This window comes from Echeneis naucrates, chromosome 8, assembly GCF_900963305.1.
Source record: "Echeneis naucrates chromosome 8, fEcheNa1.1, whole genome shotgun sequence".
Classification (NCBI taxonomy): Eukaryota; Metazoa; Chordata; class Actinopteri; order Carangiformes; family Echeneidae; genus Echeneis; species Echeneis naucrates.
Window position 1 is genome coordinate 17,429,053 of NC_042518.1, and position 144,179 is coordinate 17,573,231.

A 144,179-nucleotide genomic window follows, 5' to 3' on the forward strand; every position below is an offset into this window, starting at 1 on the left:
CATCAACAACAAGGGTTCCAAGGTTTCCGGAGGCGGCTGCGGCAGCCCAGGCGAGACAGGAACAGGAGGCGGAGGCGGCGGCAGCGGGAGCGCCGCGTAGTCTGGGGGGAGCACCTCAAACTCTGGAGGCAGCCCAGCCAGAACAGGAGCGAGGGATGGCTGCGGCGGCCCAGCTGGAACATGAGCGAGGGGTGGCCCAGCTGGAACATGAGCGAGGGGTGGCCCAGCTGGAACATGAGCGAGGGGTGGCTGCGGCGGTGGCCCAGCCGGAACATGAGCGAGGGGTGGCTCGGTAGTGCCGGAGCCAGGACAGGATGGTGTCTGCTGAGTCCATGTCTGGTTGGATTCTTCTGTCAAGTATTGGTTTGGGGTGAGGACTCAAATGCAGAGACGTGCTCTGAATAGAACAATAGAGAGGCCTACATGTCCCTCCTGAAGCCTACCTATGTTACACAGGTGATAAAGACGCTTCGCGGCCCTCCACCTTCGCTTTTTCCCAGTGCCCCAGTTGCAGTAGAGAGCTGTCCCAGCTTTCGTCTCGACCAGATTGCCGAAGGGAGCAACACCAAACATTTGGATCCTACCACCACAAAAACCTGGGCGCAGACTGCTGTTTTCTTTTTGTTTGTTTTCAATTAGGATAGAGAGCATTGCATTTTGTTTTACCATGTCTTTTGTTTATTTGGGATTCAGTTCTATCTGTTTGTCTGCCTCCCCTCACATACATTCACATGTGGTGACCAGTCGCCACCTTGGCTCCGACGGGTGCGTAGCCGACATCACTCCGTTGCCATCTTGGCCATTGACTGTACATATTTTTATTCTTATTCTATGTCTTTACTGTATATATTTTTTATTTTTATTCTTATTCTATGTTGTTTGATGTCTCTGTGTGTAATGCTGCTGCTACACTGCAATTTCCCAGCCTGGGATAAATAAAGTATATTTATCTATCTACCGCTCTCTTCCCCACACGCACAAATACACGCACACACACACACACACACACACACACACACACACACACATACACCCTCAAGACCCATAGATAGACTGGTGCGATTGTCATTGCTATCGCTATTTATTAGTTTTACTGCATATGATATTACTGCTGTTACCACTATAGCTATCACCATCGCTAAGGCTATCGATATTGCTAACCCATTCTCATTAAATGTGTGTTGCACATTGTAGATTAGTAGCTCATGTGTGTCATTGGATAATCAAACTATAACAGCCATTTATCCAGAGTGATGTTATTTTGAATAATTATTGCTATGAATAAATTTGGTTACATTTTAAACTGTCGTTGTTTGTGATTATTGTGGCTATAATTGTGACAATTGCTGGATTCATAACAGTTAGTGCCTGAATTTACTCCTTTTGTTAACCCTTTTGAGACTTGATATTGATTTTGCTAATTTGGACATTGGTCCCTGGAAACAGGGTGGTGCCCCAGAATTTGCTACTTATAGTAAATATTTTTAGATATCAATAATCAGTTTCATAATCATTGATATTAATTGCCAATCTCCAAATTACTCTTACTAGTGCACAACAGGGAAGAAAACATTCTGAGATAGAGAGATAGATAGAAAGATAGATCTGAAGCTGGGACATTCTTACCGTACCGTAGCAAGTGATCAGGATAGACACTAAATACAGGAAAGGGTGCAGAATATTTCCAGATTAAAGATATGCTGTACAATAAATACAACACTGTACAATATATTATAATATAAAAGTAGAGTACAAAAACAAGCTTTCAAATGTTTAGGTTATAAAGTTAAACTCGATTAAAAAAATAAACCGAAAAAAGAAGGATGCAAGGTTATTTAAAACAAGACAGCGGTATTAAACACCAACACAGAGCTCTCTCCGTCTGACGGGTGTATTCTTTTGTATTCTTTTCTGTTTTCCTGAATCTATTGCTACGACAGAGAAGCCAGCCCGTTGGACAAGGAGCTCTGCTGTCAGTCAAGTGTGGGGTGGAGAGGGTAATCCGAGTTATCCGTGATGGATATCATCTTTTCCTCCTTGCCACCATAGTCTCAGAAGTCTTTCTTTGGTAGCTTAATCCCCATTGCCTCCAATACACGTCAAAATGTCCTTCACCTATCTTTAGCTGTCAGTGGTTATGAGTCTGTCATACAGAAGTAACTCATTCTATGAATGTGTGTCTGAATTGATGGACATGACCTTTGGAAGACCTTTGAGTGGTTAAGACTACGAAAGTGCATATAATCCGTATGACTGCATTTAGGATACTCACAGTGAGCTAGAGTCATGATGTATTTGTTTCCTGTAATTTTTTATGTTGTTCTGAGACGCTAGGTCCCTTTTGAACCAAACTCAAAAAAGTAATGGTTTTAGTTTACAGTCAGGGTAACAGGCAAATCAAATCAAATTAAATTTATTTATATAACACCAAATCATAACAAGTTTGCATCAATGCACTTCATGCATAGAGCAGGTGTAGACCAAACTCTATGGAGCTGTTAAAGAGACTCAACGTATCCCTCCAAGAAGGAAAAACTTCCCTGGGAGGCTGAACCGGCCTCAGGGAAAGCAGCCATCTGCCTCTACTGGTTGGGTTGAGAGAGGAAAAGGTGGCAGGGGCGCAGAGAGAGAAGCATAGGCACTGAGAGAGAGACACAGTGAGAGTGAACATGAAGGGGGGGGGGGGGGGGACTCGATAGAGGGATGGAGGGAGAACAAGAACAGGAGGAGAGAAGATGATACAAACAAAGCATATGGAAAATATACAGTGGTGGGCTGACATCAGATCCAGAATGTACGTGTTCATTACTGGGAAGACATCTTGAAATAGCCTGGTATGTATTGGGTCTAAAAGACAGATGGTTTGGATGGTTTGGATGGTTTGGATGATGAGACTATAGAAACTAGCTCTGATAGATTTAAAGGTGAAAAAGTTTCCGAATACAAAGCAGACTTTACAGTTGACTCAGAAGATGTTGCATTTTATAGTAGATTGCTGCCAGTTGTAGGTAAGAGCTGTTGAATTTCGGCTCTTATTGTTACAGTTTTATTATTAAAACAGCCCATAAAATCATCACTGCTTAGAGCTAACGGAATCAAAGGTTCCACTGAGCTATAACTCTGTCAGCCTGGCTACAGTGCTGAAGAAAAACCTGCGATTGTTCTTGTTTTCTTCTATCAGTGCTGAAGAGTAGGCACTTATTATTGGATTCCCACTTCCTTTCCAATTTTTTGTGAAGTTTGCTTTAAGGCACAAATTTGAGGGCTATGCCAAGGTGGCGGCTCCTCTGTTTTATTTCTTTCGTTTTCAGAGCAGCCACAAAATCAAGAATTTGAATAAAGATAGACCATAGTGCCATTCACAAGGATGTCAGTCTGTAAGGTTTAAGTCCTCCATTGAATTTTGACCTGGCAGTTTAACAAATGCTGTCTGAATTTTCTCCTTAAACTTGGCCACATCGTTCAAACATCTTCAACTGCTTTTCCCTTTCTGGGTTGCTGGGGTGCTGGAGCCGCTGGGCGAGAGTTGGGTTCACCCTGGACAGGTCACCAGTCTATCACAGGGCCAGCATGCAGAGACAGACAGAGACCAACAACCACTCACACTCAGACAGTTTAGAGTCACTGGTTAATCCAAACATGACGTCCTTGGATGGTGGGAGGAAAACAGAGTACCCGGAGGAAACCCACACAGGCACAGGCACAGGGAGAACATGCAAACTCCACACAGAGGCCGGCCTGCAACCTTCTTATTGTGGGGCGACAGCACTAACCACTATGCCGCCGTGCTGTCCTTGGCCATATCATTTTCAGATAAACATCTGCCATATTTTTATTTCCATATGATTTGCAGCCATTCATTCTAAATTCAAATGTTATTAAGTAGTATTTGGATTGGATTGGATAATTTTAATGCCATTTGTTAACAACAGGGGAGGCACAATGCCATTGTGGTTAGTGCTGTCGCCCCACAACAAAAGGTTGGAACACTGAAAGGAAGGAAGAGACACAGAGAGGTCAGTTTTTAATCTGAAAAAGATCTAAAAAGTGCTTAGCAAAGTCAGGTATGAGTCAAGTTGTCCAACCTCTGGGTCATTATAATTTGGCAATTCTTTTAACAGTTTTGGTCATTTTAATATGACTGTAGAATTTTCTACCTGCTTTGTTAGATACTGTGGATTTTCACTGGAATAGATCAAAGTGTCTGTTCAGCAAATAAACACATCACACACATCCAGTACATGAGCTGTCGCTTGCTTGGTGGCCTAATTGCACTAATCAACCCTCACATCAGAGCGCAATAGTGTGTTTCATATTTTTATCAAGCTGAGTTTGGTTGGTGCCACATTAGACCCCTGACTTTAGTTTAATTTGGTTGATGAGAAGTTCTCATAGGGACGATCTCTGCACTGTGCTTCTCAGTGAAAATTTAGACATGAAGACAGCCTCTGATAAAACTAGTTTTAAACCACTAACATATTCATTCATCTTCTACCACTTGTTGTGGGGGCTGCTGGAGCCAGTCCCAGCTCACACTGTGTGAGGGAGGGGTCACCCTGGACAGGTCACCTTGGCCCCTCACAGGGCCAAAATACAAAGACAGACAGAGACCAATAACCACTCACACGCAGCCCTACAGACAATTTAGAATCACCAGTTAATCCAAACATGATGTCTTTGGACGGTGGGAGGAAACCCACGCAGGTACGGGGAGAATATGCAAACTCCACACAGAAAGGCCCCAGGTCTGAGGTCTTATTCTGGGGCAGCAGTGCAAACCACTACACCACCATGTGCCCCCCCCCCCCCCCCCCCCCACTAACACATCCATCCACTAAATGTATTGTTTGTTATACAAGATACTGTTAGGCATGAGTCCAGAGATACAGAAACTGGATGTCAAATAGCAGGCACAGGACTCAGAGGGCAGTGAAAAGAATCAAGGCTTTAATGGCTATAGAAACAGGACCAAACTCAGGGAGGTGGAGGGCAAATTGGAGACCCGTCGGGCAGTCAAGCAGACAAACAGGCAATCAGACACACAGGCAGGCAGACAGGGACTGGGAGGCAATAGAGAAAGGAGCACAGGTATAGATGAGCCGGACATGAGAAGGGAGAAAAGGTGGCATCCCAACGGATACAGTGAAGAATGTATTTCTGGAGTAAACCAATAACTCTCTCATGAATGTAGTTCATAGAGTTAGAAAATGTCTTTAGCATAACACACATATATATATATATGTATACATATATATATATAAACCTGCCGTCTATCTAATGAGCTGACTTAGTTGTAAAATGTTAGATGGTATTGAAGTCTGTGTGAAATGGTTCCACTTCTCATTTGATTTATTACCTCAGTAAATGTTTTCCAATTGAGTTAGTTGGTCTCTACTCCAAGCAAAATCACAATCTCTTTATATTCACGTGGCCTTTTCCTTTTTCAAAGTCTTCTTGGGGTGTGAACATATAGACATACTGCTGTGAGAAAGTGTTTGATAATTCACATCCAATGTGCTTTTCCGGAATGGGAACTTTTTCTTCTTTCATCAAATGTATTGGTGGGGAAAATGTGCCTTTGTCTTGCTAGTTCTATAACTTGGCGGTGTTTAGAGTGCATGTCACCTTCCTGCTTGCACCTTCTGGAGTCTATCCTGTGACCTTTGCCTCGTTTCTCATCCTTTATCTCATTTTTTGAATTCTGAAAAGAAGAACACTAAAACTTCTGTCTCTGGCCACTTTTCAACTTTCAACAAGACAAAGATCTCAGGATGGATTGTTCTTTACTGTTTTAATCCATGATGACAGCATGAATCCAGGGTTAGGAAATTCTGAACGCAGCACAGCTCTCCTGTCCTCAGTTTGAGCAGACAGGGCCAAATACCTCCGTCAATGTCAAACAACATTAGTCTGTTGGTCAGCAGGATAAAACAAAAGTCTCAATCTGTTTGCACTGATCTTGGCTCGAGCTGAGTGAGAACTCATTAAATTTTGGGGCAGATGCAGATCATTTATGATTAATTAAAATTTGTTTTTTGGCACTTGCTGCGGTAGAGGAATGTGCTCTTCATTTGCTAATTGGTATGCCAGCATTTCGACTTTGGCATACCAGAGTTTGGTGAAAGAAGAATTGTTCAGTTAATGTGACTGAGAACGGGAACTTCCTCCTCACATTATGTTCTTCCACACAGGTTGCTCTGCCTGTGCTGCATGCTTAGTTGTATCATTGTACAGATAGTGTGCAGATGGTGGGTTTGTGCCTTGGAAGGACCCAGTATAACCCTGTGGCAGTCTCCCAGACTCCCGCTGGGTCTGTGCAGGTTTCTGCCCTTAATACTAATTAGTAAGTTCTAATAGGTCAGAATGTCCTATAGACAGGAATGTTAGGTCAAACTAAAACGGGTGAATACAGTCTAACAGACCCAATACTCTGCCTTCAGAGTCATTTGTAATGAAGATCATGGCCTGGCCAGAGTAGCACAATTTGCAACACAACTGTTAACTGCTAGTTTCAGAACAACATAGCACAGCGATATTGTGGTTAGCACCGTTGCTCCACAATAATAAAGTTGCGGGTTTGGGTCCCAAGCCTTTTTCTTTTATTTATAATTACAGGTCCACACACCCATCCATCCGGGTGATGAGGCAGCTGGCCCTTGGCTGAAGATGGGGCTCCCCCTGGATAGGTGCACAGTCTACCTCATAGCCAATATATAGAGACAAACATTCACACTCAACAGTAAATAGCAGCATAGTGGTTAGTGTTGTCATCCCACAATAAGAAAGTTGCTGGTTCGGTTCCCGGCCTGGAGCCTTTCTGTCTGGAGTTTGCATGTTCTCCCTGTGCCTACGAAGGTTTCCTCCAGTTTCCTCCCACTGTCCAAAGTCATGCACGTCTAGATTGATTGATTGTCCTTAGGTCTCTGTCTGTCTCTGTGTGTTGGCCCTGTGATGGAATGGTGACCTGTCCATGGTGACCCCCCTCCAGCACCCCAGTGACCCCGCCCTCACCCAGTATGAGCTGGGATTGGCTCCAGCAGCCCCAGTGACCTGGAAATGAAAAAGTGGTAGAAGATGGGATAGATGAATGACCTAAACTCACGTCTTTGTGCTGTGCCAGTAATCTGGAGATGCTGGAGAAAACCCCACACTTGAACAGGCAGAACATGCCAACACTATACAAAGAGATCTCCCGCATGAATGTTACCTGTGAACTCATCATCCAAACTTACTGGCATATGCGCAAGGAACAGCTACTGCAACACTACTTGGACATAAAAGATGCACATGAAAGGAGTGTCCAAAAAATAAATCACTCAAGTAAAGTACATGTCCTCAAAAACTGTACTGTCATTGTCCACCACTGTATGTTTTGTTTGTATTTCTATGGCATCTGAGGTTTCTGCCTCTTAAAGGAAGTTATCACTGCCACCAAGTGCTTGCTCTTGGAGGGATATGTTGACTTTCTTTAACAACGCCATAAAGAGTTTGGTCTAAACCTGTTCTACATGTAAGGTGCCTTGATGTAACTTTGTTATGATTATATAGAAATAAATTTAAATTGATGGATTTGATTTCCCCACACACATTAGCATCTCTTACTTTGTATATTGCCATTGTGTTCACACATATTTCATGAATACAGATGCAGGTGCTGTGCTCCAGGTTTGATTAAATGGCTTTAGGTTGCTTACACTTTTTCAAAACTGGTGTCACACATTTCTTTTACATTGCACACAAATGCTAAAGACTGCATATAACAGGAACAGAAGTGCCACATATCTGGTGTAAAAGGGAAAACTGCAATGAAAATATAACAAACACACCAGGTTGCAAATATGAAGTTCTTTTGTCCACAGGCTTGGTAGAAACATAAACGTTTAATAAAAATGGATGTAGACTCTGGGTCACAAAGTGAAGCCAATGCTGAAGAGCCTAAAACCTGATTTCTACCTAATGACCATCTGGGATAAGGATGTTATATTATACTGCAAAATGACCCAACTTCTCACTTGATTTATTTTAAATGATGGTCCCTCTTGTCTGCTTGTGCAATATCCAGTGCAATATTCTCTTGTGTAATACTTCCCATTCCATAGTTCTGTATATAATTCTGGCTTACATTTCTGCATTTTTTTTTTATAGTTTTCCACATTTTACATTATTCTTTCTACTTGTATATATTTTCAGTTATTTATCATGTACATATGTTTCTTATTTCTTATTTCTACCTCGTAAAAACACCTTTTGGAGTTGCTCACAGATTCTGATTGCAATTCTGACTCGAATTCTCTTAGAGTATTAGCATGATAATTTTTTGTGATAAATTAATGTATGCAATAAACCTCCAAAACACGTTTATTTGTCCAAAAATGTTGCTGCTGTAACTGTAATGTGGTAGTGCTGTACCACAGTGTACAGTACAGGCACTTGTGCAAACATTGATCATAGTCAAAACAGTGTGGGTGTTTGCAGATTATTACACATGTTTTTTAGAGTTAACCGTATTATACCTCAGTATGACATCATCCATTTCCTGCAGTGCAGTGAACAATACAGAAATGTTCAAGAAATATTCGCATATGACTGGTGCATACCTTCATTTCTGGTGACCTGGATGATCTACAGAAAATTGGATGGAAAACCATTTCATATTTATAGAGGCTGTTCAAACTCTCTGCATTCTGTATTAAAAAGAAAAACTTAAAACTCACATTAATGTTAGTATTCACACTTGAGTTTTTTCCTTTCAGTCAAAGCGACTTTGACAGTGATTACAGTCCTCTTAGGTACGACGTGACAAGTCTTGTACAACTGGACCTGGGGAGTTTTCGAACCTCCTTTCCCGAAGGTTCTCTTAAGCACTGTCATGTTAGATGGGGAAGTTGAGGGCAGTTGTCTTCGGGTCTCTCCAAAATGCTCAGTCGGGTTCAAGTCAAGCTCCTGGTTGGACCATTCAAGGACATTGGCTGTGTCAAGTGTAGCTAACTACTCATAGTGGATTTTTTTGGGAGTTTGCCATTTTGTTGTTCTGTTGAAATATATAGTTCTAATTATTATACCCTGTACATGGACTTATAAAATCCCACAATACATTGTGAAAAGTACAAAAGCTGTGGTCAAGAACCAAGCAATATAAATCATCAGCATTATAATCACACTGAAAGAGAGAAGAAAGAAAGGAAATTACTCAAGTAGTGTTTTTCAATTTTACGAATAAGCTCACTGTTTATTGCTCAGCATTAAAGTTCCTGGGTAGTGAGTAGTGGGAAGTGAGTGCCGTACTATGAGCTCAGGTTCATTGTCTTGCTGGAAGGTGAAGTTTCGGCCCAGTCTGGGATCCTGAATGTTTTCAGTTTTTCATCAATCACTTTGCTCTGTTCGACTTTCCCTCCACCCTGACCTGTCTATCCCTGCTGCTGACAGGCTGAAGCTGCCACCGTCATATTCGGGATGTTATTGGGGAAGTGATGAGCCGTATCTGGTATGGCTGGTCTGGAGGAGACCAGCCGTGTCTGCAATGGCTCCTCTTCCGAATTGAGGCCAAACAGTTCACTCCTGGTTTCATCAGACCATTTAATCTTGTTCCTCACAGTCTGAAAGCCCTCAGTGTGCATTTTATGAACTCCTGGCAGCTTTCATAAGATGAGGACAGTCTTCTCTCTGGCCATGCTGCCCCATAAGGCCTAGATTGGTGTGCAACAGTGTGATGGCTGTTGTTCTAGAACCATCTGCCTTTTCCCCACAGGATGTGTATATTTTGTGACAAACGCATACTTGCACAAGATATAGCGCTCTATCTGTGCAATGGTAGTCCCACCTGTAAATTCTCCCACGGTTCCATGTTGTCTGTCCTCTTGCTCCTTTCAAATATCAAATTAATCAAATCAAACTTAACTGTAATTTTCTATTGCATTTCAATTGTGATGCAACCAGAATGAGATATTATTCTCTCTTGCAGCCTCAGCTGCCACAGCAGCTACAATCGAAGCCAAACTAATTATTTGGAACAAATAACTGTGAGAGTTAATTACACCAGTCACACTGTTCAACTTTCCCATGTGCGTTTGAAGTTTTTCTAGGCACTCTGTGTGGCTAATACCTCTGTGTAACTGAACATGCTGCATAAGCATAGCTGCAACACACAATAGACTTGTTATCTGAGAGGAAAAGCCAACAACAATCCCCATCCCTCCAATGATTAAGTTTTGAGTCTTTGAGTTTATTCTGTTATTACAATATTTAATTCATTCATTCATTTTCTACCGGTTATCCAGTTTTGCGTCATGGGGGTTGCTGGAGCCAATCCCAGCTCAGTCTGCGTGAGGGCGGGGTCACCCTGGACAGGTCACCAGTCCATCACAGGGCCAACACACAGAGACAGACAGAGACCAACAACCACTCACACTCACACTCACACTCAGACCTACGGGCAATCAATCTAGACGTGCATGACTTTGGATGGAGGGAGGAAACTGGAATATCCAGAGACAACTCACACAAGCACAGGGAGCGAATGCAAACAGGAAGACCCCAAGCCCAGGAAATAGCCCACAACAATCTTGCAGCACTAACCATCAGCAGCCATGCTGCCAGTTAAATTTCTCCTCACTCTTAGATAGATAAGAAAAGCACATGATTGATTCCAGAGACTTTGGCTCTACCAGTGGCTGACAGCCAGGCCTCTGGATGAGACATCACTACTTGAGCCAATAGGAGTGTCCGATTGTAGAGATGTGACTCCAGATTTCACAAGAAAAGCTGAGATGATAGTCAATAGAAGAAAACTTGGAAGTAAAGAAGCAATGATCCAGTCAAAGAGCCAGATCTGAATTTTATGATGTAAATATTGCACCTAAACAAAATGATTTTGAATAGTTGCATTTTATAGCTTTCAAGTATTTCACCCAACGCAATTCAAATGGGAAGAACATAATCCAGAGAACAATACACAGATTGCGCAAAAGTAGTGAATCAAAATCAAGGTAGTATATTGCTCTTTGTTTGTAATTTGCAAATTATAGAGTGTATCAATATCATGCAAACTGGCCAACAACCTAAATAAACAATGCTGTCTTCTGAGAGCCTGCCCTTTGCCTTTATCTTCATTGCCACCTTGTCAGACCCCATTTGGTGGATCTGATTCTGCAGTCAGCATTTTGTGGAAGGTACATAGATTATTCTGTTATAAATACAGGCCATGTGTAGATAATGGATTTTTGCGTGTGAAACACCTTCACGCCCCCTTCAAGCATTAATGAATCAGCGATGGTAATTAAACCTCCTCGTTTTCTCTGAATCAACAGATCTTATTTTGTGTAAAGATGGAGGAGGGATTATATGTTCCAGCTCTGGTGGCACTTAATTCTCCAATGTAATAATGTAGAGTCTGCAACGGTTGAGGCACCACAATTCATCATAGAAATGTATAAACATATGCTGTTATTTTGGTTAAACCTGGTGAGAGTCACGTACCGTGCAGTGTTCAGACCTGACAGAACTGCCACTAAACACTTAGACATCTACAAAAGAGTGAAGAAAAGACAAAAGGAAGATGAAGTTGGCACCAAATACAGCAAGGAAACGAGAGACAGAATAGAACAAGACATCCGTACTATACATAACTGTTAAACAGGCTCTACAAAAATCAGGGGTATCAGTGCTCTGCTGAAACAATACCCGCCTTCCTTCTGGAAAATTTTTTCAGAGGATTTCGCAACCTGGCTCCTGGTATGACTAAATTATGGTTAAGTACATACTTGCAGATGCCTCACTCTAACTACAATCACTGCTGCAGCCTGGCTGTTGATTCCCCGTGGCATGCAGACATAAGGACTGCATAAGGGAACACTTGTTACTTGGCTTGCTATTTTATAAGATTTGCTCCATGGGAGTTACATAAATTGTCTACTGCAACCTGTTCATTTGCACCATATATATGGTATTGGGAGAATCCAACTACAAATCAAATCTTTTTTCATCTGTTGTTGTCTAAAGCAACCATAGTAGGGCGATGGGGAAAACTGTGGTCATGAGTCACGACTCAATACTTTCATACCCTTCATAGAAAAAAAATGTAATTCAAATCCCAGGGAACACATTAATCTATCTCCTTATTGTTTTGGTATAATAACCCAAAAGGTTACCTTTGCAGTCTCATTAACCTCACTCTTTTTTTTTATTTGTTTCAAAGCTTAAATGAACTCACTATTCACCATCTGTGGAATGTTACATCGAGGGCCAGTGTTTTAGCCAATTACTATAATCCTAGAGCCAGAAGAGACACATGATCAAATCACAGCAGATTATTCAAAGTTTACAGTCAAATACTTAAATAAATCCACAATTGCACAAACTTCTCAAGTCGCTCAGTGCTCTGAAGGAAAAAAAAAGGTACTGCATCCACTAACCCACTAATCATAAACTCTAACAATAAAACAATATAGTCACTAAATAGATTGCCTGCCACTACCCTTGTCCCTTTATATGCAGCACACCACTATTTTGCTTGTATTTAGCCTGCACCTGTTATTGAGTTCTGCATTTGTGTCCTCACTCATGTCCTTAATGATAAGTTACCAAATGACAATGAAGTAACCCATCTGTCACGATGCATTATATAAATACAGCACAGGCCAAAAGTTTGAACACACTTTCCTATTTATTTGAATGAAAACCTGCGTCCAAACTTTGGCCTGTACTGTATGTACATTGACTTTTACCAGAATTATACATTTGGAATTGAAACAATGCATTTTTAGCATATTGTATTCTATTGCAAGCTCTGTAAAGGTTTCAGGTAGTTACAGTATGCATCCTCCTGAGCTTTTATATGGTATGCATGTTGGTGGGAAGTGTTGGCCATTTTAGTTGTACACTGATCCTTGTAATGTGCTTGGATGACCACAAGATGACAGAATCAAGTGTCAACAAATGCGGTTTACAGGCTTAGGTTAAGTAAAATTAAGTATAACATTGAAGAGAACTCAAAATGTAAAGTCCTCATATGAGGATTCAGAGTCTCAGGAGTTACAGTTATTTTACCTGTCCATTTTTTCACTCTAAAGCAGGACAAAGTGGCCTCATCAACAGGAAGGACTGTTCCACAAATTCCCAAAACAAAGTAGGACTATTATTAAGATATCATTTGGGAGGGGGGGCTGCTCTACTTGTTTCAGTGAGTGGGGCTTAGAGAAGGGAAAGCCCGTCTCACAGTCAAATCAGATCAAATCAGATTTATTTGGATAGCGCCAAATCATAACAAAGTTACATCAAGGCACTTTACATATAGAGCAGGTCTAGACCAGACTCTTTATAAAATTATTTAAAGAGACCCAACAGATCCCCCGATGAGCAAGCACTTGGCGACAATGGCAAGGAAAAACTTCCTTTAAGAGGCAGAACCAGGCTCAGGGAGGGCGGCCATCTGCCTCGACCGGTTGGGTTGCGAGTGGGAGAGAGAGAGAGAGAGGCACATGGGGTGTGGGTGTAGTGTAGGGTGAGAATGAAAGCAGGAGAGGGGGATATTCAAACACATGTAGGCAGGAACATGATGCTACAGGAAGTTTATGGAGATGATGCTGTAGTATGTATGGAATTAATGAGGATAAGGGAGCAGCAGGCGTTGCAGGAACATGGGATGGCAATGAGGCAGGATTAGGACAAGGAGAGAGAGGAGAGGAGCTGGGAGAGACAAAAACTTTTGGAAATCATGGTTAGTAAATGCAGTACACATGATTAGAACTGGGAGAAACAGGGATTTTTAAGAAGCATGGTTATTGTCAGAGCATGTGGGGGGGCAGAGGGAGAGAGAGAGCGAGAGAGAGAGAGAGAGAGAGAGAGAAGCTCAGTCCTTCCCTCAGCAGCCTCGGCCTACAGCATCATAGCTAAAGAGTAGAGGACTTTAACTTTTTAACTATAAGCTCTGTCATACAGGAAAGTTTTAAGCCTGGTCTTGAAAATTACTAAAGAGTCCGCTCCCCGGACCGATGCTGGAAGTTGGTTCCATAGAAGAGGAGCCTGATAACTGAAAGATCTGCCTCCAGATTTACTCTTGGAGACTCTAGGAACCACAAGTAAACCTCCATTTAGAGAGCGGAGTGGCCTGCTAGGACAGTAAGGAACTATGAGCTCTCTGAGATATGATGGAGCTTGGCCATTAAGAGCTTTATATGTTCACAGAAGGATTTTAAATTCTACTCTGTATTTTATCGCCAGCCAATGAAGAGCAGCTAACACAGGAGAGATGTGATCTCTTTTCCTAGTTCCTGTCTTACTCTCTCCAAGCTTTAGCAGCCTCTTGTTTGCTGCACTCTCTGATGTGCATTGCACCATGTCTTCACTGACTTATGCACAAGGCAATACCTTGGTGAATTTCAGTAAAAAAAAAAAAAAAAACATTTCAGAGATAATATATCTATTGGCGGCTTCCCTGATTGGAAACAATTGAGTCAGGTGGTAACAACATATCGCTGTATCATGTAGCATGAAGCTTCAATAGAGCCAGCGCAAACAATGATAGACTGGCCCAGAAGACAGATTGACATCTACATTATTGCTTATCATCCATAGTCAGGAGGCAACCAAGTGTGAAAGAGAGGTGAGAGATTCAGAGACAGTGAGGGCTGGGGAGATGGAAGCAGAGAGAGAGTGAACTAACCAGAGAAGGAGCTTGAATCTAACTTGAGGGCAGAGCAGAGCCATGGGAATATCACACTTCCCATGGCTACTATTGTGATAGACAGCAAAACCAAAACAGACAGCAGGCTGCTTAACACGCTGCATCAGACCTACTTTAATCTGACAAAATACAGTCCATCTGAAAGCTGGTGTATACACACACACACACACACACACACTTTAAGATAACAGGCTGGCACATTATGTACATGCACTCACAGACTCCTTCACAGTTACAGCTTTAAATCCAAAATGAGGATAAATATTTGATAAGGAATGCCTTGCGAGTTGAATTTGCAGACAACTCACGTTGCTTGCTGTGTCCATGGAAGAAAAAAAAAAACATCTCTTTAACAAAGTATCTGGGTCAAATACAGTCTAGCTCCTTCAGATGTCCTACAGCTGTGGTGGAGCTCTCTCCTGAATCAACTGCAACGCCTCTTTTACAGCTGGAATCATTCTCACCTCTGAATCTCTCAGAGCTAGCTTCTATAGTTTCATCATCCAGACCGTCAACCTGTCTATTAGACCCAGTACCAACTAGCCTCTTTAAAGAGATCTTTTATTTCATTGAGTCGTTCACTTTAGATCTGATTAATTTGACTTTATCTTTGGGTTACGTACCTCAGACTCTTAAGACCGCGGTCATCAAACCCCAGCTTAAAAAGCTTAATCTTGATCCAGATGTTTTGCATCTTGCATTTGACACCATAGATCATAATATTTTACTACAGAGACTGGAACATGAAATTGGCATTAAAGGAACTGCACTAAGGTGGTTCAAATCCTAATTATCAGATAGACATCAGTTAGTTCATGTCAACAACAGTTCCTCCTCATGCACCGCAGTCAGTTATGGAGTCCCACAGGGTTTGGTACTTGGACCAATCCTCTTTACGCTTTATCTGCTTCCTCTAGGCAACATTATCAGGAAATACAGCATCAACTTCCACTGTTACGCAGATGAAATGTAGCTGTACTTATCAATGAAGCCAAATGAAGTCAGTGAGATAGTCAGACTGCAGACATGTCTTGAAGACATAAAAGAAATGGATGACCGAAAATGTTTTACTTCTCAACTCTGGCAAAACTGAAGTTATTGTACTTGGCCCTAAGCACCTCAGAGGAACCCTATCTAATCATCTCATCAGTCTGGATGGCATTACTTTGGCTTCCAGTTCCACTGGGAAAAACCTTGGAGTAACCTTTGACCAGGATATCTCGTTTGTCCCTCACATAAAACGGGACAGTAGGGCAGCTTTCTTCCACCTGAGAAACATTAGGAAAATCAGAAACATCCTTTCTCAGGATGATGCAGAAAAACTAGTCCATGCATTTGTAACTTCTAGGCTGGACTACTGTAACTCATTACTATCTGGATGTCCAAACAAATCTCTGAAAGGCCTTCAGCTGATTCAGAATGCTGCTGCATGAATATTAACAGGAACTAGGAAAAGAGATCACATCTCTCCTGTGTTAGCTGCTCTTCATTGGCTGCCAGTAAAATATAGAGTAGAATTTAAAATCCTTCTGTGAACATATAAAGCTCTTCATGGCCAAGTTCCATCATATCTCAGAGAGCTCATAGTTCCTTACTGTCCTGTTAGGCCACACCGCTCTCTAGATGGAGGTTTACTTTTGCCCCTCTTCTATGGAACCAACAGTATCAGTATCAGCGGACTCTTTAGCAATTCAAGATCAGGCTTAAAACTTTTTTGTGTGTGTGACAGAGCTTATAGTTAAAAAGTTAAAATCCTCTACTCTTTAGCTATGCTGCTATAGGCCTAGGCTGCTGGGGGAAGGAGTCAGCATCTCTCTCTCTCTCTCTCTCCCTCCCTCCCCCCTGCATGCACTGATGACAACCATGCTTCTTAAAGACCCCCTAACCCAAAAATTTTAAATATGTAAAAAGGCTCTGCTATGACTATTTTTTGATTGAAATTGCTTTCCCACAAAAAAATTTGTTTAAAAAAGCTCTCAAAGAGGCTAAAAACGCTGCCCACTGCCGCTTCCTGATCTGTGTTGCTCGGTAACAGCGGTGCGCTGTCCAACCCCAGGAAAAACGCTTGGAACCATGAGAGAATTTCCACAACACTAACTAGTAACTGGAACTTGAGACTGGTTAAGAACTGCCTATAATGAGTAGAAGATCTGTCTTCAGGAACCTTGTGGAGCTTGAGAACAGAAACCTTTACTTCAGCTGTACCTTCACATTCCCCATTATCTATAATTTATCCAAAACAAATGACTATTCAAATAAAGCAATGAACACCACCATGTATCAAACATACCTGAGAAAGTATCATTAAAAGCTATAAACGCAACCTACCCCCATGGTCTTCAAAGCATAGGCCTATCACACTTTTAGCCTACTGTTAACCTGTTCCCACAAGGTAATTATTTTGTGCGCACAAGATAAATAACTTGTTCTCACAAGATAATAACTTGTTCCCCCAAAATATTAACTTGTGTGCACAAGATTAAAAAAAAAAAAAAAAACACCTTTTGGGACTTTAGGGGCTCTGTATTTCCCTGAAAAACACACTAATCTGTAAAAAAAAAAGTGAAGACCATGCTTCTTTCTAACCTAGCATAGATTATGTTGTGCATGTTTCATCACAATGCATGTCCCCAAAAATACACAGTATATGAAGTTGGGTGTATTATTTAATGTACTGACATAATGAGCCTATCAACATTTCTCAACAATAGAGAGTATATTCCGGCTCTTAAATGCCTCGGGGATAATTGTCCTGGCTTGTTTGTCAGTGCAACACTTAATGGCACAGAAACAGAAACCCCATCGGTGGGATAAAGTTTATGGAGGTAAATTATACATTAGACAGAATCACTGATGCGGAAACATGAAAGTGGTTAACAAATGAAAATGTAGTGACTTAAGGAGAGATGCTGAGAATTTGTGCAGTGTTCTGTAGTGACATAAAAAAACAAACACAAATGTGCAACACAGAACTTCTGGAGCAGAGGACAACCAATGTATGTATTTTTTTTTTTTTTTTTTTAATAGATTGCATTGTTCTTATGAAACCTAGCCTGGGAGTTCAAAGGACAATAAACTTGTAATAGGTGGTTTGATACCTCTTTTCCTTCTAGACTTACTCTTTGTATCTTTATGGGGAGCTATAAAGACAATCACTTCAGTTGCAGTTTAACTTACATTTGTTTCTTAATTTGTAAGCAACAAATATTCTAATGGATTTATTGAGAATTTGAATAAAATCTTTACTCATTAACCAAATTTGGAAAATACAATTATTTTGGACTGCATGCCTTAAACAGAAGTTGTATTTGTTCCTAGGCTTTTACTTACCTTTTCCTGGGTTAGCATCACCATTTTAAAACTTTAAAGCATATAATTACAACATAATTTATGTCTCAAAAATTGAACCTATCCCTTAAATGGTACCTATTTCAGGGGAAACATGGATTTCTCTTTTGAGATTTATGAGATCACACTGATGCCCACCATTGTTACAGTTCCATCTATTTATTACAGTTATAGTTTGACTTCTACTGAATTACATTGTTCCCCCATGAGATACAACATCACAGAAAACTGTATAAAACAACCAAACGAGATACTGGCCAACGTTAATCCATGAAGTCCATCCATAAAATCCATACTTTAGGCCACTCATTTAAAAAACACAGCAGCACCCACTCCCATCCAAAATGTCCCACACTCAGATATTCTATGTGGGTTCCCTCAGTTTGGGTTGAGATTTATATTTAGCATGTGTGGACCAATAAAGATTTATATTCTAACCTGAGGGCTATTAGTCAATATAGCAGCAAAATTAACTATTTTCTTTTCTTTTTTAGTTTTTTTTTTTTTATGTGTTTGTTTGTTTGGCTGAAAACTGGATGATTGATTTGGGCACTATTTGAAGATTTTCATAATGTGATCAATAACAATGCAATTTACTTCTAAAAGTTTGACAAGTTATAGAAACAGCATTTTAAAATTACACCCATGAACTTGAAGATCAATTGAGCTTTGCTTTATCTGTGACATCTCATTTTGCCCCACACTCTTAAGCTGCTGTTGCTGCACCTGTCTTACTTTCATTTTCTGTTCTGGTACGAAGCTATGCCATGCTGCCATTTTCGGTGATAATGCTTACAGAGTAATCACACATTCTCTTTTGTAGCGTTTAAAAAAACAAGTCAACATAAAAAGATTTAAATTCAACTGAATCTCAATTCAGTCTTGAATTGTTACTGGCAGAGTTTAACAGCTGACTGGCTAGCTAAAGCTATCCCTCTTCTAGAATCATGCAAGTAGGTTGTGACCTGGCTGCATTTTCTAGCTCATTTTATTTTTTTTTTTTTGTGTGTGTGTTTCCGGCTAATTTGTTTTAAAAGCCAAACCATGTAAAACCATCTTCACTGTGTGCTTGAGACATGGCCTATATACACTACCAGTCAAAAGTTTGGACACGCTTTCCTATTCATCTGAATGAGAAGTTATGTCCAAAACCAGATAGAATAGAAGTACTGACTCAATTTGGAGGTTGTTTTGTACTAACAGGGTTGAAGGTCCAGTTATGAGATGGTGTTTTCCTCATATGAGCTGAACACTCACATCATAAAGTACTTAGCTGGAGGGCAGAGCGGCGCCTCTGACACTGTAAATAAAACTCAGTCAATCAAACAGATTAGCTGGGGATGCTATTTCAGCTGCCATTAGAGCAAACAAACACATTGTTTTATGAGTTCCTTACACTTTTTCATTAGTGTGCTTGCTTTTACTACGCTAACCTTCTGGGAAATTGTTGAGCAAATGGTCATTGTGGTCATTAACTTTAAAAATTTAGGGTTTGGAAACCTCGACTGACTATTTTTGTTGTGTCTGTTAGCTATTGCCTTTGCAGACAGGAGTCAAACAGTAAAATCATGCAAAATGAGCGACCTTCCCTCCCAGTGACTCCATCTGTTCAGGGCTTAAAATGTTTCTGACTTTGCATCTTCCTCACTCAGTAGTTATATAATCTAAAATTCACACATTTTACTTATTATCTTGTATTTTATACCAGAACCATAAGATCTTTATTTGTCAGATATTATATTGTAACTTCACACAGTTGTGTGTTGTGCTGTCGATCAACAGAGTGAAACTGTCAGTGGAAATCCCTCCATTTGGATGATGCTTGTTCTCATTATTGCCCTGCAGTAAGGATTTAAATGGGAAGAGGTGATGATCACGGCCAAACTGCAGGTACTGTAGTCTTAAGATAACATCCATCCATCTCATTACCAGCTAAAGCTGAAAATGATTAAGTCTTTACACCACCAGTCCTTGTGAGTTCACACAAACAAAAACAATACCATGTAGACATCAGAGTCCTCATGGTCTATGTCACACTGCGGACTCAGACTCTGATTCTCTCACTGTGCTGGGCTGAATGAGCTGTGCTTCGGTTTCTGGGTGCGCAGGAGGCAAACACAGCAAATAGAAGTTTCAACAGTTGAGCTTAGATCAGTCTTTTCATGTTGCCATCCGAGTTGTCTCTCAGCTCAACAGCAGGCTCAATCCAGCTCTCATACATTCAGCTCAACTTAGATCGGCAGTGTGAAATAAACTCAAATGCTTCTTGCCTGTCCTCCTGTCGTGCAGCAGCTCGATGTCTCCTTGTCTCCTACTTTAGGAGCCACTGGTTCACTGACGAAGACAAGAGAGAATTAGTATAGAATTAATCCGGAGAAGCTGAATGAAGTGTTGGCTCAGGTTTCAGAAGTTCAATACAGAAAGACAAAGTAAAAAATAAGTTGTTTCCCTGAGAAAAGATAAGAGGCAAAGATAGAGAAGAAAAGGACAAAAACTTTGAACCAGAACGGTACGAATCTGAACCCAAATGCGTGACTTGTGAGACAAAGCAGCAAATTAAGAAAAGTTTATTTACAAGTTCAACTCAAAATCACTCTTCGAGGAAAATAGCTGGTACGAAATAAACAGCCATTTCAAAATAAAACAGGAAATGATGAGACAACACTGCCAGAAGACAACACAGAGTTTCAGGATATGACATCCTTTTTCAAAAGTCTGCACTGTGTGCATTCAGAGAAAAACTTTACTGGCTATAGCTACACTTCATTGTGGTTTCATTTGACATAGGTGAAAATAGCAGATGACCCACCAATGTACAGTCAATAACCCATAATAACAAGCCAAACTAAGTTTTTAGAACATATTGATCTTTCATTTATTACTTAAACTTTCAGGTTAGTCTCTACAAGCTTTGCACACATTGGATTTGGGCAATTTATCCTGTTATTCCTGGCAGATCTCCACAGGTGTTCTATGGGGTTTCTGTCTGGGCTGGCTGGGACACTCAAGGACATTTTCATCTTGTAAAGGATTTCATTTGGCCGATTTAATCTTTCACTCAATCCTGAATTCCTGTTTTTGAGGAGTACCCCTATGACATGATGCTGCCATCTCCATGCTTCACCACATGGATGTTATTACCCAGGTGATGAGCAGTACCTTGTGTTTGCCAGACAGAATGTTCAGTGTTTTGGCCAAAGGAGCTAGTTTTCCTTATCCTCTGCTTTCAAAGTGTGCCAAGAGCCATTTGACAAAATCCGGGGCTGCTATCATGTGCCTTTTACACAGAGTCGCCTCTGACAATCCACTATCCACTGCCCATAAAGGCCTAATTAATGGAGTGCTGCTTCAGTGGTTATCCCTATGGCAGGTTTTTGAAGTTCTGTTAAAGTGAGCGCTGGTTTCTTGGTCACCTCCCTGAATTTCCATAGTCAAGTTACTGACTGTGGGTGTATGACTAAAAAAAAAAAAAAAGGGCATGCAATGGTTGGTGTCACTGTGCTCAGGGAACACTCAAAACTTTAAAAATAGCTGTACACCTTTTCCAGAACCAATTCCTTGTCAGGACGTGCCAATAACTGTGTGAAGCCTCTAGCTGATCAACAATGCTGACAGGAACTGGCACAGCTGACCATATTTCTCCTGTATTAGCTCCTACTGTCTTTTAAAACCAGAAATCAACCTCCTACCCGACAAAACCATTACTGGTCCCAGATAAAAACCCCATGAGGTTTAAAACCTCCCTTCTTGTGAAAGTTAGTAGTCCAAGCTTACTCAGACTTGCCTTGAACCATCAAGTGGTCTTGTTGCAATAGACCTATGCTGTAAGCACACTTCCCTTGATGCACCAAGCACCTTTCTCCTTCACTACCTTTCAATTTCTGAGCATTTATAGACAGAAATACGTCTTACCCCCTAGTCATTCTCTTTCTATCATCATTTTGTGCTTTTTTTCTGAATTTATTAATAACAATAAGACAAACTCTGACTAGTTGCTGAAGTTTTGAAATCAGAAGTTCAATCATTCAGTTCAATTCAATCTCTTCGAATTTCTTCATCTTTTTTTGGATTCCAAACGCTGTCTAGGATAATTGGTTGGCATTTTCTTCCACTCTGCCAGGGAGCATATGTGCATGTTCACAGTCAGCTTGTTATTTGCTGTCATGTTTGCACCGTGATCAAATAAAGCTTTCAACAGAATTTGCGTAGAACCAGGGATTCTTTCATCGCCAGCAAGTCTGTCTGTGCATCTTCTTTCTCCTTCAACACAGTCTGTAAGAGCAAAGTCTTTACCTCATTATCCTCCCTCATCACTGATACAGAGGATGTCATAATGCCTGCTAGAGTATATTAGTGTATATGAACAGCAAATATAGCTAATAACTGCTCCATAGTTTATCTTAATGCTTGAAGCGCTTTCGAATCCAGACCTGTAGCTGTGCACTACAGTCACACAATATACTGGAAATGTACCCCCACTGAAGCAGGCCACAGCTTATTGAGCAGCCTTTCTATGGCTATGTTCACTGAGCTGTTATCTTTGGTAATGATTCAGGCTGTCTGACTTTACTCTCCCTGGATAATATGAGCAGAACTCTGATCCCTTTGAAATTTGATGCTTGCTGAAAAGTATGTGTAAATGTCTCCACTTGGCTTGACCAGGTTACAATGACCTAAAGATTCAGCTGCACGTGGGTCTAATTTTCTCTAAAAGCAGGACGTTTTTGTTTTGTAATGTTGTTTGTTTATTTTTTCGGAGGGGTGGGGGGGGGGTTATTTTTTGGAATCAGTGTTTTGTCTTAAATGTAATCCAGACAGCGAGACAATAACAGAAACATCAAGGTTGAAGTATTTCATGCAGCAAAGGGCCGGGGCTGGATTCGACCCTGGGCTGCTGTGGTAAGCATTGACTTTATCTCAACCCTAACCCTTTCGTTGGAGAAAGAAACCAGTCACATCTGTTGCATCTGTTGTTTCACAAACAAAAACCGATTTAGTTAAATTAAGATGAGTGACCATTAAGCACTTGCTTTCCAATCAGGATAGCTAGTCCACTAATATATCTGCCACAGTGTGAGACAATGTCCCAGAGTAAGCAGCAGCAGTTTGGGAAGTTTGCCTGGTCCCATCTTTGGCTGCCACATTTTGCTGAGAGTTACTTGTCAGGTTTTCAAACAAAAGAATATAACAATAACAGAATAATGGGAAGATTATCTGATGTCTAAAGCCATACGGTCATGTCAGCCCTTATCCCCTGTTTTTTTTTTTTTGTTTTGTTTTGTTTTGGTAGAACTTCTATCTGCAGATCTGTGAATCAATTTTTACATTTAAAAGGGCCTTGATACAATAAGATCCCGTCATTACTGTCACTTCACACATTAAATTATTTAATTAAACCACCCCCATGCTGCTTATATTTTATTAGTTCATTGTACTTTAAAGACCACGTAGAATATTATTCACATTTGATGCATTGTACTGCCGTTCATATTTTGATTTGCATTGTTATTAATGTGAAATTATTATTATTATAGGCGGAATATTATTAATCCAGTTTAATATATGGTGAACTCTTGAACTTATTTATCACCACTATGTGTGTGTGGCTTTATTATATGTTTGTATCTGTCTTTAGTGCTGCCTACAACAACTATATCAGACGCTATACAGGGCCATTAAACTGCATGTAAATAATACTTTTCTAGTTTTATGAACCACTAAAAGTTCTTTAAACTACAAGCAAAATTTGCCCAATACGCTAGTGATACACTGAGAACAACCTGGGGTTCAATATTTGCCCGAAGACAGATTGGAGGCGTTATCGTATCACCAAATGATTAGTGGACGACCCACTGCACCGCTGGAGTCACCATGATACTGTGATTGTAGCCAGATCCTAGGATAAAACGCAACACTTTTTCAATGTGTGGTCCTGCTCTGCTTTAATTAAGCCCATATATTATTTCTACAAATGTTCTCCGGGACTGCACACGATGTGTTTGCTCTCTGTCTGCTCTCGCCTCTCAGTCTTCCTTCTCTCTTTTTCATTAAGTCCAAGAATGACTTTCCAAAATTCTGTGTCTCCTTGTCCTCTGTGTTCCTTGACTTTGAATAGAGGAACTTCTGTTGTTGCTCTGTTTTGTAACGATCCATTATCAAAAGGATGCAGGGGCCATGAAAACCATGGATGTTGTGGAGAGCAGATCATTGACAAAGATATTCACATTTCACAAAGGAGGCTGGAAAATGGGTTTTTCCTGAAGGATATGAAGACTCCTACACTCAACATTTCCATGTTTGTGTGTGTGAGTGTGAGCTTGTCTTTAATTCAGTTCGCTCACTTACACATACCTGATTTCACTTCTACAGACAAAATATTTATACCCACGCAGTGTGGGAGTGTGTTGCACGGACATTATATAGTTATATAATATTATATAAACTATCTCTCACTCTGTGAATGTGTGAGTTTGTCATCCTCAAGCTCGTACCTGATTCTGTGCCGGTTTCTGTGCAGGATCTCAGATGTTCAGACAGCACTTTTGTTTCAACAATATCCATCTAAAGTGATCTCATCACAAGTGGACAGCTCTGTGAATGCACTGCATTTGAGATCCCATCACTCAGAGCACATTCGTAGGTGGTTTGGACCACATTGCGGTACAATGTTCAACTTACACTGAGCTCCTCTGTGCTCAACTGTCTGAGTAGCACCTTTGCCAGGTCAGCACCTCAGGGTGCTCCTGTAAAAGTGTTGGCACCTCTATCTGAATCATTTCAATAGGAATTTGTTTTTTTTTTCCAGCTCTAAAACCTTTCGAGCTGCTGTTCACCCTTTCTCTCAGTGTAGCCACAGTGGTTCTGTTGTGGACAGCACTGTGGTGGACGGGTCACAAGCCTGTTTCACCTGTTTTTTGTGAGTGTCATCTTTTTGGGAGGGAGGGCAACCGAAATAAAAACCAAGAGGTTGTGTTGATATGGTCTGAATGTTGCTTCTTGTCTTATGCCAATGAAACAGATACCTTCAGAATATATTTGAAATGAAGCAGCTCATGGTCCAAAGAATGAGCCAAGCTTCCTTGAGTTTAATGAGCAGGAAGAGCCAGTTTGATAAGTTTGATGCCAAAAGAGGATTCAACCAGTTTTTAAATTCAAGAGTTCACTTACTGTTTCCACTGTGTGTATTATTTTCAAACATGTCTCACCCTTCTTTTACTTCAAGGGGAGTCTCAACACCCAGCAGAAAACGAGCCAGGTTGACCAGCTCAGTCAACCTTTACTCGCTGCTCCATGCAGCTTTAATGATGACGAGGGTGACAAAGTGAAAAGAACCTATCAGTGACACTCAACGAATTTGAACCTGTTCTTCAGACCTTTAATGACTCCAAACTATAAAAAGACAAATTGTCTCTTCTTTTGAAGAATCCAAACAAATATATTTCAAGCAGATAGTTAAACTTGTGTTTTGCCACTAAATTTCTTGTGGTTAATCATCACATTTGCTTTACTTTAATTAATGTGTCCCTCCTGCCATGTGGTGGCAATGAAAGGCACCATTAAATGTCAAGTCTCTGCTCATTTCCCGCAATTTCTCACAGTTTGACATCACTGCAGATGGTGTTTAGTAACTTAAATACATAAGGAGATAGTTTCTATTTCTGCAATGGTTGGTTTTTAATTTTGTGTCAACACTATTAACTTTAACTATTAATGAAAAGGCCCCAGCTGAAGAGGGTCAGTTATCTACTTGATTCTCAAATTAATTTAACAGGATTTGTAAAGCAACAATTCTGTCTCAACAGTTTCAACAGCATGTCAGCATCCAAGTGATCCCAAAAACGACATGCCATGCGAACTGAATCCACTTACACTCTTTATTCTTTGGAGTTTGTCAACTCATGGCATTGAATGTTAGAGTTAACCCTTTCAAGGTTGCTCCAGGTTTCAAACAAGCTAGTGAAAATTCTATAAAAATCCTAAATGGGCTAAACAAGAGACAAATAAAGGGAAAACTTTGCATATGCATTTTCAGTTAAAATGATTTTATGGAGAAAAAATATATTCTGAGAAATATCAACAAGCTTTTCACAAAATGAGCTTGGCTAGTTTTACCTGGTGTCTGTATACATTTGGATGCAGTACTGAAGAGTTGCTGTAAAGCAGATGGATTGCTTTGATTAAACCAAAAAATCCTGTTAGCTGATCAAGGGAAAATTAATATCCACATGGGCTGCGATCAGGGTGGCCTTTCCACCAAGATCCAGTGAATCCATGGACACCATTTTCATCTATAACTCACTGTGTCATAGTAATATTGATGGATTCCTATCACATCAATGTAATTTTCATGGTTTTTATTTCCGCAATGACTCAGTTGCACTGCATGTTTAGTATTCATGCCCGAACAGCATTTTGCAGGATGCATTTTATTTTTTAGAAGATCCCTTACTGCCCACTCCCCCTTCCCCTCCATCCTCCATATTACCTCTGTACTGTGGGCGGAGGGCGCGGTTGTTGGGGCAGTCGCGGCCCTGCTTACTGAAGTTGATATTGGTTCGGATGCAGCGCTGCAACAGAGGCTGGGTGGGCCGGGTGTTGTCGCTCATGCTCATGAAGATCTTGTATGGCTCATTCTGGCTGAGGAGACGCAGGGAGTGCATCTGTGGAGGACAAGTGGAGGGTTAAAGGAGAACCTGTGGAGAGTGAGACACAGTTCAGTTCAGCTCAGTTTAGTTTCAATCACCATTTTATGACCGACCGTTAATCACCACTTAACATTAGTACCATTAGATTAAAGAAGTCACAATCACTCTGAAATGATCTGAATTTAATCCATTTATCAGAGCAAAATTTGGACATTCATTTTTCCAATATCATTCACATGTGCATGGTGTCATCAGGAAATCACTTCAACCAGGTCCAGATTGCAGTGGAAAACAAAATACAAGTATGAGCGAAAGATGCTAACTTTAGAGAAAGGTCAGCAGGTACTTTTTTGATCTCCTCCTGGCGGATTCCGAGGTATTACCTGTTCAGATTTCACTCTAGTCAACAATGTATCCCATCCCCAAGAGTAATCCCAGAAACTCTTTTCTTGTTATTTTTTTTTCAACCATAGACTAATTTTCAAAGGTGTTTTGAGACGTGAAGTCAACGCTGAAGAGCCTTGAATCTGCATTCCATCAAATTAACATCAGGGACTGGTTATAAAAATTTTTTGGATTTGATTGATTTATTAACTCAGTAAACATTTTCCTAATGACTTTATGGTTTAACTGTCTAGTGTCAAGACTTCTTCAGTACAGCAGAAAGCAAGTTATGTATTGTTTGTCTTTTTTTGTTCTTATAAATATTTTTTCTCGTTTCTAAATTTCATATGGCGCTGTTACACCGGGACAAATTCCTGTGTACGTTGTACATTCGGTGAATAAAGAAATTCTGATTCTGATGTATTAGAACGTTATGCATTCGAGCAGGTCAGATCCAGCCCTAATTCCTCACCTCCACCGTCTCATCTAAACTAAATTTGGTTTCCTCTGGTAAAAAGAGTGCAAAACAAAACAAGGGAAGGGAACACAAAGGAGAAGATGATTAGAGAGAGAGAGGTGAGTGACAGCAGGAAGTAAATAATGTGAGTAAATGGCAGATGGTACACGGGAGTTGATTACATTGCAGGTGAGTGCTATGCTAGATTGCATTGTTCTGCACTTTGATGGTGAGCTTCCTGAGTAAAGAAAAACAGGTTTGAATCTGATCTATCCAGCTGCTGTTTACGGCACAAAGGAGATCTTTGGTCACCCGGCTACAACATAATATTTAGATGTATGGCTGCCACTGTGACTGCCTGCAGGTGATGATGTTTTTACATCACTCATAAAATCTGTTACATCGGTGGTTTAAAGACACAGGTGAAAGAAGAGGACATCTGTACAGCCTCTGTACAGATAAAGTAGAAGCAGCTGGTGTATGCATTGTGTATTTCATTACTTTACGATACCTTGTTCATCCAAAGCACTCAGGAAAAAGCAAATGCTTTCAGTCATAGGTTACAAGGCCATAATTTGCAATTCTAAGTGCTTTGTGCAGGCAAAGCATCTAAAAATTAAGTTTCCGCCTCAGACATTATTTTTCCCATGTCGCATTTCTGTATCCTGTGCTCACGTATACCTGCATCTGCGTCACGTAGACCGGTTTGTTGATAAGAATCCACGTGGACGTCTCATAGCAGGGAGGGATGGTAATAGAGCCTTCGTAGGTGATGTAACGTGTGGTGTCAGGGTAAAGGTCGGCTATATTCAGGCCCATCAATAGGAATGCGTCGTCTAAAGAGAAGAAAAGAAGAGAGTGTTCCCATTTTGAAGCATTACAGTGAGTTGCGGGGAAAACATTGTGTTCACGCCAACAAAAAGAGAGTGCTCTGAAAAAATACGACATGAATTCTGCCCGTGTGTGAGCCTCTGTGTGTCTGGTTGATGTAGAACCCTGTAAATGTATTGCTTTCTCCAATTAATAGGTATTATTTGCCTGCCTGAGAAAAAGCAACGTCTGTGTTCTTCTATTAATCAGGCAACTTCACAAACAATCACATCAAGGGGACTTACTACACAATTGTGGCCAGTAGCTGCTTCCTACTGGCCGACCTGTTCCATCTTCGGGGGTGTTTCTTATTTCTTGGTTAAAATTGGTGTCTCCTGGTGATTAATATAAGGCACTCTAAAGTTCTCCTCAGTGACAAAAACAAGATACTGTTTGGGGTAGTTGAGGGTTGCAGTGTAGCATTGCTATATTTAGCTCCATTAACAGAAGGGAAAGCTCCAGAGGCTCATACTTCTTCACAACGGAGGTTGCACAACAGATTTTGGCAACGCATGTGCCAGAAAATGCTCTGCCTCTTTGTCTCTGTGTGCATATTCGTATCTGTGTCATATTACTGCAACAAAGCTGCAAAAAGTAATAACTATCTAGATGAGAAAGAAGATATGATCACATTAAGTTTCAGTTGGTCTGCCAGCTGGTCTGCCAGTCACAGTCTGTGCTGTAACTCTTCTGTGTGAGTTTCCATGACATTTATTTCATATATTCATGGTTCTCAGAGGATTTCTATGCACAATATCCTCAGACTTCTTCTTTTGTTTCATGGTAATGTTGATTTTTGTGATTATGAGTGAAAAAATTTGGATGGATTTTATCAAAAAAAATATTCAGAACCACCCCAGCAATAAATAATTACCCAAGTATCAAGCCCCAGTTTGGGCTACTTGATATTTAGCACTAACTAGACAATAATGGGCTTTGTTATTATTCCCACATATAAGCTCTCAAGGGTGCACTTGTAGAGCCATGTTGGGTTGCTCATTGAGTTTACTAAAAAGTGGGGAAAAAAAATGTACACTGAAAATGCAGAATGGAAATCTTACAAAATCATTTCTGCAGCGAAACTTACAATAAACCGAGAATCCTGCAATCCAACGATTCAATTCATCTTCGAGTGCAAGAGGATCTAAATCGTGAACACATTTCTTGCTACGAGCTGAAGTTTTGCCTTTTTGTTAAAATTCATGAAAGTGATTTTATTCAGCGAGTCAAAGTTTCAAGAAAATAGAAATTCAGATTCAGCAACCTTAAGTTGAGCACTTCAACAGTCAGTGTGACTGTGTGACAACGAGACTTAAGTGCAGTGCTTTATAATCATCTCATACCACAAAGTAAACTGCAAAGGCAGTTTATCATTTTGACAAATCTCATTTACCCCAAGAAACAGAGAGAGAGCCTGTAAATGTTCAAAACACAATCAGCCTGTCACAGGCAGGGGATATGTGTGTGCATGTGAGTGCGCAAATCTTACGTTTGTAGTTTATTCTCGTGATTGTGTCCCTATTGAGCATACGGTTGAGGAAGGTGTTGGAGTTTTCAGAGAGCTGAGAGATGACAAAGACAGAGGAGACATTACAGTATTCATCACAAACCATTTTGTAACATGCACACACACACCCACACACACACATCACATAATTCATTCCTTTGAGCCTTATGCTAACCTGAGCCATAATATCTGAATGCCTAACAATAAAACCTGTTAGGTCCAATAGGATACCTTTCAGTCTTCGGACCCAATGAAACTAGAAGAAAGCCACACACACTGCTCTCACTATGGCTGTGCACTGATTGAATTAATCAAATCATCTCTTTTATTGATATATCAGTATTTGGTCCCTACATTCCTCCTGGAGGGACGGACTGACCTTTATGAATATGGAGACCACAGCGATACCATGAGGACTCTTAGCTGCCTCACTGAAGTTGGCGTACAGATCCTGGTTGTAATGGATAAGCTGGACCTAAAGCAGAAACAGTAACAGAGAGCATTACAAGGTAAGCAAGGACAGCTCCACGAATATGAAAATAAGGAATGTAGCGGCTTTTTTTGAAGATTAAGATACAATGTGATGAGTGTTTTTTCAGACTTACAAAACTAACAAAAAAAATGAATAAAAGTCTTTTTCTGCTTTTTCCAAGTGGGTTGTTTTTGCATATCAACCATAAAAATGTGTACATTCATATGCTGATTTTAACCATAAATAATTGTTTAGTAGTGTAGTTTGTAGATAATAGAAGAGCGATGAATGCAATTTAAAATAGAAACTTTGGATACCTAAGTATCTGTCATAACTACTACATTTATGCACACAAATAACGCATACAAATAACGAAGTACAAATACTTCGTTACTATGCTGTAGATTTTCCTGGTATCTGTACTTTACTTGAGTATTTATTTTTCTGATGACTTTTTACATTTACTCCTTCACGCTGTACATTTATACAGAAAAATGTGTACTTTCTACTCCTTACATTGTAAAAACAGGCTCGTTGCTCTTTTTAAAAAAATAAAAAAACAACCTCCACAGATGACGGGTTAGGGTTTGGGCCATAAGGCGCACCAGGTTATAAGGCGCATGATAAAACATATATAAAGCGAAATCGGGTAAGTCGAACTTTATTCATCTCATTGACGATAACTGCGAATATTGTTCAGTTGTGACAAATGAAGAAAAATACACTGTTTTAAATCATTCGTCTTCCACAAATCCATCAAATTCCTGATATGGATTTGAAAATTGGGTTTACGTTAAAAACCTTACGTTGGCTGGACGTCTAATTATTGTAGGGTACCACTGACTAAATGTTGGATGGTGGTTGGTTGCCAGCACTACGTTATTAGTTATCTAACGTTGTCTGTTTGCAGCCCATATCCAACCAAGGACCAACGTTAATACAACTTCCCTGTGTCAGCTGGAAATGCGCCGACATCAAGTGGCTTCGTCACTTACCAAAGTCTCACTAAAAATTTTTGACAGATTTTTGAGGGCAGCGTACCCCATAAAATTGGCTCGAGGTCAGTAAGCACAACAAGAATTCATACATAAGGCGCACTGCCGATTTTTGAGAAAAAGTGAGGATTTTAAGTGCGTCTTATAGTGCGGAAAAAAAAAAAACGGTAAAAGACTTGACGAACTAGAGAGGGGGGGTGTAATGGCGGGAAGAAGTCTAGTGAGTGAGGAGACGGTAGAGAGGGAACCGAGAACTTGTACTGTAGCAGAAATTATCAAAGGATGTATTGTGTTTCATTAACGGAAACAATCATTTTTACTTTTTACTTTTACTTTGAAAGGAAATTTCAGAGTCCGTATTTTCTTACTTTTACTTGAGTAAAGGAGTTGAATCAGTACTTTTCCTTTTATCAGAGTATTTTTCTTACGCATGTATCTGTACTTCTACTTAAGTACAGAATGAGTACCTTTGCCACCTCTGCATTTATGTTTACATTTATCCATTCAGTAGATGCTTTTATCCAAAGTGATTTACAAGCGAGGGCCATCGGTTCAGTGTAGTGGGAGACCATGATCTATGCTGTGAATATTAAATACAAAATCTATCTAAAATGAGCAGAGATTATGTAAAATGAAACTACGCAGTGAATATCACCTCTGCTCCGGTAACATTTGGTAGCTCCACCATAAGGAAAGCACAGACCAGAAGAGTTTGAACTAAAGATAGTGTTGTTTGCAAGGATGGTGATGCCAGGCTGAGAAGAGGAATGAGGCTGAATGACTGAGTGCAAGTAGATGGTGCAGGCCCAGAGGTTGTTCTGAGGACAGCGTTACTGACTTGTACTGGAATACTGGCCATTGTAGGCCAGTAGTCCAGTAGTCTCCTTTTGGGCTGAATAAGGACAAGATGCGCTGCTGCAAACCATGTGTAAGATGACAAGGAAGGCCTGCCAGAGGAGCGTAGCAGTTGGGAATAACCAAGCCTGGATGAAAAGGTGACTTCACTGTGGAATGTGGAGACTGATTGGCCGGTTAAGTAGGAGCTGAATTTGGTCAGAAGCTTTTCATTATAAAGACTGTGAGGATGGCTTTAATATTTTTCCATCACTGCAGTTGTTGTGTTGCACAGTTCTTTGTTTTCAGACATTTGTTTGCTTTGCTGAAAAATCTTCTTCAGCTGCCTGTATAAGGCTGAATTGCTATTGCAATGCTTTGAATAGTTTTTTTTTTTCGCCTCACTGGCCTATCTTTTTGAAGTGCTTCTTTTTTTTTTATTTGAGCTTCAAGCCTCAGCTGTGCTTTAGTTATTTCACTTTGAATTTGGTTGGAAAAAAAATTAAAGCTACTCACAGTGGTTAGCACTCATGATAAAAATACCCTTGGTTTAAATCCACTTACAAGCCTGATGGATGAATACAAACAGTAAAACAATTTTGGGTGATATGCTGACCTTAAGGGAAATTTTGGGATGGTGCTTGATCAATTGATAATTAGCTGTATTTTATTCATATTATTCTATCATTTCTTTTATTTCAGAGTTAGAGGCTCTCTGAGCAAAAGGGTTTGCTGCAGTGACCACTGGGACAATAACACAATTGATTTAAAAAGACATATTTGCACCATTGACTCATAACTGTGTGTGAACTGTGGTGTTGTTGCAAGGCAGGTTTTACTTTGTGGACAGGAAATGAAAGTGAATGCAGCAGCACAAATAATAAGAAAACTGAATCTTTTCTATCTTTCCCCCAATTGTGTCAGTTTAGAACAAAGATCTGGCTTCCTACATAATCATATATTAACCCAAACAACACTGATGAATAAGAACTAAAACTCTTTTGTGAATGGGATGGATGGATGGATAGCTGAAAATCTATGGTTCTTTAGCTGTCAACAGCACTGCATAATAATAATAATAAAAAATTATAAAATAATAATAATAAAAAGTAGAAATAAAGGAATGGCCATGGTTTGGATTGGTTCGCTATCTGCACCATCTCAATCAAAGCTGAGCACAGCCAAAATATTCATCAATATCATCAGTGTGGAGAGTCAGAGCAGACTGGTTAAATATAACAGAAATGACAATAACGCACATCAAATCTTGAAGTGGCTGAGCTGTTTTTTGGAACTGTAGGAGGAAGCAGGACTTCTAGCTTCAGACAAAGAGAACTCAATAGCCAACTGTTGCACAAATAGATTACAACCTTCATTTGAGCTTTAGGATGCCCAGGCACCATCAACTTATCTTCATCAATGAGCTGGAGAAGTCCTAGTTCCATTCCATTAGATTTTCCATTAGATTTTTGAATCAATAATTATTCAATTATTATTCAATTGATTATTTTTCTTCTAACAGATGTAGAGCCACAAACTGACTGAATCTGTATTTTATGTTGTCTTGCACACTTCCTGCACACTGTTTTATTTTGAAAGTCTTGTCTGTTGTCGAGAGTTTTACTTCCCCTCTTGGTCCTTTTGCCTGCCATAGTTGATGACCTATTTGTTTCACCTGTGTATTAAACCCCTTGCCTTACTGGATTTTGTACCTCTGCCTCGCTTCCCCTTTTTGTACCAGGGTTGATTTTCACCAACCTTCACACAAACATAATTTGCATAGCAAGAGGGTGAAGCATCTGTAGTTTTAAAACTCCTTTGTAACATCCCTGCAGTGTCTCTCGAGACATTGGATTAGCAAAACAAATGTAGAGTTGTGATCCCTGAAAAGCTCAGGAAATCTCTGAACAGTCTCACGATCCACAGCGACAAAAAATGATTTTTTCCATTTTTGTCAAGCAAGTTTGATTTGCTTTATGATGCAAAATGAAATGAGCTTTGCCAAACAAATGTTTGTGTCAAAATTGTGTTGTTAATGTGTTTCTTAATGAGAGATGATTGTTTCAGAATAACTTGAAGTGCTGTGTGTCTTTGTGTATGTGCATTCCCCTGTGCTTGATTATATCAATTTATAATAATCCACTTGGTCTGTCTGCAGTCTCTAAACGATATAACCAGTTGGTTTGTTTTGGTTTTGGTGTGTTGTCGTTCACCTCTCCAGGAAAACCCTGGCCATTGAGGAGGTGCTCTGAGCCCTGGGAGTCCTCACTCCCAAAGTGGAGGCGGACTTCTTCCAGCCGGTAGCTGTAGTCTAGTGGGCCCCCAGAGATGTTCACCAGGTGGGCTTTGTCAGGTCGAAGGGACACGTGCTTCCCTGTGTTGTACATGGTGCCGCCCATCTACAAAAAAGACAAAGGGGGATTAAATATATCATGGCTGTAATTTCTGCTTTGTCTCCTTTCCTCTTCCGGTTAAATATTAGATGTGGACAGCTGAGATTATTTAATTCTTATTGCTGCAGGAATTTACTGGGTCAGACTTCACTGGTTTCAAGTCTCAGGTCCAGTCTCATCTTACTTATGTCAAATCTTACATCAGATGAGTCCAAGTTGAGTCTCAAGTCCTTATTTTCAAAAAGCCTCAGTTCAGATAATTATGCATGAGGAGCCTGATTCCTTCTGAAGAAACATCCTGAGCAGAGCACTTGTTGAATCTGCTCAGTTGTGTAACAGCTGTTTGGTTGTAGAAACTGGACCGCAGCATCTGGACTCAAAAAAAAAAAAAAAAAGTTAACACTAAAACTCTCTGGATCTCTGTGTGTGATAGTGTGATCCAGCGTCTGACAATACTCAGGAATTTAAAACAGCCATACAAGAGAAGTCTTTTTTTTTAATTCACAGGCAACAATCACCAGTCTGATCGAGTCTGCACAAAGGAGGTGTGTCACACTCAATCACACAATTGTGCCCACACTGGCACACTGCACCGTCTTGTAGTTCACAGCGTTTTTTCCAAAATAAAACTCCACCCTATAAAGCAGGCTCTCACTGTGACCAGCTCAGGGTCACATTGCTATTATTATTCTGTGTGATAACTCGTGTCTGGTGGATGGATGATCTCAGTGGAGAAGGGCTCACTAACATGCAGACATATTCCCTCTGCGTACTTGCCAAAAATCTTACATTTTTAATTCCAACTGATAAAAGTATTGCATTTGTAGTTTTATTCAGTGTAGGAACCCCCACAGTATTGTTAAATAACGGCACCTCACTGAACGTTTAAATTATTTAGGGCTTGAGCACTAAGCAGTGAAATGAGAATTATTCCGTTATTACGCTTAAAAAAATAACGTATAAAAATTTTACATGAGAATTCACAAACCTCATATGTCAGACTCAAAAATTCACACACAATTTAATTCTTTTCTCTTCTACCGCTTATCTGTTTCCACGGGGGAAACCAATCCCAGCTCATACTGGGCAAGGGGCGGGGTTCTCCCCGGACAGGTCACCAGTCTATCACAGGGCCAACACACAGAGACAGACAGAGACCAACAACCACTCACTCACACCGACGGACAATTTAGAGTCAACCCAAACATGATGTCTTTGGACGGTGGGAGGAAACCCACGCAGGCACGGGGAGAACATGGAAACTCCGCACATAAAGGCCCCAAGCTGGAACCGAACCAGCAACCTTCTTATTGTGGGGCAACAGTGCTAAACATTTCTTGCAGCTGTAACATTTACTGTTGAATCAACACACCAACTGACCATTTATAGTTGAGGTAACTGGTGTTTATTACAGTTCAGTTTGCACAATAATTGCACATGAAACATTAGCAAATGTACTTGTAGAAAAGGAAATGACTTCCTGGTGTCATTATCTATATTTACACAGGCAATGAGAGAGGGTGGTACGTTAAAGCAATTGATTTAGCGCGTCATCATGTCTCCTCAGAACACTTAGCATACAGTTGTAATTCAAAATTACACTGAAGCAATAAATACAGCAGGAAACTAATATCACTTTAGGAGCACTGAGTAGATCATGCTGCATATTAGCTGGGATACTTTCTAAAATTTGCTTGATGGTGAAGCCAGAACAGAGAAATTGCTTTATGGTGCAAACCAAACTCAGATTAATTCATCGCATGCATTACTTGCAGGCCTAACAACAGTCCTTCAGAAAACGATGGATGGTACAGCCGTTGAGGAACCCCTGTTTTTCTACCCAGTTTAGATGTATTGCTCATTTGACTCTAACTTCCATTTGCATTGAATTCACTTAGATGTTCTTGTCCTTGCACCTTGCTTTGTCCTGCAGCACAGAGCAAATTCCTCCACCTTTACTATGCAGGATGAATAAAGTGATTGTATTTGTATGGAATAAATTAGCTTTTCCTGTTGCTCATGTGCCTCATATCTTGTCATTTCCTCCCAACGCCCCTGGCAACACATAAACTATTAATGCTCGTTACCCACTTGCAAACCATATTCATCATGCATTTTGTATGACATTCGCGGTGTTCACATATTCATTACTGCTGTTTGTATAATAAATGAGGAGAAAACACTCGTGCCAGTGCTTGAGTTGTATTAAATTAAACCATTACTCATCAGCCTGGAATCTATTCACAGGATAATCCTTAAAGAAAAGCACAATATTATTTTAAAAAGGTGAAGGATTTAAAATCTAAATATGACCGAATGATTTAACTTGTCTACATCAGAAAGAGGTTACTGAGGGAGAGTACTTTCCGATCATACACTGTATGTTAAAATAATGCTTCATTAATATTCTCATCCTAAACCCACAAGAGTGTAACCAGTGTCAGCAAAAAACACTAAGATATATAAATACTAAAATGTAATATATATATATATATATATATATATATATATATATGTACATATATACAGCTTCAAATGCTACGTTAACTGATTACAGTTAACAATTTTGTTGTTTGAGCCCCCATTACATATGTCAATTAATACAAATGCTAAACACTGGCCAACCCTAACCCTTGAAAGCATCAGTTAAAGACAAAGATGTGTTGAGATGTCAGTGGCATATAATCAGAAATGTAGGAGTAGTAGAAAATAAGGACGTTTGTGAAATCCTAGAACAGACAAACATGGAATTGCTGCTGACCCTGTTTTAGTTTGCAAACTTCAGGGTAATGCTGCAAAAATTGAGTACTTTGCCAACCTGATTGTGTTTAATCAACTACTGACAGTGAAAGCGACATGAGGAAGAAATCACGGGTATTACTGATTAACTGTGTGACCCTGATTGTCTCTGTTATCAGCTGCTGTGCAGTAAGATTCAACATTTTAATGCTACAAATACCTTCACTGCTCCTCATTTCTACTATTTTCTGCAAGCATTCAACTACGAAGTGGACAATCTAAAACAATCCAGTAGATATTCAGCTATAAATTTTCCGATGTAATTTGAAAGGAGATTATTTTTGAGCCAGAGCTGATGATTGCTTTCTTTGTAGTGTTGAGGTGGTTTTACAAATGACCAAAACAAAAGGGGCCTCAGTTCTTTTTATGGTCCACTTCAGCTCTGATGGAGCCTCAGTTCCCTTTCTATTCGCTTTACTCTTCCTCTGGAGCTCTCAGACTTTCACTACTTTGGATTATGGGTAGCTTTCACTTCGAAGAAGATGGCTGCTGATATACATGTCTTGTACAAATCACTGTCTTCTATGATTCAGTAAGTAATATAATATTATAAATAGGGCTATTTCTGTCTTATTATCATGGGAGCTAAATGAAGCTTGGCTCCCCTGAAAAGAATGTGAAGCTTGATTCCTCCCTTGAGACATCCAGGGGGAGCTCCAAAATAGAACATTTGTTATATATATATAGATATATATATATATATATATCTGTGATATATATATAGATATATATATATATATATATCTATATATATATAATATCATCACCTGAACTCATCACTGTGTGGGTGTCATATTTGAATCATCTCTATATAGTTGCTTTGGCTAAAATCAAAATGTCAAAATTAAAATTAACAAGCCTTTGAGAGTTTAGACACCCGTCCCCCTGAAGGGTTGTGTGTCGGGAGCAGATGTTACTTTGCTTTATGTGTTTTTTTCATAAATTAGGCTGTGAAAGTTCCTCTGTGATTTTTACGTTGTTGTTCATGTGCCTCAATGGGATGTTATGCTTTAGTAGTGGTGCCACACAAAATAAACAGAAGCAACTGTGAAGCAAAACTGGATGAAAGCATATCAAGGAGACATCTCACAGAACAGCTAAATAAACAGAGGTAATGTTATTTTCTGATGTGTGCTATGTTTAACACTTATTTCTAAACCACCCAGGCTTTTCCAGAGGGATAGTGGCTCTGCCTGTAAATAAGTAGCGTAGAACTCAAGGTATCAAAACCGCTTTGAATGGCAGGATTGTTGCCCAGTAGGTGGGATTTGTAATTGCATGTGGGAGTTCCCTGTTCTCAACTGTGGAAATGAAATCTAGCATACATAATGTAACTGAGTTCAAACAGGTTAAAACTGTCTGATGTGTGATCGTAGAAAAAACCAAACAAGAATGAAACAAATTTTACAGAGCCTCTGTCTATTTTCTGTCAGTCAGACAATGGAATCAATTGTATGGTGGGAGAGACAAGACAGGAGAGTTAGTCGAAAAGAGACAGGACAGAGCCAAGAAAGACAAGAGAATTATTAAACCTTGGTTTCTCAAATTCTCTCAGTTTTGTTCTTCCTTGGGGGACTTGCAAGTGACAGACATGTCTAAAATAGAGTTTATTATAATTTTTTTCTTTTATTAATTTCAACAGAATCCTTCCTATTATGTGTTTTGTAACCTTATTTAATTATTTTGGCTTGATATTTTGTATCAATTTTATTTTCACGGTCAAATCATAACAAAGTTACATCAAGACACTTTACATGAAGAGCTGGTCTAGACCAGAAATTATTTAAAGAGACCCAACAGATCACCCAAAGAGCAAGCACTTGGGGACAGTGGGGACGGGGGCAAGCTCAGTCCTTCCCCCTGAAGCCTCGGCCTACAGCAGCATAGCTAAAGAGTAGATGGACCTTAACTTTTTAACTATAAGCTCTGTCATACAAAATATTTTTGGGCCTGATCTTGAAAATTGCTAAAGAGTCCTCCCACCGGACCGATGCTGGAAGTTGGTTCCATAGAAGAGGAGCCTGATAACTGAAAGATCTGCCTCCAGATTTACTCTTGGAGACTCTAGGAACCACAAGTAAACCTCCAGCTAGAGAGCGGAGTGGCAAGAGGGAGAGGAAAATTGATAATGTTGTTTGGTGACATGTCTTTTTTCTGTATATGTACAATGCAATTTTTTTTTTGTATTATTTTTATTACAGGAATCAAAATTCCAGTTGGATAGCATCTCTCGTTTCCAGTGTCTCTCTGCTCACCAGAACACAACGCAGGGTAGTCGGGGCCTGCTGATTGCTCCGGCTACACAGGCAGCATGACACTGAGTCCCGGACTTGGTTCAAACTCTGAAACCTTCCCATCCCTTATATTCCATTATAGAGCTTACTGACATATTTCCATTAGTCTCTTTGTCTAAAAGAGACAGAATCTGTCACATTCCACACCAGCAGTTTGTCACACAGGCTTTCCTTTAAAGAGGTGCAGCCCATGTCTGAGTCCAAAAAACCTTAATCACATCTCTGGATTGTATTCTCAGAATTAACCCTCACGATGTCTTCATGTTCTGTGTACTCCCCTTTCCCACTGGGTCAGAAACAACCTGCCTCCACGAAACCACAAACTTTTTTTGCCCGAAGAGATAACCTGCGATCATCACACAATTTGTCTGTGTTTTCTCAACACAAAGGTGAGCAAAGACATGACTATTGTATGATGAGTAAAACTCTAGGTAAATATGACCAGCAGTACACTAGTATTAAATGTTCTAACGCTCTATTGTTCTAATGTTCTAATAACTGTATTAAGATGGTAACTTGACAATTTCAAGCTGATTTATCTTCAAATCAACTTTATTGCCTTCTTTACATAACACAAAACAACATATTGTGCAATGTCCTCCTGTAAAAATACAATACCAGATGATCACGACCATTTTGTTGCCGGGAGACATCAAGTGTCATTAGTAATGATGATTGTTATGGTTTTGGTTGTGATAACAACAAAGATGGTCTAATGTTTAGGGTTAGGGTTAGATTGCCAATTACCATTATTATAGAATCCATCAATGACGGCTGGTCAGTGGAAGGCACTCGGGCGTCGCCTCCATCAAATCAAGAGATGAAAATCAAAAGAAAAAAACAAACATGCTGTAAGATGCAAATAATGATTAAAAAATGGTGTTATTTCAGTCTGTGGGTTACTGTCAATAGCAATTAAATGTTTAAATATTTATTTTTTTGCAAAATGGTTTTATTTTATTCACTTCCTGAAGTGAAGGACACCGGTAAAACAGAATCCAGTATAAGCCCTCGAACATTTGATAAGCATGTGACCTGAGGCTCTCTTTTAATTGATATTTTGGATATTATAAGGAAGGAAATGAAGGAACGTTATATTTGCAAATAATATAAATTGCAGATGGAACAATGGAAAGGTTCATGTTTTCCTCCCTTCTAATGTGTAAAACAAACTGAACCCAAACCAGGAATAAAAAAAGAAAATCAACAATCCAAAAGAACAGTGGTCTTGTTAAAATGTTACACCCCTTATACAGTTTTCTTTTTTCACGGCAGCAAAACTGAATTGCTTCACTTAAAGTTATGACCAATGAGCAATTGTTGGATGCTCACATTTTTGAAAACAAAAGGACCAAAAATGTTATTTTCTATCTTCGTTTTTTTCCCCCATTGTACCAAGCTTGTACCGAACCGTGACTTCTGTGTACCATTTCACCCCCTATGTATGCCAAGGTAAATGGCGCCCCCTCACAAAAAAGTTTTAGCCCCAGCCACCACTGGTAACCACGGCAACAAAGCCAGGTCTGCTACTCTCAATACAGAGTAGCAGAAAAGCATCAGGTTTATATCAAATACGCGCATGGCTGTTCAGGTTGCAGATTGGTTGACTTTCTCACTTTTAAAATCTCTTTTATCTTAACCAACTTTTAGACTCAAGTTGAGGGTCCAACACAAACTATAAATCTATAATTTGATCAGCTAAAATTTTGAGTGACATCTGGTTCAACTTTGTGGTCCTAAACTCCAGTGTATGAAATTGATAGTACATCATAAAACATAAAAAAAAAGGATAGCAAATTATTATTGTTTTAAGTGCAATGTCCTAAAAAAAAAAAAAAAGAATTACAAATTGTCCAACACACCAAAAAAATCTCACAGTGGGTGTTGAATGATAGAGAAATGGGTACTGATTTCAGTCAGTCAAACAATTACCAGTAGGAGGGAGAGAAAGCAAAACAGAATTAGTAGAATAATAATGAGGAAAGAGAAAGATATGATGAAAAGGAAAGTTGAGAGACTTGTTAGGAAGACAGGAAAGGGGTAGAGGTTGAGAGAAATAAGGCAGAGAGCTCTTCTGCTCCAGTGAGAAACAGTGAGGTAAATGAAATGCAAATATTCAAGAGGAAAAGGGACGAATCCTACCTGGGTGAGTGCTGTAATAGGCCACTGCATAATGCACGCAACCCCAATGAGCACACATGGGGGCCAAAGTTTTAATTTAACTCCACTGCTTTGTTAGTGTCTACTAGAGACAAGCTCTCTGGCGATCCCTGTGTGAGTTTAATTATCCCAACAGAGGAATGCAAGCAGATAGCTATGCATTGCTTACTATTCTGCAGCTTTATTCTGCTGGAGGATGATCATTTCCAGCCAATCCCGGATACACACTCGTGATGGAGAGACACAATGCTGCATCTCTTCTGAGGCTAATCCTCACTTCAAAATGATTTTTACTGCTTCTTTTTCACCACTGTGTGTGTGACATCCTGCAATGACTCATTTATATATTAGACTAGAGTAAAGAACAGTCTGCTTATAGATGTCCCCCTATAATTTATAGTGGTAATACTGTGTAAATTATGTTCAAAAAAGATATGTTGCATGTTGAAAATATTGGGTTCGATTGTGTCGTCATGTTTAAAGTTTTATGTTTTGTGAATATTTTATGGTGTATTATTTTATATATTGTATTTTAGATGGTTATTTCTTTGCTTGGTTTGCTGTTGGCTTAAAATGTACTTAATGTTTTAATGCATATTGACCTCCTACAGCTGAGTGTGTAAAAATATTACCACTAAAGTCTTGGCATGCTCATAAACAAAATTGAATATCTACATACAGTCGCGGGGGGTGCTCTTACAAATCCCAGCTCACACTGGGTGAGGGACAGATCACCAGTCTATCACAAGGCCGACACACAGAGACCAACAAACAACACTAACCACTACGTCGCCGTGCTGCCGTGTTGTATTTTATTTCTATCTTTCTGGGTGTTGCTGAAATCAGGGACATGCTTTCTCATGCTGCCCCAATTTGTCTCTTAACTAACTATGAAATTATGATTTCACATTGTGTTGATGAAAATAAATGTATTAGAATCATGTGATGTGGCCAGTGGCGGAGCCAGAATGTAGCTAATGGGTAGGCCAGCAAAAATTTGGATGGGCATGATTTTTTTTGAAGCTGAGATATGCGTACAAATTATATTGTGTAAAAAGATCTGTCAGACCACTTTAAATTATAATACGCCTCGTATTTAAGTCAGATGCCTGTCAGATGAATATCTACACATTTGAAAGGATATACAGCAGTCCTAGTATACTGTATACGCCAAAACAGACCTCTGTTCTGTTCAAATTCGCTGTTAAGATGTGATAGGGTAAAAAGGAAATACTACTATATATATATATATATATATATATATATATATATTTATTTATTTATTTATTTCCATGAATGTTACTGAATGGCAAGCTGTCAATCTGGGTGGGCCTGGATGTGCACAGGCCCACCCATAGAGCCGCCCGTGGATGTGACCCATGCACCTACTGTATATACTGGACTTAATCATTATCTGCTTCTCATATCTTTACTCAGTGAATGCACCCATGAGCTCTGAATTCAGAGCATTTTGGGTATTCATGGCCTTGAAAAGTTTCAAGGCCACATGCCAGCTGCTTTCCATGCTGTTCAGACATGATGCCTCGAGGGCTGTCAGTGGAAAGTTTATAGGCCAACAGAATCTCTTGGTCTTTGGGTTATAGTGTCTCACAGGCTTTTCACTCTACTTTTTTCACCCACTGATTAAATACCAGTTTGTTTATTTTTTAACGGCAACAGACGTTTTCACTCCAATATTGCATGTGACATCATAGATGCAACTACATTTGGTTACAACTGCTGAGGAATACTGCATTTTTAATGGATTTTTGAATCACCAAGCCTTCAGAAACAAACAAATAAAGAAGCACTGACTAATTTGACTTTGTAAATATTTTGTTGATGTTTCCAAATCTACGGTCACGTTTTATTCAAAGTCAAAATGTAGAAAAATGGGAAAGAGCTGATGCTGACCTCACAGGTTCCCTGAGGGGCCTTGCTCTCAAACGCCTGAAGTCTCTTTCACACCTGGAGTTTAGTTAAATGATCATGGCCATAGAAAGATAATCTTTTATTCTTCTTTTTACAAACTGATTAAGAGATTTAAACATGAACTCAGGAGGTAGTCCACTTATAGCAGGGTTCTTGGTTTGATCTTCACTCTTTCTGCCCACATGCCACGTTCTTTGTATTCTCTGAAGTGACAAAAGCCAGAGAAAAAACTGGTGTGGATCTGAATAATAAAGCCTGCTACTGAACTGGACATGTAGTAAAGGTGATGTTCTTCTCTATGAAAACACATTTTAGGACAAAATTACAAAAGACAAAAGATGTCAGTTTTGATCTGGTTTCAGAGAAAATCCCTATCGAGCCTGATGTTTCCAGCAGTTTGTTCCTTTGTAATACTCCAATGTGAACATGAAGCAGAGGCTGATTGGAAATAAAGAGAAACACTTTTTTGAATGTGTGAAACTATAAATAAAATTTCTCCTTTTAGATTTAATTGGTTAAAAAAAAAATAGAGACGAGAGAAGCAGATGTGAACTGCGTGTACTTAATGCTTCATACTGAAACCTATCTCGAACTTATTTTCTGGTGAGACTCCAGATGCAGATAAATGGCCAAAGGAGAGTATGTAATGTATGTGTGCATGCATGTGTATGTATTTGTGTGTGTACGTAAAAGGCAGAGTGGAGGCAAATAGGCTGTCAAAATGATTAATTCATGTTTGAATGACCCTGTGTTTGTCCCCTGTCTACCGCCATCTACTCTCATTCTCTCTGTTCTCGACTTCACTCTGGCCCACTCTTCACCATAATCACCAAATTCCTCAGTTGGTTTCCTTCTTCTCCTTTCTCTCATTTTATTTCATCGACTCCTCTCTCGACATTTAGCCCTTGTCACTCAAGTCAAACTGATATTTAGTTGCCCTTTCTTCACTGTTATAATATTCAACATTTGACATAAAAATGTTGAATAGCAGCCAGACCCATATCATATATATTTGCTGTTGAGTTGTGTGCTTCCATTTTCCCAAATGTGTCCAGCAATTTTGGGCTTAATTTTCTTAACAGCTCAAGTGTGGGCTGCCAAATTTTTTGATTTTCAACTCGGTTAGGAATTGTAAAAGTTTGGAAACCACAGGTCAGTGTTGTGGTGACTTTTACTCAATCTTAAGGTGCATTTGTTTGATATTTTGCGACCTTTTACTTTTAAACTGCATATTATTAAACAAGGATCCAAACAACAAGCTGAGAAACTTAGCAGCCACTCGGCTCCCACCACCTTCCTGATGGGTTATCAGTGTCACTGTTTTAATCACTTGGACTATTTGTATTAGAGAGCAGAAGATGCAGCCCTTTGCTGTAAGCCTGCGTTAGCTGGACAGCTGATGCCAAACGCTGACATCTGAGGTGAAACTTCAGGTTTTATTCATTAGTTATAATTACTGGGTCTGTTTTTTCCAGACAGGAAGAGAGGGGACAATCTCTAATAAAGACAGCAACTCCCATGACCCCATGCCGCTTCACAAAGCCTTTCCTTTTGATTGGGGGACCTGTAGAGGACAACACATGTTTTATCCAATCTGTAATCTGTTTATTTGGCATCATCGTTGAAATATCTGCTATAGCTATTCAGTGGCTTCCTCCATGACATAAGTGTAAGTGTAATTTCTTCTCTCAGATTGCAACCTTTGACTTGTGGAGTTCAACAGAGGTCATCTCCATGCCTGACTATTGATGCATCAGTGTGACTGTGTTAGATTTTGCGATGATGATGATGATGATGATGCTCAGTGGTTCATGTTTGCGAATCCTGGGGAACTGTCTATTTTAGAACACTATTAATGCAGTTCAATCACCAAGAAAACAAACTCTACTTCATGCCCTGAATCAGACCAAGTTCAAATCAGATCAAATGGATGATGCAAATGGAACAAGGTCACTAATTACAAGTACAAACCAAGCTGTTTTTTGACTCTTGGCCTCAGCCTTTTTTTCAATAGACATCTCTGGATATTATTGTTTGATGGCACTTCAAAACTAAATGAAATTCACTGAAGAAATTCAAACAGTCTGTGGTTTGAGAGTCATGGGACATTTTCATCACAGCATGTTGCTGTGTGACCTGAGTAGCTGTGTTTTCTCTCTGCGAATATATGTTTCCTTGTGTGTATGTCTTTGTGTACTGGTGTAGTTCATGAGCTAGACAAAGGCAATGAACTGGCAAACACACACATGTATGAGTACTGTCTAACCCATTCGTAAAATGTCATCCTGCTGTATCAAAGTCTATGTGCAAAAACATTGGTTTGGCCCCTTTATGCTCTTATCACACCTTTCTGTAAAATCGATTTGCTCTTAATCTGAAGGTCAGGCTGCAAATGGAAATGGAGTTGATGACTTTGGTGGAGTTTGGTGGTCACAAGTTCAGATATTATAGACTGCAGGGTGACGAAAGTTGTCCATTGGCTGTAATTGACCTTTCGCCATTAAAACCATCTGCCTATACAGACTGACTAATGGTTTACGCCCCCACAATAAATGCCACAATGAATAATGAGCACTTCAGTACATTGCCATTTTCAACTATTTAGGTTTGAGTATCAAACATAAGGTGATGATTTCCTGAACCCCCGTCTACAATTCCATATCATTATTATCTTTGGGTTTTTTTTTTGTTTTGTTTTGTTTTGTTTTTTTGTTGTCATGTTGTGGTACTGTGTAGGAAGACGTAAAAAATTGGTCAGGAATAGCACAAATTCTTCTATGAACAGAGAACCATTCATGCATTCATCTTCTACCACTTTTTCATTTTTGGAGCCAATCCCAGCTCACACTGGGTGAGGGCAGGGTCACCCTGAACAGGTCAGAAGTCCATCACAGGGCCAACACACAGAATCAGAAAGAGACCAACAACCACTCACACTCACACTCAGACCTACGGACAATTTAGACTCACCAGTTAACTCAAAAATGATGTCTTTGGACGGTGGGAGGAAACCGGAGTACCTGGTGCAAACCCACGCAGGCACGGGGAGAACATGCAATCTCCACACAGAAAAGCCCCAGGCCGGTAATCAAACCTGCGACCTTCTTATTGTGGGGCAACAGCGCATACAGTAACTGTGCTAACCACTATGCTGTGCTTTCATTTTATAAGATAGTAGGAATATTGTTTGCAGAATAATGTTTTTCTTGTAGTTGTTTTCTATGCTTATGTCCATGACTATATCTATGTCTGAGTTTCTGACTGAAAATAGACCTGTCTATTCCACAAGGGTATACTATATTTTGAGTCTTTCTTTTTGTGTGTTTTCCTTAAATCTGACAGTGAGTATTTCTGTTAAACATTAATTGTCTAGTCTAGTGTGGATTTTACAATTTATTTCAATGCGTACATTTTGTCTTGACCTAAACAAGGTTTCTCTTGGCCCTTGCTGTCTCTCTCCCAGACACACACACACACAACATTTACAGGCCAGAGATTACAGTACATAGGGAGACCGCAGGCCAGCCAGACCAGACAGAGCTACAGGGTCACTGAACAAATTCCAGAGAGGAGTGGCAGTGACAGTGATCAGGTCCCTGATGAAGTCTATAATCCAGAGACACAAAGCAGAAATGAGTTAAGTGTATATATATATATATATATATATATAGAATTGAGACTATTTGTGTGTAAAGCATGAAAATTGTCACTCGCATGGTACACTCCCCCCATGCGTGAACTTTATAAAGTGGAGAAACAGGTGTGTGAACAGATACATTGGCCTTGTATAAGTAACACATTTGTACTTAGTGAGAAAGCAAATGTACAACTTCTTCAACTGAGTCTGTGCAGTAAAATGCATGTAAATATGTCCTGTACACTTCCAAGCAACAGAGAAATCTGTTACTGGCAGAAGGAGACAAAACAGCCAATCTGTTGGGCAACAGCTTCTGAGGAAACTCACAAGAAGCTTGAGCACAAGAGATTCTGTCCTGGATTACTGGGTAACATTGCAGATGCACACTACAGTACAGACACAAGGAAAAGTCAAATGTGCCCAGTTTCGTTTTTTTCCAGAACCTGCACACCCACAAGCAATCTCCAGCAACGCATGCTGTCACATTTGCCCCCCATTTTTCCCCACCATTTCTCATATAGAAACACAGTCGCCATATACACGCTTTCCACCTCTCTCTCACACACATATACACACATACAAAAGGACAGATGGCTATGCTATGTGCTCTTCCTCAGCAGACGCACAAGAGCATTAATCATGAAACAAGACTCAAACAGAGGATTTAACTCTTATTGCAGTTGTGCTGTTTCCTGTAAAGAGGCCAGATTCATTTGTCTTTCAAAGATCATTGGCAGTCGAACGCTAATGCGCCACCTCAGACCAAAAGAAATTGGTTATGTGAAGACTCACTTGATATTGATATGTGGGACAAAACTCTGCAAATTCCTTAAATGCGAAGGCAAATGCTGATCACTGTATGTATTATGAGGAAAATATTCTTTCTGTGTTCTAATATTGCAATGAAGCATGTTTAATGACAAATAACACTCACAAACTCTGGTTCCTTTGAGCTCAGAGGATTTACACTGGAAGAATTAACAATATTCCTCCCGCCAGGTGCAGCCACAGTCAAAATTTATGCACACATGGTAATGTGAGACTCTATGGATAAAAATGGCATGTGATTAGTTTAACTCTGGCCAGGAGCCTGATCAGCTGGCATCCATGCTCAGTTCATCACTATAGCTCTCGGGTGCGATGAAGTACTGCAGCTTGGAGTTCCTCTGCAGAAGTCAGAAAGAAGCAGAAAGATGCGGAAGAAAACAGATCGAGGAAGTCTGATGTATGTTTTCTTTGTGAATATTATTTGGCATCAATTGAGGGAACAGTTACCGGGAGTCAGTGTTAAGTAATCTTCCCTGAGCAAACAGTTAAAAGGGATTCAGATGATGAATGCTGAATCTATTGTTTTATATGCATCCTTCAGTGATGCCATATGATATGATTCGGGCGTCTGGATGTCCCGATTTGTGCAGGACTGCACAGCATTTTTCAATCTTGTCTTGGTGTCCCACCAATTGAAACAACGTCCCGCCTCTTGAGTGGGTCAAATTCTCAAAAGTCAAAGAAATAGTGGATGGCTGCTTTTCTGAAGATATTCAATAAAAGCAGAGATGCTGTCATCAAGGAGATGTGTCAGGTGTCAATCAAAATACCTGCCAACCTGCGTGCCACTATCTGAGTGAAAAATAAGCAAAAAAACAACAACAAAGGCCCAGAAAATGACGTATTTATGGGGAATATGAGGGAAACGAAACATCTAAGATGAGCTTGTTTAATTTTAAATGAATTTAGATAAATAAGTGCCTTTAGTGATGCAACATTTTAACACTAGGCAGCTGCTATTCTTATGGTTCATCCAGGTGCGCTTCAAGATTGCTGCTGAAGTGTGGAACTGCATGCATTTGTGATGACTAACACATTTAAAGATATATTTGATACATCATTGGATTTGTCTTGTGGATTGATAAAGATGTTGGGATTCTGGCCTCTTTAAACTTCAGTGTTGGTTCTCTCCTGTTTTGTTTTTTTTTTCTTTATATATATATATATATATATCATTACGATTTTGTGAGTTTCTCTGAATTAACTTGTGTTAATTCCTCAAATGCTAAATTGGTGTTATAGTACACTGTCACCCAGAGGGGGGAGAGCTGTTATGCAGTAACAAGCAGAGCAGAGATTTATTAATATGAGATCTGCATTTAATAAAATTTTAAGACTACCTCCCTGTGTTGGAGACGTGTCCAATATTCTCCCTCATAAGCATCCTCTTGTCCCTCATTGGTTTGTTGCCACTCATGAAACTGGAGGCATTTGTAAATTGAAAAAAAAAAAAAAAGGTTCACACCAATGTTGCCAAAAGGCAAGACATGCAGACATTTAAAAGGGCTATATGCAAGTCAGAGTTTCCCCTAACAGCTGTCTATTTTACAATCTAGAAGAAACTTTGTGATTCAGCATCAAATTACACTCTTCTTCTCCAGATCTGGAAAGTAGGCCAATGCTAACACAGGCCTCTATCCACAACACTTTTCTTAGAATGTACATTTGCTGGATGAAGACAGTAAAATGTGGTTGAAAGCTCCAGCCTGCAGTGCAAAGCCCTGGTTCTCCGTCCAGTCTCTGCCAGATTGTCAACATGCCATGCACTACTCTCCACTCTTTTCTGGACTGATCTCCTGGTGTCTCATACCACGTCTCCTTGTCTCTGCCCTGGTAACATGACTTGCCTTCTGTCCCTGATCAGATCTGCTCCTCTCTGGAGTCTGTGCCTGCCATTTTCACCCTGCCAGCCACATCCAGCTCTGGTCTCCAGCCTTGCCACCACCTCAACACAGCTGGACTCGCCAACCCCTCCGCCCCCACCTATTGGTGGTATTTAGAAAACCTTTAATCTGACCAAAGAACCAACAGTAGTGTAGTGGATTAACAATCCTTCTTACTAGCAAGAACAACATTCAAGCACAAGTGTCTCAGAAAACATTTACATTAAAATTATTTCCAATATTTTCTTTCTGTGAGACAGCTGGTCAGGGTGACAGGATTCAGGTCAAAAAATCAAAAACTCACAAAATCAATCACATTCAAATCTCAATCAAGAAATACAGATATATACTGTATAAACCAGAATATGTGAAAATATTAAATATGTCCTGTAACACAGCTGGCCTGGCTGCCATTAAAGAATTAAAATTCTGATCATCTGTTAAATTAAGAGGCACATTGATTGCATTAAAACATCTGTGTAAAACCATCCCAGTGGACCAGTCCAGGTCAACTCCGGGAGGTAAGCAGCATGAATTGTGGATTTGATGCATGACAGGATTAAGGTCCCCCAGAGCCTGACTGTAAACACAGCACTCTGAATGAAACCATTTTGGACAGAAACCACCTGCAGGGATGGAGCGGTGCAAAAACATTTTACAGTTTAAAGTCACAGGCTATTAATGTTTCAAAGTCCGATCCAAGCACAGAAAAGAATACATTGCATAAACCTGTGATGTTTTGCTTTATTCCTATTTTAGTTTGAAATCTCTTACCTATTATGTGTATGTGCTTTTCTGTTTCCTGCCTTGGTGATTCCACCCATGTCTCAGTGTCTTCCCCTCACAAGAGTGTTTGGTCTGGGAAGATAATCTCCTTCCCTCATCACATCACCCCAACCTCCATGGAAAACATCATGAGGTCAACAAAAGATGTGAAGCAAATTCAGAAGGACTTAGAAAGACAAACAAAGTGCATAGAGAATCACACTGCACTGACATATGTTTGTTTTTATTATTTAACCGGCTTTAAAATATGAACCTGAATGATGAATGCTTTCACTACCACAAAACAAAGGGAAAAGGTTTGAAATGTTGAATGAAGGTAACATAAAAGGAATTCTCTCTTACTCAAGTAGTAAAAATTGAGCTATTAAAATATTTCAAATAAAAAAAAGGGTAGTAGGCGTCAAAATGAATTATAATCAGGCATAAAAAAGGTTATATGAAGTTATAAATTTGTTAAGAGAGAAAAACTCATATTTCAGTGTATGAATCTGGAGCATGTCTTATCTTACTAAGATTTTAAGATTTAATATTGAAGATGTTTATTGCCATGTGCATAGTAAAATTCAGTAGTTAAATCAATAAAATTTTTACTGTCCTTTCTTCTTTAAAGATAAGTGGCACGGGGGTGGGTGGCTATTTACAAATGTGTGCATGAGGGGAATAAGAATCAAAATAAAATAGACAGAAAAAAGTGCAAATATATATAATATACCATATAATAAAAGAGCGACAATACGTTACCAGTGTAAATAGACTGTATAAAAGTATAACAGACTATATGCAACAGGATAACAATGGACTAAATCAGTAGTAATAACTATGTGCAATGCATTAAAATGTAGCAGCAAGTGATGGAGCAGGTGAGGACACTTTCCGCTGTACTCCTGTAGAAGTTTTGTAGAATCTGGGATGGCATCCCAAGTTTCTGCAGTCTCCTCAGGAAATACAGGTGTTGCTGGGACTCCCTGATCAGGTGCCTCGTGTTGTGAGACCAGGCGAGATCCCTTCTGAAGAAGAAAGAAATTTGAAGTTTTAAACTCTTTCCGCCTCAGTCCCTCTGATGTGTAGGGGTGCATGAAGCTCGCCTTTTCTAGGGTCAACGATCATTTCCTTGGTTTTACTAGCATTCAAGGAAAGATTGTTCTCCTGGCATCAGGTCTTCCGTCTCTCTTCTGTACACCGTCTCGTCTCCACCAGGAATTAGATGATCCTGGTGTTTTCCCGAGAGGAAACACATTGGTGCATATAGAGTGTGCACAGCAAAGGGCTCAGAACACAGCCCTGAGGGGTCCCTTTGCTTACAGTCCTTGTGCCAGATGTGCAGGTGCCAACTCTGACTGGCTGGGGTCCACCCACTAGGAGTTCAGCACCCAGTTACAGAGAGTAGATGCCAGTCTGAGGGTGAGGAGCTTGTCTGAGAGTTTGTGTTGGATAAACGCATTGACTTCTGAGCTGTAGTCAATAAACAGCATTCTGACATAAGCGTGCTTGTGCTGTGTGGATGGCAGTGCTGAGGGCATCATCAGTGGACCTGTTCTGTCAATATACAAGCTGAAGGGGATACAGAGTGTTGGGGATGGACTTTCTAATCTGGGTCATGACTATCCATTCAAAGCTCTTCGTCATGATCAGGGTGAGTGCAATGGGACGACAGTCATTGAGGCAGGTCACGGTGGATTTCTTAGGCAGGGGCACAATGGGTGGTGCACTTGAAGCAGGTGGGTACGGTGGCTTGGGCAAGGGAGAGGTTGAAAATGTTGGTGAGCACCACGGCCTCTTTAGAGGGACAGAACCAAAGTGTTGTCTGGGCCAGCCGCTTTCTGTGGGTCTGTTCTCCTCAGAACTGTGCGTACATCTGCCGGTGACACTGCGAGTGAAGAGATCTGTGTACTCTCTTTGCCGGTCAGCCTCAAAGCGAGCATAGAACTCATTCAGCTCATCTGGGAGTATGGCTTGGCTGTGTGTGACCTCCCTGCTCCTCTGCTGATAATCCATGATGTGCTGCAGGCCTTGCCACATGCATCAGGGGTGTACAGTGGAGTAGTAACCGTCCAGCTTCTGTCTGTATTGTCTCTTGGCCTCCCTGATGGACCTGCGTAGATCTTTTGTAGTCCTCAGGGCTGCCTGAGACAGTGGAGCAAGCATGCATGCAATATGTCTTGAACTTCACAGTTTATCCAGGGTTTCCAGTCTGGATATAGTTTGAAACATTTTGTGGGAATGAATGTCTCTGTGCATGTGCTGATGTAGCCCACCACCCCTGCAGCATAATCCTCTAGGTCCACAGAACAGTCCTTTTTCATTGCTGCTTTTCTAAACACATCCCAGTCAGCGCAGTTAAAGCAGTCCTGAAGCACTAGATCAGTCTCTGCATTCCATACTTTAACAGTCGTACTCATTGGGGGAGCTTGACGAGCTGTCTGTATGCTGGGTAGAGGAACAGCGAGATGTGGTCAGACTGTCCGAAGTGTGGCTGAGGTACAGCCTTTTAGGCACCTCTCACATTGCTGTAGACGTGGTCCAGGTGGTACCTGAGGAAGACAGTCCGTAGGCCGCAGTGGGTGAAGTCACTGGCTCCACAGCGGAGTCCGTAAAAACAGCTCGGCAAATAAAATGGTCTGCACTTCACCACCTCCATGTCCGGGGAGCAGTGTTTGTCTGCAGTCTGCCTGTCCGAGCACCATCTGTTGTTCACGTATACTCTGTTCTTCCCAGAGGCCTGTGTGGTCTTTCCAAAAGTTTTGCATCATGTCAGGTACTCTGACATGAAAAGCCTACTTGGAAGTAAAATGAACTGATAGATTTCCATGGTTAAAGGTAAAGGGCATGGTGACTTCACCAAGCTCAGCTTTGGCCTTGTGAGCGCAGCGAAAGAGAATGCTTTCATATTTTACACGAATGTTCACTGGTGATGGGAGAACTGATTACATTTCAGTGGTCAGATGTCTAAGTCGAAACTCATGAAATCACACAGTAATTGTGACATTTCATACAAACAGTTGATTTGGTATGATTCTGGATAAACAGCGATGTATAACTTCGTTATGATTTGGCGCTATACCAATAAATCTGATTTGATTTGATTTGCTAATTCAGGTTCCATATGATTTTGTCACCTGAGTTCAAGTTTGGGTTTCCTGAGCTTTGCTCCTCGTTTTGCCTGTCTCTGCATGAGTGAATTTAGGTCCACATACCTGTGCACCAGTGCACACTGTAATGGCAATTTCAGTTCCTTACATTTGGTCTACTTGGGATACCACACTTCCCACCAGGATGTCAGATAATTTAGGGTTTTTAATTGTGATGTTTAGACCTTCTTACATCAACATACAAAACCCTGCAGGATACCTCCAGTTTGGACCACACCCCAGGGAGTCAGCACCGACAGCTACAGCAGACCAGAGGGTGTGAAAACACAGCGTTCCTCAAGTATAGATTTTTAGCTCACCCCATGCGTGGGGTTTGTCTTCATTTTTACTGCTTGTGTGATGATTGACCTTTTCTTTGGAAAATAAATAAAAACTTGTAGGCCGGTAGAAGTTTCAGTTTCATTCTTCACCAGCAGCAGAGAATTGCCACAACAACACACACCGCACACACATAATTAATTGCAAATATTGAAAATTTTCAAATGAAATGAACCAAGAAGGAAACTGAATATGAATTTCTACACATATTAACATTATGTCAGCTCAAACTTGTTTGAAATTAACTCTGGCACGGTGTTTCTATAATCCAGATTTTTCATTCAGTAGAGCGACCTACATTCCCCAGCGGTTTGGATTAGCAGAGCCTGAGCTTCTGATGACGCTCATCTGATGTCAAGCCATCCTCGTCTGAACCGCAGCATGCCATGGCAGTCATGATTAGTTGCTGACACTGCTCTCGCTCGGGAAATAATTTGTAGCTCACCCCATGGCACTTCTTAGTCCTCATCAAAATGAGTGAGTCTCAGAGGGAATTAAAGGGATAAGAATTTCTGAGTAGGTCATGGATGGGGCTAATACTCCCTCGAGGTTTCTTTGTGGTCCCTGAATTACTGTTAGACACAAGCAATTAAATAATAGAAGCATAGTAGTTGCATGTAACAAAAGAAAGGGACCTGATGTAATTAAACACTCAGGCTTGAATCATTTATGATAAGCCATTATGGCCTGATTTAATAATTACAAAGGAAAATGATACACCATTCATTTACTTCGAAGGGAATGATGTACCATACCTTTAGTTTTGGAACATGCACGATCTAAAACATTTGCTTTTCATAAAAAAACACAGATAAAAGGCGAGTTAAAGTGTGATAGCTCAGTGGATGAGAGGCCAAGCTTTGTCACGTAACAGATGGGGCGACTAATTTCTATGACAGTTCTTCTATTCCAATGTAACCATATTCCTGTAATCTCTAAATAAGATATAAATGAAATAAATAAATTTTATATTTTTTCTGAAAAGAATTAAAACACATGTATGACACAGTATGAAAAGATAAATATGTACAAACATTAACACGATGAATTACAGAAATCTTCAAAACGTTACTCATCATCAAGACTGAAAGTGTAATGGAATGCTGTATAATGTCGGCAACTTGGAAAATGCCTTGCCATAATTGTTATCTTCTGATCATATATGTCATAAACAGTTTGGTCAACCACCTCTGTTTTATTACAGACCCAGAAGCATCAGGGATTTCCTGGTCAGGTCAGACACAAACACACAACCCTCTGCTTCTGCTCTGCTTTTTTCCATGTCGCTCTTGTACAGCATATAAAGATTCATGTAGGCGCACCAACACTTTTGTAAGTTACACCACTGGCAAAAAGTATGATATAAGACAGTTTTCCAACATCATATATCTAATCTCATGTCCATGTGGACTCCAATATATTGGCAAAACAATAAGACAAATATTATTGAACACAAAAGTACAATCAGGAGGGTAGATGAAAAATCCTAAATTGCCTGCCACTTCAGACCTTCTGTGTTATTCAGCAGATCAAAACACTGCGTAGGGTAGGTGATATGGAATGACTTCTTCTGCAGGCAGAAAGCAAATGCATCTTCTATCTTTTCCTGTTTACTCCTTGTCATATTTCAAGAAATAACCCTGATGACCTCATCAGGGTTATTTCTAATGTTAACACTTTCTCATGTTAACACTGAGAAATGTGTTCAGTTCATCTAATGGACCAGTAAAAAGTAGTTAAAATGTTTTTTTAAATACAGTGCTACAATGCACATGTATAAATGCTTGTTTATATACAATTATTCATATTTAAAAGTATATTTTGTTTACATGAGTATTACAGTAATCCTTTTTTTTTTTGGCCTTTATGGGCCGGGTCTTTTTCTTTGTATGGATTCCTGGGGTTGGGATCTACATGAAGACTTCTTCATTTTCATCTCCCACTCTGTGAAATTAGAAGGGAGTCTCAGTGGTTGTGGCAAGCCACCCAAACACAGAGACTGTGATCTATTCAGTGACTGGGTTTATGGAAAACTGTTGTTGATATCTCATTGTGCACTGAATATTTAAATAAATTTTTTTTAATATTATTTTATTTTTCTTTGACTCAACACAATACACCACGCTATAAAACTTACCCTTTGGTTGTGTGAATTCTTTACTCTGTCACTTAATGCATATTGGTAATACCCCTTTCTCCTGTAGCGACCTAGACTTCTGATTTGTCTGGTCCATGAGGTAATTAGTGCACTGATAAGATAAACATCTGTGTCTCCAAGTCTTAAGCATCACAGTACAGTTAGAGCTAAGGCAGGTTACACCGTTCTTTTTTTTTCCTGTCATGAAATTCCCTTAAGGCGATCTAAGAGTTTAAGAATTTAATTTCACAGATTTAAATGTCACAGAATTTCAATCATTTTTTTTAACATAAAACCTAAACCCACTGAAATAAATTATAAATAAATGCAATTTTATTACTATTATTTATTTATTTATTTATTTTTTTAATTTTTATGAATTAATGTAATTATTCATGGAATAGAATTGATTTACATTTTAGTTCAGGTTAATTTCAGGTATTTGGCATCTGCATTGCAAAGATTGAACATTTGCCTTCACGTTTCGCATATAAATAAGTAAAAACATAAACATGTTTCCTAAGGCTTGAAACTCTCTGTTCTGTCAATTGCATTAGTATATTTCTATGGAAACATGTTAAGTTGTGTTATTTAATTTTTTCCTCCTATCTGGTACTGAAGAAGAAAAAGAAAACTGAAGAGTCAATAGGATAGGAATGAACAAGATGGGGTGGCATCTAGTGGTGACATTGATTGTGACCACCTGAATTTCCCCCCCATCCAAGGGTAGGAGAAATTCATTTTCTTCGGGTGATGAAAAAATTGTTTATCCTGGCTACTTTAAAAATGCTGTTGAAACATAATGGGCCCAAAAAGGAGAACCTACTGTTCATGATGAAGCTGAAGAAAGCACAATTAGTCTTAATCTCAGGTGATTAAACAGTAATGACATAATTATGAATATTACATACAAGCCTCACAGTTTTGTTTTGTTTTTTTATTTAACAGAAGTATTTTATCCTGTAAAAAACTTTGAGGGGTGAGAAAGACAGTTTTGATTCCATTTGACTTAAAAAAAAAAAAAAAACATGCTGGACTTTTATGATAACAGGCTGCATTTTGTCCATTTTCAAGCCTCCATAGTAATAAAGTATTTCTCAAATCATAAATAAGTCGGTGAGCCAAAAATTGAAACTGTGCTTATGTGTTGTACTGAGTTGGATATCTCTCCCTCGAGGTAGAGTTGTCAGTCTCTTGTAATAGAGGAAACACCTACAAGCCAACCTGGAGCCTATTTTGAGAGAACAGTGCTCCTGGATTTTGGGGCTCTCTAAAGAGAATATTAAAATATAAAAGCACAAGTGACATATTGTTCTTTCCTAAGATCAAAGCTCTCAACACAAGACATGGTGTTGTGAAATAATGATTTGACTCATATTTACTTCAAAAAAGGAGGGTATGCTTCATTTCAAGTGTTCAGAATGATATATTTGACAGCTGTTGTAGATTTGTATGTAGAAGGGGTAACGCAAAGTTAATTATTGTATTCAATATTTTAATGAAATATTTAGACAGTGAACTGCTCTACACGTCAAACATGACGGCTTCTTTTATATTCACATATCTAGAGTAAACACAAGAAACTTGAGCAACTCTGCAACAAACTTTCGCCCTGCCCTATGTGCCCTAAAGATAATATCTAACTAAGTCAGTGAGCAGTGATAGCTATCATGTCTTTGGGGTCATCAGGTGGGAACCTCCTTTCACCGGTGTTTCGTCTAGTTAGGCCCACAACACCTCCAGAAGGCTAGACTGTGAACACTGACGTCCCAGAGTCACCCCCTAATGCCAGCAATCACCACTCCTCACACAAAGACAACTATCTCAAACAGCACTACTATCACCTACTCTGACCTCTCACCAACTGCACCAGTGAAAGCAGGGTGGGGATACAGACCCTGGTTCGGGTAGGGGGGGGAAATAGAAGAGGTGGAGATAAAAGTAGGGATGGGATACAGACCCTGGTTCGGGTGGGGGGGAGAAATAGAAGAGGTGGAGATAAAAGTAGGGATGGGATACAGACCCTGGTTCGGGTGGGGGGGAGAAATAGAAGAGGTGGAGATAAAAGTAGGGATGGGATACAGACCCTTGTTTGGGTAGAGGCCATGAAACTATAGAGGGTGAAGGAGTGGAGGACAAGCTACACTAGCAGATTCAGCAACTAAACTCACCTGGACAGTCCTATACTCAAACAAACCCAACACACCAACCCAGGCCAACTCACCGGGACTAATCGCATGGTCTGAAAGAGGCTCAAACAGGCCACACCCTCCGAAATGCACTACCTGTTCTCCGTCATGCAAATCTGCCTTGTACCACCTACCTAGACTCTTTACTGGTTTGTCCCTAATTATTGGAATTTCCTTTTCCTCTATGACAAACTTTTGATCACTTACTCTCCTTCTGCTTAATGAGATACTTCTAGATTTACTAGGCTTGATTCTCATACTAGCCCACTTTAGGTTTTTATTAAGTCTCTCAAGTACTCTTTTCATACATGGCACAATTGTAGTTATCAATGTCATATCATCTATATCTATGTTGGTGTAAGGCGCATCCCATCCTGCCGCCTCTCTCCACCTACAACCCACCTAGAAGCTCTAATAATTACCTCCATTGCCATTGTGAATGCTAATGGAGAAATTGTACACCCTGCCATAATACCAATTTCTAGCCTCTGCCAACCTGTTGTAAAACTTGCTGGACTTAAACATAGGCTGATATCCTGGAAATATGCTCGTACTAAATTAACAACTACTCCAAGCACTCTAAAATAATCAAACTCCTCCCAAATAAGGCTATGTGGCACTGACCCAAATGCATTTGCTAAGTCCAAGAATACCACATGCAAGTCTCTTTTCTCACTCTCAGCTGCGTGAATCTGATGCCAAATCATGCTAGTGTGCTCTAAACACCCTACGAGTATCTATTAAACCATTCTTTTCTAAATAACTTGCTAGTCTCCGTGCAACTACACTAAAGAAAATCTTCCCCTCTACATTCAGGAGAGAGATCATACGGAACTGACTCAGGTCTGAAGACTCCTTTTCCTTTGGAATAAGAACACCTCCTGCCCTATGCCATGCTCTAGGAATGGACTGTTTCTTCCAAACTAATCTTAATTGTCTCCACAAAAACTTTAGGATATCAGGTAAGCTTTTATAGACCCGGTAGGGGACTCCATTTGGTCCTGGGGCCGAACAAGCCTTCGCACATCTGACTACCTCCTCAACTTCCTTCCGCCTAGGTGGTCTAACATCCATTTCCTGATCTATCTCTCCTAATGATGGGATGTCAGATGGAAGCCCGACTATTCTATTCTGCTCAGAATCTGAATATGCATTCCTCAGGTACTCTACACTACATAGAAAGGAAGGGTTAGGAATATTGTAATATATCATTCATTTGATTATTTATTTTTTTGAGCTACAGAAATTGTTTGGAATACAGGAACTTTTCAAATCAAATCAAATCAAATCAGATTTACTTGTATAGCGCCAAATTGTTATCAGGCTCCTCTTCTATGGAACCAGCTTCTAGACCTGCTCTATATGTAAAGTGCCTTGATGTAACTTTGTTATGATTTGGCGCTATACAAATAAATCTGATTTGATTTGATTTGATTTGAATTATAACAAAGTTATATCAAGGTACTTTACATATAGAGCAGGTCTAGACCAAACTCTTTATAAAATTATTTATAGAGACCCAACAGCTGCCACGATGAGCAAGCACTTGGCAACAGTGACAAGGAAAAACTTCCTTTAAAAGGCAGAAAACCTCGGGCAGAACCAGGCTCAGGGGGGGCGGCCATCTGCCTCGACCGGTTGGGTTGTGAGAGGGAGAGAGAGAGAGAGAGAGAGACAGGCACGTGGGGTGGGGCAAGTTGAGTAGGGAGAGAATGAAAAACTGTTGAAAAATAGGCTTTGACTGGGCAGTATATCAGCTTTGTACTGGAACTGGTACTGTCAGTCGGTAAGCGTCTAAGGATGTGGTACCAGCCTCCCATCTTGTTTTTTTTTAAGGTTTCCTCATAGTGTACCCACAACACTGTTGATCAACATTAGCTTGCACCGTTAGATCCGGTAAGGGAAAGCGGCTGACCGGAAGTGCTGCACAAAAACACAGACGTTTGTCACTATTTACTTCTGTGTTTGAAAATGAGGTGGATACTTAATTCTGACACTCAAAAACTTTCTGTACATTTTTTCACATAATGGCAAAAGCCCTAAAATGTGAAAAAAAAAAAAAAATCTCTAATGTAAAATGTCTAACCTCACCTTGAGCTGAAAGAAAAATATTTTAAAAGTGGTTTTTAAATCTAAAATGTGATAATCTTATCTAATTGATGCGAAGTAAAATCTATATTTTATGTAAATTCTGTTTTCATTTGGGAAAAAGGTTACTTGAACCATTAGACTCCGTTTGGCATCATGGAGTTAACACGTATAATCCTAATGCTTGTTAGCAAGATTAAACTGTAATGTAACATTTTCAAAGTTAATTTGACTGCAGTGAGAGAACAGTTACAGTTTGTCCAAGTTTTAACTGCACACTGCTCACTTATATGCTACCGCAGACACTGTGATTGCAGTGGGTCATATAAATGATAGTTTTTATAATTATTGTCTTATTATTTTTGTTTGATTCTGTTGGGAATCCTCAGTGTCATCAAATGTTTTGGCTTAAAATTGTGTATTTTAGGACAATAACAGACATGAGGGGGTGACTCATCTACATTTAGAGTCTTTTTTGGAATTTCTATCTGGAAGGAGGAAGACCATGTGTAGAATAAGATTATTAACCTGTAAATCAATTATCAAATCTGACTCCTGCTATAAATCAGAGGCAATACAACAGACCTTTTAAGAACTTCATAATTTTCTGTGCCAATATATTTTATATCAAACATGCTTCAATAATCATTAAATTACTTGTGCATTTTTTTTTTTCAACATTTTTTGTGCTTTGCATAAGCAGAAAATAATTTGAATGAGTTCACTGAATGCCATCTGATTTTGGAGAAAATCCCAATTTGAAATAGCACTGAATCTTATTTTAAATTATATTATGGACACTTATTTAACTGTACTTTACGTTGGCTTTGTGATCAAGGATGTCTTCTTTGAAGCTTAATCTCTTAATCTCAAAACCATTTAGATCACAATAGACTCCAAGGCCACAGCATAGAAACATAACAATCTTTCTGATTATGTCTTCTTGTTTTGGTGACTTTTTAGGCTGAAGTAAGTGTCCCTCATTTCTGAAAATACCTTGAAATTATATAGATTTACCTAAATATGGTCAATTACAAGAATACACCACTAAAGAAATGTATCCAGCATGCTATGTCCAACATCAGCAAAAGCTGTGTTTCAACGGTGCGTCAGGGTGCTTTAGAAAGGATTTCCTGCAAAGATTAACTTTGATTGCTGTGTACAGGGCTAAAATTGTAATGCCTCCTGAGCTTGGTACAGTCAAATGCAGCTGGAAATTTTAAAGCCTTTGGATATGGATGAAAAGCTCATAGTCTCTGTCAGATAGCAGCTTATCTGCGTCTTGATTTTGAGAATGTGTCATATTCTACTCTCGGTTGCTGTGATAAATTAAAGCCTAGTGCTGTAAAAAAAAAAACGTCCTCGTATCATATCATTCACTGAACTCTGTCTCCTAATTCATTGCTCAGTGTCTGTAAATAACAAAAAATGACCCTGTAAATGGAATGGGCCCACAATGAAGATTTTTCAACAGAACAATGATGATATGTTCCGCTAAAGCATGAGGGCCCTTACCTTGCGTCCAGCCGTGTTGAGCCTCAATGGGGTCAGGTAGGGGTCAAAAATCAGGTGACTAGTTTCAATGTCGATGGGAGACTGACGCTTCCCTATGGTGCACAGGTTCCAGGCTGAGTTCACCAAACCCCAGAAGGATGGGACTAGTGGTGGAGAAAAAGACAGTAATTAGAATGAGTGACTGAGTGAGTGAGTGAGTGTGTGTAGGTATAGTTTGTGGGAAACGCAAGCAGATGGGCTTCATTATGATGGGGCCAGAGAAATGGGGAGTTAAGGGAGATTTTGAATTTACATATGGCATCATTAAAATCAGACTTAAAACTGAGCTTTCATTAAAGTCTCCAGGCTATTATGGGCAATTATAACTAAGGGAAAGAAATGGACTTTATTAAAGCCATTTCATTATTTATTTTCTTTATTAAAGCCTGTCCAAGAGTTCGCCCTATAGTTTCCGTTGCCGAGCATACGAAGCATTGGTCTGCAGTTGTTAGTCTTGTTTGTCTGACCTGATTTTACAGTGCAATGTAGATTTTAAAGAGTCTGCAGCAAAACCAGAGATGGTATTTACTTTCAGTTCAATGATTCTTCTTCCCTGTCAAATCTTGGAGTGACGAAACTGCTTTGGATACGCCTTGATCTGATCTCTATCTGATTTATACCCAAGATAATGTAATAGCAGACAGGTGATTAAAATCTTTAGGGTCTTTACTGAACACAGCTATGAAACATTCATGGTAGTAATGACCTCTTGGTTTTAAGAACAGGCTGAATCATTTGGCTCCAGTAATCTGGAACCGGCTCTTTAGTTGCTTCAGATCAGACTTGATCAATGTGCAGGATAAAAATTTGGACCTTTTATTCATACAGTTAGATATACTCTTCGGATGTCTGGTATAAGTGGTTCTCTTCAGATCATTCCACAACATCTTTGGATCGAGGTTTATTTTATCTGACTGTGGTAGATTTACTGAAGTTTATTGTCAACGTTCTGCTGCATCAGCAGCTTTCCCTGAGCTTCAGCAGGTGGAGCCACCGTAAACTCTTCAACTCTTTTTCAGCTCCATAATGAGTTGTGGGGAAGTCATGATGCCCATGATCATACTGCATTAATGGGCAGAAGCTAAACCTTTTCCGTTTATAGACAGTCTGACTGTGGAATGATAAATATCTGACCTCTTTGAGATGACTTTCAGCTTTATGCAAATCAAGTCCATTTAGCTCTGTACTCCTGGTTCATATCAGCGAATATTTCTGAAGGACAGTTTGTTTTTGTTTTTTTCTGTTGCTGGATAAGCATTTCTGTCCCGAGTAAGGAAGTAATGTGAAAAAATAAAGAACCTCTTCCACGCTGACAGGTGATGTTAACAATAAAAACTGCGTGAGCATTGTCAACATCTATCTATTCCTCTATTGATGCCTCCCTTTAGCCCATGGTGCCTACAGTAAAAGTATTAGGAGTGGTCTTAATTTCTCTCTACTTTGGCTTGTTGTCTGTCACCTGTCTTCTGTTAGTGCTGTCTGTGTATATATGTTTTGGAAATCAGTCCGATCTTAAGAGACCAATCCACAACTCATCAGCTGCTGCTCTTAAAAGCAGATCGCTCCAGATCCTTCAGTTGCCCAGTGTGGTGATATGACTACAGCAAAACCTCTTTCACAGGAGAAAACAGATGGACTGACAAAAGCAGACTCGTTAGGGCAGAGAGGTCAATGTACAAGGAGGGAAAACAATCAAACAGCAGCTATGTGTCAGATTACATCATGACATGAATAATATTCTTAATATGGACAAGAAAAACTGTTATATTATTTGTTTAAACAGACTGTTCTTGGTCATCTTGCTTGTGTTTTCTTAGATGGATCCCTGACATATGTACACAGACGGGATAGTTTCAGTGAAGCATCACCAGTGTGTGTGTGTGTGTGTGTGCGTATATGTAGTTGTGATTGAGAGATTCTCTTGGTATGGTTGGTAATGAAGCTTAAACCTCGACGCACAGACAGGAAGTGGACAACAGAGGCTGCAAAACTCATTTCTATTCTTGAGTTTCTTCCTCTTTTCAGCTTCTCTCCCTGGCTGCTTCTTCAAACTGGTAATGTACAGATAAAAACCTACACTGACTATGGATAACACCAAGAATATCATTTGAAGATACCAGCAGGGAGGCCGAGAAACATCTGTCCGTTTTGACTGTATCAGCCAAAGCTTTATTTTGATGTGGAACAGTATCATTTTGTAACTTCTGTTTTTTAGATATACATGGATATGTTTTCATGTGTCTGTAAAGCTGGGCAGTTATTAGCCCTCATCTTATCCTGACCCACCACCATGCTTAGCTGCAAAAAAAAAAAAAAAAAACACTCTTTTTTTCAGCTTGAAATTGTACGACTTTTCCTAAAGGGACCCCAACATTAAAAAAAGTAAAACTCTGGTTTTGTTTACATTTCCATATGGGCTGTACACCACTGGGTTCCTAAGATTGTCTTAAGGGCCAGAAAGAAGTTTAAAGGCCACATACATAACTCTCTCTAACACACACGCACGCACACAACAAAGAAACTGGATTCCTATTGATGTACGAAATGAACTTGAATTTGCACCTGTACCTGCACCTCTGATCTGCAGCTAACCCCTCACATCACACAAGATCCAAGACAAAACAAAAAAACATAATGTAAAACAAATTCAGTGGAGAGAATATAAAGATACCCCTGACCGAAGTCCATGGACATTTTACTGTCCAGCAGGTCCTGGACCAGATTTATTTAGAGGTTCAGGATGAGCAAGAACACTATGATGTGGAAGAAGAGGTATCTGAAGAAGAAGATGAGGAGGAATACAACACAGACCATGAAGCCTCTTCAGATGAAGAAGAAATGACCTAAGCTGACAGAGAGACATTTTTATCCAAGAACAGGAAAATAACATGGTCCTCATCAAACACGGACGGCACCCCAGGAAGAGCTGTAGCACAAAACATCATTAGGATGACCTCAGGTCCAACAGGATATTCAGCTGCCAATGCTGCCACTTTCCTCCTGTTCATCACACCAGCCACTGAAAAGATCATACTGGAAATGACAAATTTGGAGGGTTCCCGTAAATTTGGAGACAACTGAAAAAATATGGATCAGACTGACCTGCGTGGCTACATAGGGCTGATCTTAGCAGGTGTCTATAGGTCTCGTGGTAAGGCTACATCTAGTCTTTGGGATGCAGAGAGTGGAAGGGCAATTTTTCGTGCCACAATGCCGCTGAAAGTCTTCCACACTTTTTGACAACCGTGAGTCAAGACCAGCAAGGCATGTGATGGGAAAACTGGCAGCCATCAGAGACCTCTGGGACAAGTGTGTTAAGCGTCTGCCATACCTTTACAACCCTGGACCTGAAGTCACAGTAGATGAGCAGTTGGTTCCAATTAAAGTAATGTTACTTACCTGAAATGTATATTTTTACTTTGTTGATTCATGTGATTTTTTTTCTGTTACACTCACACTCACTACTGATTGTAATCTATGTCTTTTTTCTTTTTTTCTTTTTTTTTTTTTTGTCCTTTCCGGCAGTATATGCTAAGCAAGCCAGCAAAATATGGCATCAAAATATGGGTGGCCTGTGATGCAAAATCCAGCTATGCATGGAATATGCAAGTCTACACCGGGAAGATGCCCAGTGGAGCACCAGAACACAACATGTTTAATGATTGCTTGAAACATGTTTATTAGTGATATTTTTATAATATGTGTGACTAGCAGTTAGCAGTTTTCTGAGCTAATAGCTCAGCCGTGGCTGCTAACAGAGCGCAGCTCCACGCTGTCGCTGTAGCTCAGACAGCAACTGGTATATTATTTCAAGTGATTTTCTCACATTTTATGTGTTCCGGGTGTGTTGTATGTTTATATTCCATGTGATGTAGTGCAATGTGAAAAAAATGTAATTTAAACAGAACTGTTGAATTATTGCGCTACATGTTGTGCAGGCTGTTTTTTTTGTTTGTTTTGTTTTTTGAGGGACGAATTCGTCAGTTCAAGTGTGACCCATTTTGCCGCCTCTGCTGTACGGACGCTCCTGGTTGACACAACCTGCATCACAGGCTGCCACGCGGTGTGGTAGGCTTAAGGACAGGAAACAGTTTCTCCCTGGAGGACACTGAAGGAAAATTAACGCGGACAATTAAAGGGACAATTGATATTTTTTTATTTTGTATTGATACTTACCTGATTCAGCAAACATTTTTAATTTCTACCATGTGAGAAGAACCACATTACTTTGGTGTTTATAAAGCTGAACATTTTCTGTTGTGTAATATTTGATTATACGCAGTCACACCCCATTCTGTGTTGTGGGTGTTACTGTGGGCTGGGCGTCAATTGCTCTCAAGTTGAGTACTACTGCGAATCTCCTTTCCTGAATCTAGCTAATCCAGAAGGAACTCAGGAAGACTGAGGAAAAGGTTACAGTATGACTGGACACTCACGTTTGAGGAAGGGATTTATCCCATGATCATCCATAGATGACCTTCAGTAAAAGCATATGTTGCTTTTTTTTTTCATGATGTTTATTATGTTTGAGTGTGTGGGCAGGAAACATGAGATCTGTTCAGGATAAGACTACAGGATTTCTCCAGCTGAGCCTCTGCCATCACACAATTACTAAAATCTTCCATGCTGCAGCGTGAACCTGGAACGGGATCAGATGGGAATGTCGGGCTGAGAGCACATCGAAAGCCAGGCAGATGCGGGGTGCCTGATTGGCCAGGGCAATGAAGAGAAAGATAGAGGATCATACGCAAACATGCGCACACAGAGCCTCAGACAAACTCAGTAAATCCACTTTAATTTTGACACCTGCATAAAAAGATTTTTTCATTTTCTCTTTTTAACACGCATTCACACACAAGCCCGCGCGCGCACACACCCAGATGAGACGGCTTATGACTATACTCATAATGCTTGTCAGGCACAGGCTTAATGACAAATCAGAGTGTGAAACAGCTGTCATGATGATCAAAAAACCCATCAGCAGTTGTCAGGGAGTTCAGCTGAGACTAAATAGGAAAAATGTTTTAATACTTGATCTATGTGAAAATGTGCGCGATAAAAGTGAGATAAGTTTTCCAGCTGGTTCCGTCTCCATCTGCACACTGCTTTCATTTTCATGCATTTCATTCAAACCTGAGAGCTGCTGAGAGAAGAGTGTCATTCCTGTCCTCCCTCCTATCTTCTCCCCCTCCCTCCCTCTCTCATTCATTCATTCATCCCTCTCTGTCTGGCAGTGAAGGGGTGAAGTGACAGATGGGCTGGCCCTGACCTGCAATCCTGAACCCTCCTTGGCACAGCTGCATGTCAACACACTGTTGTGTTGCACAGCTGTTTGTGTTTGTTTGTGTGCGTGTGTGTGTTTCTACAGTATGTTTCTATAGATATTGTGTCATATTGTGAAGAAAAAACAAACACCTCAGGACTACATTGAGAAAATGTGGGCTTTTGGATGTGAAGTAGTAAATTATATTATTAATTATATTATTTATTGCTTATTTATTTTCCAGTCCCATATTTTACACTTGTGTTTGTGTGCTGACATCCCTGTGGTTTTGTCCCCAGGTTTTAACCAGCTTAATGTGGTTTTACGTCTCCTCTCTGTCTTCTCTCTCTGGAGCTCTTGTAGTAACAGGTCTGACAGCCAATCAGAAGGAGAGATCTGAGTCTTTCCTTCTGATTGGCTTTATAAACTAAACTAAACTAAACTTTTAGACCACATGGGACCTTTAACAGGGACACTGCAGATTAATTGCTGTAATTGTAATAATGATTTAGAAAGATATTGAGATAGTTTCTCATGATGAAGAATAGCAACAAGAGACAGAAGAATACTAAATAACTACGAATAAAAATATTGTTTAGAGCTAAATTGTCAGGAACATGCACAAAGTCTCACAAAGCAAAACAATAAAGCAAGAGATTTATTGCAAGGATTGTGGACCAAATAGAAAATCATTGTGCTCCTTTGTTCAGTACAAGCTAAAGCGTGTACAGCAGATGCACAAAAGCTTGCACAATATATGCTCATTCTTCCCTGGCTCATCTTCAGGCGATTCCACTCTTTCTTTCTTCTTGTCATTGGGTCTGCTCGATGGATCCGGCTCAGTCGCCACAAGATGATTTGTCCACAGCTTCAGCCAGCTTCCTGTGCCCCTCTGCTGCATTTGTGGCCTGAGATACCAAGCATTTCACATGAGCTCTATCTGGAGGTCAATAGACTTGGATGCCTTTATTGATTAGTGCTACTGCCAGCAGCACAAAGTGGATGCCAATATTTTTCACAACACTTCCACAAAATCCTCTGAAAGAGAAAAAAAAAAAAAAAAAAAAAGCTGATTCACACATGAATGCTGAGGAGCTACAAGTGACAGAGATGGAGAATAGTCGCCTGTCCTGAATTAACCAAGTTTGACCTTCGTCTATCTCCTCCCCTAGATGTTAAGCACAGAAAAGCAGAAAAGCATATCAAATGCTTTCATTTGCCCATTGATTCAGGGCCAGCTGAACATATACAAGAAGTATTTAATTCCTTTACCGTGTGCCAAGATGCTGAACACAAAATTACTGCTCGAACCTATTTGCTGCCACATGCTCATTTACACTTTGGTATCTTGTACACATCATTCATTGTGGGTTATATGTGTTTTTACTATATTTGGGAGAATTTTCTATTGAATAAAGTCTATCAATCGTTTTCAACACAAAACGTGTTGAGCTGGAACCTGAAGACCAAATCAGATTCAACTCACCAAGAACAGAAACCTGAACCTGCAGTGGATGCAGACTCACCAGCAATGGATGAATAAAGACTGAAACAACGCAACCTGGCCTGAGGACTCCGGATTTCTACCTAGCCAATAGATGGTCGCATCAGAGTACTGCAAAAACAACATGAATCTCACCTCAACTCAGCTTTCAGTGATCATTGAGTGCTACCTCAATGGACGGCTTCATGTGTGTCAATACTTTTTCCTTTGGAAAAGCCCATCAATAACAGAATGTTTGCTTTCATGGGATTACCCTAAAAGTGGATGGTTGTAACCAGAAAGTGGCCGTGTGAGAACAAAAGAGATAGAGGGAAAGAGCCAGAAAACTACTGCTCTTCACCTTATAGTCACAAGATCTATATTGCATTTCCCTAAATTTTTCTCTCTTTCTCTTGCTCACTGAAACTCTCAGGATCAAAACAAGAATGCATCAAAATAATGACTGACAGGAAAGTTGCAGGTCAGAGGATTCTTTCTTCTTCATCTTGTGGTCTGGACCATATTGAGGGGCTCATTTGAACTTCTGATGCTTCTTCATAACCTCATACAGATTACATAGTCCAAGCCCAGAGGTGGATTAACATATTACAGCTGTGAGGAAGGGGGTGCACCCTGTATGTCTGAAACAATGCTGTGAATGTTTGCAGAAACATGAGAATATTCTTGTAATGTACAGGTGTAATATTTTGTCAATAGAGGGTGTGGGTCTCAAGGTTTGTTTGTGTGCACATTACATGTTTTTGGTATGTACAGTATTCTGTACTATGTGATTAATACTGTGTGAAGAGTCTGGGGGGCCACCTCTGTCGCAGCGCTCCAGATCAGCCTTGAAACGTTCCTTTATGAAATGGCCTACAGTTAAAAAGTTAAAAGTATCTCTCTCCCCCATGCATGTACATAACAATATTACATGTCTCTGACTTTGTTTCTTCCCATAGTATTTCTTTTATCCCTTGTGTCCTCTCTCTTCCTGTCCCTGTTAGACAAGTGCTGAATCATCTCTAGTCCATGTTGCTGCTCAATACCTGTTATCTTTAGTTACCATTACACATTACTGCTCATTTCCCATAGCTACTTCTTTGTCCAAATTACCACAATTCCCCTACTGCTAATACGTACGTGTGCACAGTTAGCAGTACCAGGCTTCAAGCACTATTTGCAGGTGTACGTTTTGCTTGCAGTTAGCATTGTTGCCTCACAACAAGAAGGTCACGTGTCAGTTTCCCGAGCCCTGGGTCCTTTCTCTGCGGAGTTTGCATGTTCTCCCCATGCCTGCATGGGTTTTGAGTGTGAGTGTGAGTGGTTGTTGGTCTCTTTCTGTCTGTGTGTGTTGACCCTGGGATGAACTGGTGACCTGTGCAGGGTGACCCCGCCCTCACCCAGAGTGAGCCGGGATTGGCTCCAGCACCCGCTGCAAACCAAAAAAAAGTGGTAGAAGATGAATGAATGAATGTTTTGCTTGCATTTTTATGGCATCTTCTCTCCTTATGCTCTTGTCCTCTCTCTATCCTTCAACTCCCCAACTTTCCCCTTCTTTGTTCTTCTTCACACTCTCTCTCACTGTATGTTTCTCGTTGCCTCTGCTTCGTTCTCTCATCCGCCCCAAGAAACCATGTCAAGATGGTTTGCGAGTAAAACATCAGAGAGAATTGTTTGAACTTCGGATTCAGGAGATTGTCGTGACTGGCAGTGGTTGACAGTGCTTATGCAGATGTTAGTTTGCTCTCTATACTGACAATGTTTCTGATTTGTTTTGCCCTGCCATCCTTGGCCCCAAAAGTTGACAGTATTGAGTTATATGTCTGATAACTCAGTCCTGTCAGCTCAACATTTGATAGGAACTGCAGTAACAAGGTGGAAATACTCAGCCATGACTTTGACTGACGGTTTCACTTATTCTGATGGTATAAAAAACACATGATAGACATGTTATGGTTTTTTTTCTCTTTTTTTAAAATCAGATGGGGCCTTTGAGAATGCGTGGGTGGAGGACCCGATCAAACAAAGATCAAAGATGTTTCTCTCACAATGATCAACCTTTATATAGGTAAGATGAGAAGTGCCAACTGTACAGACCTCTGGTGTCATGCATTTACATGTCTATGTGTGTCCTGAGTGTGTCTCCCCCAACAGTGGTTAGCGGTTTTGTAATGGCAGCTGCCTGTAAAATGACGGTATTATAGATTGACTCACAGAGACAGAAGACACCCTAATTAGCAACGACACAAAAGCAAAGAGGCACAGTGAGAGGAAGGAGGCATAGGGATGGAGTTAGAGAAAGGAAACCCTGAGGATCAACTGTCCTTTTTAATATTCATAAATCTGACTAGGTTCAAATAGCGGGGAAGAGAGAGGGAAAAACAAATACATGGTGAAGAATGAGATAAAGAGTGAGGGAGGAAAGACCAGTGATCCATGAAGCTCCTTAAAGTTTTCAGGGGACTCGTATCTGAAGTGATAAGAACATAATTAATCCAGCACCTTAAGACACACCACTGTGTGGTGACTGACAGAACTTAAATGGAAACTAATTTTAAAGCAAAAGCCTGACATAATAGATTTACTTGTCATCAACAATAGCATAAATTAAGGCTCAAATTGACACTACACGTGTCCAACCAACAAGTGTGCTGTGCCTGATATATTTTACTCTTCCATAGAGTTTCATTTTGTCCAAAAACTACAAACACGATTGCACTGGGTGACATAATCCATCATCACACATTACCATCAAGACACACACTCAGTTGATCGAATTTATTTGGGCCTCAATGTCATACAGCCATAAATACTTAGTGAGCATTGCTGAAATGCCCTGTGTCCTAATCATTGAGTAAGGTTTGCCCGAAGCGAAATTGCCAGTTTAGTTTCATTACTAAGCCTTAAAAAAATAATAATAATAAAATTGAACTATATGTTGAATTTATTTTTAAAGATTCATCAACAGTAGGCATGCGACCTTTTCTTCAGTCTTCAGTCAACTATGTGAAAATACCAGATGATTAGCCTCACTCAGACCTAGACTCAAATGAGGAGTCAGTTCAGACCAGAATCAGACTAGCAGACATAGAATGAACGGCATAGGTAGCATTTTGTTTTTGTTTTTTAATTTATAATTGGCAGTGGCGGACAGTGTGGGTGGCTGTGCTAATGCTGAGTGATTATTTCTCAGCTTTTTGTTTTGTCTTGTCTCAGACATAAAAAAGCACCAACACCAAGGAGAAGCACTGTCTGTGAAGCAAACCCAGAAAACAAATGTCTGTTCTGTGGTTGTGAAATAACCCACATGTTTCAAGGAGTAGTATGAAATGGAAGATGCGTAGCAGAAACACTGTTACCCAGCAAACTAGGCATTATTAGGCAAATACAAAGGGCTCTGTTTTCTGTGGCAAAGAAACCACCAGCACAAGTAGAGCTTTGAGAGTTATTACCTTTTTCAAATCAAGTGGAAATTATAGTGTGCTCCTGAAAAGTAACCCCATGCACCTCTGTGCACATTAGGCTGCTTTGCTGTAACTCTGTATTCTGTTGGGTAAGTGGGAGGTTGTGGATTACAGCAGGTCATCAGTCCTGTGTGTCATTTCCAAATTTCATTTGAGCAAAAGCAGCAGTTCATGTTTTATTCTTGAAATACAATAGCAATATAAAACTGGAATAGCATCAGGTTGATGTGGTCATATACATGGTTTCATAGGCTTTTCTATTCTTATTATTTTCTATCTGCAATGTACAAGTTCAATAATAACAAAAAAAAAACAAAAAAACTCAACATCCAAATCTGGCTGCAGAATTGAGGTGCAGTGTGTCGCCCTGCACCATGCAGGCAACAATACAATTTCCTGAGGAGGCCCCACTCCATTTGTTGAGTTGTTGTTATCATGCATCACTGTGATTGGCGCCGTGTCAGAGCGATGGTATCGCTGATGTGACTGCCTAAGTGTGAAATTATGAATCACCACACCTTCCAATTAATTTGATAGGAAATAACTGCTGTTTTTACACACAAAGAGGACAGACCATAATAATTTAAAGCCAACATACAGAAGTAGCAGGATGTTCGAGTGGAGATAGCCACGGAGGCTCATTATTATGTTCTCCAAATTACAAAGGAAGCACTAGCAAGGGATGAGGACGATATTACATTACTTCACATCGTGGCATTGCAGCGGAGTGTCTCCACTGACCATCAGTGAAAAGGAAATTCAGTATACTGTAAATGATCATACAGGTATTTCAATGCAAAGCCTTATTTGACCCTGTCTCCTTTACCCTGTTAATATCGATGCATTGAGCTTCATACAAACTCACGTCTTGATGTATTTGTTTCAAAGCCCTCTTGCATCTCATTGGATCTAAACGAGGTATTTCTTAACAAGACTTTTATTGTTAAATATTTGAAGGCAGACCATCTGCATTAACAGTCAGATGTAGTTAAACAATGGCAAAGTGAAGTGGCTAGGCACATGCACCTTAAGTGTTGCAAACACAATTATTATATTTTTCATTTAAGAGACGAAGACAGAAGAAATGTAAATCATGATTAACTGTGAATGACAGCCTGTTCATCCATCTTTGCTTTCTCCCTGGAGAAAGATCCTGTCCCAAATGGATGGAAATCCAGTCCTGCATATGTTTCACTCTGTCTTACAGAGCTCAAAGTACCATATCACCCTAACAGAATACTCTGGTCTTAAAATGCAGGCGTACCCACGAGTCCAAGAGTTCCCAAGAGTAGACAGGGAAGCTATCAGGCTCCTGGCATACTCACATTCAGGGTAGCCTTGCTCTTTGATGAATAGCTGATAGTTAAGCCAGACTCAACCACGCCTAAGAATGAAATAGAATAAGGCAGCACAGCGGCACTGTGGTTAGCGCTGTTGCCTCACAACAAGAAGGTCATGGGTGCAGTTCCCCAGCCTGGGGCCTTTCTATGCGGAGTTTGCCTGCATGGGTTTCCTCCGGGTACTCCGATTTCCTCCCACCATCCAAAGACATCATGTTTGGGTTAACTGATGACTCGAAGTGTGCGTGGTTGTTGGTCTCTGTCTGTCTCTGTGTGTTGGCCCTGCCCTGTTGGCCCTCCACCCTGGACTGGTGACCTGTCCAGGGTGTACCCCGCCATCACCCAGTATGAGCTGAGATGGGCACCCCCCGTGGCCCGGAAACAGTTAAATGGTAATAAATTAAAAAAATAAAAAAAAATCAGTCACACCGACCAAGGCTGCATTTGGAACTGCTCTGTCATGCTGAGCACTTCTTGCCTTCTCCCTCTCTCCATGTATTGATATCACTCTATTGCATGTCATTCATTTTGTTCTCAGGTAGTTTAGCTCTCCCTCTCATGCATCTTGCTTACTTTCCTCCTTCTGCAGGTATCTGTGACTCTGAATCTGCAGTATCCAGGTCTGCCATCGCTAGACTTATTATAACAAGAACTATTTTTATTACTCTTAGTGCTACTATTGTCAGTCTTCTCTTCCTCCTCCCTTCCTCATTCTTTTCCTTTCAACCTATAAAGCTACAGCCAGTTATTTTATATTAGAAATATGACCTTAAATAGAGGGAAGCAACTGCTCTGACTCTTTCAAAAGGTTAGTAAATCAGGATAGCTGGACTTTTAACATCCACTAATTAATTAATGCATCATTATTCATTTTCTGCATAATAGATTCAAATTCAGAAAAAAAACCTCTTTGTAATGGTTATGTGATGAAGCAACTTCTTTGAGTCTCTTCTGTTTCCCTGGCATGTAGCTTCAAAGCCCATCCACCTCAAACAACAGTTATTACTATTCAAAATAAACACCTAGCTCATTGAATTAGGACAGTGTATGCATATTACAAATGACACCAAAGCAGACAGAAACATGGAGCAGAAGAGTGAGACAATTGGAAAGAGGATGTGGATGAGTGAGGAGAGGAGATGAGCTCTCAGGGAGCTGAGAGTAACTGCAGTTTGGAGCGTGACGGGCTGGTGGGTGGACAGCTCTCATGATCCCTGTCTCAGCCCTGTTTATGTTGGCTGTTCTGCCTCTGTCTGGTACCCCACCAGCTCACCAGATGTCCACTCTCTTTCCGTATTCTTCACCAAGTCACCTGTTTCACTTTCCCAGGACCTGGAACTTCAATCTACCTACTCAAGCAGCTCTCATTTACCTAATTTTCTCCCCTCATTTGCTTTGTCTGCTAGATGTAGAGTGTTGTGTTCATGTTAGCGTGTATTTTAGTGCCACATTGGATATATGTTTTCTTTTACCTTCTGTTTGCCTGAAGAAACTCCCCCGCCCTAGACACCTTGGTTCCTCCTGTCTGAGCTCCTACTGTCAGCCATGACTATATAAGAGGGCCCACAGGGACTGGGCAGATAAACTCCCCCTCAGTCTGCAGTTGACCCAAGAGGGCTTTGACTTCGGAGTGTATTAGAACGTTTTTCTTAACGAAGAGCTCAGCGTCACCGACTACCACCAGCCATGACAACATTAGCCAGTTTGTTTTGAGATAATGCACTTACAAAACTAATGTTTCACTGTGTGTGTCAAATTAATCTGTAGTGAAGCTACTTTCTTCAAAAACAACAACCATTAGTTAAATTGGTTACTTGCAAAAAGATGAGCTTTGCCACCTTCAGAATTTATGTGTCACACTCGGGAACCTGCTCTGCAATCACAAATTCTGCAAATGGCCACATTAACATTTCTTTTGCTTTATAAAAGCAATTTATCCTGTGAGATGATTTCATTATCAGCTCCTGCAAAAGTGGAAAACATCACAGAGGTCCCTTATCAGACATCATTCTGTGTTAGTACTGCAGCTGACTGACTGTGAAACAAGAAGCATTGGCAGCAACTTTTAAAATCTAGGACATGAATTTTCCTCCTTGTTTTACATTTATCTTGTCCTATATTGCTCTCCAAATAATGTCGCAATAACCTAATTTCCTGACAGAGCTTTGACAGAATAAAGCTTACCGAATTTACCTAAAAAATGAATGGAGAGCTGTCTTTGGTTAACTGCAATCTAATCTGATACAAACCACAGTTCAGGCTCAAATTTGTGCCTACTTTCAAAGCTGATGTACATTAAAACAGATTATTTAGTAAAATGCCACTCCAGGATCTCAGACCTCAGACCAAAGTAAACAATTCAGCCAGAACCTGAACCTCCATTCCCCTGCAGTCATTAGAAGTCTTTAAAACTTTAATCCCGGCAAAGCCAGACTTGTATTGGCCCCATGATTGGGCTGGGATAGAGATTCAGCCTTGGGTTTAGCCACCAAGACCAGTTGTCCACATGATCCCTACTGAGTCAATAAAGACAGCAAAAACTTTCTGGCTCTTTTGATGGTTCATTGGCCAAAAGGGTTTAACAGGTATACTCCATGTCCATAGAGTGATTGATTTGGTGTAATTTCTCTTCAGCTGAGTTCCTTTTAGATGAAAATAAACCTGGAGTGTCACTTTCACCTGAGCACTGCATACTGCGTTGTGTCAGCCCATTGTGTTTAAATATGGGGAAGGCCACACTTGTATTGAGACTCATCAGCTATAAAAACAAAGAGGACATAAAGTCAGATTATAACACAGACAGCGGAGGGGGTGTGGCTTCATTCTCCACTCAGGTCACCATATCTTATAAATAAAGAAATCGTTTACTGCTATTATTGTTTAAATTATGTCTACAGAAATGTTAAGGTTGAGGCCACTCTTGCGTTTGAGTGGTAAATATAAAGCTACGTACTCAGCTGAAGCTTAAGTCAGAAACAGCTCTGCAAAGGTAACAAAACTTGCTTGTAGGTTATTGTGTAGTTGCTGATTCTGGCTACATATTTACTTGACATAAAGTATTATAGTTATAGTTATTGTCTTGTCTGGGTCACTGGAGCCAATCCCAGTTCACTCTGGATGAGGTACACCAGTCCATCACAGAGCCAACACACATAGACAAACAACCACTCAGACCTACAGACAATTTAGAGTCACCAGTTAACCCAAACATGAGGTGGGGGGAAACCCATGCAGTCACCAGGAGAACATGCAAACTCCACACAGAGAGGCCCCAGGCCAGGAACCAAACCCGGGATCTTCTTATCGTGGGGCAACAGTGCTAACCACTAAGCCGTCACACTGGCTATTTTTCAGGCTCCGTATGTTCATTTGTATGTATTTCCTGTTTTATTTTGGTAGTCTGTGTTGTGTTATGTTGCTGTTAATTGTGCTTCCTGTTGTGTTACACCTATGTCTCATTGTTTCCCCTCTCCTAGTGTATTTAAACTGCTCCCCTTCCCTCCGGTGCCAGATTGTCTTGGTAAACTCCCTGTACAAGTTCTCTCACATTCTGATCTCTGTTTGCCTCCGGTGTATGACCGGTTTGGGATTTTTTGTTTTTTGTTTTATGAATTTTTTTATTTATTTTTTATTATTGCTTGTTCCTTGTCTGATTTGTATCCCTGATTCTGCCTGCCTTTTTTTTTTGCTTTTGACCATTTGATACCTCCTAGATTAAAAACCTTGTTTTGTGGATTTTGTATTTCTGCTTTGCTTCTCTTTTTGCACTTGGGTCACACACACACACACATACCGGGCTTTCACAATATTAACCACATTTTTTAACTAAATAGATAAAAGGCTTCAGAGTTTGTGACCAAAATGAAATCATAGTGGGAGCAGTTGTTGAGCCCCTAAAAAAACGTGAAAAGAACTGCAATGTACAGAATTACGGACTACCATTGATAAAGATTTCATGAACTGCTGCCATTAATACCATCCCACTAAGTATGCATTATCCGATCACAATGCTTACAACCATATTTTTCTCTGCACTTTTTTCTGTGTGTGGACAGTGACACAAATATGTAACATGCAGTATTCCATCATTACTGGAAATGTCATGTTTGAATGGAGAGCAGGGATTATTGCTGTACACAGGAACAATGCATTAGATGCTGTTAGCAAGTCCACTGAGAGCAGTTCTGATGGGATATTGATGTCACAGCATCTTAAAACTGCAGATTATGTGTGATAAGACTGGATAATAGAATTATAAGTTACTTTTATTAAATTAAGAAAGATTGAAGGGTCGAGAGCAAAAAGCTTTTAAAATTATAATCAGCTGAGAGATATTGGCTAATAACCCAAGGACATAAGTTCCTCTGGGATACGGCAAAAACATATCTCCTTTTTCAGTAGGCTTTAAGAGCAGCAGCCAGTTGTGCAGAAGCCTCAGGTTCTGCCTCAAAACTACATATGTTCTGCCCGACCTTGTGTGGAGGTTGCTGTGGCCGTATTTAGTCCAACAGGAAGACAAAAGACACTGCTCCGGGGAATAAAAGTAGTGCTATCGCCATACCTGTGTCATCAGGCATAACGCAACAAAACATGTCGCCCAGGTCAGTTAGAGTACTATAAGGTAAGGAGTAAACCTGAGCTCCCAGAGGAATTCCACGCAAGCACAGGGAGAACATGCAAACTCCGCACCGATAGGCCCCAGGTCCGGGAACTGAACCTGTAACCCTCTCGCTGTGGGGCACCAGTATGCTGCCATGTTTCCTCTATATAGAGACACTGAATCTGTTTAAATATCAGCATAAAGCTGCCCTATGAATTCAAATGTCAAAACTTTACATTCTTCTTTTGCCAGTAAAAAAATAATAATAATGTGGGCGAAATAAAATGCTTCAATGCTTTCAAATAATGATGTAACTCCACTGTAATCCACTTTGTATCCACTCCCCTTGCCTCTCTCTCTCTGTTTATCTCCATACTGCTCAATAATTTCTGTAAATCTTGAAAGTGAGACAGCAGCAGAAAAAGAAATATAAAGATGTGAACATATTTACACAGTAGAAAAGTGGATACCATACATGTATAGGTGACACAAACAAAGTGAATGTGCATATGCAACATACACCTAGGGTTCAGTCTATTATATTGGAACTTCATCTCATACTATAACAGTACCTGGATATAATATTTAGCATGATTTGATGTCAAATAAATAAAAAGCAAATTGAATTGCCGAGTTGACATTTCAATGACATATTGAAGCAATTAATGAGTCACTGCAGATTTCTTCCGAATTTTCTATAGCCTGTTTCTCTGTGCACCAAGAAGAGGTGAGAAACACAAAACTCGAGCTAGTCATTGGCCCTTTTCCAGGAACATGGTGCCCTTCCTCTCCTTTTACCAACCACACTGCTCTCCATTTATGTTTATTTGTGGGCCAGGAAGCAGAGGGCTTTCTGTATGTATGTGTGTGTATGACTGTGTGAAAACCAGGTGTAGAATGTTGTATTTCTGAACCAGGTACGTGTATTCACCATGAACACGACCCTAAAACCCTGATTCATCTGTGTCGTGAATTAGGATCAAACACGCATGCAATAAAACAATACCTTTCTCCATGGAATGCATTGCGTAACTTCACAAAACACTGACCACTGACCGATCCGATCAGATTTAGGTTTTCACTGGGCTAATGATAGAATTGTAGTGAAATTAATCAACAAGAAGTATGAATTGTGCGAGTTACACTGTTGGTCGTGTGCTGAAGTGTCTTCATTGGTCATTCTTCTATAAATTGATTGATGAAAGAAGCTCAAAATAGACAGGACAGACTTTTTGCACAGTCACTTGTCTTTTGTTTTTTTTTTTTTTCATACTATGATTCTATTAGTGCGTATGATACAGGATCAGGGATGGGCAAATCCCTGCACTAATCCATTGCGATTTAATGTCTAATGTTAGCATTTATGCTACTTTCATGCTAGAGTTATTTAGTCAGAACATCAATTCTTTTGACTGCTTGAAAAAAGTACAACCTGCACAAGATGTTGTGCGGCATAAGAAATTTTCAGGAAATAGTGTAACGTGTCAGCAGCAAAAGAAATACCTGTGCCGTCGCTCTGAGAGTTATAAATGAATAAATCTTTGTTTTGGTTTGGGCTGATTCACTCCCTGAATCCCATGGAAATCAACCAGGATTGGAGTTTTCAGAAGAGCAAGCTGAAAAACAGCAGAGAAAGTGTAGCGCATTGATACCTTTTAAATCTTTGAGTCTGACTGTCAGCACTAAAGAGAGCGACTGGAACATGGGCTTTGTTCATTCTGAAGCTTCTATGGAAATACGACAGATATACCACTCATGTTTCTACAACAGGATCCAAATTTTAGTGCGGTGACAAGCTGCTTCAGTGCCACTTTGGGAGTGAGGCCCCCAGAAAAAGATGTGGGAACTGTTAACATATAGGAAGATACCACAACCCAGATCTGCAAGACATTATTGCTTTCATTGTTAATATATTTCATATTTATATCTCTATATACAGTGTAAAGCATACATTAATGCACAAACATAAACAGGCTGAACAGTGAGTTTCAGGTTTTGACTTTTCGACCCATAATCAATGATGCTCTCAGGATGATGCAGAGTGACTCCATGCAGGGTAATGACCAATCCCATCTGGCATTCAGCGAGGGCAGGGTTCACACCGGACAGGTCACCTTTGCTTCCCTTTGCTGACATATGGAGACAGGCTATTTACACCTGCGACTTATTTTAGTCACCAATGAACCTAATGTGCCAGAAAATCGGGAGGGAACCCACACAGACTGAGACCAAGCAAACTCATCAAAATGTCATCATTGTACAAATGAAATAAAAACAGGCTTGGAAAATCAGAAATTCATCTTTTTGAATAAAATAAAAGTAAAAATAGAAAAAAGAGCAGATAGGTGAGAAATAAGAAAAACGAAACAATATACTGAGACACATTGCATCTCCATGGAATCTTATAAATAATAAATAAAATTAAATAAATCCACACTTGTAAAATCCCAACCCTCCAATCGCAATCGGATTATTAAGCCAATGCTTTCCTTTTCAAAAAGTCAAATACCCATTGTGCATTTCTTCAGCAGTATCATGATGCTTTACAATGTTGCCCTAAAACTCTTTTACATAAAAACTAGCAGTTTTATGTTGAATTTATAGGACAAATAAAATTGATTGAAATGATTATTAGAGAATCCTCCGATTTGTGCTTACAGCTGTAGCTATAAGGGACAACCCATGATCCTGATATTTAGTTTCTTATGTGTAATTACATTGCCCACAGCTCCATCTGATAGTGATTTACGTTTATAGCCCCAAAAATGTAAAAATACAAGATTCTCTGCAACTTGAAGTGCCTTTTTAATCACAACTCAATATTTCTCCACTGTTTCTTTGAGTCTGTTTCCTCAGCAGCATCAATCTCTCTTTGTCTCCATCGCATCTCAAAGCCTATTGCACATCTGACATGACTTATAGAGATAGACCTTTAAAAATAACATTGTTTTTGTATCAAGCTGTTAGGAGTGCTGTGTGTCAAGCAGTAATCTCACATTCTTAAGAAGATAGAAAGGGGCTGAGAGAGTTGTGTGGGTGGTGTGGGTGCTGCAAGGGATTGTCGAGGTACAGCTAAACTGTACTTTTCAAAGAGGATCTTTACATGAGATGACTGCCAGTGGTGGATTGCTCTATTATGGTTTCTACAGATGAATAAAATAAAAGAGGAGGATTATATTTTGATGACATAAAGAATGATTCGGAGGTCAAAAAATGTCACAGCTTCTCCCTAATGAACTCACAGTAGACCATGAGGAACATATACCTGTATCACAGTGGCAGGTTTACCACTTTGACCTTTGACTTCATGCCCTGTGTGGTGCGATTTCACTTTGGATGAAAGCCACAGAGGCTTGCAGTGTAAGAGACGGTGTAATGGAGGAGTAATGGTGTAATGGAGGAGAGAGAGGAGAAAGTGCAAAGAAGGTGATCTGAAAAAAAAAAAAAAAAAAAAAAAAAAAGAAATCAGACGAACCGCTCCTCTGCACAAGTGAAACTGAGACAGCTGCATGGAAGGGATGTTCCTGCGTTTTTCTCCTCAATCTGAATGCATCAAACAGTTTAAATATTTTCAGTTTTTCAGTCTGTATTTTGTACCTTTCAGGCCAAATTAAACCATTGTTCTCCAATGATATGCTATGCTGCAGGCTGTAGTTGTCTACCAGTCAAGCCACTTTTAACAATGCAACATAAAAAAAATTATTATATAAATTGATAACCCATGCCTTGGTTTTCACTCATAATCACTTCTGCAGTTTTCCACTGGCAGGACTTCCTTAGTTCACAATGAAAGCAAAAGATTGTCCAGAACACAGGAGCAAATGTGGCCTTCAATCAGCGCAAAAGGACACATATTCAGCCTCAAGTCCATAATCATTGACTTCAGAGCAACTTCAGTGTCTGCAGCATCTGCATCTGCGGCAAATTCGCCTCATATACAGCTGAGTTAGATTATATTTATTCCCCCAATGCAATGTTTAATCATAATAATCATAATCATCATTGCGACTTAATTCAGACGTCAAAGGGTTAAACTCATTCATTCAGCCCTGTGCTTCTTTTTTCGTTGGCCTTCACCATCCCCGCACACAATTTCATCTCAGTCCAGTCCAGTTCTGGTCTGTGGATCAGTGATGCTGGGACCAGCTCCCGAAGCAGCGACCGTCTTTAAGAGTCCTTCAAAGACTCATCTCTTCTGAAAGTACTTTCTCTAGCAAAGCCTTGGACACCTTCCCATTCCTAACTAGCTCTTACTCTGCACTTTCAGTTCACTTCTGTTCTGGATCTCCTTGAACTGACACTGAGTACTAAGTACACCTCTCCCACTGTATTAAAGCTTTAGTTATGTCCTTCTTTTGTAAGTTGCTTTTGATAAAAACATCTGAGAAAAGTAAATGCTACAAAAGCTCATCATTCATGAAACAGAGAGTCTTTTTGCATTTATTAAGTTGATGCTAAATGTGCACTACAGAAAATAAAGAAAAGTACCAGCTTGTATTAAGAGTATAATGGCAAGGGAATAAATTAACCTAAAGATAATAGATGTGTTCATGCAGGCAGCAGGAATCATAAGTCATATCCACAGGTCAACAAGGACTGTGGTTATTTGCATTGCATATCAATAATGTTGAAAACATGCATCATTGATCGAAATATAAGATTTATATTTTAATTTTGCAAGTTAAAGGAAGCAGTAGGAACATGTCATGTGAGAAGGTGCTTCACCGAGCAGGCCGCTAATAATGAAATCAGTGGTACCGCCTGCAGCTTCAGTTTGTGCCAGGACAGAATAATGTCAGTGTGATTGCAGTTAGAGACAAAACTTTATGTTCCATGCAAGCTCAACAGTGGATGTGAATGTTCCTAATGGCTCATCCAGTAAACCCCAGACAGCGTGCCGCCACATTACACCGATGCGCCTGTGTTGGCAGTGTAAATTGATGCTCGCTTGGAAGTCCCATTCTCCAAGTGTGCAACATATGCTCCACCAAACTGTGAATGTGGGTCAGAATTTTTTTATTCCTGGGCAGGGACTTCAGCTTCACTGCCAATGAATTTTTAGCCCACATCCAGCCTCCCTACACACTCTGAAGCAGCTGCTCTGCTCTCATGGTCCAGTGGGTGTGCGAGGAAGGCTGAGTATAAACGCCACACACTACTGATGGTCCAATATCAGCAAGAATAGGGTCCGCTTCACAAATCTTGATCTATTTTGTTGATTAAAACAAATAAATTGTCCAGAATTGTGTGTGTTTGGTATATCATCATTTTCTTTGTTTGTATTGAATTTATATCTTTTTACTAAAGAGCACATAATGGCAGTTCAATTCAGTTTTTTGTCTTTCATGTTAAGAAAAGTATTCAAAAAGTTGTTGTTTTTTCATGTTGATGTAACCTGCCTGAGGCAGCAGCAGAAAGCCATGTAATGTCATATAACATTTAAATTATCTATAAAAACTGGGAAATCAGAGTGAAAAAGTGACTCCACAAGAAGTCAATTATATATTGGAATCCTTTAGTCTAAAGAGATGGTTTTAGCCGACCTGCTGCACTAAAGTAATTGGTAATGGTCCCAAACACCACAAAAAGCAACACTCACTCTGGATTTTTTTTCTTTAGCCTTGAAATAAACAAGGACAGAACAAGATAATCCACTCACTCCGCTCTAACACAGAGAAAGAAGAGCTTCTGAAAGTAAAAATCACTTACTTCCTCTGCTTAGCTGAGTATGAGAATGACATGCAGTGTGAAGTGTTCTGCAGTGAACTGCCTTAGGTCTCAGAGGAAAAACACTCTCAGGTGGAGGGACCTGTGGAGGTGCAGGAGCTTCATGCCCAGCATGCAGAGCATGCTGAGACATGAGGCTCCAGGAATACACAACCTGACTGTTACGTTTTATGAAGCTCTCTGGGACATTTCGGCAAACAACTATTAGATATCTCTGATAAAAGTCTGGCCACAGGTTTGCTTCCACGCTGTTACTACCCTTCCGCCAAAATTAAGTAGGCAACAGAACATCAGGAACTGAAACAGAATATCTGCTGTGTACAAAATTCTGCCCAAAATATTCGCAGCAGTGAAGCAGATCCATAATCCACCATCAGAAGGAAGAGCAAGACCTCCTTCAGTTGTTTTGTATAGTCCAAAGAAAGTCCCTCCAGGGAAGATCAATACAGATAACATTGATCTATTTGATATCCAGACGTTATTATTGTCTTTATTTAGATATCAGTGTGACATCTGTGTGCTGGCTGAAACACTACCAACTGCAACAGAAAAAGTGTGGAGACATTTTCACGACTTCTTCCCTCCATGAATTTGTTAAAGATTTTAATCATTGATAAACTGTCAAAATTTGTGATATGAAGATCTTTATTGTGATAATGACAAGGATGTCTGATAAACTAGGACTAGACCCAAACGCACGATTTACAGTCAGTTTCCCAAAAACAGGCAGGTTCGGAACACGGGCAAGCAGTCAGAGAAGGCAATATGACAAAAGGGCAAGGCAAAGGCAGAGTCAAAAAACAGAACCGAGGTCAAAAAACACTAGAAGACAAGAACAGGGATAATAATGCTGGAACACTTGCAAAAAAGTGTCACAGGGAGCAGGGATCACACAGACTAAATACACAAGGGGAGTGAGGGAAGTGAGACACAGGTGGGCGATATTAGGGGATGATGACGAAGACGGGAACGGGAAACACACAAAGGCAGGAAGTTGATCTGAAACGAGAGGAGAGTTAACTACCAAAATAAAACAGGAAGTGCAGAACTAAATGGAAAAAGAAAAAACAAAACATAACCCAATGACAGGATGAGCCATGACAGATAATAGCTGATCATATCACCCAGTTCTGGTGATGCCAGACTGACAGTCTGTACCAGATTTGATCTGGACAAAATAATATTCTGCATGTCTGACAAGTAACCTTTGATGAAATAGTGTCAACTTTGTGAGGTCAGATGGTAAAAATCAATCTCCCCATTCTTCATCTGAAAAAAAAACCAAAAACCAAACAAACAAAAAAACTATTTCTAACAGAACGAAACAGTCATATTTATATTGCATCACATTTGGCTGATGGCTAACATTCATGCAGTGAATTACTGCAGGAGAATGAGAACTGATTTTGGTAAATCGTCTTTTTAGCTTTTAACAAAATGTTTGTAATTTGGCAAACCCTTCATTTAGAAAATCCTTTTAACAAAAAGGCAACATGGAGGGTATTTATGAATGTACTTTTGTCGGGAAAGTTTTGCCAATTTTAACGTGATCACTGTTATTGAGCATCTGAAGACGCTCCCCGTACCTGCATGGCTTTCCTCCCACCGTCCTAAGACATCACGTTTGGGTTAACTGGTGGCTCTAAATTCTGCGATGGACTGACGACCTGTCCCAAGTGTACCCTTGCCTGCAATGTTGGCTGGGATTGGCTCCAGCACCTGCTGTCAGGTAAGTGATTTCTATCTCGGTTCTAAATTGCTATTTTCTACCATTATTAATGTTAATATTAATATTAATAAAAAAATGTTGCTTTGTTGTCTTCAGTCATTTGATGACAACTTGGTATCTAGCAATACTTCTTCAGATATCAGAATCTGTATCAGGAAAGAAAAAACTATAATCCGAACATTTTTAATATTTTCCTAATTCTATAGCCAGGCTGTGCGCACCTTGTGTATAGTTGGTTAAAATTTATTTTGAAGGTCAGTCATTGTGCTCTGTTACATTTGTGTTTTTTGGGGTTTTTTTTTGGGCCAAATAACATTGCACTTTGCTGTGTGCACGTAATTTTCTGATTTTGCGCTCTAATATGTGTGGTACTTTTGATTTTGTTATTATATACATACATATTTGGTAGATCTTTGACAGTTTTGTTCATCGACTGATCCGCTCCCTATTTGTCATGTATCGCTCTCTTTCTTTCTGTGCCTTTCATCTCTCTCTCCCACTCCTCCGGTCCCACCTAAAATTGCTCGTACTTCCTCTACTGCGTGGGAGTAATGTAGTTTCCCCCTTCTCCTCCTCTTTCTTTTCTCACTACTTCTCTTTATTCTTTCTTTTCCTTCCTTTTTCTCTTTCTATTTTCTCCTGTGGCTTCTCTCTCTGCAAGGGTGTGTGTCTGCATGTTAAGTATGTGTGAGCAAGACAGAAGCACTGACAGACAGAAATATTAAGAGGAGGAGAGGAGGAAGACATAAATAGGCAAACTGCATGAGAGAGACAAAGAAAAAAATGGCACGGATAAGAGTGATGTGTGTGTGTGTGTGTGTGTGTTAGAGAGAGAGAGGCAGAGAATCCTCATATCACTGACTTGGTGTCCTACTTACTCACTCTGCAGCACACCCAAATAACAACCCTGAGCTGTGATATAATATATCCAAACACACAGACACAGAAACAACCACTGAGACACATACAGCAAGGAACTTGCACACACTGAACAACAGTGTTGTATCCGGGGCAGACATACGCCCCCGTTTTCACAACACACAGATAAGGCCAGCATAGGTTGGTTTCTCCAACATGAACACACAGGGGGTGATGCAGTCTCTTATGGCTTTCCTTCCCCCTGCTTTTCCCATTGTAACGCGGGCTATCTGTTCGGACCATCTTCTTCTGCAACAGGGACAGAAGAGAGAAAGGCCTAAATTTTTCTTCCTTCCAGCTCAGACCATATACCAACGCAGAGCCCACCGAAACACCAGCATCAACCCAATTTAGGTCCAGCCACAGTGTATGTACTATATATAACAATAACTAACGCATCAAGTGATGCCACATGGCGCAGCCTTTATAGCCCATCATTTTATCGGTCCCTTATTTTACCCTTCTCCTTTGTTTTATGTGAAGTGCTCATATCCATTAGAAAATATATTTGTACTTTCAAGGATCAATAACATGTCCTCTCTGCAGTTCTAGTAACAACAGGTCAGTCAATCAGCCAATCAGGAGAGAGATTCAGGAGAAACTCTGACTGATTTTGAACCTCAACCTGATTTATGACACACACAGAATGTCATTATAGATAAACCTTTATACCTCATGGGACCTTTAAAATACACAGAAAGCTACAATAAAATACATTATAAAACAGGGCAAACAATTTATAGATATTAATATAAAAAATTAACCATAACGGTGAATATTTACTATAGACTGCATGTAAAAAAGACAGCTTTACAGTAAATTGGGCTGCTCTGCTATCACCATCTTGTCTGACTCAAACTCAAAACCAGTGAACTATGTGTGGAACTGTGATTTTGGTGCATGGAGGTTAGGTAACACTGTCAATTAATAATGTCCTTAACTATGCAGACATTTAATCCTTAATAAAATCTAAATAAAGTAGTTATATAAGAATTCATCCTCCGCACAATTTTCACGCAGGAATAAATTTGCTTTATAGACCGAAAGGGTTGCACCAGGCACATTGCAAACATCTTCAATCTCTACATGAGTATCTGTGAGGACTGACTTCTGCAGGCAAGCTCAAGCGGCCATTTGAGGAACTGTATTTTTTAGTATTAGGGTTGGCTTCATTTTCCAGTCCTGGTCGATAATGCATTCGTTTATTAGTTCACAGCCTCTCAGTTGAGCTTCTGAAATGGGCAATATAATCTCTAGGCACAATCCAACAACCACTCACACTCAGACCTACAGACAATTTCGAGTCACCAATTAACCCAAACATATGTCTTTGGACGGTGGGAGGAAACCGGAGCACCCGGGGGAAACCCACACGGACACAGGGAGACACAGGGAGAACATGAAAGGCTTCTTATTGTGGATCGACAGTGCTAAGCACTACGCCACTGTGCTGCCTCACTTAGGTCTGACAACATTAAAACTATAACATCACAAAACTGATTGACTTGTCAAATGGTTACACAGCATGAACATTCACAGCAACAAAGAGTCCCAAAGAACATCTCTGCTTGGTAAATACTAAGCTCATTACTTTTGCAGTGAAGTAACCATACTTTTAGTCTTTCAATCAGAAGAGTTCCCTGTTAATTGTTGTACCTGGGGGAAAATGCCGACTGTAGTGCAAAGTGTGTGCTTTCAGGATACACCAGTGGCACCTGGTCTTCAGAAAAATGTTAGTTTTCTGTTGCCAAGCTACTGTACTGTGAACCTGCACTGTTTACGTGATGGAGAACGCGAAACACTGAATTTCACTAAAGTCAAAGCACTGTGCTTTGGTTTGAGCCTCACAGAGTTATTAGCATGGCTGTAATTTAACACAATGGATGATGGGTTGCTAAAAAGTGTTCTGAGTATCTGCTCAGTGAAGAGAAGGCTAGATTTTCCAGTGAGGAAAATAAATATAGTAATATAAATAAAACGTGGTTCACTAAAAGCCATTAAATCACTGACATTTTACTTTTACTTTTCTGCAACATACAATATAAACAAACAGCTTGCAAATAATAAATTGTTTTGTTTTTTTTTTTGCTCCTTCGTGTTCCAGCTCCACTTCTTCCTTTGAGATCCAAGCTCTCATTGCCACAAAAACATATTCATATTGTTGTGAAATGCTGCTGCATTTCTTTTGTGTTTGTTTGGACTTTTATTTTCTGATTGTGACTGATTCAATAAAAGAGAGACATATAAAACCTGCCACATAAACCAATACTGAGAAGGTGAAGAATCGGCACAACATAAAGTACCTGACATCTGCTTAAGAAATGATCAGTTCGTATTTAACTGCTCCTTCTTTTTGCTTCCATACGCCCCATATTTGAAACATAAACAGATCTTTTTTGCTGTATCTTGACATTCAGAGGTTCATACCATCACAAAAGCAACACAAACTTTGCTGCCTCTAACAACGTTTGAGAAGACAACATGTGCACTGCAAGTGTGAGCGTTTGACAGTTCACTTACCAAATCTGCTATGTCAAGCCAAGAAAGCAAAGAAACTAAAACTTTGAACAGAATTCAGAATCCAAAAAAAAAGCTAAATCAGGAGAATCTTTCCAAAAAGGTTTGCAATGTTTAAATGCTGCATGACTACAGAACAACATTTTGATTTCCTTAAGAACTCACATACAAGCATGATATTTATGATATGAGTTATGAATATCAAGAAAATTTACTTTACAGTATTTATTGTGATCAATTTTCAATTTTGATATAGTTAAATATAATATGTTAAGGATACATCCAACTATTCCAGTCAAACATTGGAAATTTAACCTTGGGTGCAACTTAAAAGAATCTGGATCCTGAGATTCCCATTATGCAAAGATTGCATCTGAGGTCCACACTTTTAATTTCTTAAAAAAAAAAAAAAGTCAGAGGGATAGGAAAGACGAATGGGAATATTTTCATTTACATTGTTCTGTCTATCATTTCATCACAGCTGCTCTTTAAATATATATTTAATGACAACAGTGGTGCAATAAAATTTGATGTATGGGCCCTAAAAATAAATCCTTATAGTCCTTATCCTAATCCTTACTGTTTTGATGCCACCAAACTTTTCGCCATGACTGGAAAAGTCTTTTCAAATGTCCCATTTTAGGATCAGAAACACCATAACCAACTGTAGATTGTGGACTGAAATGGGGAGGAATATATATGTTTACATTTTACACAATCTAGGTAGTTTTACTTTATACGGTTCAGGACATAAAAATTACATTAAACATAAAATAGTCTTTAGTTTATTTTTTGATTTTTAGATTTTGTTTTCTTTTCTTGGATGTATAGACCACTTAAAGAGAGTGGAAGTTTATTACCCAGGTCTTAATAGCAGCAGAAACAATGTATTGGATCTTTCTGTGTTTTAGGCACAAGTAGTTAAGGCAGTATTCATTTGTTGTGGAATTTGAAATCTATGGATTATTCTTATTGGGCCTTGATTTAAATTGTCCAGTTTTAGGAAGGAAGCAATCATCAGAGTGACCTTTTATCCTGATATCATGTCAGAAAAGTTGATTAACCAATGAATAGCAATCTAAAGAATGTACAATGCACTTATTAAAATAATTATTTCCTAATAATTTTCCTTTCACAAGCTCATCATGCCATTAATCGTCCATAATCATATATTTTCGTTAATACGAAGTTACGATTTGCTGGCATGTTTTTCTTTCTTTTGATATGAAGACTGCTTAGAGTGTTTCTCTGATTATGTCTTTAGGTGCCTGGACTGGACACCATGGCCTGTCAAAGCCCAAGGGGAATAGTCTCTTTATCACTTGCTAAAAAAAATAAATAAAATAAATAAATAAATAAATGTTGTACAGGTACCCTGTTTTTTTTTTTTTTTTCAAAGAGTAATTGTGATTATTATGTTTGCAGTGCTGCAAACTACAGAAAATATGACTATTTCCTCCTGAAACACTTGAAATGGGTCTATCAGGATTGTGAATTGAAGCTCCATTTAGGTGGTGGATCTGTGTGAAGGCCTGTTAGTTAATTTGAGGATTAGGATCTGAAATTAAAAAAAATAAAAAAAGTAGCGTGTTTTATGATATGAAGAGTAGTATCGCAGAGTAATCTCTAGATATTTGTCAACATGTTTGATCTTGGTTGAGGAGGGAAGGGTTAGTAGTTAATAGTTGAAGTAAAAAGTTGCAATAGATTTGGTAAACTGGATAGTTCTGAGAGGGAGAGGGAGCTCTTAGAATGATGTTAATGATGCTATTAATGGCAGCAAAATATTTTTACGGAATGTAACAGTTGATCAATAAAAATATTCAGTGTTTTTGCTAAACAGCATACACACCTTTTTTCCAAATAAATGAAATGGTCTGGCCCCTTCATCTGGCTTTGAGGTTCTAAGATTGTGTCAGTGTGACAGTTTCTACAAAGAGACAGATATCTGGCTTGAGTTTCTGTCGATGGTTCAACACATCAGAATTTTTTAACACTTCATCTGATTCTTCTTATATTCCACGATGTTCTATTCAGTGCCAGTGCCATGGTGTAACCGATTTTGATAATGAGATGGATATAAAAAGCTTGTCAAAGTAGCTAGAAATACTCATTTCATGACATACATGAACTGTGCACACAAAACATACGTAACAGGGAAGACATGAAACTAAAGGGAGGAAACTAAAAAAGAAATAGAGAATACAGAGAAAGCCTTTATAGAACACAGATGTGTGTATTATTGTGGGGATAATGAAGTGTAAGTTCGGTGTTCCTCTCTAAGCATTTCTGGCCTTTTGTTTGTTGATATTGTGATTTACTGGAAAAGGTAAGAAAATGCTCCATTAATCAGGACGGTGTAATATGTTAAGATACAAGCACACACACACACACACACACACACACACACACACACACAGCTGAACCTTCATATTGGTCATATATACACACATATGCACATGTGCACATGCATATCTATGAAATAGTATCAACTAATCATACATACATTTACACAAAGAAGTACTCACTTATTCATATATATATATATATATACATGCATATATATATAAATTCATGTTTCACCCATCAGTTCTGTTCACATTCACGCTCATATATACATATCAGTGAAAATAGGTGGGGGAGGGCATTCTGTTTTGAAGGAACATCCACCCATCTGTCCATCCCATTTCATGTTAAACCAATCTCATATCTCAGCATTACTTTGAGGGTGTTTCTACAAATGTAGCTTATTACATTTGTAGCTGTACAAAGAATTTTTTTTAATTCATGCACTAATTATACTTGCTACACTGCAACTGGAATGGACTGGTTGATGCGCTCACGGTGCACTGTTTGTATAGATAGTGATGAAATAATTCTTCCTGAGTTTTTATGCCATAATCTATGAAAAATAAAGGTTCCATTTGTTCAGTAGCTGCTTCAGGAGAGAGGAAAATAATATTATGGTTAAATTTGGTAGTTCGGTCCATCTAGCAGGAGAATGCTGCCTTGTTGGATTTCACTCACCTCCCCACACTATCATAAAAGTAACTTTAATTCTAGGCTTGAAAATCACTTTGAACTGGTTGGCAAAACATTCATAAAATGATTACTAACCATCATTAATTATGTGAAGTACTCTCAACCTAGTTTCTTGTTATATATATATATAAAAAAAACTCCTGTTCAAATAGTCCTTGTCCAAGTGTAAAACCTATCTAGAAGTAACAAGCTTCTGCTTACAGTCTCTTTGGACTATTCAACCTCTTTCTTTGAGAAGCTCAATAGAAGGAAATTATGTTTTCTCTTTGTGTGACCATCACTATCTATCAATCAACCTTTGATTGACTGTTTTTCATTTGTAAGTAATTGCTGAAGGAGGAGGCTCTCTCATAAGAGCCCTATCTGACCAAAGCACTCAGGCGAGAGTTCCTGTGAGGCTCCAAATGGGTATCAAATTGTTACCAAATTCATGAGTGATCACAACATCTCCATGCCATCCAGGCCAGAGGGAAGAGTGAACAGAGGAATAAGAACAGAAAGAGGCAGATGGGTGGCTGTGGACAGGTTGAGATGAAAACAAGAGGGGAGGAAAAGGACAAGTGGACCTGCAATGATCAGTCTGGGAGAAGGTGGAACCAATTGAGGGAGGGGCTGAAAGGGCATGAGAGGGAGAAGATAAAAGGAGACATGGAGACAACCAGACACAGATGTGATCAAATATACATAAGAGCTGTACAACTAAAGGACGTACCAGCCGCTCATTACGGCCTGCAGCTAAGAGATATGGAAGGTGAGAAGAGAAATGACAGGAGGAATAGCATGAAGAGTGAATAGCATACCTACACAGAGACAAACAAGGAGTGGAAAAGATGAAAGCAACTGATCAAGTGTTTCTGTTTACTGCTAAAATGATGAATATGGACAGAACAGATATGACACTGTTGACCAGGGACTACTGATATTTCATGGGTTTGCTTGCTACCAGAATCCAAATCCCATGTTTAACATCTTCAGGTTTTTGGTGTCCATCACCACAGTCATGCATTGCACCGGCCTGTACGGCAAACTTTCATGTAAACTATTAGTAAGAGAGGAAAATGTGATGGAGGAAGAAAGGGAAAATAAGAGAGCAAGAGAGACACGTTTTGAAGTTATCCATTTTCATCACTCTGATTCACCCCAGTTGCTCTGCTGAGGGTCGTCCCATTAACTGCCCATCCATCTCTCCTGCTCTGCATGAGCCCATCAGCTGTGCTGAGATTCAGGCGAATTCATGCGTTCAGTTGTTCTGTTACAGAGTTCTCTGTATGTTGTCAGACAACAGAACAAGTCTCAAATACTGATTTGATTGCCGCTCATAAATACTACATGTTGATCAGTCACTCTGAGACTGGTGCACTGCAGTGTTGATCACATCAATATTTTATGATCACAGCAATGTCTGACAAAATCAATATAAATACTGTTTAGTAGCAACAGCACTGAGATAAAGCACCACTGTATAACCAAACAGCCCCTGATCCTTATTTAGGAGCTTTAAGAGCTTTTAGGAGCAGTTTATGGTGGACATATCTATCAATGTTTGATGCCTTGTTTATCTCGAAAAACACTTGGGCTCTTATAGTGCGTGTATAACCACACCTAAATGATTCCAAGATCAGTGAAACAGCTCTTAACCATATTATAAATGTTTGAAAATGTGTCATTTCCTGTTTTATTTTGAAATTCCTAATATCCTGTTTCAGATTGTTGTCCCTTCTTCTTGTGCCAGTCTGATTCCCTTTCCCTGCCCTGATTGTATTCACCAGTTCCCCATTACCATCTGCCTTTGTCCTGTATCAGTTCGTCATAGAATTAAGCCATCTCACAGTCAGGTCGATGTTGTTTGCCTTGTCTAGTTTCCAGAGTTACGTAGACACCTTTATATTTTGTGTCAAGCTTAGCCTAGTGATTTGTGTCTAGTTTTGTGCAAGGGGGGCAGCACAGCAGCATCGTGGTTAGCGTTGCCCCACACTAAGAAGGTTGCAGGTTCGGTTCCTGACCTGGGGCCTTTCTGTGTGGAGTTTGTATGCTCTCTCTGTGCCTGCGTGGGTTTCCTCCCACCGTCCAAAGACATCATGTTTGGGTTAACTGGTGGCTCTAAATTGTCTGTAGGTCTCAGTGTGAGTGTGAGTGGTTGTTGGTCTCTCTCTTTCTCCGTGTGTTGGCCCTGTGATGGACTGGTGACCTGTCCAGGTTGAGCCCTGCCCTCACCCAGCATGACCTGGGATAAGTGGTTGAAGATGAATGAGAGAAAGAATGAATGAATGAATCTTGTGCTAATGATGGCATCATTCGAGAGCTCAAATCATTTGGAAAAACTGATTCAGAAAAAGAATCAATCTTTTGGAGCATTCAATACATGTCACCACATTTGGTGGCCAAATTAACGTGACCTTAAAATACTACACTCAAACAGTTGAGTGTTTTTACGTGCCTTTTTGTCTTTCAACTTGTGTTTTGTTTTGTTTAAGTTTACAGTATTATTTGTATGGAAGGATATTTTGCTTCAATCAGTTGGTGTTTGTAGGAGGTGCTCATGTGCATTTAAGTATTTTTATTCAGAAAAACTATCTGTTCAACAGTGCTTGGACTTTCTTCTCTTAAAAGCTCTCCTGCTATTGTGAATATTCTCGCACTGATGTGGCTGGAATGGAGAGACATGTCTTTGCCAGCTGGAACAGATAAGCGAGTATAGCAGCGTGATGGTTCCAGTAATGTATTCTTAATATTGTAAATATATGTAAGTACATGTAAATGCAAACCAATATAGCTTCTTCTACTGATCAGAGACACTCAGAGAGGCAAGACTTTGCAAACAAACTGCAGCATACAAGAGCTTGAGAAATTGTTTTACGCATATGAAATGAAGCAGTGGATATGACATCTACCCTCTGATACAGACTTCGAAACATTACTTCAAAGCAAAAGCCCTACCTAGGTTTCATACATACATACCGAAACAGCAATTGGCAACGATTTGCTTGCCCCTTTTGTTGCTACTTTTGCTGTTCATTTCATACCAGTTTGTTTCCTCAAAGAGTGATTTTGAGCTTAACTTAGGAAATAAACATTAATAATAAACATTATTAATGTTTAATTATTATTAATTAATAATAAATATAAACATTAATTTGCTCTTTTTTCTAACGAGTCGTGCATTAGGCATCAAATTCGTACCGTTCTGTCAGTACAAGCTGGCCGAAATTGACCCATCCAACTCAGAAACCATTGGGGCCACTGTCCACTCCCAAGATGCCCATTTGGACCAGCAGGAGGAATTGATGTCGACCCTGCAGAACCAAATCAAGGGGATGGTGAGCAGCCAGGAAGACTTGATGTCTGCCATGGCCACACAAATGCACCTCCTGTCCTCACGAAGGACACCCCTGTGGTACACCCAGACACTCTCCACTCCTGGCTGCAGGTCCTGCGCAGATGGCATCCACCCACATCACAACACCGTGCCTTTTTCCCACTGCGAAATTCTCTGGTGAGTACTGAGAATACAGAACCTTTATTGTGAGTTGTGCAATACACTTTGATCTTATGCCCATAGCATTCACCACTGAAAGATCCAACATGGTGTTCATGTTCATCTCATGGGAGAAGAATGAGCGACAATGGAGTGGGTGTGGAGATCGCCAATCTGTGAGTCACTGAAACTATTCACTAACAATTTTGACCCTGTTCCTTTGGAACGGGAGAAGCACTATTAGACAAGGAAGAGACTCTGTCAGTGACTATACTATCCGGTTCCGCACCATGGCATTGACAGTGGCTGAAACGAAGCAGCTCTATGTGATGTGTTTCTCAAAGGTCTGTCAGTACACATTCGGGACTTGTTGTTGCCCTTAGATTTACCTAGTGAACTCGATGCCCTAATAGCCTTGGCCAGCTGAACTGGTGTCACTGGAGTCCTGCAAGAGGAGGAGGAGGAACCCATGCAGCTAGGAATAGCTAGAGTCTCGCTGGAAGAGCGCCAATTTCATCTTCAGGAAGGATGGGGCTTCTACTGCATCATTCTGAGGCATCATCTGTCCTGTGAAGAAAACAGGGAAGCCAGTGGATGAGAAGCTGGTGATTGGCCTTTCCTCTCGTCAATCCCAGCCCATAGCTTCAGCTGAGGTCAAAATGCAGAATGGCGGCACCACAGTGCAGGTAAAGACATGATAGATTCCAGGGTAGATTGAAGTTTAATGGACTGGGGCTCTGCCCAGTCTATCCACAAATCCTCAAAGCGAAGAGATTAAATGCTCGCCAGGCCAGGTTAACAGGCTTGATTTAGTTTTCTCTTACATGCCAGGCTCCCAGAATGCCATGCCTGTTTGCCTGTTTCCAAGGAGCCCGAATCCATCCTTCCACAAAAACTGTGTGGTTGGAGGTTAAATAGAATCTGAGGTATCTGAAGCAAGCAAATGGTGAAATCTGTCACCTAGTGTTTGCATCGCTGCTGACCTGTCACCCTGGGGTCAGAAGAACCATGCTCTTCATCGCACAAAGGCTTTAGTGGCCATAAATGGAGCAGGAGGTCCAGGAGTATGTGGAGGCGTTCTCTGTCTGCTCTCACTAAAGAATTCTTCCAGGGCCCGGATGGGACTACTCCAGCTGCTGCCAGTTCCTACTCATCCGTGGGTGGGGATTTCTAAGGACTTCGTCAAGGGGCCCCTGGTCTCAGAAGGTAACAGCATTGACAGTGGTGAACAGATTTTCAAAGATGACTAATTTTATTGCTTTGCCCAAGTTACCCTCTGCCAAGGAAATGGAAGCGATGATGTTACTTCACGTTTTCCATGGGGGCCCCAGTTTGTCTCCAGATTCTGGAAAGAGCTTTGCAAGCTCAGTGGTGCCACAGCCAGGCTTTCATCGGGATACTGGAGTCCAGTGACCAGTCTGAATGCCTCAACCAGGAACTGGAGATGTGCTTGCGCTCCCTGGTGTCCTAGAACCCAGTTTCCTGGAGCAGGCATCTGATGTGGGTGCAGTATACCCACAATACCCTGAGCTGATTAAAGACTTGCACCCTGAGGTCCTTGAATTATCTGGAGCCATCCTTAGGGGGGTACTGTCATGTCCTGAAACTCTGTGTTGTCTTTTGTCAGTGTTGTCTTGTCATTTCCTGTTTTATCTTGAAATTCCTAGTGTAGAGTTTGTCTGCTCTTCCTCTTGTGCCATCCTGTTAGTCTTTCCCTGCCCTGATTGTGTTCACCTGTTCCCCATTACCTTGTGTATATATAGTCTGCATCTCTCTTTGTCCTGTTTCAGTTTGTTGTGTCTCGTGCCATAGAACTAAGCCATCTCACAGTTCAGTCCAAGTCTGCTTCCGTGGTTTACGTTGCTCTATTGCGTGAAGCGCAGCCTTGTGATTTGTTTGCTTTATAGTACTTTACATATACATGCATTAAACCCATTTACTGACAAAACAGCCTTTAGAGGCAGACAAGTGGACTGGCAGAGCCATGGATCAACCTTCCAAAAAGGGCACAACCCATTCTGCATCATGAGCCAGAGCCACGTCACCATGAAACTGTGGAGAGGTTGAGTAGGGTATGGTCGGATCTAGCTGTGGGAAAAGGAACAAGGCACTGAGTGACTATTCCAGACAGCATTCCCTTCCCTTTAAACTTCCCCTTTTATTACCAACCGCCTGTGATGATTTGGATCATGAATCAAACAATAAATATTGGTGTTGCATGCAACATTTTGCAGCTGATTGCACATCCTGGATCCTGTGCTGCCCAAGACGAGAGTGATTAGTTTCAAAGGATGCAAACAATAATCTCAACAATCTTTCTCAAGTGTGGAGCAACCACGCACTGAGCTTTGAGCTTATACTCAAAGTTCCTCCTGTTTCCACAGCTGAAGTACAGTAGCCTCAAAGGACATCCACTCCACCAGGCAGCAATGTGGGAGTCAGTAGAAAGATGAAATTAGGTGAGGTTAAACTTTTTCGAGGCATCATTCCATGTTCTATATTTATATTATACTGAAAGGCCCTGCGATGGACTGGCGAGCTGTCCAGGGTGTACCCCGCCCCTCACCTGATGTCAGCTGGGATTGGTAGCCCCGCGACTCGGATACGGATAAAGCGGACGAAGATGAGTGAGTGAGAGAGTGAAAGGTTGAATTAAACTAAACGTTCTTTTTTAAACTACTTTTGATTAGTTTTAGGGCAGATTCTCCTGCAGCTGAGAAAAGAGACATCTGACTTGCTGGATTTCATCGCAACAGTAAGACATAATTGGAATCAAAGTTTGGCAACAATTTTACTTGTGTGTAAGCAAAAGAACCTTGTGTCTTTAGTAGAAGATTAGTAAAGAAAGCCAATGGCTGACCAACTCAATGGCAAGATACTAAATAATCTACAAATTATGCTTGACAGCCACACCCAGGTTAAGTGAGCGAACATGAACATAATGTGACAGAATGAAATTATATTGTGTAATAGAGAGGCGATGGAGGAGGTACAGGGGGAAGGACCTGAGGCAGAAATCTTCTGAAAACAACAGCTACTTTTCTAGTTCAGCAGCTGATTTGACCAGTTTGATTTGAACAGTTGGAGCCGCAGAAATGGCTACAGCACACAGCTTCTGTAGGCAGTGAAGACATCCTCCACAACAACAATCTGCATCAAATAGTGCACTTCTTCTGGGAGTCATAACTGTCAGATTTAAACATGATACTGACTTATCACAACAACTCACAGTCTCCAAAGACATCATTACTGCTGACATGCATTGTGATTAAACATCCATAAATCACCCTTGAAATCACAGAAGTCTTTCTTCAGTCCATCTGAAATGTTAGAAAGCACTTTTAAACTTGTAAAGGTAAAGGTATCACCATAGTCATTTGAATGTATCCTCCAGGCACTATTGCTATCTGTACATTAACTTAATGGCATGTGATCTCACTATACCTGTCAGTGGCAACAATGTACAAAAAAAAATGTAAATATATTCTCCCCTTCTCTGCCAGTAAATTTCAAATAAAGACAGCATGCTTAACCCTTAGGATCCCGTATGGATCAAATTTGGCCCGTTTTGACATTTGACAGCAGGAAATATACCCTAAAAATCATTCTTTTAGTCTGAAATTTGATGGCTTCTCCTAAAGTGACCAAAAGTACCCAAAAGTAAAAAAAAATATATATACTTTTGTACAGGTCCTGCAAATTTTGCTCCGATCAGGGTCACATTTGACCCGCGCCTATTCAGATGGATTTTAGCTCCACAAATGTGTGTCAAATCACAGAAAATGGTGGTTTTAGGGAATCTTGAAACTGTGAAACTCTACAGGCCATTTCTGTATGTGCTTTCCATGTGACAGAGGTCACATGGAACTGTCACCTGTCGTGACGCCTTGGCACTGTGAGGCGGAATAGATCTGAGCCGCCACATGCTGTGATCGCAGCAAGGGGGAGAGAGATCTTTTCTTCCAAGCTTGCTTTCGCTGAGGACACCACAGTTGTCTCATATTTGCAAAAGAAGAACAAGAATTTCATCCTTATGAGCACATGACATAAGGCTGCCGAGGTGAGTGCTCGGGAGGACAGAAAACTAGCCATCATTCTTGACAATAATGCCAACAAAGGGATAGCCTGGACAAAGTAACAGGCACATACAGCTGCAAGAGGAGGACCGCCCGCCACTGGTGCTATTCTATTATATCACTTATATCACTATATGGACTGAGCTGAACCCTACCTGGAGCACAAGCAGGAGAAATTTGGAAAGGCCTTTGTTACTCCTTGCACTGAAAGGCGACAGCACCTTCCTCGCACAGCAGCTTCAGCAGCACTGTTAAGGGCTGTGCAGCAATCTGAGCTGAGCCCAGATCAAGTCCCACACGAAGCCAACACAAGGGGACAGAAAAGAAAGCAATGCAACTTCTGCCCTGCAAAAAAGGACTGCAAAACAGAGAAAACCTGCTGCAGATGTGGGAAGCACGTGTGCAAGTTTCACAAAAGAGAAGTTTCCTACCACTGCTTTGAATGCAGAGACTGGTTTGAAAGACTGAGAGTCTTTTTGTGTTTAGTGTTAATTAATGTTGAATTTCATGATGTAGCAGTGATGGCAGTATTTAATGGCTGCCATGGTTATAAATAGTTATTTTGTGAATTCCAACTGTTCCAAAACATTTATTCATTTTTAATTTTCAATAAAACACAGTCACTAAAGCTCTTATGTTTTAATTTCTTATGTAAAACAAGACATGATATTGTGTAATAGATGTTTGGCCCCAAAAATTGATTTAGCAAAACCTAAAAAATACACTCTCCTTTCTCTTATTTATTTAACTTATTTTAAAGATTAAATCTGCAAAAAGGTTTCTGATATGTCTGGATTGAATGGATTAAATAATTAACTTAACAACAATTTGAGTGGTTTGGCTCCAAATGAACAAACTGTAGTTTGTAGAGGCCTGAACTAAACTGGACCTTCCTGAAAACCTTCTTTCATCAGTCTTAACACAATTTATCTTAAAAGAAACAAAAATCATCTGCTGTTCTCACTGATAGTATCCTCCCAAAGCTTTAGGTAAAAGTATTATTTTTAAATAATATATTTCAACATGCCCTGGTGTTGAACCCTGCCATTCATGAGTCGGGTGATGGTCTGTTACCTGGAACAAAGCTTTCCTGGACAACATCCTTATACGCCCACCAACCCTCATCAAGCTTGGATGTAATAGGCTGAGCTGCAGGGAGACAGGAAGAGAAACATGGAGAAAGTGCAGTCAGTAAATTATATATCAATACATATCCATATGTGTTAAAAGCCTTCATAAATGCTTTATAGTTTACATTTTTTTTAAATAAGAACTTCTCTGTTGACTGTTCATCAAAAAAGTAGGTCAAATGGAGATTTGTTCATACATGGCATAAGGAAGATGTCCCTGTGGTCTGCACACTTTACTTCACAGTTGTGTGTCTCTCTGGCCTCAGGCTGCCACTGAGCTCCACTGCCACCCAATCTTACAAGATGCACCCAGCCTGCCTGACAGCTGCAGCACAATTAAAACAGGGCTAATGGGTAGACCTGAATGGTGCAGGAACTAGCTCTATCGGTCTGTTGAATATTATAAGCACACATTTGTCATGCAGTATGTTGTTTCAATAGTGTCTGTATCTTAATTTGTCATGGGTGATAGTAATAGCGAGCTCACTACCTACTTGCATGGGAGAAAATAATTTGCAGGAGTAGAAACATTTGTGTCAGGAATAATTGCAGCAGGAAAATACACAGAAGCAGAACAGAACAGGAAGAAATAAACCAAGAGGAAGATTTCAATTTGTGCCACATACTAATATATAAAAAAAATTAACACGCAGCTAATGTAGAAATGCGTCATTAGAAAAGAAGAAAGACATTTAAATGATTTGTCACAATGTTTTGGGGTTCTACAAAGAACTCTCATCAGTTAAAAAGCCCATTTTAGTTTCTCTTTCTTTAGTGTGCTAAAGCGTCTCTCAGCTTGTAAAAAGTTTTCCAAGTTAAAAAGTCCAAAGGTTTATTCTCTACCAAAGAAAAATCCTTTTTCCAAAGAGCTGGTATCACCTCATTTGTATTCCAGGCTTTTCCTCCATCGTTAAATCAGCCTCATTATGTAATATTTGCATAATGCCCACCTACTGACTACTTTGAGTTTGTCACTGTGTCAAAAACACCTTATCTTCCTTTGTAAGTAACTATGCAACTAACTGAATCAGATTCAGACAAAAGGTAAATTTTCTGTTAATTATTTTCAGTTAACATGATCACACTACGCTTTCTGGACTTCAACAGTGATCTGAGGATGGCTTGGTGCTGGATGGGCTTCTGGACGTTTGGCCAACCAGAAGGAGAGGACCATTTATGAGTGTTTAAATTAGCCCAAGCATTTTTCAGTCTGAGTCAGCTAAGGGGCTGAATCACACTATGACCTAAATAAGGATTTTTACGTCTATATCAGTCTTCGTTTCCTTTATGGTTTCTTTAACAGTTTAGAGGGTTTGTAACAGTATAAAAATTTTTATTGAAACATTTAATTTGACGGATGAAAAAGTAAATAGAAAGAGATAAATATTAGATAGAGAATTTGATATGATTCCAGTTTCCACCCCACTGTAGACGTTGGCAGCCACACACAGTATTAAATTAGAGAATTCAGTGCATCTCACATCGGCTTTCCTCACTCTCTCAACCACTCATGGTATACTGCTTATCCATTTCTGGGTCTTGCAGTGGCTAGAGCCAATTCTAGCCAATTTTTTGAGTGGGGGGGGGGGTACACCCAGGCCAGGCTGCCAGTCCGACATATACAGACAGACAAAGATGAACGACCACTCGCACTCATACCTAAAGGCTACTTTAGAGTCACCAATCAACCTAATCATAATCTTACCCGAAACCCTCTTTCAGTTGTCTTGCATGCAACAGCAATTTGGAACATTTGTAAATATGGATGTACAGAGCTATTCTCAGACATATGCTGTACACTGCCATAGTAGGCTACAGATCAGTTATAAAGAACTTCAGTTGTTTTGAAGGAGGGGAGATTTCTTTGTGGTATATTTTATTTCCCTGGTAGAGATGACAGAATATCAAGAAGAAGACTGTAATTTGTGGAGGAAGTATTGAATTATAATGAAATGTTCATTTGTACTTGTTGACACTTTGCATTCATGAAATGAAAAACCAAAGTACAAAAGAGTAACTCAAACAATGGTACCACCTATCAGCACAGGGACATTCTGAATTAATGCATGAGAACACAACACTATATTTTAGCCTCAACTACACACCTGTTAAGCTTTGTGACTGCACCTTCCTCAGTTGTGTTCCTCTGTTGTTGGTTTCTTCCTGTTGAAAGGAGGTTTTTCCTCTCCATTGTGCTTTGCTCAGAGTGGAAACAATAGCCTTTCTCTTTATAACATTGTAAATTCTCCTAACCTTACTAGCCTCATCCTCAGCACGTCAACACGTGTGCCGAGTGTCCTGGCCAGCTGCATGATGGTGTGATTCGACAACTGCACAGCAGCAAATCGCAAGGGCCTACAACGTGTGCTGAGAACCATTCAGGCCAGACACATTGTGCACGCAGGGGCTCCTCCCCCATGAAGGACTCCACCCATCCCACAGCGCACACAGCCCTATCAAGGCTAGTAGCATTACTATATAGTTTTGCTTGTGTTGATTTGTTTTGGATGTCACATTTGCATGTAGTACTTTGTCAGTGAGAAATTACATTTCATACAGTAATGTACCTGTATGTGACAAATGACAGTAAAGCTGAGCTTCAATTTGAACTTAAGCGATTGTGATTTGGAGCAGATTTGATGCAATTAAAACTGGATTAAACAGAATTGGTGAGGTTCACTCAGAAACTTGGGGAAGAAAATGACTTAGTGCTGCTGTTTGTCACAGTCATATTCCATTGCTCAGTGTAAATCCCAGTGTTCCACTCCTTTGCCAGCCACAACCCTCTCACCTGTGTGTCACTCATCAGGTCAGATAATAAGCCCCTCTGCTACAGTCAGCCTTTGCCAGATTGTTCTTTGTCTTCCCTGCAAGACTTTCCAGCACTCGTCTCCAGATTGATTTTCCTTCGTCAACTCTGCCTGTTCCTGACCTGCCATCTTCATCTTGTCCCCAGTAACCCACCTGCCTTCTGTTCCCAACCCTGAGTTTTCTGTTCTATTCCTGACCCTTTGGCTTTCTCCCCCCCCTGGACTTTCACCTGCACTTGTTTTGGGGTATTTTGCAACTAAAATAATGTTTGAAAACTTCCATACAGTAGCTTCCATTAATAATCCACCATCCGATCTGCAGAGGCTGAGAAATGATACACAGTGGTACCTGTGTTATTCTTCCCAGTGAGCCCTTGGGGTAAAAATGGATGAAGTCAGCTATGAAAGAGATTTTTACTAATCTGTGCTTAAAATCATCCAAGGTAGTGAAGCAGCTTACATTGGAGAGCAGGCATAGAACCGTATTACACCAAGTTGAGAAAATGACCTATAGTGTCTTCGCACAAACAGAGAATGATTTGGCTGATTGCACCATAAATATACATGGAATACAATCTTGAGAGCATCACATCAAATATTATCAAACACATAAATCCACAGATTTCATTCTTCACTCCACTCTGATGAACTGTGAGAAATTCTACAGAGATATATTTGAATCAAACCTTAACGTCATGTTGACCAGAGCTTTTTGTCTTGATTAGAAGCTGCAGCATGTGAAATAAAAGTTTGCCTTTTATATCGCAGCGGGTCCTCTCCACCAGTATTACAGCATGATAGCAGCCTGCTTTACGGGGTTAACAGATTTTCAAAATGTAAATACAGCTCTCGTAATGATTCATTACGTAATAAAAAAAAAGTCTGCTTAAGTATTTTAAGTGCTAAAAATACAGCTCATGAAAATAGACCATTCACACCAAAATTAGAGAGAATAAACAAAGTCCTAATGTTACAAATTTTTAATCACACCCTTTCACCCTACATCAATAATGGAAGTTAGAGTAAGAAATAGGAAAATATTCAAATTTGTTTGTTCTGTCATTTTAATGTCTTCTTGTCTGCCTTTAAACTAACATTAGCTGACATTCACCACAGACCCTGTAAAAGAGATGTTTCTCCTAAATGACCTGTAGTTGTACCTTGTTGAAAAGTACAAATCACCAGGAACAGATTATCTGAGTACAGGTTTGCTACAGGTGGCACATTGACTGTCGAGCCTGAGAGCTTCAGCACTTCAGAAGCATACAACACTTCCATTTAATTAGCTACACGTTTAGTAGAAAGGATTGATCCATTTCCAATTAGTATCAGAAATGCATCTATGTAAAATGCATGTAGTTGTTAGAGGCGTCGGTGAGCATGCCAGCTATGTAATTCCTTTCATTTGCGTAACAGTTAATGCTCATGCTAATATTACCCTATTTATTCCTGTGCAACAACACTGCACAGGAAATTAGGCCATGTACCCACCAGTAACTACTGTTGCTGTAACGCATCAATGGGTTGCCAATTTCAACAAGCAACCAGCAATCTTATAAAATCTTTGGAGGCACATAGTGCACAATGAATAGATATTAGAGGAGCTAACAAGATGATCTGCAACAGCAAATAAAAGTTTTCTCACGGGTGTATTGGGTAGGCACCTCTGAGTCACAGAGACCCTGTCAGAGTTGTGACAACTCCCCCTGGTAAAGATGACTCAGACTGTATTACTTAAGGAAACAGAAGGTGAAGAAAGCAAAAAATATGTACCAAGTTCTAGAATAGAATAGAATAGAGAATAGAAAACACTCACACATCACAAACCTGCATGCGATGTGCACAGCTGGGGATGAGAAGGCTCTGCAGCAGATGAAACGCCCAGAATATTACTGGTTCCAATCATCCAAGCATCAGCAATAGTGGTGAGGTGAGAAGAATACCAAAAGACAATGCCCACCGCAGCCACACAAACCATACAGCTTTCATAGCAGTTTCTCCACGATTCACCCATACCCCACCATGAAAAGCCTATCAATTGACCTTGAGCACATAATCATAATTCATGATCAAAGCCTCTTCTTGTTTTAGTGTGTTGAACCCTCGGCCTGTGCTCGTACTGGTTTATATTTATCCTGAGCTGTCATCTTTATGTATATGCCAGAATTTCTATGACAGTCAGATTTGATCAAGAGAGGAAGTTTTCTGGCTTATGCTTGCTGAGCTGTAATGCGGTTTGCCTGCTATATGCTGAACTTAACCCACAGATGGTTCACCAGAATGTGACATGCCAAACAGAAATCACTAGCAGGTTGTGAAATGCTTTCTCAGAGGTGCCATATGGCATGGAAAAGTTCCGGACAATTCTCAGTGCCTGTGATTGACAGAGCCCTTATGGTTCATTGCATGGTTACTTTAAAAGTGGCTTGAATTTATACCTGTCATGCATCAGTTTCGCAGGTGCTAACCTGTCCTCATAATGTAGTTCTGCTTTTTCCATTGTTGTGACATCCGAAAAAAGGGGGGTGGACTATTGCCTCCAACAGACATTTCTCAGATCTCTGCTAAGTGCCATCCTGGACCCTTGCCTGAACCTGCCATCTAAAGACCCTGCTTTCTCAAAATAATAGATTGCAGTCAGTGCCACATATCAGCATAAACCTGCCTAACCCCGCAGAGAGGTACCCCTTCTCTGACCCTCCACTCAGATTGACCTGATAACATTATCAGGCAACGGACGTAAATTACCGCTCCGGAATGCATCCATACACACAAGGACATAAGGGTTGATGCAATAAGAAATAGGATATTCCAATCAAATAAGAGACTGCAAACATGCCGAACTGATTCCCCCGCGAAGAGAGGACTTCACAGCTGTTCGAACCATTTTTCTGCGAGATAGTTTGACTGAGATAGAATTTACACCGGACAAGGAACTATTCCCATTATGTAACAACAGCACCACCTGAATGAAGAACCACCGGGACCAATGGCTATATTGCCTGAGCGGCGTAATCCATATGCTTGGTTGTTGCCTATAACTGTTCTCTAAAAAGAAAAAGAAACTTCATACACAGTCCTTAGTCATACATTTCTGATTTTCCACAGCCAGTCAAGATGTGCACATCCATGGCTCCGGTCTGTTTTCATCAGGAAAGATAAGAATAATTTGGATATTAACTTAATAACCTATAGCCAATCGCACAAAAGACAACACTGCTGCTGAAGAGGGACTAGCCAGACCGACAGACACTTCAGCCGAGGACCAGTCTAGCTGGGAGGCCACGACGAAGGACCTCAACGCGGCCGCTCTCATCGGACAGCTCCTGCTCTTTTCGAGGCCAGTTGAGTCGTCCACCAAGTAAGGTGGGTAGTAAGTGCTCCCCAAGCAGGTTATTCTGAGTGGTGCGAGGCATGGCTATTAGACAACAGTGAATCAAATTTTAGTTTTAGAGCTCTCCTTCCTCAGACAGACTCCCCCTTGTATTTTGATAAACGATATGCCCAAATCCTCAAGAATCACCAGCCGCTTAATTATCATTGTTATATCATGCCATCCATTTACATAGCCAAGCTCACCTGTCTCACCTAGTTTATGCTTTGATTTACACCTGTATGTAATGAGTATGTTTTATTTACCCCTTTTTAATTAATAAAACCCCCATAAATTAAGCCAATGTTACACTCCTTCCTTCAGTAATTGTTCTTCAGTCAATCCACAGTAAAGAACATCCCTTCAAGATTGAGACTTGATAAGAGGCAATACTGTACACAATCATAGGCACAACACCATCTTCCATCAGAACTGCTCATTAGGGCACATAACTCAGAATTGGTGGTGCATGCCAATCAAGCTTATTTAATAGATGTTGCCACTGTTGCTATGCTGTGAGTGATTATACAGATTTTAAATGCGTAAAAATGTAAAGAAAACTCCAAGATAAGTGAGCAGCGAATGAAACTATACATTCATTAGCAAAACGTATACTGGGCTAATACAGCAATTTTCCCATATACTTCAATGCAATCTGACTTTTTTTTTTTTTTTTTTTTTTTACAGCCAATGGGATTGCCCCAGAATGGTTATTAGATGAAATAAAAATGTAAGACATTTAAGTATTGACTTCACTTCAAGCCCTGCTGTTTACGTCCACTTTTGTATACAGTCTATGGCCCAAATGCTGCAGCACCACTACAGTGAAGATGGGCCATTACTTTTTCTTGAATCACACTAAGGAAGATCTGGGTTAAACTCATCAATAAATACAGTTGGCAGACATAATAGGAATGTTTTTCGGCATTCACATCCTTGGGCCTCAACAGTACCTTTGTGAGCGCAATCGGACAAATAATTGTTGAGAAAATCAAAATACAGACAGACTTACAGAGAGTTTTCCGTTTACATGATTTTTTCCATTACATGTTTAACCTCACCCAGCAGATGGTTTGTCACACTCTGAAAAGGATTTATTGGAGAGCAGGTGCTTTCAAAAACTACTTGGCAGGTGAGTGGATAAACCATCTGTGTATCGCAGACTAACTATAACCAATCAAATTGAGTACCCAACCCCCCTTTTTTTTTCTAACCCATGGAGCCAGCCATGAGAAAAACACAAAAAAAAATCCATTAATTCCATTAAGACAAGCCTTCAATGAGCAGTACATCACATCTCATACTGAGGAGTTTTCAGTCCAAATAAGAACAATAGACAACATTTGGTTACAAAGTAAAGTATTCACTCTGCAGAATCTGTGCTACTGCAGCTGACATTGGTGTTACTGTAGCTTACAGTCACCTCTCACTGTCACCGGGACACAATTAGTTGTGTAAATAATATTTTGGGTGTCTAATGTGAGTTGAAGAAGGTTTTAGCCTTTCGTCTGTGTTATATATGTGTTAATGTGGAGCAGTCCTTCATTCTAGTTATGGTTGTTGGGGTTAAGGTTCAGTAATTCAGGACATAGTAGTTCATTAGCAGTTATACACAGCAGTTATAGCTGTTAGGGAGCATCTAAAGTGAATTAATCAGACAGTCAGAATCTTTGTGCATAAGGTGGCAGCAGATGAAGCTGAGTTACCACTTAACCATGAATGAGTTGTTTTGTTGTTCAACAGTAGATTTACCAATACCGCTGATGATTGCATCTTGTAGGATATTCAGCGTTTGCCCCCCACCCAGTACTGAAGCAGAGTAGTCAGCCTGCTGACCCTGCAAGTATCTTTTTTTTTCCTGCCAGTGTGGTCTAACCAGGGCCCAGGGTGGGGAAGGTAACCTAACGTTCGTTGTGCTATTGGAGGACTATGCCCTCTGGGTATCTTCTTTATAATGGATATATACTACTTGAGAGTACAACATTCCAGCAGATAACGCTGAGTATCGATTGAATCTAACATAACATTCTTGCACTTTGGGGAAAAAAATCTTGATTTAATGTGTAGCATGAAATTGGACTTGGGTGTGTGACATCATTGTGTGCACCACTACATCATCACAGCTAACTCACAACCATTGCTGCCAACGGCTCGTCCTTCATAGGCTGCTGATTGGTCTGAATCGCTGCGTTTGACTGGCAACAGCTGCTGGCTTTGCTAATTGCATGACAATTTTTGGTTGAGTTTTCCATTATGCTTTTATTATCAGCAGTAGCATATTTAAATTAATATCAAATTATATTTCACATGTCATGAACTCAATGTTGGCATAATTGCAAAACAATTTGCATACACTAGTACAGACACACTCAAGCCAACTGTCCCTTCTTTAAGTGTGGTTTGTTGTGTTTATGTAACATGTTATGTTTAAAAAGAACCAAAAAGACCATTAGACAGACAGCATATCAGAGAGAATGGTTTCTTAACCCGCAGTTGTTCATGGACATAACTGCAACTTTAAGACCGAACAGGAAAGTGAGGGGAAAGTCAATAAGACAAAGGGATGGAGAGAGAGAGAGATCCTGACCCTGCTGATTGTGAGTGATAAATGTGAATGTTCTGATTATCAAATGTCCTGTTTGACTACAGCTGTTACTGGGTTCACTCAAAGTAACAGCACGACACAATTTTGAGTGTTGCTCAGCGCAGGCAGAACCCAGCCCAATCTCACCATCCCCTGATCCCCACATCTGACGCAGCCCTACTCCCAGTGTAGGAGAGAGGTGAGCAGCTCTGTGTTTCAAGATATGTTTGTTACAGAGGGGTCCATGGGAATTTCCATTGTTAATTAATATGACAAAGGAAATGGTTTAAATTCAAACACCACATATATTTCCAATCATTCCACATCAACAACAGATACACAATAAAATTTTTGCAACCATTATATAGTGTATAATGGTTGCAGTGATAAGAGTGTATGTATTATATATATGGATATTCACATCTATAAATTGTTTACACACATATTTATATATAATACATAAAGACATTTTTGTTGGCCATTCATAACAAATGGGAAAACACCCATTTATTTGTTGGACTTTCCTTTCCTTCGGTCCAACTTGAATGCCTTTTCATTTCCGTTTCTACAGTTGAATATATTCCTCATTCATTTTTTTTATTATTTATTATATTACTCTGTATGTGTAAGTGTTCATTTAAGTTAATTGACATTTATTCTGAGTTATTCGCGAATATTATGAGAATGTTTCCATGCCAGAATTACATTTCAACTGCAAGCCATTTCTTATAGAGGTTACCTGCATCAAAATATTGAATTCCAATTAACGCATAAATGTAAAGTCAGGCATACACGTTGGCCTTGTGTGGGTCTGTGTCCCCTGTGGAGGATGTGGAACCTTAATGTGATTTGTCATAATGTCTGTTTATAAAAAAAAAAAAAAAAATCACCGGTGTGGTCAGAAGTGGATGCTGACTGCATGAATCTGACTAATCCCATTGAGGGATTTGTGTTTCCGCCCAAATGGCCGGCCGCCGCGCGCCGACACGGACACACTGTGACACACTGACAGTGATATCCGACAACTGCTTCACTTCACAGCAGGAGGCCGTCTGAGCCAGCCCGTCTATTTAGGCTACTACTACTATCCTACTATTACTACTGTGATCGGCAGATGCGCGCATTCGAGGCTGCCGATCCAAACGCTGGCTGATGATGCGCGAATTCTCATCTCGGTGTTCTGAATGTCGCTTCGCTGTGTGGTGCACTGTTGCCACTTGCTACCGTCAAAAACACGCGCTTCACGGGAGAAGCGCACACAGGTTCACCTGAGTCACAGGTGAGCCGATTCATGCACAGACCGGGGAGTGCTGTCAGTGAACGCATCACTCCATCTACTCGTTTGCCTCATATTTCGATTTAGTTTTGATGCTATGAAACCTCGTGCTGTCTTTTTTTTTTTTTTTTTTGCCTCCTTACCTGATGACGTGCAGATGATATAAGCTTGTAAAATCACAGATAAATCCCAAACGACATGCATTCTTCGTTCAATACATGTTCATTTCCTTCAGCTGTTGCAGGGTCGCACTTCCAGATGGCACGGACAAACTTTGGGCATGTCCCTGCTCCTCTCTGGTTCGTCTTTATCGCCGTTTCGCCCTCATGGAGCGCCGAGATGGTTGGAAGCCTCGCGGAAGATCCGCCCTAACAGCGCCGTCCTCTCTGGCTGCTCGGCTTGGCGCTTGCTCTGACTGTCTGTCTGTTGATCCGCCAGTGAGAGATGCCGGATCGGAACTCTTTTATCGGGCATTTCCCTCGTTTGCCTTTCCTACGGAGCGGGTGGGTGTCTGCGGTGCGGGGTTCGTCTGCTGGCGGATCTGGCAACTTTACTGGCAACACGGAGCAAAGCGCAGCAGGAGTGCACTGACCGACAGAGACGACACACTCGGGATGCTGTGTAATGACCTCCCCAGATGTTTCACTTCAGTTATTCTGAAGTTAGACATCCAAATGGCAGTAATCTTCCATGAAAATTGGTTTGATATGGACAAACTTTAAAAGCCTACAAAGCTATTTTATACGCATAAATTATTACAATCAAATACTTTGAGATGCTGGATGCTTTTATTTCAGCGTCAAAAAGTGCCATCATCTGAATACTTAAACTTGTCACATCAAATCATAAATAAATCAGCTAACACCTATCACCTAATCACCTATTTTATTTCCACAAAATGATACCCACTATAGATGCAGAGTGCTGTGTGCCTGCAGGTTTAATTAATGCCCAGCTCGTGAGTACAAAGACCAGCTTTCCCGTGGATGTTGGGCGACTTCTAGCGTTAGGATTGTGTTACTGCTTCCAGAACCAGGAGGACGTGGCTGAGCAGGCCACCCAGTACACAGTGCACACAGTACACCCATCAGGAACAAGATATCGGGGCTAGCTGGCTAAAACTGTGTAGGCCACATGCTTTCTACACCCAAACAGCCCTGATCCATCGAGGCCTGATCTCCGCTCAATGTCTGGAGGTGAGCTGGGATTGGGATTGGATTCAAATCTGGGCAATTTGGACCCAATCCATCACCTCAAACTGGTTGTTATTTGTTATCTGTCTATTCTTCCCATAATGTGTCTCAATGCCATTTCTTCTCCAGGAAAGAGACGCACATGCACCCATGTGTCCATTATGGGATCTTTTCTTGGTGGACATGGGACTGAATGGAACCGTAGCTGACTGGTCTGCAGCTACGCAGCCTCAAACACAGCCTGTGCTATGAGAGCTTTCTGTCAGAATCAGCATGAACTTCTTCAGCAGTCTGCCTTACAGCAGCTCTTCTTTTGGATTAGACAACATGGTCCTGCCTCCACCCCCCCATAGCCATCAGTGAGCCTTGATCCAGAACCCAGTGGTTCAGTGTTTTTCCTTCCTTGGACCACTTTAGTAGGTCCTGACCACCACAGACCAGGATTATCTCACAGAGCTGCACTGTTGGAGACGATCTGACTCAGGGGTCCACACATAACAGTTCTCGTCAAAGCCACTCACATCTTCACACTTCACAATTTTTCTGCTCCAACATCAACTTCAGGACAAAATGTTCACCTGCTGTCTAATATATCCGCCCACTGACAGGACAGAGAGATAATAAGTCTGGGAGTTAACCAGTCTCACAGCTTCTGGGAAGAAGCTGTGTTTCAGCCACAGTGTCCTGGTTCAGATGACACACTACCTTCTGCCTTAAGGGAGTGAGGCAAAGAGTCTGCGCTGTGTGTGTGGGCTCCCATAATGCAGGAAGCCATGCTCCTGCACCTGTTGATGGTAATGGTAATGTTCCCAGCGGAAAGGAGGCTGCTATTTTTCCAGCACATTTCACTGCTCTTTGCAGCACCTTCTTGTCGACAGTAGAGCAGCTCACATACCATACTGTGGTAACAGATTGTGTGAAAACACTCCTCAAGACGTAGAAATGCTGATGTATTGCCGGTCCAAGTGAGGTCGTTGATCATGCGCATCCCCCAGGTAGACCGAATAATTCCATAAAAAATACAGATTTTAACAATTTGTTAATTCTACTGGGATTCAATGTACAATGAACATTATTGCATGCAAATTTTACTGAAGAAATAAGTATAAATGCAGTGTGGTCCTGCTAAATTAGCAGTAAAAGACATTATAATCTACTAATGTAAAATATATTGTAATATATAATATATTACTACAGTTTTAAGATGAGGGGGGGGTTGGAGATTCCAATTGGATACTCGATCAAGTAAGAGACTGCAAAGACGCTGAACCGGCTGTTCGAACCGTTTTTCTATGAGCTAATTTGACAGAGATAGGACTTACACCGAATAATGAAGTACTCCAATCACGCAGCCACAGCACCACCTGATGGCGAGCCATGGGAACCAATGGCGTGTTGCCACCACACCATAACCTACGTACTTGAATTCCACTCATAAATGTCCAAGAAAGAGAAGAAGAAAGACACTTCATACACTGTTCATAGCCAATCTCTGATTTGCCACAGCCAGTCAACATATGCATGAAAATGATCTTTTCTTATTTCATTCGTTTGTGTGCTCTGTGAGGTCGTGATTGCCTAATAACCATTTAATTGTGTTTTACAGTGAATCAGATAAAACCATGTCCACCGAAGTAACCACAACAAGCAGAGAAAACTGTACTTATCAAACGATACATTTATCCTTGTTTACATATAACTTCAAACTTGGGTGAATGAAAGGCGTAGTTAAAATCCAAACCCTGCCCTTGCTATGCCCCGAAAGCTTAAGGGAGAAATTCAATTGGACCAAATTCGCGCCAACAACCCATGGGTCGGCCTCCAAATAAAAGTAGTCAAAATTAATTTTTTTAGGAGTCTTGGGGAGGTCTGGGGAAGTTCTGAAGAGGAGAGCTTCCCCAGGAGACCTGACGAAGCAGTAACAACCACAACAGAAAAGAAACTCAGAAGTCAGAATTTAGCTGCTAAGCTACAGTTCCAAGTTGAAGCTGAAGCTTATATATGTATTACAGTCTTGTAGGATTAATGACAAGTTTTTAAGTCAAATAAACACCTTCATGCTAAACAAACTAAATTTTCTGTTAAATATACATTACAATTTAAAGTTCCTGTTCTATGTCTAAAAAAATCTCTCATATAAACTGCGAAGCTGTCTAAAAGTATTTTTCATTGCCTGTCAGAGTTATTGCTCAGTGAAAAATGGAAACCTATTAGATGATTTCATTTGTTTACCAGAAAGGGGGCAAATGTAACCCTGTGTATACAGCATACCCATTTATAAACTGAAAAGTAACATATACATCAAGAGCTGTGCTGATAGCTTAAACAAAAGACAAACAAATAACTTGCCTCTCCAAGAATTTAATAACCTCAAAGGAGTAAACAAAAGAATATTTCATTTCTCAGCATACTGTACATATTTGTATTATGCACACCTCAAAACTTTTAACATGATTTTTCTCATGACAATGTGACATGTTTCAGTTATTTGTGTATAAGGCTTACATTAGCTGAGCCAGCATACAGTATACAAACTCCTCTGCTGGTGCAGTGACATCAGTTAAAAAAAATATTTTACACAGCTATTCTTCCTTTTCCTTACAACAGCTTCACTGTAGCCTTGCACTATGTTCCTGTATATGGTGTGAAAAATGAACTGCTCGGTGTAAAACACAAAACTTGGGCGTAAAATGGCCAATATGGATGTGTGTGACTGTGCGTGGTTTTACATTACAGAAACAACAATAAACATAAAAAAAACTGCATACTAACCAACAATGTATATGCTGCTTAGGCCTGAAGAGCTGAGCAGATAATTAGCTTAAACAAACGTTGTGATTGGGGCACACGTCAACAGTCTTAATGGTTTTAGTCCTTATTCAGACATCATGCCACTCATGATCCTAAAGTTCTTCAATCAAAGTAAGGACTCGGGGTCTCACATGAAGACAGGATGTTTTTGTCTTTTCTACTTCAGTGCCCTTTTCTGGATTGATGGATAAGAAAAAACCTGTGGAAACACAAGAAAGACAGACAAATAATAAATTATCTTCACATTAACAAAAATCTTCACAATGATAACTACTTTTTCAAGCTATTCAAGCTCTAATGGTACTTATATGAGGTAAAATGACATTTCCCCTACAGTAACCCCCAAGTCACCACAGCAGCTACCTGAAGGTTCAATAAAGTGAAAAGCATGAAATAGACTCCAAAGTTACGGGAGGTCCTGGCAAAGCAAAAACAGATGAGCTGCTTGTTTCAGTAGTCAGGCCTGCAAACATACACACACGTGTGAAGTGTGTTATCAGTGGCCAAATGTGAATGCTTCCACATTCCTAACTAATCTTTTATGCAGGGTACTTTGGGCACTGGTTGCATCTTTTATGGCAAAATTTGACTTGCATCTTAGCTTCCAAGCAGCAAGTAATTTCCCAGGCTTCTCCCTGTACGTCTCTTATACTATGAACGATCAATATATGATCAATAAAAATGTATTTTGACAACCTTTTAGTGGATGTGGCACAGGTTGCCCTTCTGCTATGTTCATTTTTCAGTGGGAAATAAGCTCTGTGTGTGAAATTGGCACTCACACAGCGAAATGGGACACTTTAAAATCTGAAAAAACAGTAACAGAGGGTGCAGGGTTATTTTGAACTCAATAGATACGACCTTTAAAAGCGGCATAAGTACAAAATGTTCACTTGCAGTGTGTGCCAAAACATTTGAAAAATGGATGGGCTTTGTTACCATGGATATTACAATGCAGTGCATAACCTCTAGAGGTCTGTAATGTTTTGCAGCAAAATGACTCCAGTTTAGCTCCATGTTCCCCTCCCCATCGTTTCCTTCAGCTGGGTTAGGGTTATGGTTAGATGGCAAGTCAAAGGGTTCGGGTCAGGGCATTGAGCTAAACTGGGGTAGAAATCGCCCGGACGCACCCCAACCCTTTACACCTCCTTTCGTCATAGCTCTGTGTATGTATGCAAATCAACTGGAAGGTCATCCATTCCTATAGGAGCCTCTGGGATCTCCCATATGTCTCCTCCTTCCATTATTTTTCCATATATGTATATAGTGTATTGTAAATACATATTCTATATTTGCCTAGAGTATGTTAAAAAAAAAACTTTTCTGACAGATTTCGGAAAGACTGTGGATAATGTGCTGCGAAATATCAACTAGCTAGCTACTAGGATATGTATTAGTTAACAGGGTATCTTCAATAGTATAATTCAATAGTATAAGTAGTAGTATAAGTATTACATTTTACATATGTCTGATATTTAGGAAGCAGTAGTAGCAGTACCTACTTCCAATGTAAACATTGCTTCGGGTCTCATTTTGAAATAGATGGTTTCATGTGTTCTGTACTGTTTTTTTTTTTTTAGGCCATACTTTTGCTCCAGCAAGTTCTTTTAATATTTCCAGTAATGTAGTGATGTGATGCTCAAAGCAAAAGTATTGCGGCAAGATTCTTCGATGACTCCCCAAAAGAAGCTTCATTATGTCGCACGCGTATCAGCAGGGTTTTTAGACACCCACAATACTTATAAACAGGCGCAATTCCACAAAACTTTGTGGGTTTTTGAGAGGAGAGTTCTGTGTGCATTATTGCTATAGTGTCATTGATTGACAACCAGGGAGAGTGAGGTATAGGTAAGATTAGCACACAGTTAACAGCTACAGGTATGTATGTACATTTGAACATGGACATTCAAACACTATACATCCTGATTTACACATAAACATTGATATACACACATATTCAAAGCATCTCATATTACTGGCATGAGACCCTCCAGATGATTATCATTTGAGTTCATGTCTGTATTTATCTTAGAATCTGAGTCATGGGTAATGGTTTCTGGCGGATGTTAACATTTTAGACCCAAAATTTATAAGCTGACCCTCACATGGGCAATTTTAAGGATAGTCTATTAATCATTGTATGAAAAAGAAAAAAAAAACAAACAACCCAAAACAAATCAAACTGAAAGCTCTATCTTCCAGAAAAGTTTAATCCAACAGACTTTGTTGCTTTATATTTATGCATCTATTGTGGCATAATGGAAACATAAAATTTGCTTTCCAGCACGGACTTTCCACAGACTATCAAAAATAAATAATACATCATAAGACATGGCCCAACACCTTCAAAATATAGAAAGGTATTTTGCATTTCAGTGTTGTTCAGCAGAGGGCAGCATAATCCTGATAATACGAGATACAAACCACTTTCTGTCTTTTCATGCTGAATTAGAAAGAGGCTGTTCTAGTTAAAAAAGATGAAATTATCAATAATAACAAAATGAAAAGCAGTCCATTCTCCAGAGCCATAAGTATTGGAAACAGAAACTGAAGCAGTTTTCTGTTGGCCTTCCAGCAACAAGAATGGTTTTGACCACATTTACTGTTCTTTCACAGGTATTGTTCTCCTGCGAGGCACTGGATTGTCCAATCTCACAACGCCAGCATGCATTTCCTGTAGGAAACTTTGTAATGTGAACACTAAATGCCTGCTAGAGAGTAATATGTACATCTTCTTGTCAAACTTGACAGGTCCTTTGATCAGAGTTGACCTTTTGACCCCTCCCCTCCCCTCTCGACCAATGAGAGCGTTTCCCCGTCCCTAACCACTCCCCAAGTGGTTCCACGCCCCTGGCGATGAGGTCACAACCAATCAGATCATTTGAGTTCGGGTAGGAGCAGAACGGCGGGAAATTCATTTCCGCAAAGAGGGAGGACGTGTTTCGCTAGGGTGAAAGGAAAAAACTGTTGAGAGCAGATTGAGTATATGTATTTAAAAAATATTCACATGAGATGGTACACAGAGCGTTTCTCTCTCTCTCTCTACGAAGAGGGAGGATATTGACAATACAATGATATTCACACAACAAGATAGAAAAAAAAGTTTTAAATCAGTTTTAAAACATCTGTTTTAAATCATCTGAAAGTAGTGTTTTCTCCCTGAAGGGCTACTCACTAGGGTCTAATTTTCGGTTTGACGGTTTCGTCCGTTGTTCAAACCTCTGTTGTAATGAAAGCAGAGGACGATTTTCACATGACACAGAGTGTTTCTCTCTACGAAGGGTCTTTGCAAATCAGGGTTGGCTGGAGAGGAGGTAGGTTTTCACCCACTGATCCGGCCATAACCAGTTCCCTAGTGTGTCCACGCCCCTTGCGATGATGTCACAACCAATCAGATCATACGGGGGGAGTTATGAGCAGAATGGCGTTCAATTCACATAGAGGGTGACAGGTAAAGAGTTAGGACGTGTGCTGCAGTGAAAGGAAAAAAAACTTAAAGTGTTGAGGTCTTTTTGGTTTGTTTTTTTGCAAGAGTAAGAAAAATGGCTGAAAACAACATGAAATCAGAGTCTGCTGCCCCGAGTGTGGTGATCGGCGAGACTCCTATAACGAGTATTCATGAAAGTTTGATAAAAAAATACGAACAGAGCTTTATCGATAAGCTATTTACAGTGTCTGAATGCAACCGCGTCTACCGCCGGTAAACTCAAAGACTATGAAAGCAAACCTATCGAGGGCACTTTTTACGAAGCTGAGTTGCAAAAAGTAAAGACTGCTCCGGATAAGCTCTATAGAGTGGAGAAAATTTTAGCCATGAGGGTGGTGGGGGGTGAAAAGCAAGCCTTGGTGCGATGGAAAAATTGCCCCGAAAAATTCAACAGTTGGATCAGAGCCGACGATCTGAAAAATGTATAAAACAAATCCTGCGAGCCATCCGTGTACGAACTTTTATCCCTCCTACCGTTTTTACAAAAAAATCATGAACGGATAGCGAGGGTTTTTACATCACCCTTCCCTCCAACGCCAGCCGCAACGTTTTCCAGGTGGAAAACCTGAACCTCAACACATTGATTTAGAGGGCCCGTGGCAGGTGGCCTTGACAGAAATTTCATACCCGCACACCTGGTTTAACGTACCAAAAGGTGCGGGGTACTTTGATTGGAAAAAGAAACCTAAAGAGGATGAGGAAGCGGGAGTAGAGGTGAAGGCCATTCTTCTCGTAAAGAGAAAAGGTGATGTGCAGCTAACGGCGGATCACCAAATCAGATCAAAACTTGCCCGTCGATTTCACTTTTGTCAAGACTGTGTTGAAATTACATTTCAGACCCCTCAAAATTCTTTGCGGTGTATAAAAAAAAATTATTCAGAATCTCAAAAAAGACCCTCACCGTTTTGTGAGTCATTATGAAAATCAAGTAGAGGGAGCACTGCCCGGCTTTTACGGGTCCCCTGTGATGTAAGGGAGAGGTATAGGCTCTGTATTTCGTAAGTTATTTTGTTTTGTAGCGCCTTTGGTGAGAAAGGGCTTTGCGGTCCTTAAACCTCACATCAAAACGGCAGCCAAAAACATAGCCTCCGAAGTGTTTACCACCGTGGGTAAATTATCCGGCGGTGGTGGTGGGTGAGAGAGAGAGCCTGGGATCTCAAGAGGGCGCCGGAGGTATCATGGTTTTGGCTAGAAGACCTAGGAAGAGACCTCCTGCTGAGCGTGTTGTTTCGGGAGGGCCGAGGGTAAAAAAACGCAAAGGAGGCTTCAAGAAGAAATCAGTCGGAAGAAACCATCCTAAAGGGAGGAACTCGCGCTCTGGAGATATATTTCTTTAGGAAAATAAATAAATAAATAAATATAAACGATGGCCTTAGTACACCACAAATCGAGCGAATGCAGTATGGCGGAGCTGGATTTATTTTCAGTGCCCCTGACCCAGCTGTCTATCGATGAAAAACTCTATACGGAGGTTTTGCCTTCGTCGGCAATTACAGACAGCGACCCTATAGAGTTTATTATACCGGGAGACGGTGACAAATATCTGGATCTGAACGACACCTTGCTACACCTGAGAGTGAAAATCACCAACGAAGACGGTACGGACTTGGCCAACGACGCCCGAGCCTGATCAATTACCCCTTGAATACAATTTTTAGTTTTAGTTTAGTTTTTTAGCGATGTTATTCTGGGAGACAGATTGATATCGCAATCCAGCACGACTCACCCATACACGGCCATGATAGAAATCTTACTAAACTCGGAAGACGCCTTAAAAAGTCAGTTCAGCGCCGGGTTATTCTACAAAGACACGGCCGGTGCTATGGACTCGGTGGTTGTCGCCAATGGGCCCAACAAAGGCCTGTGCGAGAGGGCCGCTTGAGTCCAAAGAGGTCCACCTGGGACCTCTCCACGCTGACATATTTTTCAGCGAGAGGCTGAACGCGGTGGATTTGAGAGTCAAGCTAACCAGCGACGCCTTCAGCCTCATGTGCGCCGGTGACGCCACCTACCGTTTAAAAGTGCTGGGAGCCTCTCACTATTTGTGAAAAAAGCCACCGTGGCTCCCACGGTGCGTTTAGGACACGCTGTGGCCTTAGCAAAGGGAAACACCTTTTATCCTTTGGCCCGGGTGAACGTGAAAACTTATTCCATCCGGGAGAATTCTCAAATATGTAACCAAGAGAATCTATTTCTGGGGACTATTCCCAAATGCGTTGTTTTGACTATGGTGCACCACAAAGCTTTCACGGGTAGAAAAGACTTGTCTCCGTTCAATTTTATCCACAATGACGTGGAATACATGCCCCTGTGTCGTGATGGGAGACAAATTCCGGGCAAAGCTTCTCAACCTCAATTTAACCGAGGTGTGTCCATCAGAGAGTTTTACAGCATGTTTACCGCCACAGGGAGACACTTGAAAGATTTACCTCTAAGCATCAACAAGGTAGAATTTGAGCAGGGCTAATCTCGGTTTGTCTTTAACCTCAACGCCGCCGAAGACGCCAATGCCTTGTCCCATTTCCAACGGAAATTTAAGGCTGGAAATAGATTCAGGGTGCCTCACACCACCACCCTGATCTTGTACGCTTGCTACGAATCTATTTTGGATATCAACTCCAAGCACTGTTGGTGGATTACTACTAAAAGTCAAACCGACGCAAAAATTTATAACCTTCAGCTGGAAAGTCTCATGCATTGTTTACTGGGAAATGTTTTCTGCGGAGTTTGGGCCTCGGATCAGTTGCCTTTACTGACGTCATCTTTCACACTCCCCGCCTACATGATTGTGAACACACATCCGGGACACAAGCCTGGAGAACACTGGTTGGCCCTTACTCTGGAAGAAGACGGAACGGGGACTTTTTTTCGACTCTTTTGGATTCCCTCCTGATTTTATATACTACCCTAAACACATTTTAACATTTTTAGAAAACCGGTGCAAAACCGTGTCATATTACGGCAGACAGCTGCAGCACACCTTGTTTACGGCTTGCGGCCAGCATTGTGTTTATTGTTTGTGTCACAGAGCCTGCGGTTTAACTTTTGAAAATGTTTTATCTTTGTACGGCAGTGAAATGATGATACGATGACTCGTTTTGTGAAAAAATATCAAAGCTGTACGAGGAGTCGTAAAGACTCTCACTACACCATCTGCTCTTTACAAATGTTTAAAGTTTGTCACAAGCTGGATAAGAAATAAAAGACGCACACACACAAAAAAGAAAACGGTCTTAAGCGTGGGTTTCTTTTTTTCACCTATTAACTTTATTAAAATTCAATCACGGAGGTTTCTTCATCTCTTTATATCTTTTCTCTATCGGGGGGTGTTTCTTCTTCTTCTTCATCATCATCATCATCGTCTCTTCTCTCTTTGGAGGGCCTGCTCCATCATGGGGATAGGATGATTTTCTTCCGAGCAGTTTCAAAACCACTGCCACCACCACCGCTCTCTTCCTCTTCCTCCTCTTCCTCACCCCCCGTTCTGAGTCTGCCATATTGTTTGTGAGCTTGAGGGTTATTCACGGAGGATAGGGGAATGTTGACCTCCGTTAGAGTATTTAAAAAAACCATCCAACCCTTCGGCACCGGTCTGTGGAATTTTTTATTATAAGACGAGGACAAATGTTTAAACAGGTCCACTATATGAGAACCTCTCACAATCTTTCCCTTATACACAAATTCACCGTTTGGAGTCCATCCACCATTGCTCTTGCTTAATTTCTTCATGATATAGGAAGCATTTTTATGATCACGAGGAGTGAGCTTTTGCAGTACTTCAGAGACCATGTTGTCCTGTTGTTGTTGTTGTTGCTGTAGCAACGCCTTTTCTTCTACAGCGGCATCAGCTGTAGGTTGTGTTATGCCCCAGTCTAGGGGTGCCTAGAGCACAACATGATAAGGTCCCATCTTCCCCAAGTCCCAAGTAGCCACAGAAAAAACTACTGTTTGTAGCTATGGATGGGATTTTTATTTACAAGGTGCTCTCGGCACAAGACCTATACAAAAGAATAAACTAAAGGTGAGCGCTAAGCTTCAGGGTGAACCAAGGCCAAAACATCTAGACAGCGCGTCTGCCATCACATTTTCTGTGCCCTTCTTGTGGGAGATCTGCAAAAGAAAACTTCCGTTCTGTTTCATCAAAACCCCTCGTTTTCTCTCCAGACTAGTTTTCATGTCTGCCAGCAGTCTGATTATTTTCTTCCGGCTTTTGAGTTTTTTATGTTGACAAGCGTTCAATGGCACATTTCCTTTCAACACGTTTAAACAGAGCTCACTGAGACACTGAAGAAAGTCTGTGGAACAGTGCTGGAGAAGGTCTTTATGTTTCAGCGGCGTGGCTTGACTCAAAGCCCTAAGTAAAGGAGCGTTCCTTTTTATACGCGCTGACATACTTTTTTTTTTTTTTTGTATGTAAATGATTTCACTTTGTTTTAAGCAAATAAGCCACCGGCCACTGGCGAGGTATTATTCCTGACCTGAGTCTGAATCTTTCTGGACCGGCGGGTGTGAGGTCCACCAATAAATAACCAAAAGGATCTCGAGTAGCGTCTTCAAAACTTTGAATAAAAAAATCCTTTTGACCAGGACATATTTATTGAGCCAATATGTTGATTTGCAATTTATCCCATGGGTTTTTAAACAGCACCCGGTAATTACTGTTTAAGCTGATGGTGCGACTGTATTTACCTTTGTAAAATACATTTTGGGTCAGCAGCATCACGCTCATATTTTTATGGTGTCTGTATTGCGTGAAAATTCTTACCACTTCTGGATGAGCCGCCGCTTGTAATAATACGTCGTCTAATATAATGAGATGGTTTTGTTGAGGGGGAAATAATTGAGCGTCTTCAAAAGAATCCGGCAGTCCTTCGACAAATTTTATATTTTTCTTTTTCTTTTGCAGTTCGTCGTACATTCTTTGATAAGAAGTATAAATCCATAATTCTAAATCCAATATTCTCAGGTACACGGTTCATCACGTTGACAATTTTCCAATACAAATCAAATCAAATCAGATTTATTTGTAGAGCGCCAAATCATAACAAAGTTACATCAAGGCAGTTTACATATAGAGCAGGTCTAGACCAAACTCTTTATAAATTTATTTAAAGAGACCCAACAGATCCCCCGATGAGCAAGCACTTGGCAACAGTGGCAAGGAAAAACTTCCTTTAAGAGGCAGAAACCTCGAGCAGAACCAGACTCAGGGGGGGCGGCCATCTGCCTCGACCGGTTGGGTTGGGAGTGGGAGGGAGAGAGAGAGAGAGAGAGAGAGAGTGAGAGAGAGAGAGTGAGACAGGCATTGGAGGGGGGTGTAGGCAGGAACATGTTGCTGCATGGAGTTCATGGAGTTGAGCTGTAGTGCAGAATTCATGAAGATGGGACCAGCAGGTGTTGCAGGAACATGGGATGGAGATGAGTCACCACCTGCAGGATGAGGACAGGGAGAGAGAGGAGAGGAACTGGGAGAGACAGAGACTTTGGCAGAACATGGTTAGTAAATGCAGTATAAATGCTTAGAACTTGGTGTTTTTTAAGAAGGATGGTTCTTATCAGCGCATGCAAGGAGGGAGAGAGAAAGAGGGAGAGGGGGAGAGAGGGTGACAGAGAGAGAGAGAGAGAGAGCGAGAGAAGCTCAGTCCTTCCCCCAGCAGCCTAGGCCTACAGCAGCATAGCTAAAGAGTAGAGGACTTTAACTTTTTAACAATAAGCTCTGTCATACAGGAAAGTTTTAAGCCTGGTCTTGAAAATTACTAAAGAGTCCGCCCCCCGGACCGATGCTGGAAGTTGGTTCCATAGAAGAGGAGTCTGATAACTGAACGATCTGCCTCCAGATTTACTCTTGGAGACTCTAGGAACCACAAGTAAACCTCCATCTAGAGAGCGGAGTGGCCTGCTAGGACAGTCAGGAACTATGTGCTCTCTGAGATATGATGGAGCTTGGCCATTATGAGCTTTATACGTTAAAAGAAGGATTTTGAATTCTACTCTATATTTTACTGGCAGCCAATGAAGAGCAGCTAACACAGGAGAGATATGATCTCTTTTCCTAGTTCCTGTTAATATTCGTGCAGCAGCATTCTGAATCAGCTGAAGGCCTTTCAGAGATTTGTTTGGACATCCAGATAGTAATGAGTTACAGTAGTCCAGCCTAGAAGTTACAAATGCATGGACTAGTTTTTCTGCATCATCCTGAGAAAGGATGTTTCTGATTTCCTAATGTTTCTCAGGTGGAAGAAAGCTGCCCGACTAACTTGTTTTATGTGAGGGACAAAGGACATGTCCTGGTCAAGTTACTCCAAGGTTTCTTACAGTGGAGCTGGAAGCCAAAGTAATGCCGTCCAGACTGATGAGATGATTAGATAGTATTTTTCTGAGGTGCTTAGGACCGAGTACAATAACTTCTGTTTTGTCAGAGTTGAGAAGTAAAAAATTTCCAGTCATCCAGACTTTTATGTCTTCAAGACATGCCTGCAGTCTGACTATCTGAGTGACTTCATTTGGCTTCATTGATAGGTACAGCTGAGTATCGTCTGCGTAGCAGCAAGTTGATGCTGTGTTTCCTGATAATGTTGCCTAGAGGAAGCAGATAAAGCGTAAAGAGGATTGGTCCAAGTACCGAACCCTGCGGGACTCCATGACTGACTACAGTACATGAGGAGGAGCTGTTGTTTACATGAACTAACTGATGTATGTCTGATAAGTAGGATTTGAACCACCTTAGTGCAGTTCCTTTAATTCCAATTTCATGTTCCAGTCTCTGTAGTAAAATATTATGATCTATGGTGTCGAATGCAGCACTAAGATCTAGAAGGAGAAGTATGGAGGCTGATCCATTGTCTGAAGCCATTAGAATGTCATTGGAGACTTTAACCAGCGCTGTTTCTGTGCTATGATGGGCTCTAAATCCTGACTGAAACTCAGCGTGCTGTATAAAGATGCCGCGGGTGTTAGAAACCCATTCTAACCACTGTATGCTGTCTTGCAAATAAGATTTAAACTGACATTTGTAATGATCGGGGGAGGAATGGCTAAGGTTCTGGGCCTGAGAAAATTGGTGAGAAATACTTTCATGCAGGCCGAGGCTATGGTCGACTTGCTGAAAGGATCCACTGGATGTAACCGTTTCTGAAAACAGTACAAGCCTCAGAGAGAATGTCCACGTCGTTTTGACAATAAAACAGCGCTTCTTTTTCAAAGTTAAAGACTCCACCCCTCACCGTTTCGTACCACGCCTCAAACTCCCTCTTGCCAGCAGCTGTCATGCGCACTGTGCAGTAGTCCTCAGCTCGAGGATAAGGGCCTTCGTACTTCAAACGCTGCTCAGAGCTAAAACCATGAGGAAAATAGCCTTTGGTTCAGCAAAACATAAAGCTTTGGGCATGGCGGAGAGAGGCATGGTCAGAAAACTCAGGGAATCTATGTATTTATGACCGTAATCGCTTTCTGAAAAACAAATCACTTTGCTACCCTGCATGACCAAGGAGGGCTTTATGCCCAGCTCTATCATGGCGTTGAGGACCAAGTAGCTTTCAAAACCTTTAGAATTATGTGCTATGAAGACGGTTTTCTGATAAGAGGCTGTTCTGAAATGTCTGACAAACTCTAGAACGCATGTCACGCCGTGGGCGTTCCATCTGACGCCATCTAAGGTTTTTGTCCACACCAGATATGGCACGTGCACGCCCTGCTCGTTCGTGAAGGTTTCAAAATCATAAAAGACTATTTTCTGGTTACGATCCGTGTCTGCCTGTAATGGCTGCATGTAACACAGATGCTTCTCGCTCCCTGACTCCTCCTCCTCGTCACCGGTGACCTCCCCGCATATATTCTGCAGAGGTTTGCTCTTACTGTTCACATTGACTAGCGTACGAACCAGCACCTACCCTCTCAACGGGCTCCTTGTGTTTACTCAGACAGTAAGCAGACCGACACGTTCTGTTACAATCTACACAAAGGACGGGCTCGAACCTGACTTTACAACACGAGCCGTCCAGACACACGGAGCACCGCCGTCGACAGCGGTGGCTGCAAACGCTGTCATACCCCATGTAACAGTACTCACACACGTGACGGGCTCCTAGAAAGGATTGCACATTTTTTATGCCATAATAGTGATTCTGGTGTAAAACCATAAACACAGTTTTGTCTTTTCTAGGGTTAGGGGTAAGGAATTTGGAGAGGGCTCGTGTGTCTTTGTTTCTATAAAACACTACAATTTTACAATCCAAGGCCCTCTCAGATTTTGAAATATCATCAAAGGTCACCTCAGTCTGATCATCAAAACCTACAATCGTCTGAATCTCTCTGGCCTTTCTCTCAGCCTTTCTATCGCAGAGATGGGGATGCAGCAGGTGTGCCAAATTAAGAGCAAAACACATTTTGTTGTGGAGATTTTTCCACCACGTACAAAAATCTTCTCCTCTTTTTCAAAACCTCCTCGTCCAACATTTTATCTACGCTTCTTTTCCCTCCGCCGCGATGGTTGCGAATCAACTGCACCACTAATTCAAGACTGCTGTCCGTCATGACAGACATGTTGGACTGCACCAGTTTGTCCAGGAGATTCTGAAAGGCGGAGAGACCCCCGTCAGCACTCTCAGCTCTGACTATAGAGGACACGCTCTTACTCAGTCTGTCCCCTCTCAGCTCCATCTGTATAACGTCACCAGGCTGTACTTGTGAGAAGACTCTTTCAGACAGCTCATGAGCGGCTCCCATCACACTCCCGTAGAACTCTCCATAATCGGCTATGCCCGACGGAGTTGGGAAATTTAAAATTTGCCTAATTTCTATATTATTGAATCTATCTCTGATCACTTCCCTACGAGATCCTACATCCCCCTCTGCCCCCCTCCCCCTCCCTCTCCTCTGAACCTGAAACTACACCGGCGTTTCCCCCCTCCTGAATCTCTAACAGGTTTACGGCCCTTCTATGGCATTCAAACATTCTGTGTGTGAAACAACCAGTGGAGAAGGTGAATCAAGCCGAGAGAAATGAGGAGAGACGGGGGGCTCGGTCGCAGAATCATTTTCTATAGTTAAATTGTTTATTACAAATCGCAATTCATTTACAGCATTCGTTACAGCTTCAGGATGATTCAACTCATCAATAGCGAGTTTTATTGCAAGAAAAGGGTGGTCTGAAAAACTCCTACAGTCGTCATTCCCTTTTTGCTCCATGTCACACCTTTTTTAACTCAAACCACATGAAAACATCATATCCTCATACGCCAGTGCATACAACCTGTCAAGGAATCTATCGAGCTGTCTGCACGGAATCCTCCTGCAGTTTGGTGACCTCGTGTAGGGTGGCGATCTAATTCTTCTTCTGTAGGATGGGGACCTATTTCTTCTGAAGCGCGAATTCCTCCTCTTCTCCTTCCTATAGTCTGAAAAAAAAAATAATAATAATAATTTATTTCCCACGGACGGTTGAAGCAGCTTGGCTCTGTTTCACCGTTCATGCAGGTACACAGTTTGAAGTACTGGCGGATGTTTTAGATGTGAAAAAAAACAAGCAGAGTTTAAAAAAGAAAATTTACAATCTCTTCCACTGGTGGAGGAGGAAGAAGATGAAGAAGATGAGCTGCTCAAAGACTCCTTGGATCTTTCTATGGCATTCAAACATTCTCCTCCTTGGATCGTCAGGCGCCGCAGTGTGCCTCAACTTCACAGCACACGTCGTGCCCACATACAAAGATTCACGGGGTGACAGAGGCTGAGGAGCATCATAGCGTCTGAGAAAATCTTTCACCCCCTCGTGTGTTTTTTTCATCTCCGCACACCTGTGCTTCAACATGACGACCGGTGTTACATCGTGCTCCAAACGCAACCTCTTTAGTCTCCTCACGGTGCTAGAGTGGAGCTCCTCAAATGTGGTCCCTGTGAGAGGAGAGCGTTCTTGAGGCTGAAAACACACAGGGCAACCGTGATAAAAACATCCCAGATATTCACAGACGTACTTAACGCCTCCTGCTTCTGCGTAACCGTCTGCAAAGTACTTTCCCAGCTGTTTTTCACCGGCGTTCAGAGCGTGCTGTATAAAGATGCCACGGGTGTTAGAAACCCATTCTAACCACTGTATGCTGTCGTGCAAATAAGATTTAAACTGACATTTGTAATGATCGGGAGGAGGAATGGCTAAGGTTCTGGGCCTGAGAAAATTGGTGAGAAATACTTTCATGCAGGCCGAGGCTATGGTCGACTTGCTGAAAGGATCCACTGGATGTAACCGTTTCTGAAAACAGTACAAGCCTCAGAGAGAATGTCCACGTCGTTTTGACAATAAAACAGCAAGAAGAGGGTGGTCTGAAAAACTCCTACAGTCGTCATTCCCTTTTTGCTCCATGTCACACCTTTTTTAACTCAAACCACATGAAAACATCATATCCTCATACGCCAGTGCATACAACCTGTCAAGGAATCTATCGAGCTGTCTGCACGGAATCCTCCTGCAGTTTGGTGACCTCGTGTAGGATGGCGATCTAATTCTTCTTCTGTAGGATGGGGACCTATTTCTTCTGAAGCGCGAATTCCTCCTCTTCTCCTTCCTATAGTCTGAAAAAAAAAATAATAATAATTTATTTCCCACGGAGCTATACACGGTTGAAGCAGCTTTGCTCTGTTTCACTGTTCATGCAGGTACACAGTTTGAAGTACTGGCGGATGTTTTAGATGTGAAAAAAAACAAGCAGAGTTTAAAAAAGAAAACTTACAATCTCTTCCGCTGGTGGTGGAGGAAGAAGATGAAGAAGATGAGCTGCTCAAAGACTCCTTGAATCTTTACCTAGATTCTCCTCGAGCTTCCTCCCGTCTTGAGACCTCCGGGTCCTGGAATAGTTGTTTATCCCCTTACGCCAGCGGGTTTCCTGGAGCCTTCAGCCTCTGGTACGATTGCAGCGGTTGCTTGTGCGGGAGAACTTTCTCTGAAAACTCTCTCGCAGGTCCGAGTGGTCAACTGATCACAACTTTCAATCAGTTCGTTTTACACAGGCTGTGCTCGCTGTGCCCCTCTGTGTGCTTCTTGGTTTTTTAAACCCCACCTTGTCACGTCATAGCAACTTGTATTTTTATTGACGATCAATTGTTCATCAAGTGTTTTCTGGTAAACACATTAGAGTCCAAGATCTTGTCTCCCTAGACTCACGGCCGCCGTGTTTTGTTTTTGCAAGCTGTAACACCTTAAAGTGTTGGAATGAGAGGGCAGACTCACTGGTCATTTCATTCTAACTGGTTCTTTGTAAGTTTTGCATAGCGAGGAACACAACTTTCAGATTAGTCTGAAATGACTCTTATTTAACAAACTTTTTTTATGGGTTTTTTTTGTTTTGTTTGTTTTTTTTTACGAGATGTAATAAACATATTAGAGTCCCTGAGACTCACGCTGACAGTTTTTTTTACCCTTCATAGATAAACAAGACTTTCTTGTCCCTAGACTCACCGTCCCCGTGTTTGGTTTTGTTTTACCAGCTGTAACACCTTAGAAGGGTCTTGTCCTTTCTACGCGGTCTACGCCACCGACCACGCCAGTGTGGCTTCAGCCTATTCCTCCAGTGCTGCACCTTTTTTGATTGGGTTAAGTTAATTCTTTTTGAAAAGACTTTGTTGCCGCTGCCTCTGCATTTTGGGGTCCCCCCTTTTACTGTCACATGACAGAAACTTCCTTTAAGGGGCAGAAACCTCGGGCAGAACCAGGCTCAGGGGGTGTGGCCATTTGCCTCGACCGGTTGGGTTGAGAGAGGGAGAGAGACAGAGAGAGAGAGACAGAGAGAGAGCGAGATGGAGTGGGGGGCAGAGAAGAGGAGCCTGATAACTGAAAGATCTTCCTCCAGATTTACTCTTGGAGACTCTAGGAACCACAAGTAAACCTCCATCTAGAGAGCTGAGTGGCCTGCTAGGACAGTAAGGAACTATGAGCTCTCTGAGATATGATGCAGCTTGGCCATTAAGAGCTTTATATGTTCACAGAAGGATTTTAAATTCTGCTCTGTATTTTACCGGCAGCCAATGAAGAGCAGCTAACACAGGAGAGATGTGATCTCTTTTCCTAGTTCCTGTTAATATTTGTGCAGCAGCGTTCTGAATCAACTGAAGGCCTTTCAGAGATTTGTTTGGACATCCAGATAGTAATGAGTTACAGTAGTCCAGCCTAGAAGTTACAAATGCATGGACTAGTTTTTCTGCATCATCCTGAGAAAGGATGTTTCTGATTTTCCTAATGTTTCTGACTTGTTTTATGTGAGGGACAAAGGACATGTCCTGGTCAAAAATTACTCCACTTTTTTACATTGGGGCTGGAAGCCAAAGTAATGCCATCCAGACTGATCAGATGATTAGATAGAGTTCCTCTGAGGTGCTTAGGGCCGAGTACAATAACTTTTTTCTATATCTAATTTAGAAATAAAAAGTTATGGGCCATCCAGCCTTTTATGTCTTCAAGACATGTCTGCAGTCTGACTATCTTACTAACTTCATTTGGCTTCATTGATAAATACAGCAAAGTGACTTCAGTGGAAGTTGATGCTGTATTTCCTGATAATGTTGCCTAGAGGAAGCAGATAAAGCGTAAAGAGGATTGGTCCAAGTACCAAACCCTGTGGGACTCCATAACTGGCTATAGTGCGTGAGGAGGAACTGTTGTTGACATGAACAAACTGATGTCTATCTGATAAACAGGATTTGAACCACCTAAGTGCAGTGCCAATTTCATGTTCCAGTCTCTGTAGTAAAATATTATGATCTATGGTGTCGAATGCAGCACTAAGATCTAGAAGGAGAAGTATGGAGGCTGATCCATTGTCTGAAGCCATTAGAATATCATTGGAGACTTTAACCAGCACTGTTTCTGTGCTGTGATGGGCTCTAAATCCTGATTGAAACTCTTCAAACAAACTGTTCCCATCCAGATGGACATATAATTGGTTTGCTACTGCTAATTATTTTAGAAATGAAAGGAAGGTTCAATATGGGGCTATAACTGGCCAAAACATCTGGATCAAGATTCTGCTTTTTAAGCTGGGGTTTGATGACTGCAGTCTTCAGAGTCTGAGGTACATAACCCAAAGATAATGTCAGATTAATCAGATCTACTGGGTCTAATAGACAGTATATTATATATATAGTATATCATGTATGTGCAGTGCAGTAGACCTCACAGACATGCATTACACCAGTAATTGCCATTTATTTGTCAGTGAAATGCCAACAAGTCAAATCAAATCAATTTTTTATAACATCAAAATAGAATTCCATCAGGGTACTTTGCATATAGAACAGGTCAAGATCAACATCTTTATTGAATTATTTTAAGAGATCTAAAAAATTCTTCCACATTAAAGTACATGGCGACAGCGGCAGGAAAAACGTCTTTGAAGAGGCAAATAAAGTAGAAGATTCTTAAATGTGATCAAATAAATGAAAATGTAAGCAAAAGCATACAGATGTGGGGCTGATAATGAATGATACCAATATATATGCATTGGTAAATATAAACAGTAAGTAAAAATAAGAGAGGAGATTATAATGACATTGACTAATAATGGCTGCTAAAGACTATTGCAGCAACAGATATTGAGAAAACCCTTGGAGTGGAAATGATTTACCAAGATGATTTAGCAGGATGAGGACAGGAGGGAAAATCACACATTACAAAGTCAGTGAGTAGCGCAATGTACATGTATGGGCAGGTGTGCTGCTCAGTGTAGCTATCCCCCAGTAGCCTAGGGCTCTGGCAGCATAGCCAAAAAGTCATGTTTTAGCAGACATCATAATATGCCGTACATCACCAATTACCAGACACTCACAGCAAACAACAAGGATATGGAAGAAAGTATGGCTCAGGTTTCCTGGAAAAGAAGAAAAGCAGAAAGGACGTGTTAGATTCCTGATAAGTCAATGATTTATTCATCAGCCATCCACATCTTTCTATCAGTGTTAAAAAGACAATGACACACAGACATCAGATATCAATAAACTCCTGTTATAAGGTTCATTTTCATCCATCCATGTCTTCACACACAGCACGCCCAAGTGATCAAGACCTGTCACACAATTCATGGAAAACTATGATGCCGTATGAGGGTCATTGTAGGGAGTAAATAAATAAAGTTATTAATATGACACATGAGAGGGAGATGATCACCCACAGCTTTCTCAAGAGCAGTTTTAAGCTGCGAGGTGGAGGTGGAGTTGCACGGTTGAGTGGTTATTTTTTCCTGTTGAACATAACTGCTGTGAACAATCAGAAAAATAAAATTTTATTGATTTGATTCACCGGCTTGTTTTTTTTTTACTGTTAGTGCTCCCTCTCTTCATTCACTCTCTAGCTCTCTCTCTCTCTCTGCTAATAACAGAGTTCACAGCGCCACTCTCCTTTGTCTCCAGTACTATGCTGCCACCTAGTGGCTACAGTTGTGATGTACATTTCACACAATGCATGAATCTCACGCCCCGCAAGCAAAGTGACCATTTTTAACCAGTACCCACTGTAAATCAGGAAACAAAAGGTGAGATCAAGGTTTTACGGACCTTTATGGTTCTTTTATGTCCTACTAAGAGATCCCTACCTCTTGTTCTGTCGACGGAGAACTGCCTTGTTAATCTCCCTCAGCAGGGTTTCCTTGTTGTTCTTAATGTTAGATTTCACCATTTCCAAAAGGGAGAGCATCTTCTCTTCACTGTAGGGAGGCTGGAAGGTGGAGAACTCTTCCATCTTTTCAGAGAACTCTTCTGCATCTACAGAAAACGTGATAGAAGTTGGGATGCAATCAAATTTTAACCTTTTGCAAGACCAGTGCTTAGAAGAATCAGGAATAATTAAGACTGCACATTGAATCTAAAGTATATTCAAAAGTAAAAACTAGAAAATTCAGATTTCTCAGAGAAAAGAATAGTTTTATGTTTAGGATACCAATGACAAAAGAAGGCAGTGAGAGTAAAGAGGTGCGTTGCCGTAAAGCATCAACTGAAACTGCTTCAAGGATTAATGCTGGATGCTCCAGTCAGCTTTTTTGAGGCCACTCACCCGTTGCTGATCAAGGACATCAGTATCTGCCAACACTGATTACCAGAGAGTAGTGAGATTTGGGATTCCTCCATTTATATTGATATATATACATATATATACACACATATGTAGAAACACACTATATAGCATTTTTCACCCCTGATACCAACAAAACTATCCATCCATCCATCTTCTATTGCTTTTTCCATTTCCGGGTCATGGGGCTGCTGGAGCCAATCCCAGCTCACATCAGGCAAGGGCAGGGTACACCCTGGACAGGTCACCAGTCCATCACAGGTCCAACACACAAAGACAAACAACCACTCACGCTTCCATTCACACCTACAGTCAATTTAGGGTCACCAGTTAACCTAAACCTGCAAGTCTTAAGATGGTGGGAGGAAACTGGAGTACCCCGAGGAAACCCACGCAGACACAGGGATAACATGCAAACAGAAAGGACCCAGGCCGGGAACCGAAACCGTGATCTTCTTATTGTCACTACACCGCCATGCTGCCCCGAAACAAAACTAATTGTATTTAAAAAATATTGTAAAAATACAATAAAGAGAAAGTATCATCAACATTTTGGTTGTTTATGCATACTGTGATTTATTTCAATTGTGTAGAGTAGAATTAGCAGAAATAAAAGAGTTTACTCAGATGATAACGGAGTGTTATCATGGAAGATATTCGGTTTCGTGGAGCAAAGTCTCAACTATTTTATGAACCAACATCTCTACTTGAGTTTTCTGATTACTTTAGACCCTGGAAATAATAGGAAGCAAAAGGACTAGATTCCTCTTTTTTGTTTTTGTTTTTTTTTTTTTTTATCTGAAGCCAAACATCTTTTTTCATGCACTGAATTTGCTCATTGTGTCAAACACTTTGTGGGACTGATTTTTAAAGAACAAGGAAGTTACACATATCAAAGAGAGTTTGAAGGTATGTACAAATGTATAACAATGATGAAAGCGCTGAGGCAATGATTGGGAGGAATGGCTCTGAGATGAGTCACCTCAAATCTACAAAACTACATGAGTAAAGATCGAACAATGAGCAATTCCTATATGGTTAAGTTCTGACCCATAGCAAAGACTGGGGATTGCCACTAAGGGGACTGGACCCATAATGTTGGCCCCTATTATCACCACACTCTGACCAAGATTTCATATTTATCAACACAAACACCAAGAGTAGCTTTCCATCAACTATACTGGCAGAGAAGCAACCATTATGAGGTGCTAATCTTCAGGGTTAGGCCAGGTGGCTAATACAGGGGTCAAACTCATGACTTTGGTGTTGTCAGCAAAAGGGCCTTTCTGGTTTCAAGGCTGTTTTGATACACTATATCAAAAATGAAACCATATTTTTTTAGTCAGCCCTTTTTATTTTTACCTTTTATGCAGGAGAATTAGGAAATCTGCAGAAGAGTTTGCTCAGATTACAACAGCAGTGGTATTCTAGAGGATATCTGGTTATGTGAGGAAAACTGGTCATTCCACAATTTCAGAAGTTGTTGGATTTTTACAAGATGTACAAAAATCACTAGAGCCTGGGAGAACTAGAAAAAAATTCCACCAATAAAGGGTCTCAAATCCTCAATCAACTGAGCCAATGTTAAACTTCTTATCCATTAAGCTGTCTGGTAATATGGCTTTTGTCTAATTCTTTGGATCCTTTCTTGGACTGAATTTAAACCCTCAATTCAGAAAAAATGTGAGTTTCCTCACAGATTAAAATGGTCCCCTTTTGTAACTATTTGTTGCTATGTTTTCCATTTTTACCATTTTAGCTTTGGGTGTTACCATGCAATGTGCTAATTAGCACTCAACTCAATGTGGATAAGAATGTCATTGAGGACGCCGGGACAAATGACTCTAAGAATAGGACATGGAATTCCCTGTATGTTAATCTGGGTTTCATTCCAGCATAGATTGTTTTCCAGTTTGCAAAAAGAAAAACCTGTTGGTAACAGAGGCAATGCCTCAAATGGCACAATGTATGTCAGTTGCACTCCTTTAGGGACGAAACTCAAAATCAGTTTTGGCTCTGCTGTCCACACTACATTTCTTGAGGCAATGTATTCTTCATTTTACATGTATTCATAGGATAAGAATACACGAGGCAACCGATAATACAAGTCATAAGATTAAAGATCAGTTTCCAAGCCAAGTCATTAACAATGTATGCTGTAAAACGGTACAACAGAAAGATTCTCCAAAATATCCTGGTTCCTCTTTCTTTGAGTGTGTGTTTGTGAAACAGACCTTTACAGTTCTTTCTGTTGAAGAGCGGCAGATAAACAATCGTGGGCTCCTTGTCTTTTCCCTCAAACACATAGCAGTCCTTTGGCCAGTCTCTCTCCTCCAGGACTTTGTCGTCTATCTTAGGGAAAGGCTTGTTCACCTCCGCTGCATAGTCTCTGGCCTGAGTCAGAGTCTAAAAAAAACAGAAGTGGAACTATTAATTTTACATGAAAATATCATTATAATTTAGAGTGCTGCTTTTACTCATCAACACACACTTTTTTAAGCAACTTATGGGGAGGGGCTAAAGCTTCAATGACCTTGACAGAAGTACACAACATATGCACCTATTTAAGAAATGTAAGCTAATTGAGTGCACCAGAAGAGCATGCAGCAATGTGTGCTTCTAAGATTTTCCACGTTACACTTATTTATTAAAAGATTAAACTGGCTGCTGCATTCTAGACTTCCTGCAAAGGTTTCACTCTGCCCAATAGGAGGCCTGCCAGAAGGATACTGCCGCAGTCAAGGCAAGAGACCAAGAAGTGGGTGGTCTGTTAGAGCCCCAATGTTTTGATGAAATATCACACAGAGTCACACAACCAGAAGGCGGATGTAACATGGTCAGAGCTGGATCATTGGTCATCAAACATGGAACCTAGCTTTCTCACAACATTGGTTCAGGTTAGAGCTAAAGAGACAATTTTGCAGTGATGAAGAGAAAGATTGGTTGAAATAACCACTGTATGAGCTCAGCCTTAGAAATGTGAAGGTGATTCATTCACTTATGTAGATTTGTATGGTAACATTGCTCTTGAGTATTATCATTTTTAAAATGTCATCACTGAAGCCAGAACAAATTTAAGACTATAAAATGGACCCTGGAAACGGATAAGCGGCTGAAGGTGAATGAATTAATTATATAAAGTGTAATTTCTGCCATCTTGATCTTGGTTTCGTCCATGATAGATTGTTTTGCAATTTGCAAAAAAGAACAAACTGTTGGTAAAAGTGGAAATTGCATTATAAATGCACATATATGACATAATATACAGTATGTCACAATGTGAAGGGTGAAACGGCTATAAATCTAAAAGGCATTTTTGAAGCGATGGAACTGGATTGTGTGTGTGGTGAGTATACCCGCTTGGTATGCGGGTATACTCACCACTTTGATTCTCTGATTCCCAGATGAAGAACCCCAGCCACAGTGGGCCCAAGCCCGGATAAACAGGAGGATTGCGTCAGGAAAGGCAATTGGAGCCAAATCAATCATGTAAGTCACAAGAAGGTGACTTAAGGGAGCATATGGTGGAAATGAAATCCGAAGGGTCATTTAAAAAGTTGGGGTTATGTTTAGGTTGGGGATAAATAGCAGCTAATGCAGTGGGAGTAGATCAGTCGACTCACAGCACAATAGCAGTTAGAGTGGAGTGGAGTTAGAGTGGCTCTGACTGATTTGGGTCAAAAAGGTCATTCGAATAGGAATGGCCTGTTCTGTTGGCTTAGATAAGAATAGAAGTGAGACCAGTCAATAGTCCTCCAATTGACAGGGCCAATTTCTGAGCAGAGGAAGAATCACATTTAACATTCCATGGGGTTGCTGGAGCCAATCCCAGCTAACTCTGGGGGAGGGCGGGGTCACCATGAACAGGTCACCAGTCCATCACAGGGCCAGCACACAGAGACAGACAGAGACCAACAACCACTCACACTCAGAACCACAGACAATTTACAGTCACCAATTAACCCAAACATGATGTCTTTGGATGGTGGGAGGGTACCGGAGTACCCGGAGGAAACCCACACAGGCTCAGGGAAAACATCCAAACTCGGCACATAAAGATCCCAGGCCGGGAATCAAACCCAGATCCTTCTTATTTTGGGGCAACAACGATAACCACTATGCCCCTGTGCTGCCCTTAACTGATAACTGATAAAAACTGATGATATACAGCAGTAATCTCTGTCTTATTGTACACTGTACATGCAGATACAGAGCAAGGCAATTCCTTTTCATTTGTTACACTTGGCCAAATGAAATAAGAATTTGTATTAGTTATATCTACAGCAGCTAATTAGGCTAATGCTCACTCCATGGTTAGACATGGCTGACACACACACACACACACACACACACACACAAACACACTGTACAGTGCCTCAAACATGTTTCCAGCGCTGAACTCTGGTGCGATGATGAGGTCGATGTCTCTCTTGTCCCCCAGAAATGAAGGGTAGGATACATTGATAAAAAGCCCGGCATCAATCAGCTGGAAACTTTCTTTACGGTGAAGGCAGGAAGGAATGGGGAAATCTGACAACAGAAATATCTAAAATCAATAATTATCATACCATGACTTAACATCACCTTCAGAAGCTGCTATTTATTTAGCTCCAGCATGAAACTGTAGCCAAATCTAGTCAAGCAAGTCACAGATACAACCGGGGCACATCTGTGACAATAAACTTGACAGATCTGCCGGGCCAATCACGGCCATTATGATGAACAACCAAATCAGCAGCATATCAGATGACACTTCTGAGGAAGACTTGAGCTATTAGTCGAAACATGTCAAGGTAATTCAAAACATATCCTTCCACTTCTACCAAAAAAAAACCAAAAAAACATTATATCACGTAGTTAAGAGGACAAGATGACATTGTTTGAGCCACAGATATGACCTCTGCTGACTTGCTGTGGCGAACCCAAATTGGGAAAAAGATGAAAGAAAAGGGAAAAGAATTCTTCATTGTATGACATTTGTCCATTGCAGCAAAATGTGTGTGGTGGGTGTCATTATCTATAGATTAGGTTCTCAAGTAAACAGTGCAGGCTGAAGTGAACTGCAGAGGTCTATTTTGTCTAATCTGTAAAGCCTTAATGGTTGTGAGTTGTATAAAGGGAGATTTCTATATGTGTTTTATTATAAATCAAGTCTAGCTTCTATACCAGCTGTCATGATATCTACAACTTTGTGATGTCACAGCAAAGCCGTTACCAGGCTCATTCTCCAATCCGTGCCTACCTGGACCAAAAATCCAGTCTTGCAGGACTTGGTTGCTCAACCACTTTTTATTAATCACTTAAAAAATATTCACACAAGTGAACCTCTTAGCTCACTACCCTGTGGGACTAGTTCCACAGAAGGAGAGAGAGGAGATATAAACTACACTGAGATGTTTTTTGGTTCTTCAAACAACAATGATAGCTTTTTGTGGATCACACAATTTCTTCTTAAACAGAGGCAAAGTGTCAAATATGGGACCTTTAAGTCTCTGTAAGAAAGTACAAGCATGATGCACGCAATGTCAAACATTCCAAAGATATTGATTATTTTAATTCTAAAGAGACTTATGAATGGATTTCATGAAGCATTGTTCTAATTGGTGCTGCAGTGGTGTGTCTTCTCACCTTGGTATTGGTAGAGGAAATTGTTGGTTGTTCCCCACTCCCATTTCAAGATCAGTGGGAGGACTTGTTCAGTGAGCAGTGAAACTGGGGGGAAGGTATAGGTAATAATAAAAGTGTAATTTATCAATAATATTGATTGTGTTGGCTTTTCTCAGCCATACTGTTTAACTGACCAAATGTTTTGAGGTCTCCATCCTCCAGATTTAGACAGCAGGCTTGTACGGATTCCAGAATCTCCGCAATCCTCTGCTGAAAAATATCTTCACTTTCCTCCAAACTTCTTGACTCCGGCAACACAGACTCATTATGATTTACCTTGTCTGGAAAATGTAGGAATAATAATGTGTTACAGTTTCATCACAGACAAAGAGAAAGAATTTAATTGAGAATGAATTTGAAAAAGAATGAACATGTCATGGCTGTGTGTTTTTTCCCATTAATGTTCAATATTTCTAAGGCCCCCCCCGAGGGCCGCTGTGTAATTCAAACCCTGATTAAATGCCATTTAAATGAGCCTAAAGCTACTAAAGCAGTTTTATCAAGTGTAATGAATACATGAGTACAAGTTGGTGGTAAATCTTCATCGGGCACATCATGACTGTGAAAACCTTTTAGTATTTTCTGCAGTCCATTCAGGTCAGATACAGCAGCAGGGTCATTCACGGTGTTTGAGGTCAGCACCAGCAGTCTTTGAGTGGTTCCGTAAACACGGAGGTACTCTTCAGCACCTCTGTCTACCTGCCCAGACACTAAGCCAAACACACACAAAATAACGCAAAATAAGACACTCACTCAATCAATCAATCACACATGTTTGATAGAGCAGAGAATATACTATTATTCATGTAGCATGTATGATGTTGAAGGAAATACTACCACCTAGCCAGGAAGGGATGAACTCTCTGATAATGTCCACATCAGCCAATGCAGAACCAAAAATACCTGCACAACACACACATGCACATAAGACCGGAAGTCCTATCAAACCTTTAGCACATAAGAATATTATTCTGCTTAAATGAGAACGGCATCTGATGTAGCAGATTTTGAATGTTAATCGTGACTATTTAATGTTGGAGTGAAATACTTGAATACATTGAATTTTAAGTGTGGAAAATGAGCTTGGTTGAGTTGGTCTCAGAAGCATTTCATCTCAAAATGAACTTAGTTTGTTTATATATTTATATTTTAAGAAACAGTTTACATATGTTATGAAGTTTAAAAATACAAAATGAAAGTCTGATTTGGCCTATACTGAATTGAACAAGATGTTACAGTTGTAAACACAGACCTTGCAGTTTGACCATGTCCATCTCTGGCTTCTTCTCCAGCAGCCTTCCATCCTGGAATTTGCTGCCCAGTAGAGACGTTTCAATGAACAGACCCATCTCTGGGAATCCAGACTCATGTGGACTCATCTCAAACCATTTCCCTACGAGACACAAGGTTTATTCTACAGGAAAATACAAACCTTTGGCTCAGGTAGTCCCTAATGTGGCGTGCACGTGCATGAGTGTACCTTCTATGGGTCCATCTGAAAAGGAGTTCTCTATGGCACTGTAGATGGGGTAAGGATTGGTGGCATTCTGCCCAGCATCATCTGAGAGATGTCGTAAGTCCATCTGAGGAAAACAAGATTACTCTTTCTTTATTAAATCTTTTGAACACAGTTTATATGGAGGAAAAGTATGTGCATCTTTTCCCTGGTACCTGTTTCATAAACGCGGCAGAGGTCAAGGCCCCCCAGACATCAGTGAGAGAGAAGTGTTCCTCTTTTGCCCTCTCGATCAACCAGCCCAGAGCCTGCTCCAGCTCGACCCCAGGACCAGACAGCTTGGACACAGCTGTGTTCATGTTGGTGCTCCACTGTGGGTCACTGTACAGGGAGGACATGGACCTATAAAAGTTGGACAGATACAGAGACAAATGAAATCATTATGGGACAAACACTCAACAACATATTTTGTAAAAGTTTATTTTAAAGGTGTTAAACTAATAGTGCAATAAATGTTTCTGTCTATGATCTAGGTATAAACCTTAGATATAAAAGCCAACCAAAACCCAAACAATCCTCCCACATTAATCATTTCTTGTACATTCACTGAAGAGCAATGATGGACACAACATAGTGATTCAGAATGACGTTGCTGCAAAGATATGACCAATGCACCACATGCATTGAAATCTATTCACAAAATAATTCTATACTGGCTCGCCAACTCCAGCAGGGGTTTCCTAACTCTAAAGGACATAGAAGCCATGTTTGCAAACATCTTTGTAATCATATTTGGCCTCAGCTGTGGTCATGATAATGTTGGGTGGTTGGTTGTTTGGTCATTTTGTCCAAAATGTTGGTCCAGACTGGAAAATTAGAACAATGTTAGATTGATCCAATGAAATAATAATGGTTAATCACCCTTCAGCCATGCATCTGTTTGGCTAATATTCATACACAAACATAACTTTGTCATTTTAGTCATTATCTTTACCATGTTGACCCAGAAACTCCTCCCAGATAGAGCAGTGTGTCCAGTAGACCATCCTTTTTCATCTGATAAAGGGAACCCACCAAGCCCACCGCAGCCCTCTGACCCCCACCTGATCCTAGCAGAGCAATGTGGGGAACCGAGTCCTGGTTGAAAAGATGAAGGAGAGGCAGTAAATATAAGATGAGCTAATTCCAGGAACAGTAATTTATAAGAACTCTCGATATGCATTTCAAACAAGAGATACATTACAAAAAAACACCCTTCACTGTCAAATAAGAAGCTGAATAAAATGGTACATTTGAAAAAATTTTTTGTTGTCATATCCCTTTGGTTTTCTGCATGTTGATCTCGAAGTGTTTCACGTGTGACATTAGGTAACATGAGATACATTATAAATGAGCTGTGGCTGTGTCTTTTAGAGTAACACAGTTCATTTGGGTTTTACTGCATTCACATACTTCAAATTCCTCAATGAGGATGTGTTTAATGTGCTCCAGAAACCAGACATACTTGATGGAATGAGGGTGGCGAAGGCCTGTTGGAACATGAAAGGACTGAGGAGGGGAGTTAATGGGGCATCATAAACCTGGGGATGTAGCTCAGTGGTAGAGCAGTGGTAGATGCAGACGCTCTGGGTTCAAATCCCAGCCACAAGGCAAACCAGCAGTGGGCTTGTGCCAGGAACAAGCCTGGGAAAATTTGGAGGGTTTCGGCAGGAAGGGCATCTGGTGTAAAAACTGTAGCCAAATCGTAACACAGTTCATTTAGGTTTTACTGCATTCACATACTTCAGATTGCTCAATGAGGATGTGTTTAATGTGCTCCAGAAACCAGAGATACTTGATGGAATGAGGGTGGCGAAGGCCTGCTGGAATTTGAAAGGAGTTAATGGAGTTAATGGGGGTTTATTTATTTTTGCCGTGTACATATGGCATATTTGGATATCTTTTGTGACTCTGCTATAATAAAATTATTTGTCCTTACAAACATATAGCGTCAGCAGTAAAAAGATTATTTTCTGGACTTTATTCTGTTCCTGAGGCTCAAGTGTTCGGAATATGTGCAAACACAACTTATTACCAAAAATAATACAAAAAGAAAGAAAGAAAAGACAGGTATTGTGTGTTTCTTACTGCAGTACAGTTGATTCCCAGGCTGTTGAGTGACTCCATAACTACTTTCTTCCTCCTCTCAACATACTCCTGTTCACCAGCACACAGAGTGTGGGACTGACGGATGGGTTTCTGGGAAAATGATAAAGTCATTGTATCCCAGAGTTTAATATGAATTTGAATTCAAAATGGGTCTCAATGTAACGAACATTGGACTGTACGTGTTGTATGTGTTAAAAAGAATGATTTCAAATCTTACAATGACTTATAGGTGTTTACATGTCTCACCTCTGAGTTTGTCTTATTTCCTTCCATGCTGTCCACTGCTCTTCCCAAAGCTCCTGGAACTAAAAGCCAAAAGCAGAAAATTAACGAGGCTGACAAAGTTAGCTGTCCTGTCAGCATGTCTGCATGTGTTCCTTCTGTTTGCTTCTGTACAGTTACATAAGGGGCTGCTAGCAATCAGAAACACTTTTACATAGATATGTGCACACACACACACAACACACACACAAAGTACACGAAACAAGTACACGAAACAATCAAACAAGCACTCACAAAGACCTAAACTCTCCAACGCACTAATAAAAATCAAACACTCATACAGGCGTGTTAATTTCTACCATGAGTTGCTACAGATGGAAGGATTCTAAATATGTACCAGATGACAAATTCAAAAGAAGCTGAAAAAACTCAGTCTGAAGTGAATAAAATGCTCCCGACCAAAGCACATAAATAAAATCATGTTTGAAGTTGTAAATGCATCAGCATCACTGAAACCCTTCACAATCACACACTCGCTCTATCTTTATTTCCATGGTGATGTTAGAGAGAAGCTCTCTTCGCATCGAGCTTAATGCTTCACTTCAGCTGTTAAATAAATCATATAATCTTTGAAAAGTCTAAGAAACCAGCAGACAACATCAATGACTGATTGAATCAAGAGGTTTTTTCTCCTTTTTGACATGCTTTGGTGAGTGCTGGAAGAATTGGACTTTGAATGTATATGATTAAGACCTGCTCTCAGTGTAATTTGACGATGGTTTAGGGAATGACTTGCATGGATCTTGGCTGATAAAACTAACTAACTTAATTGAGATTTTTTAGATACAGTTATACTGTTACAATGACTAAGGCACTTCAGATAACAGTAAATAATAAATTAAGGAGAACAATCATGAAGTCTTACATCAGAGGTTGAAGCAAATCCAGACCAGTGGAGCAAGTAATCCAAAAAATCCTGGCAAATATACAAAGACAAAAATCA

General features: G+C 40.4%; 2 protein-coding genes across 3 annotated transcripts in view; both read right to left on the reverse strand.

The window, feature by feature from the left end:
* Positions 1–20,339: 20,339 nt before the first annotated feature.
* LOC115047902 (carbonic anhydrase-related protein 10-like) lies at positions 20,340–111,514 on the reverse strand. Its single transcript, XM_029509121.1, has 9 exons — positions 111,290–111,514; positions 101,048–101,122; positions 62,301–62,443; positions 34,406–34,591; positions 30,271–30,366; positions 29,874–29,946; positions 28,196–28,350; positions 26,514–26,688; positions 20,340–20,362 (listed from the first exon to the last, which is right to left on the reverse strand). Exons 1-9 carry the CDS (start codon positions 111,348–111,350, stop codon positions 20,340–20,342), a joined length of 987 nt encoding a protein of 328 aa, XP_029364981.1. The 5' UTR covers positions 111,351–111,514.
* Positions 111,515–131,811: 20,297 nt separating this feature from the next.
* Positions 131,812–144,179, reverse strand: part of LOC115047479 (cytosolic phospholipase A2 gamma) — a 12,572-nt gene continuing 204 nt past the window's right edge. The window contains exons 1-15 of one of the 2 annotated variants that reach the window (XM_029508437.1): positions 144,102–144,179; positions 143,201–143,259; positions 142,934–143,044; positions 141,801–141,943; positions 141,022–141,208; positions 140,831–140,933; positions 140,603–140,743; positions 140,191–140,253; positions 139,920–140,060; positions 139,485–139,631; positions 139,312–139,395; positions 138,059–138,213; positions 135,918–136,089; positions 133,208–133,376; positions 131,812–132,487 (exon numbers count right to left, since the gene is read on the reverse strand). The exon at positions 144,102–144,179 is cut by the window's right edge and continues 204 nt beyond it. In XM_029508437.1, the coding sequence (XP_029364297.1) occupies positions 132,442–132,487; positions 133,208–133,376; positions 135,918–136,089; positions 138,059–138,213; positions 139,312–139,395; positions 139,485–139,631; positions 139,920–140,060; positions 140,191–140,253; positions 140,603–140,743; positions 140,831–140,933; positions 141,022–141,208; positions 141,801–141,943; positions 142,934–143,044; positions 143,201–143,227 (1,689 nt within the window). In that variant the 5' untranslated portion in view covers positions 143,228–143,259; positions 144,102–144,179 and the 3' untranslated portion in view covers positions 131,812–132,441. The remainder of the gene's footprint in view (positions 132,488–133,207; positions 133,377–135,917; positions 136,090–138,058; positions 138,214–139,311; positions 139,396–139,484; positions 139,632–139,919; positions 140,061–140,190; positions 140,254–140,602; positions 140,744–140,830; positions 140,934–141,021; positions 141,209–141,800; positions 141,944–142,933; positions 143,045–143,200; positions 143,260–144,101) is intronic. The other variant, XM_029508436.1, reaches the window with a different exon arrangement.

What these genes read in the sequence shown, in the direction of transcription:
- LOC115047902 (XM_029509121.1), bottom strand. Translation starts at nt 111,350, where the DNA reads ATGCATGTCGTTTGGGATTTATCTGTGATTTTACAAGCTTATATCATC. An exon ending in CCAGGAAAGCTTTGTTCCAG is followed by an intron (nt 62,444 to 101,047) that starts GTAACAGACCAT and finishes CTCCACCACTAG; the next exon opens with TCCCATCCTTCTGGGGTTTG. An exon ending in GCCAGGGTTTTCCTGGAGAG is followed by an intron (nt 30,367 to 34,405) that starts GTGAACGACAAC and finishes TTTCTGCTTTAG; the next exon opens with GTCCAGCTTATCCATTACAA.